Source organism: Asterias rubens, chromosome 8 (genome assembly GCF_902459465.1).
Source record: "Asterias rubens chromosome 8, eAstRub1.3, whole genome shotgun sequence".
Classification (NCBI taxonomy): domain Eukaryota; kingdom Metazoa; phylum Echinodermata; class Asteroidea; order Forcipulatida; family Asteriidae; genus Asterias; species Asterias rubens.
Genome location: NC_047069.1, coordinates 18,224,549 through 18,368,727, shown reverse-complemented (window position 1 = coordinate 18,368,727; position 144,179 = coordinate 18,224,549). Strand labels below are relative to the sequence as shown.

At 39.0% G+C, this 144,179-nt stretch overlaps 5 protein-coding genes across 7 annotated transcripts; 4 read left to right on the top strand and 1 right to left on the bottom strand.

Annotated features, from left to right (window-relative positions):
* Positions 1 to 39,350: 39,350 nt before the first annotated feature.
* Positions 39,351 to 46,553, top strand: LOC117294031 (adenylate cyclase type 9-like). The gene is made up of 3 exons (XM_033776544.1): positions 39,351 to 39,390; positions 39,628 to 39,914; positions 42,182 to 46,553. The coding sequence occupies exons 1-3, from the start codon at positions 39,351 to 39,353 to the stop codon at positions 43,982 to 43,984; spliced, it is 2,130 nt and encodes a 709-aa protein (XP_033632435.1). The 3' UTR covers positions 43,985 to 46,553.
* Positions 46,554 to 56,476: 9,923 nt separating this feature from the next.
* On the top strand, positions 56,477 to 89,909 carry LOC117293238 (CREB-binding protein-like). Of its 3 annotated transcripts, none has more exons than XM_033775462.1 (28): positions 56,477 to 57,008; positions 62,887 to 63,608; positions 63,936 to 64,463; positions 65,109 to 65,370; positions 65,537 to 65,644; positions 66,273 to 66,431; positions 66,972 to 67,200; positions 68,142 to 68,259; positions 68,669 to 68,864; positions 69,432 to 69,805; positions 70,361 to 70,477; positions 70,980 to 71,373; positions 71,480 to 71,598; positions 73,352 to 73,591; positions 73,840 to 73,928; positions 75,093 to 75,173; positions 76,585 to 76,641; positions 78,025 to 78,081; positions 78,559 to 78,636; positions 79,133 to 79,200; positions 79,634 to 79,781; positions 80,244 to 80,384; positions 81,541 to 81,654; positions 82,237 to 82,402; positions 83,289 to 83,462; positions 84,218 to 84,379; positions 85,340 to 85,618; positions 86,817 to 89,909. In XM_033775462.1, exons 1-28 carry the CDS (start codon positions 56,930 to 56,932, stop codon positions 89,013 to 89,015), a joined length of 7,458 nt encoding a protein of 2,485 aa, XP_033631353.1. In that variant the 5' UTR covers positions 56,477 to 56,929; the 3' UTR covers positions 89,016 to 89,909. The 3 variants fall into 3 exon arrangements, with proteins under 3 accessions (XP_033631353.1, XP_033631351.1, XP_033631354.1); XM_033775460.1 differs by lacking the exon at positions 76,585 to 76,641 and adding an exon at positions 76,401 to 76,460; XM_033775463.1 differs by lacking the exon at positions 76,585 to 76,641.
* Positions 89,910 to 91,178: 1,269 nt separating this feature from the next.
* Positions 91,179 to 110,506, top strand: LOC117293632 (coiled-coil domain-containing protein 22 homolog). The gene is made up of 15 exons (XM_033776005.1): positions 91,179 to 91,464; positions 92,279 to 92,450; positions 93,339 to 93,471; positions 94,015 to 94,142; positions 94,835 to 94,919; positions 95,816 to 95,985; positions 97,129 to 97,338; positions 98,133 to 98,318; positions 99,445 to 99,564; positions 100,478 to 100,594; positions 101,958 to 102,059; positions 103,288 to 103,491; positions 104,302 to 104,361; positions 107,672 to 107,746; positions 108,950 to 110,506. Exons 1-15 carry the CDS (start codon positions 91,415 to 91,417, stop codon positions 109,061 to 109,063), a joined length of 1,926 nt encoding a protein of 641 aa, XP_033631896.1. The 5' UTR covers positions 91,179 to 91,414; the 3' UTR covers positions 109,064 to 110,506.
* Positions 110,507 to 111,840: 1,334 nt separating this feature from the next.
* LOC117293767 (spartin-like) lies at positions 111,841 to 127,355 on the bottom strand. Its single transcript, XM_033776203.1, has 7 exons — positions 127,206 to 127,355; positions 121,325 to 122,141; positions 120,144 to 120,337; positions 118,735 to 118,913; positions 114,705 to 114,885; positions 113,918 to 114,008; positions 111,841 to 112,997 (listed from the first exon to the last, which is right to left on the bottom strand). The coding sequence occupies exons 2-7, from the start codon at positions 122,080 to 122,082 to the stop codon at positions 112,790 to 112,792; spliced, it is 1,611 nt and encodes a 536-aa protein (XP_033632094.1). The 5' UTR covers positions 122,083 to 122,141; positions 127,206 to 127,355; the 3' UTR covers positions 111,841 to 112,789.
* A 6,714-nt stretch (positions 127,356 to 134,069) lies between these two features.
* LOC117293189 (transmembrane protein 184C-like) lies at positions 134,070 to 143,794 on the top strand. The gene is made up of 8 exons (XM_033775410.1): positions 134,070 to 134,885; positions 136,200 to 136,236; positions 139,216 to 139,421; positions 139,986 to 140,057; positions 141,152 to 141,242; positions 142,299 to 142,514; positions 142,773 to 142,941; positions 143,330 to 143,794. Exons 1-8 carry the CDS (start codon positions 134,557 to 134,559, stop codon positions 143,458 to 143,460), a joined length of 1,251 nt encoding a protein of 416 aa, XP_033631301.1. The 5' UTR covers positions 134,070 to 134,556; the 3' UTR covers positions 143,461 to 143,794.
* The last annotated feature ends 385 nt before the right edge of the window (positions 143,795 to 144,179 follow it).

The following is a 144,179-nucleotide window of genomic DNA, read 5'->3' as shown; positions in this document are numbered from 1 at the left end:
ATTGCAAAAATAACCTACATGTAGCCTTAAGTTCATACATGCTGCTCAGATTTATAAGCATTTTTTTGAGAGGGTGTTTAGGCGTGTTGTGGCGCTTCAGTCAAGTGCATCGGTCTAGTGCATCGAACTCAGGTTCTGGTGGCTGATTCATTAGAGTGCGGGTTCGAATCCTGGTCGAGGCACTTGCATTCTTCTTAGCAAGACACCTAACCAATTGCTTCCTAACACCCTGGAGTAAATGGTTGCGTGATGGTAGATACTGTTGTTGTGAATGGTAGACTTTGGTACACTAGGTGGCAGCAGACTTACTAGGTACATTACCATAGACCTTTTCGCAAATACTGGGGCGCGCGCGTAAAGCTTGGAATTAGGTGCATTGTGGTCTAGCTGGTATCCAAATTTGATCCATATCTATCCCACAATGCACCTCATTCCACAGTCTGCGCTTGCGCATTGGTATTTGCGATAAGGTCTATTACTTATGTAGTTTTGGGCATGCGCACTTTACCAAGAACAATGGATTTTACCTGGTAAGTCTGCAGCCACCAAGCGTCCAAAAAGTCTCCTATTGTGAATGATTAGTAATCTTTGTGCTCATTGTAAAACCGGTGCTGCATACTTCTAATGAGTTGAGGTGGCCTCAGGAATGTGTAAAGCATGCAGAGTCGGTAATCATCGTTTATTGTCAATATGTGACCCAACCGATACATAAAATAACAAACCTATGAAAGTTTACATTTTGAGCTCAGTTGGTAAATCACAATAGCAAGAAAATAGTGCCCCCCCCCCCAAGAAAAAAAAAAAAAAAACAACAACCAAAAAACCCCACATACAACAAAAACACATGATTGAAGTGATTTTGTTCGCTGTTTCAAACAAAAGGTTTTTGAAGTGCTAGATGAAAACTACATGTAATTTACTCATTTCTAAACTAGAGCATTTCAGGCAGAAAAAAATTCAAGAAAAGTTTCCTACCATAATCATCTTTATAGCATTTCATCTTACCAATGTTATGCAACCTTTAAGGCCGAAAAATAGGCAAGGGTAATGATATTGTAAAGCTCTTGTAGAGGTCTTCTTAGCATAAAAAAAAATAATAATACAAAAAAAAAAGCATAATAAATGCATGTTCAGTAGAACATGTACAATGTTCTAAAGAAGCAATACATTGTAAGTGTGCATAGCCGCACTCATGGGTACCAATGTTTTTCATGTCGTTTCATCATTAACACCAGTTTGAACACCACTGATGAATAGCATTTTATCTGATGTAGCAGTTAGCCCAACGTCATTTATAGTAATATCAATTTGCAATTGCTGTTCAATATGATGACTATAAAGTGATTGAGTTTGTCGAATACAAGATCTGCAAAGATTCACGCAATATTTGTTCATTTGTAGCCAAAAGTGTTCCATGATTGTCGCTGTGCCCTCATGACATTTACATGAGAAACCTGTCTGCAGATTATTCTTGCAATCTGTCAGAGAAGGTTCAGATTTCACTATCGGTCGCTCTGTTTCACTGGTTGCTGCCTGTTTTTTATTATCACACTACCATATGCTGTTATCAATATTAGCCAAATATTATGCCGTGCAGATTTGCACCTAGCGGTGTAGTAGGCATGCATGGTGATATTGACGTTGTACTGCGTTAGGGAATGTCTATATTGTAAGAGGGCACCCATTCTTAAAGCTGTTTTAAAGCAGAAAATACTGCTTGGCAAATTTCTTTACTGTGTAAAAAATGAGTGAGACACCAGTTGAAATTTAAATGTAATCTTTGTGGAATTTTGGCCTAGTAACTAGTTTCTGTTAAGCAAGATTTGTCTGGGCTTAGCAAGTTTTTTATGCTAACAGGCTTTATGAAATTGGGCCCCGATCAGGGTTGGGTTGAACCTCTCAATACTACGGTGTAGACCAAAAGATAGGGTCAAAGATCGGCGAATACTACAAAACTTATTCAATAATGTCAAACAAAAATTTTCTTTTGTTTTAAAAAACACGTGTGTTAATCTTTTGTTTTAAAAAACACGTGTATTATTTTAGTCTGGATGCCCTGATTCTATTTGCTTAGTACTTTATTTAGTGACTTGTTTGCCAACTGGAGACCAAAATTCAGACTGAGTTAATTTCTTTTACAGCCTAGTAAGCAGGACCAGTTAGTTGTCTTTTCACTCGTCCTCAAGATTGTCCACTCGTCCCCCATTTTGTCACTAATCCTTTCTTTGTATAAAGGCAGTGGACAAAATAATTGTTAGTATAAAAACTTACTTGGTAACAAGCAATGGAGAGCTGTTGATAGTATAACACATTTTGAGAAACGGCTCCCTCTGAAGTAACGTAGTTAACGAGAAAAGTAATTTTCTTCCAATTTGATTTTGAGACCTCAGAATTAGATTTTGAGGTCTCGAAATCAAGCATCTGAAAGCACACAACTTTGTGTGACAAGGGTGTTTTTTCTTGCATTACTATCTCGCAACTCCTCCGACCAATTGAGCTCAAATTTTCACAGGTTTGTTATTTTATGCATAATGTGGAGATACATTAAGTGAGAAGGCTATCCTTTGATAATTACCAATAGTGTTCATTGACTTTAAATATGGATGCTTTTTAACGCTTTTAAGATAATATTGCTACACCATGTGAAATTAAGAATTCTTAGTAAAATTTCACCAAGGCATAAATTCACTTGATAAATTTGTGTGTTTTTAATCAAATTGATTCTTGTTTTCATCGCCGCTTAATTATTTGCACGTCTGTTGCGAAGCTATGTTATGTGTTCCTGAAAAAAAAAATCTGGTTTCCACAAAATGACACTTTGACTATCACTAGACTTCAATACATGTGGTTCACGTTTTACAAATCTCTCTTTCCACTTTGTTTATTGTTCAACATCTCTGTTTATCATACTGGGAAGGGAGATTTACACCAAACAAAACATCATCTGAAAGCAAACAACGCTGGCTTCTCCATAGATAGAAAATATGTAAACATTCCTTGTCAAGTGAGGATTAGTTGCCAAGCAGTTGTGGACGAGACGCGCAGACGGGACATGTGAGAAAGAAAACTTTACTTGGTGTAACAAAAAGTAATTACTTTCTCGCGTTAAATTAGCTAAAATATTTTGGCGCTGGAATATCTAGGTGTTGTTTTTATTTACTCTTAATATGTAAGCGTTTCTAGTAATTAAAAAAAGGAAATAGATTTGTCCTTTTATTTATCCGTGGTACATACAAATTTATCTTCTTGGCTGATTATATGTACACTGGAGGCGGGGAAGAATGGTCTTAAACATGGCGTGTAAATTTGATGTTGAAATTACTTTGCTTTGGGTACACATTCCGAAGAGTGTTTTATAGCAATAAATTCTGGTGACCTTTTGAAAGTGTGCACCCAGTTCTGTCTAAATATTCATGCTCTACCAACCTCACGACGCGATTTCATTTTCTTCTCGTTAAGGTCACAGCCTAATAATCGGCTTGTATGCATTGCATCTTCCCTATGGAATCGCCGCTGAATATTTCATTACAGTTTCCACGGTTGATATTTCACGGAGCATTTCACAATCATATCAATATGTTATCAAATTAGTCTGGAAACACGCCTCCTATAATGAAGCGTTGGATGTATCCAAGAATCGTAAGACACTGTCACCTATCTCCAATAAGATCTCACTTATTGCCTCTCTGATAAATAATAAACAGTGATTATATAGCGCTATACCAAAAAGGCATGATCATAGCACTTTACAAAATAAAATATACACAAACATTGTGAAAATAAATAAACAAAGCAAACCGTTCATAAATAAACATAAACAAAGCAATCATAGATTTATCATCAGTAAAAGAACATGTGTGTCTTTAGCTGGCGTTTGAATGGTGTGACCGTATTGTAAGATTGTATGGTTTATTGTCAATCCCTGTTCCCCCTCCCCCCCTCCCTGCCTCCCCAAACAACCCTCCCCACCAAACGTGACACTCGCCAGTTGTCCAGCGTGTGTTGATGCCTCACTTAACTGGATTTTGTAAATTTTCTCCACTGGAGGGGTTGTGGGAGAGGTATATCTAGCTGAGAAGCTCTCATCCCTCTTGTGTACTAATTAAATTCTGTACCATGAGACCACATGAGACCATGTGTCCCGACAAGTGTTGCAGTGTGCTCGTGCTGCCCGCCATGAGGGGTGGGGGGGGGGGGGGTGTATATTGCCAAGTAAACATGGGTACCTGGATGATCAGGGGTGTGGGCAGACGTGGTTATGAAACCAGAGGAGCGATAGTTTTTCTAATATAAATATTGGGAGGGGAGGACAAATAAGTAGTTGTCGCCGGGCGGTTGTGTGACTATGTATCCATTTACATGGGTTGAAGATCTTACTCATCGGCCCAATCTCTAATGGGAACATTTGTAGGCACTTAATCAGAACACGTCACTTTGGAAATGTTTCCCAGTTGCAGCTCAGTTTGTTTGGTGAATGTGGAAAAAACAACAGAGTGATATAGGGCCTACTCTTTCTGTCATAGAAACATTTTCGAAAACTTCACTATACAAAAGCAGAGTCTTTCATTGTTCCACAGGGAATGGTTTTATGAGCAAGTTTGTGCACACTTAAGTTCTGAGTAGCAAATGATGAGTTTTGAGTAGCGAGTAGCAAATGATGAGTTTTGAGGAGCATTTTGCTCTGCTATGGGTGACAAAAAGTACATGGCTATATGCTCGTTTTTAAAGGGCAAGGGCACCAAGGCATTTTCTCCTTGGTAAAGGGCACCCGAAAATTTCTACATTTCAAGGGAATCAAGTTGTTCATGGAGGCAATTTCATGGAGGCAGTTGCGTTTGTTGCCTCCTTGAAGTATCAGGTCTAAAAGTATAGAAACCATAAATTTGTTAATAACTGATACGAACAATGCTCGCTGAGGCCCGAAACCAGAAAAATCAATTTGCAAGAAAAAAATTCAGCGTTTAAAAAACACCCTCTGATACCAGATATAAAAATTGAATGGTAATGTTAAAGCCTCACTACAAATAAAAACCAGCAACACATTGACGAGATGTCACAAAGAAACAAAATTCCAACCTGTGGAACATCTGAGCGAATTCATTTATTTAGATAGTTCTTGGCTCCATTTTGATGAAGATAATGAGGCATGAGAGGGGCATATGGGACAACACACGCTGGTGTAAAATGAAGTTAAAAGAGGGTACTTGATGTCAGTAAATCCAACATACAAAGATGTATGCAGACCGAGCCACTCCCGATATTATACCTCACTCTTTCAAAAGGTCAATTACATTACAACAACGGGTTATTGAGGGGGGGGGGGGATAAAACACCACACGCATATCTGTTTGCAACGTCAAACTTCTCGAGTGTGCCCAGACAAACATGTGTGCATTGTAAAGTTCTGATTTTTTCAGCATTTATTAACTACACTGTACTGACAAACAAGAGTTGATCTGTTGGAATTGATGCTGAGTTAAAGCCATTATACACTTTCGGTAAACAGTATTGTCGAAGTCCCACACTTCGTGTATCACAACTTATATATATAAAACAACAAACCTGTGAAAATTTAGGCTCAATCGGTCATCGGAGTCGGGAGAAAATAACGGGAAAACGCACTCTTGTTTCTGCGCGTTTCGCCGTGTCATGACATGTGTTTTAAATAAATCCGTGATTTTTGTTTAACTTTTAATTTTTTTGTTAAACATTTTGCCTAGCAAAGAAATTTTTGAACACTGTTTGTGGCTGCAACTTCCCAGATTGAATGGTAAATTTGGGTGTGATCCCTAGCTAATGGCAGCCAACGGTTATATGGCTGTGACTGGCACACACCGAACAATTTGTTGTACAAAACAGCAGCGTCTGGACTTACGTCAAAAACACAATGAAACATGTTTTTCCCGCCATCTTCTCCTCAGTGAATTGAAGAAAAGGGCAAAGAAATGACAGTCAGTATATTTTTTAATTAAGTTTGCCGTCGAAATGCTTTTTTATACGCCATCAAAACCCTTAGTCAGTTTATTGTAATTATTGATCGCAGGCCGTGGTGTCAAAAGTATGGGACATGATGTGGTGGGTGTGTGACACGCACACCACTGAGTAAACAGCGACTCAATGCTACGCTGTTTGTCAGTTGTTATGACTTTTTTTACCTGCTCTTTCGATTTTTTTCCCCTTCTTCTTCTCTCTTTTTTAATAACAACAATTGAACTCAAAATATTTACATAGACATCTTATGAAAATATTTGCTTTCTAGACTTATTGTGATCTGAATATTTTGTAATGGTAATGTAATATTTTACTTTTGGAATGTACGTGGAGTTTTAGTTTGAGTATGTTGTCTCTCGGCCTCCCCCCCCCCCCCCACACACACACACACACACACACACACCCATATTCACAAAATGAAACTGAGTATTAAATGGATTGAAGTGCGTTCTAATTTGTACAAAGTAGACACATTATCATTATGTCACTGTCTTAAGATGAACTCTGCTGGGCCCAATTTCTGTTTTGTAAGCAGAAATTTCAGCTCAGCAAATTTCACATGGTGTGAAGTGCCCTTGCCCTTTCAGAAACAAAGCATACAGGCCTGACTTTCTGCTTTAAAGCAAAAATAAGCAGGGCACCAGTCACAGATTGTACATGTGAAATAGTATATCGGCTGGTAATTCTGGTAAACATAAATTTGTTGTGCTAGGCTACTTAAGGCTTTGAGCATCTCTGTGAAATCAGGCCCAGGCACAGCCAGGGGTGCGTTCCACTCGCGCAAACGACTCGCAAATGTTCGCGCAAACGTTTTTTATCTTTTGAACGATTGGTGCTTATACGCGATGTCAACATGGCGGCGCCCTGAAATGAAGATGGCGCGCACCATACGTAGTTTTTTAAAAACTTTGTTTTTGCTGCAATAGTCCTCTTTTTGACATCATTACATCAACTAATTAACTTTGTTATTCCAAATCTGCATTATCATCCACCGAAAATACAATGTAATTAAGTTTGTGACAAAGAAATATTACCGTATGCTTGTCCGCCATTTTAAAAACCACTCGCCAACACCTCCGAAGTATGTTCGCCTAAAGTTGCCAACGTTCGCAACGGTGGCAGCGAACAACTCGTGGAACGCATCCCAGGCTCAAACCTCGAGCAAGGTACAGAAAATGGCCGCAAGTATTGCACACAGGTGCACTACCCACAAGAAGATGGCGTCGCCCATTGATGAAGTTCTGCCATGTGGAGAGAGAGCATGGAGGAAGAACCAACTGTGTATGGTTATTAATACCTACATGTACATGTACATTGTTACCTGATTAATGAGTTTTCAATGTGAGTGTCCTGGTCTGATTTCTGCATCATCGACTCGATCTTCATGCCCCATAATCACTGGACAGTGAAATCAACTAATCCTAATGCGCACATGGCGCAATGAATTGGGGTTCGTGCTAGCTAAAGTACATACAGCTGTTTGGTTTTGCGCATGAATGTTGATGACTTATGGATGAACCCCAGGGGGGAAGGGGGGATTTTGGAGTGGGGTGCACTTTTTGTGTATTGTTAACATCAGGGGCCAATTTCATCTAGTATGTCAGCAGAAAATGGTGATAAGCAAATAAAAGAACAAATGAGCAGAGAACCAGTTACAACAGTATACATTATTAAGTTAGAATGGCTGCTGGTAACCTGTGATCTGCTGAGCAAGGTTGTTCAGTAGCTACTTTTTGTGCCTAATAGCTGGGCCAAGGGCTTGAATTTCAAGAATTCATATCTTTTTTTCTGCTTATAAAACAACACTTTGAATAGAACCTGGTCTTTTATAAATTGTTGATCAACAGAGGTGGAGGGTGGACATGTACATAAATAGAACTTGTTTGTTGTGACCTTCATGACTCTGTTCTGATTTTTAAGGGACTTTTTAAGACTCACTTGTTTTAATTTTACCTTTTTATAACAAACTAATTCATATATTTCATTGGTCAGTGTCGTGCAAAGAAGCTTGTTGCACAAAGAAGCTTTCGCATTTATGTAAAAGGCACAAATATTAACTATGCACGATTGAAATGCTATGCAATAATCATGCATTCTGACAAGTATTTGATAAAACATAATCGGTAAGGATGGACGCGGACTAGATGGATGTGTTCATTCATTTATTGAGTCTGTACGTCACATCATTAATAATACATGATTGAAAAATAATCCCCAATCTTCATTTTGGGGTCATCTTGGCCGCACAATGGATTACTGTAATACGAGCAGGAAATGACAAGCACTGATGGTCATTCGATATGTCCACTCGGATTCTCTCTTTACGGTCCCAGGGGTTGGGGGGAGGGGGGGGGGTAGGACGACGGACTCGCAGGGATTATTGCAAGACAAAACGTCAACAGAGTCTGGAGGGCCCGGCTAGGTATCTCTACAAGTCACATCTATAGGCAAAATGACGAACCCAACTAGCCACCACCTGCAATGTGCGCTGACGCCGTAACAAAAGCTTCGGTGCGGTCATGTCCTGCCTCTGGATCGGTTCACCATGTCATCCCTGGCAAACACAGCAACCTCCAAATGTCACCAGAGATTGCAGGTTTTTTTCTTCTTTAGTGTCCTGCTCGAGTTATTGACATGATAGAAGCCCGTCCCAACATTGCTGTCACACTGGAATGCAGTAAGATCTGTATGGATTTTATCTGCACCTGTCATTTCTGAGAATCTACCGTGAGGACTAACAGAAGTAAAGCTTGTCCGTGATTGCATTTTAAGCCTGTTGAATCTAAGGCGCACCACCACTCCAGAATCCAGTTTCTGAACGGTGAAATAGCACGGCGCTGGGAAGATCGCAGGAAGTGTTTCTCCAGCCGCCTTTTTGGTCGTGAATGAACGAGGATGTGTTGTTTGGTTTCATTAGTCTCGCCAATTTATATGTGGGGCAGCGATTGTTTGATTGAAGTGAAGTTGTAGCTTGATTATTTAGAGGTGTCCAGTCTCGCATATTTTCCAAAGTTGTTGCCACTGTGAAAGTGTAATTTTCTGATTCGGAGGAATTGGTTGATCTTTTTTTTAGTCAGAATTTCAAAATGATTGTGGTAGTGATCTGCTACTACATGTATCACCAAAGTGAAATACTGTTTTACAATAGTGATTTCATATTCACTACCTTATGGAGACTGAGAACAAAACAGAAAAGGGAACACAAAAACAGGCCTCGAAATAATCCTCTGCAGCGTTCCAATACTAATTTACATTTTCGTCAAGTGCCCCTTGACCAGAAAAAAATTGCTGTGCCCCCTTCAAGAGCGAAGTTCAAGGCATGCAAAAGGTCTCCATATAATTATAGGGGAATTCTTAAGACTGGAATGGTCCACAAGGAACTTGGTGTACAAAGTCTATTGGAGGTTCTTACTACAGGAGAAAAAAAAAAGCAAAAAAAAAAAAAAAAAAAGCCCCCCCTCCTCTGTTTCTTCAAAAAGGCAGGACGCTATGTACCATGGTTGGTCGTACCCATGTACTCACAAACGAAATCCTGTTTTACAATATTGTGGTCTAAGAAGTGCATTTCACGTGTTCCACTTACACCCATGTACATGTATAAACATATTCATGAACTTTATACACCATACAACAAGAAATGTTATCCCGGTACCCTCTTAAAAGCAAGTGCGCAAGCATGCCCTGACACCCCCCCCCCCCCCCCCCCCCCCCCGCCTCCAGCGTTCCTGCCGCACAGAATGCGTGTTGGAGGTTAGCATGTCCATGTGCCTAGTGGCATTAGTAACGGCATTCGTCTACACGGTCACACGACTGCCCTACTTCCACAATTCCAGATGCACCACTCTTAAAGGGAGACACATTGCCTTGGATCGGACGAGTTGGTCTATGAAAAACGTTTGAAACCGTTGTATTAAAAGTAAATTATAATGATCCACATAAATATGCCTCGAAATTGCACAGTTTTCCTTTAACAACGTGAACTTACACGGCACGCCATTTTGTGGAGTCGATTAGTTTGAAACAGCCGGTCGTATTTATTTGCAAAGTAAAAGGAAAACTATTTAATTTCAAGGCATATTTGTGTGGATCATCATATTATACATCTTTCTATAAACCATGGATGCATTTTAAAAGAAACGGTTACAAACGCTTTTCATAGACCAACTCCCTCGATCCAAGGCAACGTGTCCCTTTAATGGCAAAAGCCTGGATGTGGCAGCGCTTATGTGCCACAACTTAAAAGCTTTAACCCCATTAAGAATTTTATTATTTTTGTTTTAAGCAAGGGGGGTGGGGGTAAGAAATTGCAATGTTTGAATTTAATTGAGTGGCATTATCTAATTGCAATGTCCAGCTTGAAAAAGAGTCGTGAAAACGAGGTTGGGGGAGGTGTGGCGATGCGGGGTCATGAAGATGTAAATTGTTCTTGCTTTGAGCGAGGGTTGCGCCCTACTGCACAAATCCGGGAGTGAAACGGTTTTTGCTAGGAGTTCTTGAATTCTATTGTTGAAAGATGGATTACTTACATGCAGCTGTACATGTGTGCTTGTACGTCCATGACCAACTTGGACTGATTGTTCGGCCTTCTTGTTTTATATAGAATAGAGATTCAAGGGATCCTTAAGATCCTCAAGATTCCTTAAAGCCATTATAGACTTTCGGTACAGAAACAAAATAAAAATTCACAGATTTACAAATAATTTACAGGGTTTACAGAAGGTTATGGTGAAAGACTTATCTTGAAATATTATTCCATGAAATGCTTTACTTTTTGAGAAAACATTAAAACAATATCAATTCTCTATATCGAGAATTACGGATTTATTTTAAACACATGTCATGACACGGTGAAACGTGGGGAAACAAGGTTGGGTTTTCCGGTTATTTTCTCCTGACTCCGATAACCCATTGAGCCTAAATTTTGACAGGTTTGTTATTTTATATAATTTGTGGTACACGAAGTGTGAGCCTTGGACAATATTGTTTACCGAAAGTGTCCAATGGCTTTAAAGGAAAAAATTGTATTTAGTTCTTTTGTTTCAATATTTTTGTGCCCTGCAATGATTGGCATAATGTAATGGTAAACTCACAAGGTAAACTGAATACATATTATAATTTTCTTTTGAAGAATAACTATACAGACTCTGGTAAAAGCCTCTGCTAGGGTTGAAACGTCGGGCCATTTACTATTTTATTTGCAAACTACACAACTTATACAATATTGTACATGTACAGACCCAAACCTGTGTATTACAGTGTGTCTGCTAAACAAAGATTTTAGAGCATTGCAGTTCCAAGATGAGTTACTGGAGCCCCATCTTTTGTTGGAACATGGAACACGTATGGGCACCATTTCAGCAAGCAAATGTTTTCTAATATCATTGGATGGCAATGGTTATTGTCTGCACTGGGCCCAATTCTATTGCTCTTTACCGTAAGCAAACAGTCAGTGCTTACGTCAAGGAATTCCATGCTTACATCTTGCTTACGTGCACAGTTTAGCAGGGATTTTTTGCTTGTCCATGTGCGGATTAAGCGTTACTAGGCATTCTGTGCTTACATACAACTAGCGCAGAACATTGATGCTTGCACTTTAAGCGAAGGATGGTGATCGTAAGGGCATAATTCGGCAGTAAGCAGAGCCATGAAATTGGGCCCTGACCTTATGTTGCATCAAATGAGTTGCTTACTGAAATGGTATCAAGTGTAGTTTCACATTTCAATCTGAGTTTCCCATCTTTGTCTTTCGGCTTTCTTTAATCCTTGCTGTTAAGTCAACATACTGTACATGTACAATTTATTATTATGTACAATGTATGAACATGTACTGTATATTGTAGTCATTAGTGGATACGTTTGCTTTTGATTGTCGAATGGGAACAAATATACTGGTAGTTTACTTGAGATAGATGTTGCATCAGGGACACTGACCCCTGATAAGAAGGTTGAGGTCATCTAAGGTCACAACAATATTTTTCAATATTGTACTTGACATCATGAGTTGTTTTAAACACTTGTTTCAGCTTGCTCATACATTGTGACCATACAAGTATTATGTGTTTGTGAGGTGTGCCCTTTTGAGGTCACTGCTTTGGGCTCTGGCTTGTCCACCATTTTGATTTTGATTTCATATGTGGATAAGAATGGCTGCTGAAGCCGCAGCCAGAGTAAAAGCAGAGCCTCCTGCTTTGAAAAAAATTCCAAAAAGGGCATTTTTTACAAGGACAATTTTAATTTGTGTTTGATCTCTGCAAAGGCCACTGTGACAAAAGACACAAGGTTACACTCAATTGCTGTGGGTATGGTGAGTTTTCATATATTAAGTAGGATATGAAACTTTGCATGGTGGAAATACGATATGGAAAGGTTTGCGGTAACACCATGTAATGACTATCTCTTAATGAGTTGGGGTGGCTCTGAAAAGAACCGTTGGTTTCAACTCAACGTTTCGATCAGTATGCTCTGAAGCTTAAATATTGCATTTGTATTATTGTATTCTATACCACATGTTCTAGATTTCTCTCAACTTAGGTTTACATTTTAATTTGTGTTGTTGTTATTGTATATTAATTAATGCTATTGTTTGTATTTTAGCGCCATGAGCACTTCTGTGGATTTGTGCGCTTTATAAGTTTTCATTATTATTATTATTATTAAGCTGGACTCTGGAAGCTGGACTCTGATGCTGTATGCTGCTTAAGTACTGTGGATATATTGCTTGAGCAACATACATCATGTGTGTCTCGAATAAGTAAACATGTTACTTGTTCAGTGTATTGACACATATGCATACAGTTGAACAGATCCTCTATGAGGTTGGCAACAGGGATTTACAGAGCCTGCAGTGTCAGTAGACGCAAGGCACATTTTACTACTGCAAACTTCCCGCGTCTTCCTCCCCTCAGAAAAAGCATTAGGTGTAGTGCAGTGGCCGTAGGCTTCCATCAGTGGATTGGATCCCACAGCAGAGTGTTTCAACACTGCTATTTTTTTTTATGCGAGATTGTTTTTAAAAGGTCAAATTTCCACCCTGCTGTTCATGTTTTGTTTTATGATTCTGTAGCCTAAGTTTTTTTATACTCTGTGAATTATGTTTTTATACTCTGTAGCATTTTTTTATATTTATTATTCTGTTGCCTATGTTTTTATTCTGTAGCCTTTGTTTTTTATTTTGTAGCCTCTAAGATTTATTATTATTATTATGTACATTGTAAAAGAAAAATTTCAAAGCCTTGCACTTACCATTTGGATGATTCTGTTGATGATGGTGGCACCTCTGAGACGGTTTACAGCTAGACTGCTTCTCCCTGGTTTTTTACTCCCCCCCCCCCCCCCCCCCCCCCGGGCTGTCTGCAAGCTTGGTCTGTTGGACTATGACTGGCAATTTGGGAAGTCAGTTGGACCGGGTGGTTGACGTTTGTCCCGTAAGCTCTCAACTGCCGTTTCCCTGTTCCCTTCCCTTCATGGAGGGAGTTTTGTTTGACTTCTTGTGGATGACTTTCTCCTGGAATTGATTTATTTTCTGCCATTGAGATTTCATTACTCAAAGAAAGATGTGTTCGTTTTGAGATTGACTTCAATTTAAGAATTCATTCTCAAAGAAATGCTTCCTTCTTTGAGATTCAACTCATTCTCACATAAGCAGGACACCAGTTATACAGATTATGTGACATGAAAGTTTGGCCGGTAACCTTATTCTGGTAAGCTTAGTTTGTTGTGCTAAGCTACTTTTTGTGTAACTATATATGCAGCTCTATGAAACTGGTGCCCAATGTCAAAAAGCTGCTACTGGACACTATTGGTAATTATCAAAGACCAGTTGTCCACTTAGTGTATCTCAACATATGCATAACATAAAAAACCTGTGAAAATCGAGCTCATTTGGTCGTTGAAGTTGGAGATAATAATGAAAGAAAAAACACTCTTGTGATACGAAGTTGTGTGGTTTCAGATGCTTGATTTCGAGACCTCAAATTCTAATTCTGAGGTCACAAAATCAAATTCATGGAAAATTACTTCTTTCTCGAAAACTACGTTACTTCAGAGGGAGCCATTTCTCAAAATGTTTTATACTATCAACTAAGCTTGGGCGATATCACGATATTATCGAATATCGCAATATTAATTTGGAAACGATTGCGATATCGGATGGATTTGGTTTTAATCGATATATCGCGATATATCGCGATATATCATGATATATTGCGATATCGCAATATCACGATGTATTTGCTAGCTGAGACATCTTGCACCCCATAGGTTTGGAGTAAAACCAGAAGAATAGGTCATTAGAACACCTCTCTAATGCTATGACTGTCTCTTCTACAACTTTCACTTGGAGTTTGAAGAGTGATGATGTCAAATTTAATTAACTGCGATTATATCGAATATCGCGATATATTTTCGGCGATATATCGTGAATAAAATAAATCGATATCGCCCAAGCTTACTATCAACCTCTCCCCGTTACTCGTTACCAAGTAAGGTTTTATGCTAATGGCTTTTAAGCCAAAAACACTGCTTTTAAGTCAAAAACTTTGCTGACAAATTTGCAGAAATGAGCAGGATACCATACAAAGATGGTATGTGGTAAATTGGCTGGTAATTTTAGCCTGGCAAGCATAATTTTGTTGTGCTTAGCTTATTTTGTGGTTCTTAAGCAGCTCTAGGGTTTGGTCTTTGCTGTACCCACTGATTGATCCCTCATTGGTTGTTGAGCTCGTCGAAAATTTGGCAACAAAACACCTCTCTTGTTAAACAAATATTTACAAAATGCGTTGAAATGTTTAGTGGCTTCTGAAAATTCTTTACATTTCAAAACATGGTCACTTTGTCACCTACTTCAAAATATGTATTTGTAGATTGAAATTTGGGGGGGGGGGGGGGGGGCGGCGGCGAGGGATTGGAGTATTGGATGTAAATTGCGCAATGGAGATGTTATTGATTTTTGTTTAGCAGGGGCAAGTGATAAGTTGTCACAGCATTGCTCAGTGTTTACAACAAATTTGATTTATTGTTTTAGTTTGGCTGGGAGCAACTGACAATGCAGGTGCTGGGTTCTCACTGTTAGTAGCCTCAGTAACACTATCAATCATCATCCCCTCCCCCTGCGTCCTGAAGTGTTGACTACGCTGCACATAAATGGATAGTTTGTCACTGCTAACCATGGTTACAGCTTATTTAGTTGAATAAATCTGATCACAACTACAAATTTAATGTAAAAAAATCTCTTAACCCCCCCCCCCCCCCCAAAAAAAAACCACAAAAAAAAACCCAAAATAAAACAACCTCAAAACCAGGAAGCGATCTACATGTATGTCTTCTTAAAGAGTCTGGGTACTTAACAGTTTCCCCGACCACTTAATATAAGACACTCACAATCATCAAGATGTGGACTTTGCCATCTTACTGTCGCCCATCCTCCCAGATGTTGAAGATTTTCAAAGCTAACATTGGGTCTATGTCGTCATCCGGTTGCCATGACATCCTACGGTTGTCATTAGCCAAATCGTGTTACGATGATATTAGAAGAGGGAGGGTGTGGGAAGGTTTCAGCCACGGTATATGAAGTGTGCCCTACAATTTAACTAGTGTTTACAGAGCTTTGCAAATATTTCAATTCCTGTTCCAGAATTTTATGATTTTTCAGGGGGGGGGGGCGGTTGGAAGAGATTGGTTATCCATTATTAGCACTGCTAGTGTTTGTTGTTGATGGTTTTTTGGGGGTAAGTCTACTATGAGGGATGAGTGGCTGTTTTTTTTTCAAGTCTATGATTATGAAAGGATAAGTATTAAAGATGTGTGGTCAGGATGTTAGAGATCTCATCATATTAAACAAATTAGTTAAGCAGTTTTTAAAGTTGTGATTAAAAGCAGATAAGGATTTCAAGTTCTTTGGGGTCGGGGTTGGGGGTTATGGAATTAGTCTCTTCATTCAGATATGAGTTTGAAGCGAATGTTATTTTTACCAGTTCATCCATTCATAAAATATGCAGTTGACATTGAATGTTTATTGGTTTATTGATTCTTTTTTAATTCATGAGAATCGAATGTTGATATAAACGTAAGCAATTAGTGTCACAATTATGAACAATAACAATTGGGGAAGATGTTGACTAATGATGCCATATGCGGCATCTGCCATGTTTTTTTTTGGGGGGGGGGGGGGTGTCAGTGGTAAGCGTGTAAAGGCTGTGCTGCCTAAAGTGCGCACTATGCTGTGCATAAATCCCTGTGAAACCTATGTACCTCATGTTAGTATTCAGCATTCAGTATTCAGTACATTTATTTCAATGCTGTCATACAAAACAATAATACAATAATGTATACTTATGTCGAAATTAAACAAGCAATATAGTATGAGGTATGATTGGGTACACAAAACTTCAAAAATAAGCAGCAATTTAAAGACAACATTTAGGTGTACAAGTCTTGTCGTAGACTTGTACACAACATTCCTTGTGGAGCACCCAAGTCTTTAGAATTACCCTAATGAAGACTTTTTTGTTTTTCCCTTAGTCTTATTGAGGTAGGAAAATAATTAACACCGGTCTTTGACTCCTAAAACCAAAATATAATTTCAAACTTCCCAAGTTGTATAACAAACTCTCTGGTTGAGAAATCAATTTACGAGGTAGGTACTTTTTTGTTTTTCTTAAAGACAGTGGACATTATTGGTAATTGTCAAAGACCAGTCTTCTCACTTGCTGTATCTCAACATATGCATACAATAACAAACATGTGAACATTTGAGCTCAATCGGTCAGACTCATCGTAGTTGCGAGATAATAATGAAAGAGAAAACCCTTGTCACGCGAAGTTGTGTGCTTTCAGATGCTTGCTAAATTTGAGGTCTCGAAATCAAGATTGTGGAAAATTACTTCTTTCTCAAAAACTACGTCACTTCAGAGGGAGCTGTTTCTCACAGTGTTTTATACTGTCAACCTCTCCCCATTACTCGTCATCAAGAAAGGTTTTATGCTAATAATTATTTTGAGTAATTACCAATACCTTTAAATGGCACCTCGCTGAGGTATTTATTTTTATAGGAATATTTTAAGGGGCATCGAGGCAATAATAATAATAACTTTGAAGTCTTATATTAGCGCACGTATCTACCAAACAAGGTACTCAAGGCGCTGAGTATATACAAAGTTTCAGAAAGATTGGTTATTGCAGTGATGAATTCTGAGACCATATTATTTAGCACCTTATAAGGGTTTGCAAGGTTTACAATGACCTGGGGTAAGGAGGCACTTGTCATTAGCGCCTGACAAAATTTTGCCTGACACTGTTGACAAATGTAGGGAATCTTTGGAAATTTACGTTGGCCCATTAAATACTTTTTTATTTGACAATCCGCTTAGCCTGCCAGAAAGACTCTGCTAGGGTCAAAGTGTCATGCCATTGAAATTTTGTTTTGAATTCATGAATGCTAATAGTTTCCCCATAAAAAAACATAACTCTGTTTCCCTATGTAAGTGTACTGATGAGCATTAGTGCAAGAACAGTCTCTGCATATAATTCCCCTGGCTTAATTTGACGACGCTATCTGCCATCGCTTTACAGATCAACTTGATTTCTCAAGAAGTTTAGTCCAAGACGACTTAAAGAACCATCTGTTATTCATGGGCTTTTCCATAAACCGTGAAGCAAATTGCCTGAAATTGCCCCTTGGCCTTTTCTCTTTTGAGTTCTGTGGCTAACCGTTTGTTATTTTTTAACTGAACAGTGTTTTACTAGTCGTCTATCTGCATAATCCGAACCTAAGGAAGAGTTTACCTGGGCACTTCACTGCGGCTTGGGGGTCAGTGGAGGTTGTTTCGTAAAGGATGAGACCTTTTTTGTTATCAAAGCTTTACATTTTTAATGGCTATTTCAGTTGTAAAGGTGTACTGTAAAACTAATACCTGTAAATTTAAGAAGCATTGAACTTTGTAAAAGCATTCAATACATTCAATATTTACATATGTATTATGAGGGTTAGTTCAATTTACCGTCGTCCCACACCCCCAAAATAAAAATAAACAAATAAACAAAACAAATAGATATCAAATATTAAAAACAAATAAAATAAGAGAAACAAATATTTTACAAACTACTAACTCATGTTGGAGCCCTACCTTGTTTTACAAATTAATATGAAATTAACAAATTAATATTAAATCGCTGTGGAGGTTTCCAGAAATACATGTACATGAACATTTTGTACACAAATTTGTTTTTGCACTCCATCTACGTAGCATCAGTAAGGTGTAAAGACATTGTATTTAAATCAATAAGTATTGTATTGAGTGTTGTCATGACCTAAAGCATACAATCAATCCCTTATTAAAGACACTGGACACCTTTGGTAATTGTCATAGACAAGTCTTCTCACTTGGTGTATCTCAACATACGTAGAAAATAACTAACCTGTGGAAATTTGAGCTCAATTGGTCGTCAAAGTTGCGAGATAATAATGAAAGAAAAAAAAAAACCCCTTGCCACACGAAGTGGTGTGCTTGCAGATGCTTGATTGTGAGACCTCAAATTCTAAATCCGAGGTCTTGAAATCAAATTCGTGGAAAATTACTTCTTTCTCGAAAACTACATTACTTCAGAGGGAGCCGTTTCTCACAATGGTTTATACTATCAATAGCTCCCCATTACTCTTATAAGGTTTTATGCTAATAATTATTTTGAGTAATTACCAATAGTGTCCAATGCCTTTCAACATAAAATTGCCGCATAAACTGGTGACAAGAAAAATGTAAATTCCATTCTGCACTCCCCCCCCCCCCCCAATCTCTGAAGTGATGGAAGCCCGTAAGCCGTGACCAATCCAAGCACAAGAAGCCAAAGGGTTTTAGACGGATGCTTAAAAGCACCCCACCTGGAGTCAAGAAAAATTGTTCTTGAGTTTGAAGCCCAGAAGGTCTTTGAAGTAGGCCCATTCAAATCCAATTGCCTCTTATGTCTGATGCTAAAAATAGCCAATAGACAATTCAAAGTTGCTGGTACGTCTTTGCCGTCTGTGATTAGGCGTCGGTTAGGATTCATGAGACTGCAAGTTAAGGATACGGTTTAGTTTGCATAATTAACAGATTAGAGAAACAAATTACTGTTCTATAATTCTCAAGTTCGCTTGGTTTTGAAGTAAATGAACAGCAGGGCTCGATATTAAATGCACTGGATACTACTGGTAATTGCTCAAAATAACTGTTAGCATAAAAAATAATTGTTAGAATAAAAACTTACTTGTTAGCGATCAATGGAGCGATGGTGATAATATAAAACATTGTGAGAAATGGCTCCAGCTGAAGTAACATCGTTTTTGAGAAAGAAGTTGTTTCTCACTATATTTGAATTTGATATCAAGATCTCAGAATTTGATTTTGGGGTCCTGAAATCAAGCATCTGAAAGCACACAACTTTGTGTGACATGGCTGTTTTTCTTCCATTATTTTCTCGCAACTTCCACAACCAAGAGTTCAATTTACAGGTTTGTTATTTTGTGCATATTTGTTGAGATATACCAAGTGAGAAGACTGGTCTACGACAATAACCTAAGGTGTGCTTTCAGATGCTTGATTTCGGAACCTCAAAATCTAATTCTGAATTCTCGAAACCAAATTCAAATATTTAAGTGGAAAACTACTTCTTTCTCGAAAACTATGTTACTTCAGATGGAGCTGTTTCTCACAACGTTTTATACTATCAACAGCTCTCCATTACTTGTAAGTTCTTATGCTAATATTTTGAGTAATTACCAATAGTGTCCAACGCCTTGAATAAAGAGATAAGAAAATGTGCAATGTTGACTTTGAGTCTGGACACCTTTCAATTAGGTTGGGTATTAAAGCATACTTAATTCTCTGAGACAAAATTGATGAGACATTATCTTAGTATAGTGCCTGTTCATTGTAAACTGTGTAGAAAGTTCTCTCTCATTGCATTTTGGTGTTGTAAAAAAAATGCTGGTCCATCAAATATTGTAACCAACAAGCCACTGTAGTCTTGTGGGTATTCCCTGTTTATTCAAGCCCTGGACGCTGATGGTAAATGCCAAAGACCTGTATCCACACTCGATGTGACCTAACATATACATGAAATAACAAACCTGTAAAAGTTTAAGCTCCATCATCGGTCATCGGAGTCACAAGAAATCAATGGGTAAAGAAACCTGATATTTTTTCACAGTTTTTAAACATTTATCAGGGTTTGGACTCTTGTGATCAAACAAATTGTATTTTCATTTCTTAAAGTTACAACATTCAAACGTAAATATTTATAGTCAAGATTTTTTTTTCCACCGATCAAATATTGCATTGTACCACAGGCCTGTGCCCAGTGATTTTATCATCGAGTCAAAAACAAAGTCATGCTTACCAGCCAAGGCATCATGTCACATGTACCGTATGTGACTGGTATCCTGCTTATTTCTTGCTCATGGAAGATTTTTAAGGAACACTTCCCTTTTAAAGCAGGTCTGCACCTTTAAACTCAGCCAACGCCTTAGGATTTACTCATCAATTTAAGGCTCATCTCGAGGCGATACAACACTTCTGAAATTGGAAAATACAGCATTTCTTATCTCTCTGTCTTTCCTGATAATGTTCTTATTTTTTTTTCCTCAACAAAATTCCCCGCAATCTCGAGAGCACATCTGATTAAATCAAGAGACAGAGATTTTTTTGTTTTGGTAATTGCATATTTTCCCCCCATCATTGGCAAAGCATCTTCTCCCAGCTGTCACTCTGTGTTTTGTTTACGTATGAAACGAAACACACAACCGTTGTAGATTTTATTGCAGATTGATTGTTCATCAATCTCTCTCTAGTGTACCGGCGGCCCGGTCGGGACAAGTCTCATTTATGGAATCTGATCGAGGGATAACAGACCCACGGAGAAAATTGTTAAGAGAATGATCAAAAGGGGGAGAGGTTTATTTTCTTGAAATGAAACAACTGTGCCTCTAAATCTTTCTAAGACTGGCCTGCTTTATTTTTTAGGGTTTAACCTTAAGGAAAGAAGGGCCATGCCACTTTGGTCTTGGCTTCATCAAAACTTCTTGGGCCACCAAGGCCCCCAAACAAAATGCAAACAATAACAATAATATGATAATAAATGGGGGAGGGGGAGACCAGGAGATATTCAGTTATTTCATTGAAAGTAAATTTTTATTTTATCTTCTTCGCTTCTCTCTGTCATTTAGTAGGCCCAACTACTTTTAAATTTGTAAGCAAAATAAAAGAGAAAAAAAAAAAAAAAAAAAAAAAAACCATTGCAAGTTTCATTTTATTTGTTTTTCATACAGTTTCCATGTACAGATATGATATTTATCCTACTTAAGTCTGATTTCCAATGTTTTTGCCCTTGAAATAAAATCAGAAAACTTGTGGTTAATTAGTCTGAAAAGTCTATTAAAGCTTACACCACAAACAATTTGACAAAGGCCAAATGTCATGACTGTCCTGCATGTAATTTACATAGTACTCCAAGAAGGGACAAACCAATTAAGGGGCACCAAGGCCATGACCAGGGCCATTGGAGGCAATTGCCGAGATGTTGCCCTAGTGAAGCATAAATATTATTATTAAATAGAAACCATGATGCCACAAAAGAAGTGAATATCTAAGCACAACCCACCTGAGCTGAATCATAAACACCAACCAGCATTTATAGTCCAATTACTCACTCAACCATTTTATTTGTTTTATTGAAGTGTTGGACCATTAACTGTTGTTTTCATTTATACCATCATTAAAAGCTCCTTTTGGTTGGTAGCAGCATGGAGCAAGTTCAAGTGAGGGACTTCAGTTGACTATTGCACGGAATGTTTGCAGTGAATGTTGATCGTAAGCGCAGAATTGCCATGAAATTTGGCCCTTGTGGGGTCGAAATCTGATGTTTGAAAACTTTAAAAGTGGGGTTTTACAAAAATGTTGATATGACTCCAAACGGATTTAGCTTAAACGTCTACAGGTTTGTTAATGTTGAGGGTCACATTTAGTGGGGCTACTGGTCTTTATCAATGTTAACCTTATGCTAAGAAACGCGTTTATATGAACACATGTTCACATACATTGTGCATGTTAAGACCTGATGACATTAGATAAACATTATTTTTTAAATCTAATGATGCACAGACTTCAATTTCCTGCTTCAGAAACTAATTAGTCCTGCTGCATTGTTTCAGTCTTTGCAATGCAAATAAATTTCCTTGCATGGGGAGTGACACTAGGTTGCTTAAATACATGTGAAATAAGACACCACATTATGTCACATCTCGGTGTACGGTTCTCGATCGTACACAGATTGCCCGGAAGATCTGCTGGTTGTTGACTGCACATGAAGAGAGTTCTGAAGCTGTGAATGTCATTAGGGAATCTTCAGTGGCGGGTTGATGGACGCAGTCAGGCCAGATAGAATCAATGTCTGTACAGGCGGAGAGGGGGGGGGGGGGGCAGTGTCTCACCCAACAGCTGCTGCCATTTTGGTTATCATTCCATACAAGAGTCATGTGACCAAAGAGAGGCTTGGTGGAAGGAAATTAGTCTGGCTCTCTCTGCATGGGAGGATCATTAGTGATGGGATTGTATTGGGTGATAGTGGAGCTAGACATGTCGTGTACAACAAAATGATGACTGATCATGTAAAGGCCCCACCAGGTTTTTTGTTAGAAAGATATGACGCTGTCGGCGGAGGTTAGATCTTGTTAGGATTATAATTATAAAACAATGTGGATTTCAGTTCCTGTTTGTACACAAATCGCTAAGCACAGAAAAAAACTTGCTTAGCAGAAACAGGTTACCTGACAAAATATTGTATAGTTTTTAATGTTGTGACTGGTACCCGCTAATTCTTTGCTTAGATTGGAGACTGAGTCTGAGTCACCAGAAATGTGATTTGAGTCGTGAGTCTCGAGCCACTCAACATGGCCCTTTAGTAAATTGGAACATTATGACGATGTATTTTTAATATTTTCTTTATTGTATAAACAATGTTTTGAATTAAAAACATGATCAGGGTCTGAGACCGGTTGTTTTCGGATACGTTTAGATGCATACTACTACACGCACGAATGCATTACAAAAACTGTCTCAGTCATAAAAATGCAACACACATACAGAGCCCAAGGACGTCAAAAAACGCATAAGTTTGACAGAGTTTCATATTTTATTACGCATTTTAACAAAAAAAAAACATTTATGAATTGGTTTAAACTGCCGTTTAAAACCTTGCAGGGTTGTGGCCATGTGCCTATATCACACGGCCACAGCCCTGTCGGTTTTAAATAGCAGTTTAAGAACTTGTCGCTACCCTTTTATTCCGTTATTAAACCCATATGGTAGGACTGCAATTTGCTTGAATCCAATTGAAGAAAATTCTTTTTAGACATATTGCGTCTTGTTTAAGGGCAACTCTTTATCAGGAAGGTGTTGAATGTAATTTGTGTGCAATCTGCAGAAATATTCCCCCGCTCACGTCATGCAACTAGTTGCAATCACATAAATTTATTGCTGGGCAGTTTTCATGTGACATTTACACGACATGCAAGTGACCTACACAGCAGGTCTTGCTTTTCATCGTTGATTTTTTTTCCCCTGCTCGCTGATTCCTCATTTTTGCAGATTCATAAATGCAAATTCACTTATGAAGTAGCGTCCTTGCAGCTAGCGCTAAGGATGCATTTATTTCTTGTTAGCATTGCCTCAATTGCATTCCGGGGCATGATTAAAGCACAAAATCTCCCCTCACGTCTGTTATACTTCGTCTTGAGTACAGTCGAAGAAGCTAGTGTCCCCCCCCCCCCCAACCCCCCCTGGGATCATTCCCTGCTCGGGCAACCTGCAGGACAAATCATTTACATTTTTATTTGTTGAGTAAAAATTTGCATTCCTGCGGATGGAGAGACCTGCCATAATGGCTTGCTCCATTGCACTTCTACTGAAACCCAAGGATGTTTTGGTCAACGTCTTCGGAGATGATGATGCATCTTAAATTCTTCATTTGGTGGGGCCTCCTTTAATTAATTTAGGGGTAAATAAAATGAGTGGCCATTATTGAGTGAATAGAAAGGGGCGATGGAAGGGGTTCGAGGCAAGTAATACGATTGTTGGTTGGAGGTCTTCAAATAATGTTGGAATGGACCATGAAAAGGGGACGTGCAAGAGGAAACTGTGGTTATGTCACATGGGGGCACAGGCCTGTATGCTTTTTTTGAAAGGGCAAGGGCACCAAGGCATTTTCTTCACGGTAAAGGGCTCCCTATGAGGAAATTGTAAATTTTCTACTGGAGCATTTCAGGGGCACCAAGGCATTGACCAGGGGGCATGGGGGCATGGAGGCAACTTACAGGCAACCAGTTCCAGGCAATCTTAGTTGACTTGACTTAGCTGCTTAAGACAAGGTGACAGTTGGCCTCCTTGGATAACCGTCTTCATTCCAGTCTGTTTATCCCTAGTTGCTCTGCCTTAGGAAGTGGAACTTAGGCATCTTTTTCGATTTGATCTTTACAGCGCAATGGTGGGCATGTTTTCGTTGGCTTGGTGTGATGAAATTATTGTAGAAAATTCATTCATTTTCAGTTATTTTCATTACTTTCTTGGGGATAGGGAGGTACAGCCAGAACAACATATCATGTGCTCATGGCCTTAAAGGCAGTGGACACTATTGGTAATTGTCAAAGACTAGCCTTCACAGTTGGTGTATCTCAACATATGAATAAAATAACAAACCTGTGAAAATTTGAGCTCAAACGGTCATCAAACTTGCGAGATAGTAATGAAAGAAAAAACACCCTTGTCACACGAAGTTGTGTGCGTTTAGACGGTTGATTTCGAGACCTCAAGTTCTAAATCTGAGGTCTTGAGATCAAATTCATGGAAAATTACTTCTTTCTCGAAAACTATGGCACTTCAGAGGGAGCCGTTTCTCACAATGTTTTATACTACCAACCTCTCCCCATTACTCGTTACCAAGTAACGTTTTATGCTAATAAATATTTTGAGTAATTACCAATAGTGTCCACTGCCTTTAAGTATTTTGAAACGTGCACAAAAACACTGACAAACATTAGCCACTCATCATTTTTGCAAGCACCATTTATATAGTGATGAAATGATCATATAGACACATTACTTGTTAACTCAGGTTTTTTATACATAGTTATGGTGACCCATTCCCCCCCCCCCCCTCCCCCAAAAAAATAAAAAAAAATAAAATGTGTGACAATAGGGACCTCAAGAGTCCTCTTTCCTTTTCTGAAAACTGTGTGGCCGTGTGCGCTTTATTTTTGTTTTACAACTATTTTTTAAATGGATTAAAAACGGTATAGGCTACCGGTCTGCGCGGAAAGAGGTGAGCTTACATCAGCTTTTCACTGGTTAGTTGTAAGGTGTGTTTAATTTAAACTACATGAAGGAAAGGGGAAAAAAAGTAATGATGGATCGTACCTTTAATTTACATGCACACATGTACAAAGTTATTAAAAAGATCGTGTGTCATTTTTATATAATAACTTAATGTGTTACATGTGTTCCCCAATTACAGTACGGTGAATTCTACTGTCGGTTTCCCTCACACTCTCAGATTGTACGACCGTACCTCGTACTCATCCAAATGTCAAGCCAGAAAACAGAATGTCACGTCAAAACTAATGAAATCCATTCTAATTTTGCCCACTGACTTCCACAAAAGCTCATTACGCCATTGCAATCGGGGAGTCGTAGCCGTCATGCGTTGTTCCCTCCCGGCTGAGGTTTGGGGGGGGGGGGGGGGGGGGGGGAGAGAAATGGACGTCATCGATAATGAACATCAGTCTTGACTGCCTATATGTTTCTGGGCTCAATTTCATAGAGCTGCTTAAGCATAAAAGTAAGCTAAATCAAATCAAAATTATGCTAACCAGAACAAGGTTACCAGCCAAAATACAATGTCACATGTACAACTTGTGATTGGTATCCTGTACTTTGTTGCTAAGCAGTGGACATTTCAAGCAGTATTTTCTGCTTAAAAGTAGCTCTATGAACATTGGCCATGTGCTTTGATCCGCTTACACCAAATAGTTATAATATACATGGTTGATTCTGTAAAAAATGTTGTTGAAATTGATTTCTATTGTTTTTATAAACGCGCTGATTGTGTGACAAGCAGGAACTGCATAAAGCAGGACGGGTTTTTCCAGGAGGTAATTTTCCAACGCTACTGTGAACGAATAATCAAATTGGAGAAGCAATAATTGTTCAGAACCAAATGTCAAATGGCAAAAGGGTTCTCTACCCTATCATGACATGCAGGTTTTTTTTTCTAGTGTAGTTTGTTACACTTTTATTATTATTATAAGAGCTTGAAAGGCACTGGACACATTTGATAATTGTCAAATACCAACATTTTCACTTGGTGTATCCCCAACATAAGCAAAAATAAAAAAATAAAAATTGTGCAATTTGGTCAAAGAGAATACTATGAATACACAAGAGAATACTGAAAGAATAACACACTTGTTGCAATTACTTTGTGTGCTTTCATCAGATGCATAGTAACATTCATGGAAAATTACTTCTTTCTCAAAAATTACATTACTTCAGAGGGAGCTGTTTCTCACAATGTTTTATACTATCAACAGCTCTCCGTTGCTCCTTACCAAGTAAGTTTTTATTCTAACATTTATTTTGAGTAATTACCATTAGTGTCCAGTGCCTTTAAGATGCTTGAGCACTGTACTTGGATAATTTTCAGTGCCTTGGGTAGGGATATCTTGCTCTTCTAAATGTGTTTCTTCTAGCTGTCATCTTCTTCTTTGAGTCTTTGCCTGGAGGTGGTGTTGAGGTGGATATTGAATTAAACTCAGATTAGGTCTGTCTGCCATTTCTTCTTTTTTGTTGTTTTCCGTCGAATGTTTCGCTAATAGTTTGTTGTCTCCACTGAGGGGAAACTAGACTAAATTTATTAAATTAGCCCTTTGAAAACTATTTGAGAAAGACTCTGCTAGGGTTAAAATCTGTGGCTATCATTTATTTTGTTTAAATATATATTGTTTGGAGTTTTTAACTTTATCTCAGTCCATCAATGAACATAATCACAAAAATCATCAGAATTTGTGATTATTCTTTCACCATTATTTTTTGGGAATAGTTCTTTAAAAGAAATAACTTCAGAAGTTATGAACAAGTAGAAACTCCACTATTTCAATATCGTCTAACGTTTTGGATTTTAGTTTCCGTGACAATGTCTCTTACCCATATAAAGACAATAAGGGAAGCAGAAAGTTTGTTTTCATTGTCAAACTTTTGTAGAATTTTATTTTTACCCAAGAGGTTCAGCTCCCACCCACCCCAGCTCTCCCCTGGTTAGGACCCAGACCAGTAACCTGTTCTTGAGAATGTCTTCAATCTTTTAACCACACCCTCTAAACCAATCTGCTGGCCTTTCTTTGAGTTCCCATCTACATTTTCCTTCCATTTGATGGTATAAGTCAATTAAGTCTACAAAAAGTTTCCTTTTTCCTTTCTTAAAAAAAAAAAAAAGAACAAAAAGAGAAACATCTATCAGAACATTTTCGACGATGTTTGAAGTAGGAATTATTGCTTAAAACAGGACTTACAGACTCCATGATGGTGAGGACCCTTCTGCATAATTTCTTGCCTTCACTCCCAGAGTATGGGACGATGAGGACATTTCTTTATAGACAACACATCCCTAATGGGGAGCACATAAACAGGGAATCTCATTTGCATGTGCAGGGCGATAGCGTTGCGGGGAGGGGGGGGGCGACAGCGTTTGGGGGAACATTAAGGTTGATTTTCCCCCCCGTGGTGGATTCTGTCTCGACGTCACCCGGGTGAAGCTTTGATCACGGTGGTAATTTAAGAGCAATTGAAGAAGAAAACAGCCTAACCAGGTCTCTGTCAAACAGAGGTTGGTTTTCAAATGAAGGAATGAGATAGAGAGAGGGAGTAAAGGGGTGAAAGAGTGACAGAAAAACACAAAAACTACCCCCCCCCCCCCCAAAAAAAAAAAAAAAAAAAAAAAAACCACACACACAAAAAAACAAAAAAACTAAGTGATAAAGACGAGCAGAGTATATTGTTCGCAGAGTATATTGTGACCACAAGACTACACCGGCTTATTTCAGAGCCTACACTCTGAAATTGTTCATAGTTAATTCTTAGCAAAGAGTTAATTCTTCGCAAATATCTAAACCACATTGGTTTGAGTCTCTGTGCCACAGAATGTCTTTTATTTTGTTAAATAACCACATATTGCCATGCAATTCATAAGACAAATTCACATAGGCAATTCTGACAAAATTTATTGTGCAGTTTTGTTTAGTTTGCTTCGAAAAGTATAATTGATGGAGCCTACATGGCTAAAAATAAATACGCCACAAATCTTGTAATTGAAAAGATCTTGAGCTGATAATAACAGGTTTCAATTCAGTGGAGCGCATAGTGATAGGGAAGGATGACCGTAGTCTTGGTTAGACTAATGTTGACACGTGGTAATATGAAGACAGCGGAATGTTTCTATACCTTTTTTTTTTTAAAGACACTGGACATGTTTGGTGATTGTTAAAAAAGAAGAAAAAGTGTATACATGTATTTACGAATGAAAAAGTAGAGGACAAACTTCCCAGCTGCCAAGATCGTCGGTTTAATTCCTGATTAAACTACAACATTTGTTTTGTTTATGCCAGGAAAAGACATTTAAAACTACTGATGTTGGAGACCTTTGAACTAAAACATCTGGTTCATTTGAGGCATTACTTTGTACTTCAGTATATAGATTATATTGTGAAGCTATTCAATGTTAAAAAAAAGAGAGCAAAATTTGGGATTCAGAAAAAATTTAAATTAATTGAACATTTTGAATGGCTTGGCCTCTTCTGATACAGCTTTGAGGCATTCAGGTCCTCCATTAAGTAACAAAACATTTTTTTTTTAAATTATTTTTTTGTGGTCTGTCCATTAATTTGAAGACGCACTTTGGGAGTACATTCTATTTGGAAACAAATTAATAAACTGCCCCCGTTTGTTTTCTCCCCAAATTTGCTCAATCACTAGAAACTGCCGAATGCAAATGGCATTTGGCTACATACACACAGCCGGCGCTACAAAATTTCCTGAGTGAAATTGCTGGAGCAAATCACGAAAGGCGTGTTGCGGAAAAACGAACGATAATAAACAGTTGCTGTTCATCAGTATCACTCACTCCACCATTGACGTCATCCAACCTTTTCCAATCACTCAATTGTGAGACTGTTGTCTGGGCAGTGCAAACATGGTCTGATTTTATGCAGGAACCTGTGTACGCATCATGCACCCAGTGAAAAAAAGGGACCCCCTTTTCAGGGTATAATATCATGTCTGTGCTTAATGTGAAATTCTGCGCTTACAGCCCATATGATCATGTGCTTTTCGGGTTACAATATGTTAACCAAACTGATGCTGAAAATGGAAATAGTCTGGTCCCTTATCAATTGAGAATCTTAACAATTAGTCTCATAGTGTATACAGGGAATCTGACATGGATACCTTTATCAATCCCGTACTTTTGTCTATAATCCTTACACCCCGGTCTTTACTTTAAACTAAATTTTTCACACAGCCATTTTTATTCATACTAAAGAAGACTGATTCCTAATTGTAACTTGACACTCAATCTGGGGATCTTCCCCTCTTCCCTGAATCTATCAAACTGCATAAAAAGGGAAATTGTGTCGATCGTAGGGTCTCCATTAGACATGCTGTCTTCGGTATGCAACAGCTGATGGGACTGACGCTATATGATTAATATTTGGTAAACATTTTTTGCCGTAGGGTTGGGTTCTTTTCCTGCTGAGGTTGGACTTTTCTGTTGTCAATTATGTAGGCTGATCGCGGCATGCTGTAGAAATCTTGATTATTTGTTATTTTCATATATTTTACATGTCGTTAAACAATCTGATGGAAGCAAATGAATATTTTAATAAGCATCGGAAATTGTTGGGATTTTGTGAAAATAATTACAATTACAAATAGTAGACTTGCGGGTATTTATTGTTATTCTTATTCTCAACACCACGCAAAGCTTCAAACACCATTTACCTTTGGTGTGGTTAAACAATATTTCAAACATTGGCACAATTTCGTTACTGCATAAACTTTGCTCAGCACTAAAATGATTTTGCTTGATATAATATGGTTACCAGCCAAAATGTTTATGTCATCTTCACCATTTGTGACTGGTTTACTGGTTTATTGCTAAGCAGACAGTTATAAAGTAAAATCGTTGGCGTTTATAGCAGCTTTTTTTGAATCGGTCCCAGCCTACATGGTTTTCAAGCTACTTAACACACAAATTGCTAAGTAGTACAACTTTTTCCAGCTTAAATGCCATAACCCATTTTGTGCTTTCTGCTTAATTTGATAAGCAGGGTTTCTGCTAAACAGCTTTAAAAAAAATTCCGTCAGGATGTTGTTTTTGCTTTTTGGAGCCCAAGACAGGTCAAATTAATTGACAGCTGTTCGGCAACCTTTGACCCCAAATGAGAAACCAGTCATTGATTACAAATCTGTGAAATTTTGATATTAAATACTCCGTATTTTTTACTATGTGAGGGCGCACTCAATAGTATTTTTTTCCACTGGCGAGGGGTATACGTGATTCGTTCTGCACAGTTTTAATAGGAGTTCACTTTTGTTGCACCCTAAGTTTTAATTTTCTTTAGAGGTGGATTATTACGGCTTCTTCAAAAGTCTTACTGTCCGTGATGGATATGTGATGGTAGGGTGTTCCAGTCTGTTTTGAGTAAGAATGAATATACCCCAGAAGTGATACAAATCATGTTTGAGAGAGCACACATGGGGTCAAAAATACAGCGCATTAACTTGCAGTGTAAACATCTAGTGAGATATAGACATTGACACAAAATATGGCTTTGCTATACAGGATAATCATTGTGAGTTTGATGTTGATGGATTTACATGGAATAGCAATTACAGCCACTGATTTATCCGGCCATTTATCAGGAAATTATTCAGCCTGGGTGCATGTCCTTCATTTGGGAAATTTATTGCAGGAATTGTAGTGTGTTGAATTTGAAATTTCTGGAGATTTGAATAAATTGGAATGGCAGTGTAGAAAAGGTCTGGTAGGGGTTATCACAGAGTGGGAATTTTGATGAGGTTCCTTGGTAAAGAAGTTTTTAATGAAGTCAAGGTGCCAGACTCTATGTTTGGTTATAATATTGCGGTTTGGTTGTACACGTACCTAGAAACAAAACCATGTATGGCTTCCATGTATTGTAAGGCTTAACACCAACTGCTTTCCGTCCGTGACAGGTTTGAAAAAACAAAGACATAAAGACACAATTCATCATCTCCTTGTAGTTTGCAGCCCATGGATTTTACAAAGACATGATGAAATCACGATTTTTGTCCTCTCCTTCCGGCCCATGGGTTTTACAAACCAATGACATGAAATGATACCCCCCCCCCCCTCCAACACACACACACACTAACTCATTGTAGTCCCTGATTTCACGCAATGATTTCATTCAGCAATTATGCATCTATAGCAGAGATTTTAGACTGAGCATATTTTATGCACACTGAATGCCAATATTGAGTGGTAAATCATGATTTTTTTGAGTTACCCTGATACAATTTGTGTAGTATTTTTGCTTTGCCATACAAGGGAAATCATTACACTGTATTTAAAAAAATTTCCACTGACATTAATTCACAGTTTCTACTCTCCTCGCAACCCATGGATTCTATTAACCCACTCTGTGTTATGTGGATCCAGGTATGCGCCGTGTAGTTGACGTCATTCAGCTTATCTCCAGTGGTCAGTTAAATCTCAGTGCCACCGTCTTGTTTTCAGTCTATTGACCAAGTAAAATGATGTTATCAGCAAAACACCAGCCTGTACTCTGGTCGTCCCCTCGTCAAATAGACAGTTCAGTTGTTGTCTCCTAGTATTGTCACAGAGTTTGATAAGATAAGGGTTGTGATGTCACTTGTTATTTTCACTGTTTTTTGTTGTGTAGTTGGATTATTGTTGGGCTAGATTACCGAGAATTTACCAGCAGTAACCTTTGGACGTGCACAACAATATTGACCAGACAAACTGTGCCCAATTTCATGGAATTGCCAAAGAGCTAAAGAAGTTGCTAAGCACAGCAAAATTATGCTACCAGATTAAGTTTATCAGCTACAATACCATTTGACATGTGCAAAATTTAACTGATATTCTGTTTACCTATGCTTAGCTGATTTTTTTTTTTAACAATGTTGTTTGCTAATAGGTAGCTTTAGCAAATTGAGCCATGATTCAACTTATTGTCTCTTCTTATCATTTAATCATTTAAGCGAAAAATGGGCGCTAACAGTATCAGATATCTCTGTTCTTAGCAAAAGCATAATTCACAAGTGAGCTGCGTCAATTTAAATTTTTACTTCTTTTTTTTTTTTTTTGGGGGGGGGGGCGGTTCTTGTAATAGTAAAAGCATTTTTTGTTCTTAACGCTAACCCTTTAAAGGCAGTGGACACTATTGTAATGGGGAGAGGTTGGTAGTATAAAACATTGTGAGAAACGGCTCCCTCTGAAGTGGAGTAGTTTTCGAGAAAGAAGTAAATTTCCACCAATTTGATTTCAAGACCTCATATTTAGAATTTGAGGTCTCGAAATCAAGCATCTGAAAGCACACTACTTCTTGTGAACAGGGTGCTTTTTCTTTCATTATTATTCTGCAAATTCGATGAGCGATTGAGCTCAAATTTTTACAGGTTTGTTATCTTATGCATATGTTGAGATATACCAAGTGAGAAGACTGGTCTTTGACAAATACCAATAGTGTCCAGTGTCTTTAAGGCAGAGAATTATGAATGAGTGTTGTCACAGAATTTACGCCTTAGCAGAGCCTAGTTGTGGTTATCAGAGAGTTCTTGGTCATGTCAGAGATGCACGTATGACAGACCACACGTTAGAATTTTGTAGATTTTTTTTTTCAATTGGGTGAGGTCAACCTTATTTGCCTAATGTTAACCTATGGTTTATTGTAAACCCTCCAGTATACAACAGTCGGGAGGATCGAGTGTTACAGTTATCAGATTAAGCAGAGCCATGAGATTACGCCCTGAACTTGCCAGTCATTTTTCTGTCTGTAGTTTTCAATAACTATTCTCAAAGTACGTTTTTACAAGTTTATCTTTCGAACAAGAATTATTATCTCTGTTGAAGATAAGAGAATTAAAAACCTAACCTTCATTTCATAGGAAGACACTTCAGACATAAAAAAAATGAAGGAAAACAAAAACCCACAATCAGAGGTTGTTGATTCCGAATTTGCTAGTCCTCGGCCGAAGATGGAAAATCCATGTTGCCTCAATGGTGGTGCTAGTGCTTTGTCGTCAGGGGTAGGCCATCTGCCTATTATAAACCAGTTAGTCTTGATTGGATTAGCTCGGCACCTGGCTTCCTCAGCTAGCCGGTAATTCTTTCCCCATCTGATGAGACTCGTTGACTGTGGATGATGAAGAGTGTGGGATGATGGTGTGTGGAGATGAATGAAAGATGAAGACATGGATTGAAGATGTAAAATGCGAAGAAGACGTCGTGGAGTATGCGTATTAATGTTTGATTTCAGTATTCTTGAAAGTGTGTTTGTGTCTGGCCTTTTTCTAAATTTTGGACAGCAACCCCCCCCCCCCAAAAAAAAAAAAAGATGAAGAAGAAGAAGAAGAGAAATAACAAGAAGCAAACAACCTTACAAGCAAACACCCCAACAAACATCGATGGAATTGGGCCCATTTCCTAAAGCTGTTTGCAGAAAATTATGCTTTGCGCAAATTTCTTGTCTTAGAAGCAAGAAATGACCGGGGTACCAGTCGCAGCAGCGGTAACTTTATGGTATTCTGACTGTAACCTATTTTTGTAGAGTAAAAGTTGTTTGTGCTTAGCAGGTTATTGTGCTTCAGGCTTTATGAAATAGGGCCCATAGCCAGTAATCACCATTGTGCTTACTATGGCAGAAAAATATGAACTTCATAAATGCCCTGAGAATTAACATCCCACGATGCGTCACCTAACGTTTTTTTATTTTTATTGTCATTTTTAGCAAGGGCTTGTAATTTGAATTTTTATTAAGCGGTTTACAAGTACGGGTGTAAGCAATAAACTACAGCCAGCTGGACTAGTTAGATAGCCTCAGGTCAAGTTCGCACAAAGATCAATGGTTAACGAGTGGTTGTTTAGTGACGTACGTTGGGCATGCGTACAGAGGTTGAAGTGCGACTGACTCTTGTCATGTCATCTCATGACGACTGGCAACTGGTCCACTCTGCACTGTGCTATGGAACTGGCTATTAAGTAGCCAGCGATGCGACCATGACTAGACAGAGTTCTGGCAATGTTAATCCATCAAACTATGGTAGGGGATAGTCCTTGCGCTAACGTTTGTCCTCAGGTGTTTGAACTGGTTATTGACCAGTAAACCACCTGTTAAAGGCATAAAACATTGTGAGAAACAGCGCCCTCTGAAGTCACGTAGTTTTCGAGAAAGAAGTAATTTCCACCAAAAATATTTGAATTTGATTTTGAGACCTCAGAATTAGAATTTGAAGTCCCGAAATCAAGTATCTGAAAGCACACAACTCTGTGTGACAAGGGTGCTTTTTCTTCCATTATTACCTTGCAACTTCGACGGTCAATTGACATGATTGAGCTTCAAATTGTCACAGGTTTGTTATTTTGTGCACATATTGAGATACACCAAGTGAGAAGACTGGTCTTTGACAATTATCAAAGATTGCCAGGGTCCTTAAGGGAGGACACTGCACTTTGTATAATGAAAGCCTCTTAAACTATATGGATTATTGCAGACTTTGATGGGTTTTATTGAGGGTGTTTCGTTGTTGGATCAGAAAATACCAGCCTATATTTATTGTTTTAATTAGGATGTAGTTTCACACTTTGAAGGTTGACTTAAAGTCACCTGGAAATAGAATTTGTTCTTCTTTCGAACATAAGAGTATATGCTAACGAACAATAAAACAATTTTTTTAGTAATTGTTTGTCACGATTTATATGTTTAAAAAATATATAAAGTTGTTTGGGGGGCTGACTCCGCCTACCCCTTTTGTGACGTCAATCGAGGCAGACTTTGCCTGCAATGCGTATAGTAAACACACGTGCAAAGTACATTTCAAAAAGTGTTTTTCTGCATTCAGCAGCAATACACCTGGTCGGCATTGCCGGAAAAAAAAAACATTTTTATTTTTTTTTAAACGTACAAACTCACGACTTGGTCCGTACATGTACTTTGCAATTTTGTTTACTCTACGCATTACAGGCAAAGTCCGCCTCGATTGACATCATGAACAGCGCCCTCTTGGGTCAGGGCCTACTCTTAAATTTGTAAATAACATAAGAACTGATTTTTTAAAACCTTAGTTAAAGCCATTGGACCCTTTCGGTAAACAGTGTTGTCCAAGGCCCACACTTTGTGTACCACAACTTCTATATCAAATAACAAACCTGTGAAAATTTAGGCTCAATCGGTTATCGGAGTCGGGAGAAAACAACGGAAAAACCCACCCTTGTTTCCGCGCGTTTCGCCGTGTCATGACATGTGTTTAAAATAAATCTGTAATTCTCGTTAACGAGAATTTATATTGTTTTGCTGTTTTCTCAAAAAGTAAAGCATTTCATGGAATAATATTTCAAGAGAAGTCTTTCACCATTGCCTTCTGTAAACCCTATAAGTTATTTGTAAATCTGTGAACTTTTTTTTTTTTTCCTGAGCCGAAAGGGTCCAATGGCTTTAACTGTTCACATTCCACTCATCAAAACAAAAGCTTTATTTTGAAAAAAATACCACTTCCAGGATTTGAATTGTTTTACATGTACCAGCAACATAAAGTCAAATCAACCATCTAACTCTGTAGCTCAGATCAGTTGTGTTAATCCTTGCAAAGTTATTAATATCGTAATTTAAACATTATCATTTCATGGTTGTTGATTTTGGAAATGAACACAAATAGTCGGGTTACTGTATTGAGCATGTATGGATGCACAACCTCATGAAGTTAGGGAACCAGTTCATAAATATGGCCTAGATGGGTTCAGCAGCATCGCTACAATTGTCTGGATTGCTGAAAAGGCCCATTCTTTATTGTTGTTGCTCCTGCAAACAGCCACACCCCTACCCATAGACGAAGTTGCTGGATTAAAAAAAATAACAGCGTGAGACAAAATTGCACTTGCAGTCGACAAACTGGTTTTCAATTTGAACAGGGAAGACCATCAATGAACCGTACAGCCAACCCAAGTCTCATTCAATGCTCTGCGACTACAGAAAAACTCATTGTACTATTTTCTCTTTTTTACAGTGCTGTCCCCTCAAATTGAATTGAATCTCTCGGCTGGGTTCCGCCTTCCCCCTTATCGGCGTTGCCCGAGGGGTCTGCAATTGGGCGTACAACAAGCAGAAAATTTCATTTCACATTACGAACCCATTCCATTTTTAATTTGATCTCCTCCTCAGTTTTTTTTACACAGCTGACGAGGTTCTTTGTCTGAATGTAAAAATTGCTTTTGTGGAGAAAATTTATTGCGGGAAGGTTAAGTCAGGATTCTATTGCGATTGGACGGAAGGGGGACAAAAAAAGGCTTCTCATGGGAGCATGGTGCGTTTTATGGTTCTAGATATCCCTATATCGCCATCAATGTTAGAGAGGATTGCCATTCCAGTCAAGGGTTTGGGTACTTTTTGTACAACACAAAACCAATTAAAACACAGATTTACATAAAAGGGATGAATTGCCTTGGATCGGGCAGGTTGCACCGTTTTCCTTTTGCTGTGCAAACTAACACGGTCCACCATTTCATGGAGTCAAAATTTGACTCCACAAAATGGTGTGGCATATTAGTTCAGGATTGATCCCAGCGGTATGTGAATTCTGCTGCTGTGCCTTTAAAATCACAGCCATATGTGCACAGTATACTTCTCGATTCCAGCATACAAGATGCTGATGGTGTCATCACATCCCCTTAACACTCAATCTTGCCCATGCTTAACCACCGTCTTCACCACGACCTTTTCTCTCGTTCCGAACATTCAAGCCTTATCGTGTCTTTGGAACAACCTGTCTTTGTCCACCGTCAGAAATTCAAACACGGTTAAACACAGTTGTACTTGAAGCCATTGGACACTTTCGGCAAACAGTATTGTCTAAAGGCCCACACTTCGTGTATCACAACTTTTATATAAAATAACAAACCGAGTCGGGAGAAAATAACGGGAAAACCCAACCTTGTTTCCGCACGTTTCGCCGTGTCATGACATGTTCAAAATAAATCCGTAATTCTCGTTAGCGAGAATTGATAAATGTTTTAATGTTTTCTCGAAAAGTAAAGCATTTCATGGAATAATATTTCAAGAGAAGTCTTTCACCATTACCTCCTGTAAACCCTGTAAGTTATTTGTAAATCTGTGAACTTTTAATTTTTTTTCTGTTCCGAAGGTGTATAATGGCTTTAACGGGAAGGTTTACATTTGGTAATCACTCTTAAAATTAATGGCCAAAAAAAAAAAAAAACAGTTTTATACATCTCAGTTATAAAAAAAAGAGAGTATAATTTGCCTTTAATCATTGTAGAGTACATATTTATAGGTTGTGAAATTCATAGCAGTGAAGGTAATGCAGGTGCAGAACCTGTTGTAATAATAAATCATGAAAAAATTAATAATACTGACAGGATTTATTTTGAACTAAACTGCTGACGAGTACGGTTAAAAGGAGACGAGAGTGTTATTCAGTTGCGTTTCTAGGGGGAAAACCTGTTGAGACTTTATATGGCGGAAACATTTAGATTATTATTTCTATAAAATTGAAAGTATATTGCGACTGTACATTGCTTTGTTTTTGTATCATTGCATTCTCTCCATTGCTATTATTTCCAGCCTTCGTGCTTTCAAGAATTTGAATGGGTTGAAATGATTTTGCAAAATTATCTCTGGATTTGTTTTTCTCTGAAAAAAATTGATAGATATCAAAAGCATGTTGTAAATGTATCAACAAGGCAGTTTTTTCCCCCAGTTTGGAGCTAATTGGCTTTTAGAAGACTTTACATGAACTACGTGTATAGTAAAATGATCAAAGAAGGTGTGCCTAGTGGTGTGAAAATCTGACATTAACTGATTATCTTTTTTTTAATGTAATATAAAAAATATAAAAAATCAGTAATATAAAACACTCGGACAATATTACACAAATAATCACAATGTTGGTTATTGAATAAAATCACAGTTGTTGAATAATTTTGACACGGTCTACATGTTCAAAATAATTTGTAATAATATGTATCACAACTCAGTAATTTGATAATGTACGGCACCATAAATAGCGAGTAAGCACCGACGAAGCTTACACATTGCATTAGAGTGGTTAACCTAATAATCCTGATGACTGGCAGTAAATGAACAAGCGAGGGCAGTAAACTCATCTATGCCTGGAACACACAGCTCCCTTTTTATACCATCAACATTTTGCAACATGGGGGCCAAAGTTTTAAGAAAGACTTAAAGCAACCGATGAATCCCCCCCCCCCCTTTTTAAGCTGGCAATAAAGGCAAAACTAGACATTAAAACTGTTTTGAAGATATCACATAATACACTGTTTTCCCGGAGATTAAAGACTAGAAAGTAGCACCTTGTGAAAGTATTGTAATGGTAGCCATAGTATGAGTTATGACCAGATACAATTAAGGGACTACAACTATGTCTATGGCTGTTGCTAAGGGCGTTGCTAATGAGGTCCTAATTTACTTCAGAAATGATCTAGGGGCCATTACTTACTTGTTTGTGTGAAAATAAAGGTTGCTGAAGTTTATTGGATGCTGTTGTAACCTGTTGCCATAGCCTTGACCAGGAATTGAACATCATCGTCGTTGTGACTTCCTTGTATTGGCTGTTGGCTTGTTGGCTTGTTGGCTTGTTGGCTGTTGGCTTGTTGGCTGTTGGCTTATAGTGGCTACTGGCTTGTTGGCTTGTTGCTGTTAGCTTATTGGTTGTTAGCTTGTTGGTTGTCTGCTGTTGGATGTAGTGTTGGCTTGTGGCTGTTAGCTTGTTGGCATGTTGGCTCTTTTGCTGGCTGTTGGCTACTGGCCTGGCCTGTTGGCTGTTGGGTACTGGCTTGTTTGTTAGTTGGCTACTGGCTTGTTGGCTTGTGGCTGTTAGCTTGTTGGCATGTTGGCTCTTTTGCTGGCTGTTGGCTACTGGCCTGGCTTGTTGGGTTTCCAACATACACTTTTTTGTCTATAGCCTAATGATATGTAGAATTGTACTTCTGAATTATTGTAAAATTGTTTTTAAACTAATCTGCCTACAATGAAGGTTACTCCAAGCTATCAAAGAAACCATAAGATCAGTGTGTCTGAAAAAAATTAAAATATAGTTGTACATTTTTTGGGGTCAAAATTAATGACTTGTACAATTTGTGGTCTAAATTATTGTTCTCATTACATTTACAGCATTGATTGTAAAAATGTGTATATCCCCCTGCTTACAGTTACACACAGAGTGTCATTACTTCACCCACTCTACTCTTTAGAAACTCAACTCAAATAAATAATTTCATTCTCTTTTTTTTCCCTTGTAACTACAGGTGGCAAGACGTATTTCATCGTAGGACGAAAAGAAGATCTTTCATCCAAATCGCAGACGTCCGATACTGAGAACTCAACTGAGAACCAAGAGGAGAGCCGGGAGGAGGATTCTGGACAGAGTGACAAGGGAGATGCCGAAGGGTCTCGTAGCTCTCCGCAGAACGGCAACCAGAGCAGTAAACCCCTTCTTGGAGAACCGGGGTCGGACTCCAAGCAGAACAGTCCAGTGTGGAGGAGGAACTCACCGGGGACTAAGAAAGCTACCACACCTGAAGCTTTGTTGCATGTAAGTTAATGGCACTGTACACCTTTAGTAATTGCTCAAAATATATATTAGCGTTAAAACTTAGTTGGTAACGAGCAACAGAGAGCTGTTGATTGTACAACACATTGTGAGAAACGACTCCCTCTGAAGAAAAAGAGGTATTTTCTCACTAAAATATTAAAAGACTTCAGCTTAAGCATTTTATTTCTACGTGAAAGCACACAAATCAGGGTGTTTTTTCTTCAATCATTTTGGTGCAACTTCGATGACCAATTGAGCCCAAACTTACACAGGCTTGTTATAGTGGTTTTTGACAATTACCAAACTTGTCCAGTGTCTTTAAGCAGTGTTTGCTTGATGGCTGTTGTCTTGTTTGCTGTTGGCTTGTTGGCTTAAAGGCAGTGGACACTATTGGTAATTACTCAAAATAATTATTAGCATAAAACCTTACTTGGTAACGAGTAATGGGGAGAGGTTGATAGTATAAAACATTGTGAGAAACAGCTCCCTCTGAAGTAACGTAATTTTCGAGAAAGAAGTAATTTTCCTCGAATTTGATTTCGAGACCTCAGATTTAGAATTTGAGGTCCCGAAATCAAGCATCTGAAAGCACACAAATTCGTCCAACAAGGGTGTTTTTTTTTTATTATTATCTCATTATTATCTCGCAACTTCGATGTCCGATTGAGCTCAAATTTTCACAGGTTTGTTATTTTATGCATATGTTGAGATACACCAAGTGAGAGGACTGGTCTTTGATAATGACAAATAGTGTACAGTGTCTTTAAAGGCAGAGGACATGATTGGTAATTGTCAAAGACCAGTACTCTCACTTGGTGTATCCCAACATAAAAAAAAGGAACCTGAGAAAATGTTGGCTCAATTGTTCATCAAATGTGCAGTAAAATAATAAAGAAAAAAACACCCGGCTTGTTGCACAAATTTGTGTGCTATTTAGATATCTTAAAAAAAATAATTCTTCTGGCCTAAAGCCTTTTAATATTTGAGTAAGAAATTGCCTTTTTCTCAAAATTACATTACTTCAGAGGAAGCCGTTTCTTACACTGTTTTATACTATCAACAGCTCTCCATGGCTCGTTACCAATTAGTTTTTATGAATATAACTAAATTGAATAATTACCACTAGTGTCCAGCGCCTTTAAAGGTAGTGTCATAGACTGGTACGCACTCTAAAAATTAATTACTATAAAAATGTACTATTGATAGTATAAATTATCTTAAAGGCAGGGGACACTAATGGTAATTGTCAAAGACTAGCCTTCACAGTTGGTATATCTCAACATATGTATAAAATAACAAACCTCTGAAAATTTGAGCTCAATCGGTCATCGAACTTGTGAGATAATATTATGAAAGAAAAAAAAACACCCTTGTCACACGAAGTTGTGTGCGTTTAGATGGTTGAATTCATGACCTCAAATTCTAAATCTGAGGTTTCAAAATCAAATTCGTGGAAAATTACTTCTTTCTCGAAAACTACATGTACGTTACTTCAGAGAGAGCCGTTTCTCACAATGTTTTATACTACCAACCTCTCCCTATTACTCGTCACCAAGAAAGGTTTTATGCTAATAATTATTTTGAGTATTTCCTAAAAGTGTCCACTGCCTTTAACCCCGAATTATTTGAATCTGAGAAACAATCTGAGGGAGTACACCTGCAGGGTATTCATCCTACTGCAAGTCTTGGTTCTCCTGTTATTATCAACTCCTCGTGAAACATCACCACAAGAGGGTGCACTCTCACCATATACCCCTGTCCTCAGGGGTGGCGGTTCATGGTTGATAGCGCCCTCTATTGGTGACTCTATCAGCAATGGAAGTTAGCCGCAGGAGTAGTGAGGTAATAAACAACAGGAGCATCTTGAAGCAAGACTACCCTACTGCGTGCTTGATATTGTGTTCTTGTAAGGGCAAGGCAGTTTTTCATTGCTAAAGGGCACATCTATGATGGAAATTTAAATTTCTACTGTTACTTTCTAAGGGGCACCGAGGCAATGAAGTTGAGTTGAAAAATTAGGTATAAATTCTATCCTATTTGTCCAACCAGAAAGTTTGTTATTTCCCTAAGCAACAGGTAAACTCTAATTGGTCCAATCAGAATTGTTGTTACTTCCCAAAGCTAGAGGTAAACTCAATTTGGTCCGTTCAGAAAACATACTACTTCCCAAAGCAAGAGATAAACTCCAATTGGTCCAATCAGAAAGTTTGTTGCTTCCCTTCTTGGTTATACTTACACTAATTTGAATCTTTGTTTGTTTGATTCAGGTACCTGGCGCCAAAGGAGAGAATGGGGGTCTGGGTCCAAGTCGTACGCCCTCAGTCCGAGATCTCATCGCTGAACACTCAGCCGATGGAAGCCCCTTACCACTCAACATCTCGCTACATAACAACCCACAGCGTAACAGCGATCAGGACTTCGTGGACTGCATCAAGCAACAAGGTACGACGGACTACTTCCACCAGCCTCCCATTAACAACCTCACCCTCACCTTCCACAACAGGGACATCGAGAAGCTGTACCGGTCGCAGTTCAGGCAAGACACGTCCAAGGAGCTCAGGAATCTTGAGGCGGGACGTAAGAATCGCCGACACTCCTCTGAGACCATCTCCACAGCCAAGTATAACACTGTCTTCGATGTAGCGGTATCTTTCGTGGTCTACTTGTTGATTTCAATAGGGTGTTTCTTAGTCTTCGAAGTCCAGGTTCACTGGTCCATTATATTTCCTATAGCCGCTGTTCTACAGCTGGGTATACTTCTAGCTGTTCTATTGCAAGCGTTTAGCAAACAGAGGTCAGGCTTTATGATGGTCTTGTCGAGTTTCTTCCATCATTGGGGGCCAAGACACAGTCTAGGAGCCATCTTGATCAGTCTACCTGTCCTAGCCGTGTTCGCAAACTTTCTCTGCCAAACGAAAACAGAGAATTACCAGATCACAAGTTCCTTTTTCTGCTTCCTGATCGTCGTGGCACTACTTCACTTCTGTAATTTTGTCCAGCTGAGCTCGTGGATGAAGACCATCTTGGCTTGCCTGTGCGCCATCATCATGCTGGTGCTGTTCATCTTCAACCCCTGTACCAAGTCTAAGATGGTGGCACAAGTGGCCTCAAATATTTCAGATGAGTTCCCTACTTACTCCCCGGATTGTTCCTCCCTCAACCAGAACTATGAATTTGCCATGGAGGCAATTATTGATGTCATTCTGCTTCTTGTTCTGGTTTTGTTCCTCAATCGAGAATTTGAGATCAGTTATCGACTCAACTTCTACGGTGGAGTAGAGGCAGGGTCGGACAGGGAGCAAATGCAGCAAGAGAAGGAAGAGGCGGAGGACCTGCTTCACCAAATCATCCCAGTGTTCGTCACTGAGCAGATGCGCAGCACCTCCAAGTTCTCCCAGAACCACGAACAGGTGGCGGTCATCTTCTGCAGTGTCGTCAACTTCATTGATTTTTACGAGGAGGCCTATCAAGGTGGAAAAGAGTGTATCCGCGTTCTGCACGAACTCATCAGTGACTTTGACAATTTACTGAGTTGGGAGCAATTTGAATCGGTGGAGAAGATCAAGACCATCGGATCGACGTACATGGCTGCGTGCGGCCTGCACCCTCCCACGCAGGAGGATGAGGACATTCCAAACAGGAGCCTGATTATTATGATGGACTTCGCTATGGAGATGATCTCACAGGTTAAAGTCTTCAACAGCGAGATCTTGAACATCACAAGCGGGGCCTTTGAGTTCATCCCTCGTATTGGTTACAACCACGGACGGCTGACCTCTGGGGTCATCGGCACCACTAAACTCTTATATGACATTTGGGGCGACACTGTCAACGTCGCAAGCCGCATGGACTCCACGGGTCTAGCCGGTAGTGTCCAAGTTGCAGAACACTCAAAGACTGCCCTAGAGCCCTACTACATGTTTGAATATCGTGGTCCAATCAAAGTCCGAGGCAAGGGGGAGATGACTACGTTCCTCTGTAAGGGGAAGAGAGAGACTCCATTGTTAATAGAAGAATGCAATACGCATCCAGCCAGCCCTAATGGTCCTAGTCCTGTATCTGACGCATAGCACTCAACAAATTGTAGCCTAGTAGGTTTATAGCCCTAAAACAAACATTTGTAAAAAGATGTTTTGTGAACTCCACTTTTTTGTAGCGATCTGTGAAAAAAAAAAAAGTGACATACTGTAGAGGGGTTATTTCGTGTTGGATGCACAATTTATTGGAGGATGAAGCCGTCTCAAGTGGTCTAATGCCAGATTCATACCTTGCGAGTGCGCATGCGTATTCTATACTAATGTTTAAGTTACACTTTACAGCCCTGTTTTCGCTGCAAATGTTTCTGAGGAGTTACCCACGTTTCGCATTCGCAGGAAGTATGAACCAGGCTTGGAGATGAGTTTTCTAGTTTGAGCGTCATCCATCTCTGATCACTGTATCTCAACCTTCCGTTTTCTCAGTGTTCAACCTGGAAAATTGCGTGGTCTTTCTGAGAACCACTTCATCTATTAACCGTTTTACAAATCTTGTTTTCCAGGACTTGATCTGTGAAAATTTGTTCTATCAAAATTAATATCAACTTGATATTCTCAAAAAATGATTCAGAGCTACACATTTCTCAAAATATTTTTGGTAATCTTGGTAAAATGTTCAAATCAGTTGAAGATGTCATAATACGGCTCATCTTTCAATAAATTGGGTGAGCAGGTTTAACAGCAAAATAACCCCAACAATCAGCTTTTCTTCCCTTCAAACTTCCGCACCTCATCCCATCTCATTTTGTAGAAAAAGAAAAAAAAAAGAGAAAAGGAAAAAAAAAATAGAAAAAAAGAAGAAAAAGTTTGATAGTGGAAGAGTGTAGAATTATGTTTACTAAGCACTATTTTCTTATTTTTGTTTTGCTAAGTAGATTGACAACGCAGCTTTGTTCACAATTTTCCGACATCAGTTTGCCAAAGGGTGAATCGACCAACTCCTACGCTAAGCCTGAAAGAAAAGCAGAAGACAAAGAAACAACAAGACAAAAACAGTTTGTAAACATGTAAACAATTCAATAACAAAAGAGAGGCTTGGCAAGCGAAACACATTAACAAATTCATCGGGCAAATTTGATAGAGCTTTTATGCATACAATTTAATGAATTAATTTTGCTTAGCAAAATGAAATTTGCTCAGCAAAATTCATTTTGCTTAGCAAACTAGGTTACCAGTCAATATATGGTTTAATGAACAGAGGAATGGCGAGAGAAATACTAGAGTAAATTCATCAGACCAATTTGATAGAGCTATAATGCACAAAAGTTTACCAGGCGCAGTGAATTTTGCTTAGCAAAAACAGGTTACCAGCCAATATGGTTTCTTGCACATTGTGTACAACTGGTTCACAGTATTTGCTTAGCAGTTCAATTGGATTAGCACTAATTTCTACTTATGAAGCTCTCCGAAACATTTTCAGGGAACCAGTCAAAAATGGTATTCATTACATGGAATCTTGGCTGGTAACCTATCAGTTTAAGGTTAGTTGAAGGTCAGATAACTAGATAACGTACTAGAAATTAACTCTAGAAATGTATAAAGGAACCAAAATATCCAACAAAAAAGTCTCTATCTAAACAGCACCACATAAATCATTTGAGTTTTTAACAACATTGATTTAAGGAGTACTCGTAGGGGGTGCGATAGTTTTAGGAAAACTTAATCAGCAACCTTTGAGATCAGACCCGAATAACTTGACATCCTTCATACATGTATTTCGGTAAAAAAAACATTTAAACCAAGTTTCAGAAACCAAACATCAATGAAATTGTTTAAAAAAGGACTTTGAAATCAGTTGTCTTCTCTCATATAATACTCATTGCACTGTTTGATTTTAAAGTTAAATGTTCTTCCACATTATTTTGCCAAACTAATCTTCACAATTTATAGTCAACCATTTACAATTTTTATTTTGCTATGTTTTTAAGTGTTTATTGACAGGCTTCCAAGCTTCTTAAAAGTCTCTTATTTTGAAGAGGTTCTTGGGCTGTGTCGGAATTGGCGGCTACAGCTACGGCTACAGCTAGATTTCTGCATCATCATGCGTTGAGGTATAGGGCATCCTTAGCAACACCCTTAGTAACAGCCATAGCCAATGCTGTGGAGGCCAATTCGGATACAGTCTTACTCTAAGCTTTGAAGTCTCTTACTTCAGTTGTGATTGTAGAACCGCCATGGTTACATATCAGTCAACACAGTGCCAAATTTGTTTTTGTCTCTCTTTGTTTTGTGACCAGAGAGTTATTATTATTACTATTATTATTATTTATTTTTTTAAATTGACTGAATCTGAAAGTGTTTTTTAAACATGAGTTGTAGAGTTCTGCAAGTGCAGTAACAAACTAGCTTTTCATTGGCTCCCGGCGCAATGATATGTAAAGGTCCATGGTCACATGAGATAATTTACAGCCAATCAATTTCAGGGCAACATCAAAGAGAGAACAATACACATATTACTCGCAAATTCTAATTTAAATAATGCTAGGTTTGATTTTTGTCTGATTTTACTCAATTTGTTGTTGAAGAGCTATTTTTAGAGACACAGCAAATAATGAACTTTTGTGGTTTTGCATGATAAAAAAATCTACCAATAATATGTGGTAGTTAATTAGAAACAAGAATTGAATTATTGTTGGGATACCGGCATTATGTCAAGCCGGCACTATCTCAACAGCCATGTACAAACAACTAGTGCATTGTCCAAGGCATATGCTAACTTTTTGAAACAGCATCCCCTATTCAAAGTGTTCAGATGGAAAAAATCTGCTGGCAAAAACTTGACCATACAACTTCAAGGAGATTTTATCCAATTGATCTCAAAATAAGAAAACAAGTGCTGAGGGTAATGTATAGATGATAAGTCTAGATGCAAACTCTAGATTAAACTTCACTGTTTTTTTGTGAAGTTTATGTATTGTAGTCAGTTGATAATACATGTACAAGAAACACACACCAAGTATAGTTGTTTTGATAATGAAATAGTATTATTTTGATAATGAACCGATAATTAATTCTTCATCAATTAATGTCTCACAGATTTCTGGTATATTTTTTTTTATAGACAGATCAGATTATGTTCTCATGTGTAGCAACCCAGAGTGTGGCAACATCAAGGCTGGTAAACCCTCCACTTCTCTACAACTCAATCGGCAAACTGGAATCCATCTATTATGGCAGTAGCCATGTAGCCATAGAGCACTTGGGGACTTAGGATGCTTGGTGGCAGCAGACTTACCAGGTAAATCCATTGTTCTTGGCTAGTTCGGGTGCTCTGAACAACGCAGACAATAGAAGTTTACCTGGTTAGTCTGCTGCCACCTAGGGTTCCAAAGTTTCCCATTGTGATGGCTCTTTTCTGGAAACGATGGCCATATTCGAATTGGCGTCTACAGCAATGGCTAGCTGTAGCCCGTAGCTGTAGCGGACAATTCGGACACGGCCAATGGCTTTGACTTTTGATCCGCCAGTAATTTTGAAGCTGTTAATTTTGGGTATGGAATTTCAAAACAGGTGAATGGAGCCTGAAGCCATATCTGAATGAAGCCATACTTGGTGTATGGCTGTGGCCATCAGCCCCAGATGCATCATTGAAGAGAAATCAGTTATCCAGCTTTTAGCCGCAGCCAGACTATTTGGATTCGGCTTAAGTTTATCGTGAAGGTAGGGTTTACGTATCTTCAATGTGACTTCATTGCAGTTGGTTTTGCGCCAGTGGAGGGTTCACAAGCCTTGGTGGTGAGACAGATGTTTCGTTTCTCATGCTCCGTCTCGTGAAAATTTAAATTATTTGGGTATGATTTAAAGCTGTGACATAAACTGGTTACTAAACCAGCGTGTTTTTTAAATCTATACCTTTCAAACTGTTTTTTTCCTCCTTGTTAAATAGGCCTACTGGAGTAAATAGACTGTTGCAATATAGGAGATGTTTCTTGATTGTTAAACTTGGAAAAATCTCGCAAAGCTGCTAAGCTCTTGAATAAGCTTATGATAGATAAACCTTGCTTAGCAGAAATGGTTTACCAGTCAGAAGACAATGTATATTAAAGTAATTTGCTTTTGACTGGTTCCCTGCTTAGTTCTACTTAGCAGCTTTTTGAAACTGGGCTTAAAGCCATTGGACCCTTTCGGTACAGAAAAAAAAAAAAAAAAAAGTTCACAGATTTACAAATAATTTACAGGGTTTACAGAAGGTAATGGTGAAAGACTTCTCTTGAAATATTAGTCCATGAAATGCTTTACTTTTTGTGAAAACGGTAAAACAATATAAATTCTCGTTAACGAGAATTATGGATTTTTTATAAACACATGTCATGATACGGCGAAACGCGCGAAAACAGGAGTGGGTTTTCCCGTTATTTTCTCCCAACAGGATTGTTATTTTATATATAAGTTGTGATACACGATGTGTGGGACTTGGACAATACTGTTTACCGAAAGTGTATAATGGCTTTAAGGTTGAGATAAACGTATGTTTTATACAAATCTGTAAAAATATTAAAGCCGTCTTAGTCTGGTTTCTTACACACACATAACTTTGCACTTGTAAATGCATTAAAACAGATACCAGCCTCAAACTCTGATGTGGTCTTGTGGAATTCCATAAAAGAGAAAAAAACGGCATCACACAGTTTCCTAACAGCCCCAAAGCTTTTTACACCAAATATTTAAATGGTTCATGAGTGTACAGTTTCCAGAGCTGCCAACTCAGTACATTTTATTCAGTACATTTATTTCAATGCTGTCATACAAAACAATAATACAATAGCGTACATTTATGTCCAAATTAAAACAAGCAATATAGTATGAGGTATGATAGGTACACAATACTTAAAAAAAAAAATAACTCTCCCTGATTCTGCAGAAATGTACCTGAAATTACATCAATCTTTCCAAGTTCCCCTGAGAATGGAAACTTTTCCCTATTATGTTGAATGTAATTCTAAATTTCTGCCTGTTTGTTGCACTAAATCTCCCTGATTGCAAAATGCAAATGTTGGCAGCTCTGCAGTTACATGAAGCAAGCAAAAAAATTCCTCCCTAACCAAAATATTGTTTTTGAAGTGTTATACTGTATAGCAGTGTGTGAATCAAGGCAGTGAGCAGTGGCTATGGCTTCAGCTACGGCTATGACAATCTAGCCATAGCCAATGCTGCAGCAGTTTATTTGTACACAGCAACTGCAGATAATATTAATAATTTTTATAATCATGGTATTTTGATTGACAGTTAGGAGTGTCGTGAAATAATTCTAAAATGAAAGCTAAAAAACTGAGTGGCATATTTTGGTCGAACATGCATTATGTCGGGCCAATTCTCTACTATATGTTGTTAGACAACGTCTGTCATGAAAATGTTTTGTCCAAAAGGCTTGTAAATAATGTATAAAAGAAGTTGTAGATGTAACGGTTTGGTGTTATGCAATGTACTACTGTGTCTCAGATGTCTTGAAAAAAAAATCGTAAATAGCCGTAAAGAGTTATGACAAAACGGCAATAGTAATAAAGTACTCTCAGATAACTTCAATTATTTTTAAGTGCCTCTTTATATGCTCTAGACAATGAGTAGTTGAATAGTGTTTGCTGGTTGAGCTAAGACTACTTGTTGGGTGAACAGCAAGAGTCCAGCAGTCTCCTGAAGATGATTAGAGCGTAAGCATCAAAATCTCTTTTTGAAAATAGCAAAACTTTTAGTATACACATATTGACTGGCAATGATGTCTGTCTATTCCCCCGAGGGACTTTGAGTGACCAGAAGAGGCCCCTCTTCTGGTCACTCACAGGCCCGAGGGGGAATAGACGTACACTATTTACCGATTATGCCCTCCAATATGTGTTTATAACGCAGCTCGATCTTAAATGTCAAATAAAAACAGAAATCTGGAAAAGAAAGGAAGTTTAGTTACAGTTTACGGTTCATGTCAAGAGAGAGCGCTGTAACTGGGCACTATTTTCAAAGGCTAGTGCCTGCTCAGGTACTAGTTCTCGCAAAACGCGCGCGCGATCACTAGACTATATTAGTTCATCCCACGTGACCGTGTTTCAGCCACACAGAATACAGAACAAGCAAGGGGTGTGTTATAATAAACAAATAGTGACTGCTTTGAGTGCTATGGTGCATGAGTGATCCCTGGTGTGGTCTATTTCACCCTGGCTTTGCCTCGGGGAAAGAGAGTGTGCTTGGGATCACCTCAGGAGTTGAAGTTGTAACCATAGCACGAGTAAAAGCAGTCAATATTTGTTTTATATATAACATCCCATATTGTGCTTAGATGTGTAGGTACCAAGAAGCTGCTGTTGATATGGGTATAGACCGTATTGAATATGACATCAGGCGGGCTCACATATCTTACCTACAAAATGGCGTCTGTGCATGTGCGTGTGTGTGCATGTGTGCGTGCGGTAGAAATCAAACCATGAATGTTGCTTCGATGATGTATGCGTTTGGACGTTCATACGGTTTGCCCTATACGGTTTCCCCTAAGTTTGGTGACTTTTTATAGCAAAAAGGGGTTATTCAATACGGTCTATAGTACACTGGTTGATGTGGGTATAGTACTTGTTTGCCACTGGTATAGTACTCTGGTTGCTATGGTTATAGTATATTGGTTGCCACTGGTATAGTACACTGGTTGCTATCGGTATAGTATATGGTTGCCACTGTTATAGTACATTGTTTGTTGCACGTGTATCATGTTGCGAATCTTGTGCTGTGCTCTTAGCCCAATTAATGAAAAGGCAGAATCCTTGTTAGGGATGTTGTAAAGAGATTTATGTACACTCTCTCCACAAACTTCACTAGACTGCTGGTCTCTGCAAAAGTTCTGACAACCAGAACTTCATCGCTAAGTTTAACTAAGTACCATCAACCATCAATATCCTTACATCCGTGAGTGGTGGTTAGTATTGAAAATGTGTTTTTTTTTCTGCGTAGCTCAAAATCTCAAGTGTCAAAGAGATGATGAATCAGGTTACATAATTTTATGTATTGGCATGAAGCATTCAAAGTAGTTTCTTCACCGAAAAGTAAACTTAGCTTTCTTAAAACGGCCACTATTTACAAGTTATGATAGCATCTCTGAAGCCAGTCGGAAAGGTCCGTTTAAAATCTGCTTAAGACGCTGATGGAAGGATCTGGTTTTTGTAGGGAGATTATTATTTTTTTTTAAATGGGTGTCAAAGTAAACGTTTAGGAGCTAAACAAGTTTGACCAAAGTTGTAAAGAATTCTGATTGTAAAGTTGTACATAAACAAACGTGTGCATTGATCTTTTCAATGGTGTGGCTTTTTTGTTTTCTCTAGGGCAATATTATAATATTAATTTTCTTATATGAACTGTTATCATAATTTTTATTAATTCAATTATAAATTTAGTGCGTGCTTCCATTCTGTTAATATTTAATTTGTTTTAGCGACCCTGTTTTTTTCTTCACAGAAACGTTGTAAAAATATGAAATAAAACTTACTAAATATTGTACATTATGATTTGGTCTGTTATGGCTTGAACCCATATTATCAATTGGCGGGGAAATTGTGTGTATGAAAAACTTGTTTAACAGTCTTTAAGGTTGATATAGTTTGACTGTTACAAAAAAGTGCACCGTATGAAATAACAAAGTAAGTTATTTAATGATATTATTATTTATCTTGACACACACTACACAGATTACCGTGTGTTATCTTAACTACATGTAGGTGTATAAGGCCCGAAATCCATGTGTCTGTTGTACGTACTGCGAAGTGCGCAATGCCTAAAAATGCGTTGCGCAAAACTCTTCCGAACGAAAACACATGCCAAGCAATGCACATTATTTCATGTATATACCAACTTATCCATTAAGATTATGTACATTGCTTGGCATGTATTTTCGTTTGAAAGAGTTTCGCACAATGCATTATGCACACTGCATGGCAAACACATGAGTTCCGGGCAAACAGGTAACAAAAGAATCATCATTGACTGCAAAAATAATCCTACTGTCACGTGGCACATGGGTCCAACTTCATGGCTCTGCTTATCGCTTAATGCTGCCCTCAGGCAACCCAAAAGCGCAGAGTTACGCAGTAAGCAGTGTCATGTACATGAAATTTCACCTTGACATGTGGTGGGTCTGAAAGAATGAACCACAACGCAAAGAGAGAATTCAAAATAATAACAATGATAAAATTTGCACATATCCTAGAAAATAGCAAAGTTATTTCTACAATGCATCAGGCATACTTTAAACGGTCCATAAAATTCTTGAACTTCCTGGGGAGCAACCAACCGCAGGCTGCTTAAATATTAGCGTTGAGGGATTAATCCAATTCAGTACTGTTCTAACCATCACAGATTCCCTATTTGTATACCTGGGTGAAGAGAAGCAATTCATGGTTAAGAGACTTTCTCAATGACATAAGTGTCATAACTTGGATGACTCCAGCCATCAGAACTTGGGTCCAATGCCGAGAAAGCTTGGTTACGACTTGCATTGCGTTATTACAAACTCTGGTATCGTAAATAAATGTTTCACATGTTTCTATTTTAAACATTACTATTGGTTTGAAGTACCACAGTGTACTTGTTTTAATATATTTATATAAATAAATAATTTATGTGAGATATGAATTGATTTACCCAACCAGATAGAGACGTTTTTATACCTCTTGTTGTTTTAAAGGCACATATTTTATAAAGATTAACATTATGTAAGTTTTTTAAGTTACACAACTTCTGAAATTAACTACACGAATCTACTGTTTTGAAAAACTGACTTGACTTAGACATTAGACTGAATATACCCATTATGTGATGAAAATTTAATTTTATTTAGATATGGCATTATGTTTGTGAAGAGGCATGTCAAATTTGTGAAGCAAATTTTCCTGACGTAAAAACAAGCAAATGAACTGGGGGTTTTCATTGTTGTTATTATTACTTATTTGGCCGTTGAGACAATAAATTAACACACATGCAGTCAAATTAAGATAAAACTGTAAGTGTGATGCAAGGAATTTTGACGTTGAAAGCGCCTTCATGCATTAAAAATGTGGTAAATTTCTTTTTTGTTTTGTTTCTTCTTTTTTTGCAGGAAAGAAATTCAGTGTTCTCATGAATTTTGCTTGGTAGGCTACTACAAGTGTTTACCTTTTAAAAAACATTATAATCATAAATGCCTTATCAAAATATTTAAGTTATGCATACTTGGGGCCATGAAGTCAAACAGGTTAAAACTTCAAATGAATTTTTGAATGAAATAAAATGACGTATCTTTATATCAATATGTAAATTAACACTGTTAGAGTTGTTGACAACTAATTGTTAAAAAAAACCTCACTTTCCAATGTGCAAATGTGTATTGTCTGTCAGTTATCCTGAAGAAAAGTGCTATCCTACTGAAGTAAATAAAACTATTTTGAAAATTTAATGTTTACTCCTGTCAACAAAAAACCTTTTTTATAAGTTAGAATTTAACTATATGTATATCTGGTGGAAATAGCCAATTAGCAGTAAGGTATAATGAATCATGAAAGGTTACTAATTGTTTATAGTAAAAAATAAGAAAGAGTTTAATGCTCTGTGTTTTCGGGATTGATATAATAATTCTACAGAATAATAAGTACTAGTAGAAAGATTTTGTTACCAAAAAAACGCATGGAGGTAACTGATTTGTGAATGGTTTTTGTTTTCATTGCTAGTTAATTTGAGTTTGGAGCTTGACTAATAAACATTGTAGGGGTGTGGAGGTGGTGGGGGAGGGCATGGGAGCTGGCCTTTAGGCATACTTAGTCCAACTCTTGTGGCACTCTTGGGTCAATGGCCTGTCTCTGCTATGAAGCACTGGGCCTGCCCCGGTGTAGCATTGGGCCTGCCCCGGTGTAGCATTGGGCCTGCTCCGGTGAAGCATTGGGCCTGCCCCGGTGTAGCATTGGGCCTGCCCCGGTGAAGCATTGGGCCTGCCCCGGTGTAGCATTGGGCCTGCCCCGGTGTAGCATTGGGCCTGCCCCTGGTGTAGCATTGGGCCTGCCCTGGTGTAGCATTGGTAATATTTTTTTGCATAACTGCACAAATATTGTCTCTTTTGGGTTTCTCACCGCCCTTAATGGCCTCTGCGACACTCCCCTTATTAAAGGTAAAAACAACTGGAATTAAAGAAAGAGTGATGTACCAGAATTTGCGCGAGTGTTACTGTTTTCTTTTTACCGAGGGCATTTCAAGCAACAATATTGTTGGTGAAATTAATTTTCAAAATGTGTGCATTAAAAGCCAATGTTGCTCAATCCCGGTTGTATGTTTCAGAGTTTTAAGCCATGTTTTTAAATAGCTAACTAAAAAAAAAACAGTGATATTTAGGAGGGGTTTAAAAAAAATGTTAGTTGACCAACACCTTCTCTTCTTTCTTCCATAAAGTTGATCTTGTTTTGTTTGCATAAGGGTGACATTTTGTACTCGAGTTAGCAACAGCAATAGATGTACTCTGATTGGCTGAAGTAGACATAAAAGTATTAATAAAAGTACATGAACTACCATAACATGGACTCTTGAAACTTCAACTTTGACCAAACGTTGGTCAGAAACATTTGTAGGAACATTGTTATTTGAGACTAGGCCTAACATTAGAAGTTTTGGTAATTTAGAATAAAAACCAAAATCAGTTATTGGGTGTGTCGTGTGGGCATGGTGGGAAATGTAGGACAATTGAAGCCAACATGGATTAATTCAACCTAATTTTAAGTCTGGTTGTATTTGTTTTGCTTGTTTATGTGCTGCTAGCGTGCACATTTCTGAAGTTTTGTGAAACTTCAATTAGAGTTTTGAGTTCAAAGACAACATAAATGTTATAGGATTGGCTATAATTGGCATACATGCAATTGGTCCCACAGTAAAGCCAGTGGGATTTGGTATATTTGTTTTTTGTTTTTTGATTAAAAAAAAAAAATTTGGGTGGTATTATTAGGTTTTTGTTTTGGTTCCCCATCCTTTTTGTTACACACTACTGGTAATTACTCAAAATAATTGTTAGCATATAAAACTTACTTGTTAACTTGCAATGAAGAGAAACATTGTGAGAAACAGCTCCCTCTGAAGTAACGTAGTTTTGAGAAAGAAGTAATTTTTCACTAAAATATTTGAATTTGATTTCGAAACCTCAGAACTAGATCTTGAGGTCCGGAAATCAAGCATCTGAAAGCACACAACTTCGTGTGACAATGGTGTTTTTTCTTCCATTATTATCTTGCAACTTTGCCGACCAATTGAGTTAAAATTTTCACAGGTTTGTTATTTTGTGCATATGCTGAGATACGGTACACCAAATGAGAAGACTGGTCTTTGACAATTACCAAAAGTGTCCAGTGTCTTGAACTTTTCGTTGTTACTCAATCAAAGTTTTTACTGTAGTCATAAAACAGTGTCTTGTTGCAAGTAAAAAGAAAATTGAGATCTGAAAACTAGTCGTTAGAGAAAAAAATATGTAAATGAAAAGCTAGGTTACTACAATGGGTGAATTGTTATCGCACTGAATGTCATTAAAAATGATTGAAATCTTAATCACTACAGATTGTGTCATGTGTTTTATTGTAAGTGTAGAGTCTTTGAAAATGACCTATTTATTTTCATTTCTAGAAAAAAATAAAAAAACATAGACCAAGATTTAATCAGCCTCAAATTTGAAGAAAAACTTTGACTTTTGAGCAGGTAAGGAGCAAAAAAAACAATACAATATTCACATTTATATAGAAACAACAAAGAACACAACTTTTAGGAAAAAGATGCACAAAAAGTTTAGTAAGAAGACCATGATTCTGAAATAAGTTTTATTTAAATTTAGTTTATTAATTTTTATCCAAGAGAAAACGTATCCCTTTGATAAATCCTGAACAAAGTTTGAATTAAAAAAGAGAGGAAAAAAAAACAAAGTTGTTAAACTTGATCTGATTTTGTTACTATTTACTTAAATAGTTCCTGTTCCCCCCATATTTTTTTAATACTTATTTAAATAAAAAAAATTTTGCATTTGCTGGGGTCAATGATCTTGTGCTACAGTTAACCCAGTTACAGAATTTGAAATGAGAGAAATTTGATTTAGAGTTTTTCTTTTAGGGATTTACTATTCAAATATAAGAATTCTTTTACATTTAGCCAATAAATACATTTAGCCAAGATAGTATTTAAAAACACACCAAACAACACCTATCGGATTTGTTTTACTTATCATTAAATAAGAAATTGTCTCCTTTTCATTTTATCTTATTATTATTTATTTTTATAAATAAAAAAAAATTAAATAAATTCTCAGCGCTAGGGCCGCTGGGTATTTAAAAACGTCCCAGCATGCCATTTCGGATAATTCCGAGCATTCCCGAACCGATCGGTTCTTTCCGAGTATTAATCACCTGCCAATCTTTCCACGCTTCACCCTGAATCAACCAATAGAAACGCGACTCGCATGCCTTATAACCTATGCTAATGAGGAAATCTTGAATAAATTATTGTTCGGCCGTTCGGAAATTTCCGGAAGCTTTCCTTGTTAGTCCTCTGACAGTACAAGCGTAAAAAGTTTTCATCAACAGCCGCCATTTTAAGCAATTTCGATCGGGGGAAAACTGGCATTTTCAACGGAAATTTCTCATCATTTTGGCGATCATTTGATCCGGAACCCATCTTAGTTGTTTCGTGTTTAATCGACTCATCCCCTATGGCTGGATGGGGGTTTCAAAGGCGTTTCATCATGTAACAAAAAGGATTTGAAAACGACGATCATTTTCACACTCTGCTTTGTACACGGGAAATTAGGGTCAGTCTTCACCGCTACAGGATACGTTGATTTTAAACCACTCCACGGCTCGCGATGGTATTACCATTTGTGTTTATCCGGAGTCTTCACCTCACAGGTTACCGATGGATCTTCAGAAGGTAAAACTTGGAGATTCAGGTATTAAGTAAGACTGAAATTGTGACTTCTTCGCATCAACTACGAAAACGGAGCGGTCCGGTTTATTCAACATGGCCGACCTGGAAGGTCCGCCGAACAAGAGAGCGAAGCTGTCGGTGCCGATTTCGACGCCCAGCAATGAAAGAACAGGTAATTACAACTTCAAACAAGCCATTTTGCGATCTATATATTTAGGCTTTTTAATTGATAAATTACTCTTTAAATTCACTAAGGGTTTAAAGTCAAATATGTTTGAACTAGGCCTTCAAAATAAACAGGAATTGAGAAACGTTTTGATCATGATGACTTACAATTCATGCAATTACAACATGGGCCTTAGCTTCAACTCACCATAGAGTAAGGACACTCACAGACTCAACTGAGTTCGTACATAGTTTTAGAAAAATTACTGAAAAAGAGGAAGGTGGGTTTTTAAAATGTTTTTTTTTCAAATGTATGGTGGTAAAATGAGGGGTTTATTTCCCTTGAACAAGACTTAATCAAAGAACAACAATATTTTGAATGTTTGAAACATTTCTGTTAGGAATTCGGAAGACTTGATGATGAACAGGTTTCAAATCAAACGAAGCTGTTTTTTAGTGTTCAGAACATCTTAATTATGCAAAGTATTATTTTTCTATTGCAACTGAAATATTTTAATCTATGTGGCATTTTGAAGGTATGTCTTCATATTCAAACATAAACCTGACACAATAATGTATCAATCTGTAAAAATGAAGTAAAAATGGAGTAAAGATGGTTTACTCAGTTTACACTGTCCTATAAATTTCAATTGGTTATGAAATTTCCCAGTGATATTTATAGTTGCATTTTTGTTTGTACTAACAATCCCTATCTGACCACCATTTATGACAAAGTTTTTCAAATATTTTGGGTCATTCATACAAACAAGTTAAAAAGAAGTCGTCAGACGATTTCTGGTATCAAATACTTTATTTACAATGCCTTGGCAATAAGTATTGGTAGGTTAGTAGTGTCTTCACAATCTGCCTGACTAGAGATACAATGTTTATTCATCCAGAAATAAAAAGGGGCTGTTTGAATTCCGCCCTACTTTAACCCTGAAAGTCCCAATTTTACATTGAGGTTTTTATTGCGCAGAAGAAACAACTTCAGGAGGCGTGCATTAAAACTATTCTCAATGTATGCTGTTAAATTTGCCGACTACGCTTTGCTTGTCTTTGTATTTAGTTTTGTATTGTTTTTTTAATCAAATAAAGTGCACATGTTGAGTTGTGAGTCAAATGTAAACGGTTTATTGTCTATAGTTATCATCTTCCAAATCTCTTTCTAATTTCCAATGTAACTTGGGTCACTCAGGGTAACATGTAAACAACATGTACCAACACAATTTCATGCTCTGCCTTTCCAAGAACACTTTAGTTTAGTTGTAATTCTCACACTTTGGTTTAAATCTTGAATTTGAAATGTGGAGATAAAAACAAATCAACATGCCAATTTCATAGAGCTGCTCGAGCACAAAGAAAGCTTAGCATAATCACAACCTGCTTACCAAAATGAAATTACCACCAAAAACAGCACTCCATTTGTACTATTTATGAACAGGAAATTTCTAAGCAACGTTTGCTGTGCACCTCAACGAAATTGGTCATTGACCAATACACAGGACAGCAGGGTTTGTAGCTGGTCATTGACCAATACACAGGACAGCAGGGTTTGTAGCTCAATTTTTGCACTGGACCGGATTGAACCAGAATGTTACAGAACTTTCTACACAGTTAATGTTGAACAAGTACTAAAGAGAAGATTTATCTCATTTGTCTTGCGGCAGAGAAGGTTTCATCCAGCACTATTGCATACATGTGACAAAATCTTTTGACTGAACATGTTTTGTGTATACTCAATTCTAATATTGAGGAGCAAATAATGATTTTTTAATAGCAACTGATACATATTGCATAGCATTTTGCTCTGATACAAGCGAAATCGTCCACTGTACGGTACTTGGAATGCTTTGATACCCAACACAATTGAAAGATGTCTACCAGACCAAACTCAAAGTCAACATTTAAAAATCATTTGAAATAGAGTTTTATAGTGCAGCGGGGTATTAGTTATTTGTTAAACACAAGACAAGTGGACTTTGTTAAACACAAGACAATTAGACTGTTCTGTTCCTGAGTTAACTGGCTTGAGACTAAAAGTTCAAGCCCTATGTGACATGTCTGTCGTTGCAGTGATTTGTACTTCTCTCATGCCTCTGCTTCAACATAGAGTGGTAGACCAGCCGACGATTTTACCAAACTCTTCCAAACTTAGTATTAATTTTAGGACTTGGGGCGCGTTCAGTTCCGTATCTGAAGACGTTAGGACGAATTGAACCCATCCTAAGTTAGGATGGGTTACTCGTCCTAACTCGCGATGCGATAAATCCTAGCATTTTGTGAAATCAGCTGCAGAACACTTCTTAGGTCGATTTCATAAGAACGTCATAGTTTGCACAAGAGAGGCTCCATGCAACAGCGTCATAATAACTCTATCAATCAATCAAACTATCGATAAGGCGCCTATCCATGCTTGTTGCTCATATTCCAAGCGCCTGAGTTTTGTGTGTGTCCATTTTTTTTTGGTAACATTCCAATAACCCTGTTGAATCAATAAGTAATGTATCATTTAAAACGTTACAGGTTTTTTTGGGGGAGGGGTGGGTGTGGAGTTTCATCAGATTTAGTTCCCCACCCCCCTTTTCCATTGCATGCATGTCATGCGGCTAACCTTATCACCGTAACATTTAACACGTGCGTTTGGATCCAGACTTTGTCGCAAATACTCTGTACGCAAGAAATAAGATGCATGTTAGTCTAGCTAGAGATCAAGTTTGATAGCTAGCTAGACCAGCATGCACCTCATTCAACAGTTAGAGCTTGTGCAATGTGTATTGTGAAAAGGTCTATGGTAAGCGTACCCAATTCGACTAGCCACCATAACATACGCAAGGCTGTTACGCTCATGACCACATAGTTGCACCATTTGTGAAGGGGAGGGGGGGTCAATGCCCATGAGTGTTATATAGGGTGCGTTTGATAAGCTTCCCTGGGTCTACCCTGCGGTGCTCACTCGGGTGAGCCCCTGACAAGAGCTAATCGAACGAACACACTCGCCCTCTCATGGTGACGGCATGCACCAAGTGACCCACTCCACAAGCAGGGTACTGGGGGCTGATCCGGGTGAGCCCCGTCGAAGCTAATCGTACGTACCGGGGCAGACTGGGTCGACCCAGGGAAGCTAAACGAACGCACCCGTAGTTTGTGCATTTAAGGTGACACAGAGCTTACTATCGACTCTGAAAATGGTGAGCATGGCTTTTGTGATATTAGTGCAAGGGGTCAAAGTGTGCAAGCCTCTCACGATTTTGTTTCCTTTGTGTTGAAGCAATACGTGGAACCATAGTGATCCAAAAAATGTGAACGCGCAAGACTTGCCATATCATTCAAGTATCATGAACGAAAAAGCTTGACAGCCATATTTTACACATTAGGTTGGGTAATGGGTACATGTAGGTGAGTAGACCGATCCGTTATGTTCCCCCCCATTGGATATCGACCAATCAAAACCCATTGCACAACCATAAAGTCCGACATGCGTGCGCGCATGCTTGGCACGCGCAGCAGAGTTTCGCAGAATGGCATTTTGAGAGGCTCACGTGTTCTTGCTCACACGTGTGCCATGGGCAGAGCCTAGTGGATCAGTGTATTAACTTGGAAATAACTGCGATTGCAGGCAAGCATGCTTTGTTTTGCAAGGCCAAGGGCACCAATGCATTTTCTTCTTGGTGAAGGGCACTCTATTAAGAGCTTACACTCTATGAGGAAATTGTAAATTTCTACTGGAGTATTTCAAGGGCACCAAGGCAATGACCACGGGCATTGAGGCAATTGCCTGCAATGCCTCAGTGAAGTATCATGCCTGCAATTGCTTGAAGTCATTTTCAAAGGGATCTCTAAATAAAGCATACTATTTTCTTGTGCATTTTTACAGTGCTCAATTATCTCTTTACAGTAACATACATGTACATGACGTATGTCAACACATTTATTTCATCTATATAAGAAGCCACAGTTATTATTGTTTTAAGTCGACCTTAAAAACTCAAACTTACACAGTGGAAAATAAATTCATCATTATCTTAAATTTATTTTTATAGAGTGGTTGTAAATAGTATAACATGTATGACAGTGACATGGCCAAAGCCTTGTGGAAGCAATGGATGCAATTGCCTGCATACCCCTGGGCATCGCCTTGGTGCCCTTTTAAAGGTTCCAGGTACAAACTCTTAATTTCCATTATAGAGGTGCCAGTGGGGAAAAACTGTATTGTAGAAGTAAAAAATGTTCTCCTTCAAGTGTTCTTGATTATATTAGTCTTTTGGCTGTAATACTTGTTTTAATTGGTCAATCTCAAATTACTTGGTCCTGACAAAAATAGTGAGATTCTAATTTTAAGTTGTTTGTTTCCTTGGTTGCTGTATGCAGGCCATTTATGATGATGTTCCAAATATGAAATATTGCTCAACGACCGTGAAAAATCAATCTGAATTTGGACTTGGTTCCTTAATTTTAAATCTAGATTTAAGTTCTGGACAGTGTACTTTTTTCCTTTTTTTACTTTTTCCAATTGCATGAAATTGGCCGGCCTGTTCTAACAGATTGAAAAACATGTTGACTTTGCACTTGGTTTTCTGTCTTAAACACTTCTTGACGTACATAAAGCATTTTCTTAGTTCAGCCGCTGGTGGTTTGTCTGCTAGCATGATCAAAGATTTAAACCAGGGGGTCAAGTACTTTCCCTAAAGTAACCGAATGAAGAAGGGAGAACTGCCTTGTATTCTGCCTGCGGAAAGACAATCGCAACGGTTGCTAGGAAATGTTAGGAAAATACTGTAGGGCATTTTTTAATCCCTGGGCTTCTAAACATGGTTGAATAAAGACATTTTTCACAGAGGCAACGAAGGCAATTGACGTCATGCCTGATACAGTGTTCTGATTTGCCTTAATGTTGGATAAAAAGGCTACCTTTGCAACGTATTTTATAGTAAGTGATGCAGTGTATTAACACAACCCATGTTTTAAAAAGGGGTGACACTGACCACCGGACACTTTCAAGTCTCTCTGGCTAAAACCGTTCATCTTGGGCCTTGGACCGGACCCCTGGACCCAGAGACCCTATTGCCGATCCTTTACTGCCTGCTACTTAAACCATGCTTAAACAAACTACACAATCTCTATGTTACTGCGTTAAAACCCTGACTCTTTTCGTGTGCTTTTAGTGCTTTTGAATGTGTTCCTGTGCAATGTGGTGTCGCTGTAAACACTTGATAAATAATTGTAGAAGTTGTGGTAACTGAACTTTAATAGTGTTGAAAAAAAAAAATTTGACATTGTGCGCGGCCATGTATTGTCATGGAAAGTAAATAACCAATTGGTTTCATTGAAAGTAATTTGTATAGTTTCATTGGTAGTAAAATAAGAATTGTTGACAAGACCTATGTATGTACATGTATGCATGGTTTGAAATGGTTTTGAATATATCGCACAACATGGCGCAACATGGCACAACATGGCGCCATCCTACATCTCAGATCTCACCACTCAGTATGCACCTTTCCGCAGTAACCTAAGATCAGCCGATCAACGTCTCCTCGTAGAACATATGGCAAAGAACACATTGGGAGCACGTGCTTTCTTGGTTACTGCGGGGAAGGTGTGGAATAGTCTTCCCTACCACATCAGGACTGCAAAAACGACATCTTCTTTCAAAACTGTCCTCAAAACCCACCTCTTTGCAGTTAAACAATGACCTCATCTCTCTACAAACTGTTTCTGTTCCTTTCTTTTGAACTGTTTATTTTGTATCTTGAGCGAGCGCCATGAGCGCCTTTTTGTGGCGGATACCGGCGCTATATAAGACTCTATTATTATTATTATTATTATTATTATTATTATTATTATTATTATATATTTTTACTGGTCTGTGTTTCCTTTCTCAGAGCTTTTGCAGTTACTGGATCTGGAAGGCCAGTTGCCTGATGATCTGATCGGGCCAAGCTCCAACAATGCTAGCTCACTCTCAGTCGGAGTATCGATGGGGTCTGGCAATCCAACCAATGGAACCAACTCAACGTCATCCACAGTCAATGCAGACGCCCACTCTGATATGATGCAAAAGAACAAGCAGCTCTCCAAGCTTCTTCAGTTCCCGTCGAGAACTGTCGGAAGCCCTCCCACGGCCACCAGCACGGCTAGCGGCAACAGCCCTAAGCCAAACCAGGTCAGTGGAAGTCCCGTGCTCGGCGGAGTCAGCACCTCGTTGCCGAATAATCTGATGGCGACCAGCTCCCCGAGCATGTCCATGGGATCCATGCTGAGCCATGGTCAAACTCTAGGCGTTAGGACAATGGCTAATGCTACCAGCGCCAGTATGGCCAACACCTTGGTCACTTTCTCGACGGCCTCTTTCTCCTCATCCACCCAGCTGAATACGAGTGCAAACTCACCGGGCAACATCATCTCCAGTGCAAACCAAGTGATGAACGGACCCTTTTCTATAAATAGTGCAAATAATTCAATGGGGGTTCGGAACACTGTGACAAACACTTCCGCCATGACCAATTCTCAAAACCTCCTCGCCTCTGGGACAATGCCCCAGTCCTCGCAGGCACCGATGCTTGGCAATTTGACATCAATCAATCAACAAAACACCCTGCAGAAGGTAAGAATTTACTTATCAATATTAGTAATAAACATGAGGAATTGCGCCTTTTCCAAAGGATATAAAGCGCTTTTGAGAAAAATTAAACTTAATGGTTGAAGATGTAGGTTTTAAGTTCTTTCGGAACTGAGAAATGGAGATGGAGTTCCTTAGAGGTTGTAGCAGATCATTCCAGAGCTTTGGAACCGATGAAGAAAAGGACATCTTCCAAGCATGCTTTTATTATCTTATTGCTTTGTTTTGTTGTGATCAATACAGGTTTTATTTTGCAGATCCTCTCAAATTATTGTTACTTGACCTTAATTTCTCTGATTTTACTCTCTTTAGATCGTACGGCCATCAAGCACTCCGCCTGTTGGCCAGCCCAGCCTAAACAACCCTTTCCAAGTGACCACCATCTCAACTCCCTCTCTGAACCTGAACGTCATGTCCACGTACATACCCACCTCTGCAACAACAACTTTTTCAGGGGGTATGTTGGATAACCTCAACCTGCCGAACGTTAACATGACACCGAACCTCGCCAACAACCTGTCAGCGAGCCTGCCCGGGAACCTGCCGGGGAACCTGCCGGGGAACCTACCGGGGAACCTCCCTGGGAATCTGCCGGGGAACCTTCCGGGGAACCTTCCAGGGAACCTTCAGAACATGTCCGGCAGCATGCACGGCAATATGGTGGGCGGCTTCAACAGGGATGCCGCTGCTGCTGCAGCCGCGATAAACGCTTCAGGGAACTTGCCAGGAAACATTGCCGGTGGTAATCTCCCAACCAGTCTGCCTTCCAACATCACCAGCAACGTGGCCGGTAACATGGCAGGCAACCTCAATATGAATATATCAGGGGGCCTGACAATGGTAAGTTCTCCACAGTCATTGCAGTGCTCATGTTCAAAGCAGCAAAGTTATTTTGTTTTTATTTGAAATCTGGTTCCAGTTGAATTTAAAGCAGCTTAGAGATGGACTTCAGGAAAATGACAGTTTGTTTGATACGATAATTTGTGTTTTTGTTATTGTTTAACTTTGCTGAATATGTTTTGGGCCCAAATGTTACCTAAAGAAAACAAATTTCTGAGAGAAATTCAACTTATAGGCCAAATTGATAATGTATTTTTTGTTGTTTAATGAACATGCAAGCCCTTACACTGATGTATGTTAGCACTGTATACTCAGTACTCTCCCGAGTTCTGTGAACAAAATCATATGCATGTTACTGGGGTTGAATTCAAACCCGCAACCTAAAGCAGTGTCTCACCAAATAGAACTTATGTAGGTAGAGGCAGTTTGAATACTATTTTTTGGGAGGGGGTAGGTACGGCAAGTTTGCATCGGGGGAGAAAGATGCAATTTTAACATCTATTAAAACAACATGCAAGTGTTATATACTGTGCAAGTCATAATTTGATGTGATTGTTTTACTTAGTACTACTCGTAGGTTACGTTTTTATGGAGAATCGGTAGAAAACCAAGTTCTATATCTTTATGTTTGATTTTATTCAACAGGGAGGTGTAGCTTCAGGTCCTCAACAGGCAATAGCTGGTGCCCAGCCTGCGGCTGCAGGTGGAACCCAGACCTCCCCGGGCGACCTTGGTAAGCGGAAGCTCATTCAGCAGCAGTTGGTGCTACTGCTGCACGCCCACAAGTGCCAGCGACGGGAGAACCAGGCTAACGGGGAGAACAAGCAGTGCTCCCTACCCCATTGCCGCACCATGAAGAACGTTCTCAACCACATGACAAATTGCCAAGAGGGCAAGTCTTGCCAAGGTCAGTATTAATTAATAGTGTCACCAAAATCGTTTTTTTGTTGTATACATCTGGTGCCAGTTGGGAAACCAATAATTTCATGAATGGTTGTTTGATACAACAATTTGGTCAATTTTGTTTGTTAATTTAATGGTAAATTTTTTGTCACTGCACTTTTCCTCTACAGTTGCCCACTGTGCCTCGTCAAGGCAAATAATTACTCACTGGAAGAACTGCACAAGGAACGATTGCCCAGTCTGCCTACCGCTCAAGCATGCATCTGACCGACGACATGGTAAATGTTCCCCTTACTAGGATCCCTCCCCCCCCCCCTGGATGAACAGGCCTGTGATTCTTCAGGAGTTTGTCCTGATTGTGATTCTTCAGGAATTTGTTCTGAAGAGAATTAGAGCATACTGTCGTCAGTGTTTCTTGTGTGCAGTCAACTAACCATTTAACAGAAACCATTTAACAGAAAAAGAGTCAAGGATGTGATGGGGGGGGTTTAGGGTGTTGGGAAGGTTTGGTTTTTTGGGGTGGGAAGGGGTGGGGTTCATAGTGCTTTCAAGACCAAAAGGAGACCATTACCCTTTTGGTTATCTTTTTTTTTGTATTTCCATTTGTTCCTGCTTGAATATGGGTTATTTAAAGGCTTCAACTAATGGTTTAGGAAAAATGTTATGCTTTGTTTGTGTTTGTTGTAAAGTGTTCATGGTTTTTTAATCTACTCAGGAAGGTACCATGTGAATGATACTCTATAACTATTGTGGTATGTGGCACAGAATCAATGAATAATGTTGTCCATTTCTTCTGAAAGTTCCTTTTTATATAAGGAGGAAAAATCGCAGACCCATGAGTAAGGCCCAAGAGTAACACAACCATTAATGATAAACCTTTTCCACTTGTGTCTTCCCCCTTTGCAGAGAAATTATTGCATAGTGCCATGGCCGGTCCTCTGCCTGGTTCCACTGCACTGTCGACAACCATTGATCAGAACTCAATGCAGAGGGCCTACCAGGCCCTGGGCATCCCTTACAACACCAAGAATCAGACCAGGCCACCAGGGATGCCTCATAATCTAAGTAAGTGGCCTCAGTCTAGTCGAGATTTGTAGTTCAGGAGTATGTTTGTGTGAGGATATTGTTAAGAACTGTAGCTAAGCACTGTGTATTCTGTGTTTTCTAGAGTTCTGTGAAAAACAATCTAATTAAACATGTGTTGCCATAAACGTATCTTTCTGATGTAATTATGGTAGCGATCACAACAAGTTAAATAATCAAGTGAAGTTAAATATACACACTCGAAAATAAATTGTTATTCAAATTTGAACATTTGAAGTATGGGCATTATAATAAAAAAGGTTGCTCAGTTTTAGTATTCCACAGCGCAATTTGTGAAGTGGTGTTTACTAGCCCATTGCAGTTTTTACATAGTGTTAAGGGTTAGGCCTATAAAGGGAGAAACGTTAATGTAAGAGGTTCTCAAAACGCATTTTTTTCACTGCTGCTTTTTACTAGAAATTCTTGTTTCCTTCATTGCCCTATGAGCATCATGTGTGATGATACCTGCGCATTATAAGTGTTCTTACTATTATGTGTCGTCTATTTTTTTTGTCTGAACAGAAACCTCGGGTAATGTGCCAGGTACTTTCACTGGGCCACTGAACACCAGCAGCGCCCAGCAGACTGATGCCATGGCGCAGGCACTGGCCAACTCCAACTTCACGCCGGGAGTCAACGCCAGTGGCAACAGTAGCCACAACATCGGCATTGCCATGCCGATTACCGGTAACACGCAACCGTGGCAGCAGTATGTCACCCAGGATCTGAGGAATCACCTTGTCTTTAAGCTGTGAGCACCAGTGATACTTTTAACGCTTTTTAAGTTGCAATTGTTATTAAATTTTCTATAACCAAATTTGCATTTACCTAGGCTACTACAAACCCTTTAAAAAAAAATTAAGTCATGAGTTTCACATCATTAAAACTGGACAGGAAATGAGAAAAAAACCTGGTGCCTGGAATCTCAATTTTGAGTTATTATTTTTATCTACGTACATAATTTTATATTTTATTTTTAATTTTATATTTTGCTTATTATTTATGTACTCGCATTTTATTTTCAAATATTTTATTATACATAATTTGTCATCAAAAGTAAAAAAAACTACAACAAAAAACTGTTTGAAACCTTATGAAATAGCGCTATATAAAGTTCAGAAAATCTACTCCGTGGTAATACAATATAAAGCAAGACAAGTTCTAAGCACGAGAACCTACCTAGCAAGTAGATACACATATGGTGTTACCACAAACCAAATAATTATTTTATTTCGGCCATCTCCATAGCTTTCAACCATTCAATGTTAAAGGCACTGTACACGTTTGGTAATTGTCAAAGACAAGTGTTCTCACTTGGTGTATCCCATCGTAACCATAAAATAACAAGCCTGTGAAAATTTGGGCTCAATTGGTCATCGAAGTTGCGAGAAAATGATAAAAGAAAAAACAGCCCAGTCGGATGAATTTGTGTGCTTTCAGATAGGAATAAAAGACTTCTAGCTAGAAGTCCTTTATTATTTTGGTGAGAAATTAGCTCTTTCTCAAAACTACGTTACTTCAAAGGGAGCCGTTTCTCACAATGTTTTTTACTATCAACAGCTCTCCAATGCTCATTACCAAGTCATGTTAATATTTGTTTTGAGTAATTATCAAACGTGTACCTTCCCTTTAAAGGTCTTGTTGTGTATATCTTGTCTAACTTTCTTGTTCAACTTTTGGCTGTATTTTCAGAGTTCAAGCAATATTTCCATCACCGGACCCCCAGGCCATGAAAGACAAGCGAATGGGAAATCTAGTTGCGTATGCCCGCAAAGTAGAAAAGGACATGTACGAGCAAGCAAGCAGCAGGGTAAGTCAGGCTACAACTGTCGCCACTTGATAAAAAAACACTGTTTGTCAGAAATGTTTAAGACACTAGAATGTGTTGAATGATATAAAAAGGAGGGCAGGCAGTAAAAGAGAAAACAAGGTCAGCCCTTATACTCAACAAAATAATCCTATTTTTTTTCCAAGGATCAAGTATCATGCCTGTGTTGAATGTATGATTATGCTTTTTTTTTTTTTTTACCTGTGTATTTTTTCACGTTTGTCTTTTTATAGTTCTTCCTTTCTATTTTACAAATTTTTCTTGTATTTTGTTTATTATTGTAAGATGCACACTTAACATGATAGTTATAATAAACTGAATTGAATTGAATTGTTGAAGTGATAAAATAAATAAGTGATTGATCATTTGCCTTGATCTGTTTGTAACACAGGAGGAGTATTATCACCTCCTGGCCGAGAAGATCTACAAGATCCAGAAGGAGCTTGAGGAAAAGAGGCAGAAGAGGATGCAGGAGACGGGAGGCAGTGCCGCAGCTGGCGGTGTGCCAACGACTGCAGCAGGAGCCCTGGCCCAACTGCAGCAGCAGCAACAGCAGCAGCAGCAGTCGCCGCGACTTCCTACTCAGAGTATGTAGAAAATCTATCCACTTGATCTGTGAAATATAACTAATAATCAAAATTTATTCTTGATGTAGCGTTTTGCATAAGATTTAAAACGAGGAAAATGTATATTAAATCAAAAAATCAGTAAATTAGTTGTGTAATTGACATTTCAATTGCTGAAATTTTAAGATAGAGAAAATCCTGCAAATTAGTTGAATATCTTCCATTATGAAACTTAAAGATGAATTTAGCACACTGTATGCAATTCAAGAAGTCTAAACTTGTATTTGACTTAAGATTGTACAAGATATTGAGTTTGAGTGCAATTTTTACTCTAACAGTTCCGATTATTACGTACGATTATTAAGGCAACTTTTTTTAGGCAACATAGGTGCCAAAAAAAAAAAAAAAAAAAAAAAAAATATTGAGAAAACTAAAATGTGAATGAAGTTTCTTGTTGGAGATTGCCTGGATCTGGTTGCCTGTTAATCGCCTCGTGTGACATGTCCTTGGAGGTTCGGATGAATGTAGACTACAAGCAAGTATCTTCTTATAATACACAAATAAATGGTTTTTCTTATCTTTTCCTAGATGGCCCGTTAAGTGTTGCCCCAGCCACCCCTGCACCGCCGTCCGTTGGCCCTCCTTCGGTTCCCTCTATGCCAACACCCCCACCTAGCGTGGCCCCTAGTCAGCAGCAGAATCAAGCTCAGACCAACCAGAACCCATTCCTCAACTTACCCCCACTGCCCAGTGCCGCCAAGCAGCCAGCCCCCAACAAGGGCATGCAGGCCTTGACGTCAAAACCACAACAGCAGCAGCAGCAGCAGCAGCAGCAACAGCTTCAACAGCAGCAGCAACAGCAACCACCCCAGTCGCAGCAGCAGACACAGGTGCAGCAGCCTCAGGCCACGGTCGGGAACCAGGGTGGGAAGCTACAGAACAACAGTAATCCATTACCACAGGTTTGCTAAGCTTCCCTTGTCTAGTATTATGGGAACTACTACAATGAACCAAAGTCTCGACACTCCTGGGGAGACAGATTTTTTTCTTCCAGAACTCTCTACCACTTAATCTTAGATCTTGTTCAAACCTCTTCTTTACTAATTTAGTTGTGTCTGTTTTCTTTGGTTTGGTTTGACCTGGCCTTCAGCAGCCAGCAGGATGCGCGCAATACAAGTGTTTATAATATTATCATTACTTCAGGTCGTTGGCTCCTCTTTACCCAGTACCTAAGTTTCCCAACACACCACCAACATCCCAGCCATCAAAATTAAGGGAAAAGTACCATGTCAAATAACCACTTTAAAGATTGTCTGAAACAAGATGTAATTCAGAACCTTAAACAACCAGGGCCCAATTTGATTGCTCTACTCACCCTAACCAAAGAAACGGTGCTTACGGAAGCGTATTCACAGCTTAGCAGGGAGTTTTTTTGCTTACGCAGCTAGTGCAGAAATTTGGCGCTTGCACATTTAAGATGTATCAGAAGTATCTATTTTATTCTTGACTCGTTACAGGCGAGTATTGGCCCAACCCCGGTCGCCACGCCACAAACCCCCGCTGTACCCCAGCTGACGCCCACATCCAACAGCAATGGCACAACAGAGCCTCCATTGACGGACGGCAAATCTCAGGTAAATCATCTAGAAACTCTCGCAAATATCTTGTATCTGTCCTCAGGTAGCCAAGGTGTTTTATTTCAAAGTTATGTCGTCCTGAAACAGTTTGTTATTTCAATATTGGATCCGAAAAAAGAAAAAAAAAACATCTGTGTGTATAAATGCCTCAACAACACAGCTCTTGGCTATTTATCCTCTTGCCTGTCTCTCCATCGGCCTGGGCGCTCAAGTCTACGCTCAGCATCCGACACTACTCGCCTCATGGAACCTAACTCAATCAAGCTTCTTAAGTCGGCCTCAAGTCGCACATTCTCACATTTTGCTCCACACACCTGGAATGCACTCTCCCCCTCAATCAGGAAATCCGACTCTCTTCGAACATTTAAGTGTATCAAACATTTTCTATATCCTATCTAATGCGCTGCGTTCTTGACGTAGTGGTGCTACATAAATGCCCTATATGTATGTATGTATGTATGTATGTATGATTAACTGATTTTATATTTTGTTCCCGCAGCCTGTAAGTCTAGGCAAGCAGCCCCCGTCTGCAGAGCAGGTCACCCAGCCACCATCTGAATCCATCACGCCTGCCGCCACGCCTCAGCCTGTTAAGCAAGAAACAGCTCCCACCCCCAAAGGGGGGAAGAAAACGCCAGCACCCGGCAGCATCGAATCAGTTGTCAAGCAAGAGTCTGCAGAGGGAAATCCGTATACTTGCGGGTACAGCTCCAAGCCTGATAGCATGGGCGGAGGAAAGGGCTCAGGCAAAGGAGGGGGGACGGGGACGATTGTCATCAAGAAGGAACCCGCTGACGACAAGTTGGAGACGGAGGCGGGTCAGTCTAGCAATGATGCCTCGTCGAAGCAAGCTGTCAAGACGGAACCGACAAAGGCGCCAAGGTCAAAGAAGAGTAAGTTTGGAGTCATATATAATGTTTACACTTTTTGTCACAGTATCCACAAAAACTCAGATTTAACTTGACTTTATTCGCTTCCACTCTTGCTTTCCCTCTGCAGTTTTCAAGCCGGACGAACTCCGGCAAGCCTTGATGCCTACGCTGGAGAAGTTGTATCGACAGAATCCAGAGTCCTTGCCGTTCCAGCAACCTGTCGATCCCAAAACGTTACAGATACCGGTTTGTGATAGCTCTCCTTTACTCTTTAGCTGGGAAAGTTCAATAAAAGCACAACTACTCAAACAAGACTAATTGAAAAAAAAAACCACTTTTTTTTAAAACTCCTTTTGGAGAAAACCTGTTTTTTTAAAACTCTGCCATTGATTCTGGTAAAGGTAGGGTCATAGGTTAGTTTGTCAATAGTATGTTGACTTCTTGGCAAAGTCATAAAGAAAGATACAGTAACATTCACACGGGAAAGTTTCATTTGAATGCAGTGTCTACTTGCTGAGAAAGCAGCAAAAAACTGTTGGGGTATTTTCACGAGAACATTAAATCCACCTCTGTTTAGCGAGTTGACAGTGGGTACAACCGCATCTCTGTCCGCAGCATATGCAGAGGACTCAAACGCTCAGAAATCTGAGAACCGTTTTCTCCTTGAATTGTTCTCAGATTCCATTTCAAAACCATATTACTTTGAAGAGAATCCTTTTTTTAAATAGTTTTACTATCAACAGCTGCAGTGCTTCTCACAAAGTAAGTTTTTATGGTCATTCATTTTTGGAATATTTACTTATTAGTGATCCTACCTTGAAGTGATGCGGAGCCAGATAAAGTTGGCAAGAAAGACATTTTTTGTTGAATGAAATGGTTTTGATCTTATGAAAACTGTTGAGTCGTTGTGTAAATTCACTTGAGCTTTTCTACTCATTTCTAAATATCTTCACTTGAAATGATTGTCACGGTTCTCATATGCCACCCTTAAGACCAGCCGTCGATTTTGCGAAACTTTACAGTCGCTTAAGTCTGCGAGCTCAAGGTTAATGCTCGAGTTGTGCACCACAACTAAAAAAGAAATCTCGCGCAATTACTGACGCAATTGCAAAAAGTTTCGTGGACTGGGCTAAAATTGGGCTTGTGACTAAAATGTTCAAAACAAAACTTTTAGCAGATATTCAGATGGAAAAATATCTGTTCTCAAATAAGGCGTAATTGTTGTTGTGTTTGAAGGCATTTGATAACTGTACCTACATCATTTTCCATCCTTTGCTGTTGCACATTCTCAGTTTCTATAGTTTAATTAAGCATGGTGGAATGATTTGCCCAACTATGTTAGTGATCTGTTAATTATTCATACCCAAAGGAACCCCCTCCCCCTGCAAGATTTCAAAACTTTTTTTGTTGTTGTTGTTGGCATGCCAACACTAGTACCCTGTGGTAATTAGCCAGCTATTGTCTTTGTTTTTGTCAACTACACTCAGCCTAAGAACTCCTCCCCAGTCAACGGAACTCGTGTCAAGAAACCCAACCCCAAACCCTTGGAGGTATGTCTTTTCCACCTTCCGTTACACGTCCGGCTGGACTGGGATCAAGAGGTGGACGATGTATTTTTTTCACCGTTCTCCGTGAGCCGAATCTCTCGAGTTCCTTGCCCAAGACAGTTCATTTTGTTGTCCATAGTCGTTGTCAAGATTGTTTTTGCATGTGTAGATGATCTGTTTGTCTGTTTTTTCAGTTAACCCTCCCCTCAAAGCGACTTCAAGTACGTGGAGGGCAGTGTATCAATGTTGCAATTTGCACCAATAATGAGGAACCTAAATACCACTCTTTCAGAGATTTTTGCGGCTAAACACTTACCTTCAAAAACGAAGGGGAAAAATGAGCTAAAAAATTTGGTGCCGCCTAGTTGAAAAGCATCGCATACACTGCCCTTCAAGCGGACTTCATCATAGCAAATATGGATGTGTTGTTTGCTTTGTTTGTCGATTTCCAGGACTACTTCGACATCGTGCGGCAGCCCATGGACCTCTCCACCATCAAGCACAAATTGGACACAGGCGTCTACCAGAACCCCTGGCAGTACGTGGATGACGTGTGGCTGATGCTGGAGAACGCCTGGCTGTACAATCGCAAGACGTCCCGGGTCTACAAATACTGCTCCAAGCTGGCTGAGGTATTTGAGGGTGAGATTGACCCCGTCATGCAGATGTTGGGATATTGCTGCGGACACAAGGTACGTTACCTCTCCTCCTACCACGTTCATTTTTTATTGTTAATTTAGAGGTTGCCTGTCGAGTTTAGTGCAAACAATGTCATCATTTATTGTGAAAACTTAGAGTAAATCACAATCACCAAGTGCCCTTACTTTTTACCTTGAGTATAGATGGATTGCACATGACGTCATTGACCACCAATTTTGATGTCAAACAAAAGACAAACATTATAGTGATTTATGTATTTTGTATTTTTTTCTTCTTACAGTTTGTATTCCATCCCCAAGTGCTTTGCTGTTACGGCAAACAGCTTTGTACGATCCCACGGGACAATGTGTATTGGAGCTACCAGAACAGGTAAGGCAATAAGATTCACTTCAATAGACCTTGTTTGGCTGACAGGCTAACATGGTCTAGAGGGTTTGTACATATCGTGTTTAGGAACAATAGCCAGCCAGACTACTCCACTTGCCCTTTAAACAGTCCACTTGCCCTTTAAACAGTCCTCTTTCCTTTTAAACAGTCAGCTTGCCATTTAAACAGTCCACTTGATTTTTAAACAGTCCACTTGCCCTTTAAACAGTCAATTTACCCTTTAATAAGTCTGCCTTCCCTGTAAACAGTCCACTTGCCCTTTAAACAGGCCGCTTGGTCTTTAAACAGTCCACTTGCCCTTTAAACAGTCCACTTGCCTTTTAACAAGTCTGCTTGCCTTTTAAACAGTCCACTTTCCCTTTAAACAGTCCGCTTTTCTTCAAACACTCCACTTGCCCTTTAACCAGTCAGCTTTCTCTTGAAACAGTCCGCTTGGCCTTTAACCAGTCCGCTTGGCCTTTAACGAGTCCGCTTTCCCTTAAAACAGTCCGCTTTCCCTTTAACCAGTCTGCTTGCCCTTTAAACAGTCCATTCATTCATCTAACCATGCCATAAATGAGACACTTGCAACTGTGCAGCGAAGTGTTGTATGCACTAAATGATCTAACCAGTAGTGCCCAATATCATAGAGCTGCTAAGCACAAAAATTTGCTTAGCATGAAATTTCTTCTTGGATCAAAACAGGATTACTAACCAAATTTATATTCGTTGCATATTGCTTGTTACTCGTATTCAGCTGTTGTTTGCTTATCCTGAGTGTCACATGGAATATTGGTTGGCAATCCTGTTTTTATCACGCTTAGCAAATTTGTGGGCTTAGAAAGCTCTATGAAATAAAGCCCCAATTTCATTAGAGCTGCTTAAGCAGAGAATATTGCTAAATAATTATCTGCCAAGTAGAAATGAGGAGGATACCAGTTACAAATGGTACATATGACATGGTAGTAATGCTGGTAAGCATAATTTTGTTGTGCTTAGCAGCTTTATGAAATTGGGCCTGAACTGCTTAGAGGAAATTGGTTTTATTGGTCCGTGGTGTTAAAATGAGATTTGTGTAGTGTACCAGTGTTATAGGCACAACCTGCTGAAAGTGATTGTCATTTCTTGAATATGTTCTAACCCTCGCTCGACGTCATCCTTCTCTAGGTATCATTTCTGTGAAAAGTGCTTCAATGAAATTGAGGGTGACTCGGTGACATTGGGTGATGATCCGACGCAGTCACAGACGTAAGTTTTAATTGCTTATTCATCCTGAAACAGAAATAATTAGTTCTATTGTTGTATTGTTATTTTTTTATTTTTTTTTTGCTTGCTTCTACTGTAATGTTTTACTTATGAAAGACCACCTCTATAAAAATTCTTTTTATGTCTGACAACAATCAGGGGAATCCATTGAAGTTTACAAACAGTTTTTCTCCAGAGGACGTGGACTGTATACTTTGTCACCTTACTAACGGGATTTGTTTCCTCCAAAAATTTGTGGTTCCCAGTAAACATTTTTAGCTACAAGCCCAAATAAAAACTTATAGATTTTCCTCCCAATTTCGAGCCTGGAGATTTGTTTCAGTTGTTCATTACAAGAAATGTTGTTGATTTTCGTAATTAAATTTCATTCCATCAGCTGTTGGAAAATGGTTATGGGCTGACACTATGATAATGAGAAAGATTTTGATTTTATTTTAATTTTGTTATATATAAATGTTATTAAGTTGTGGTGGAAATTCATCATAGAAAGTTGAGCTTATTAAAAAACAATGTGTTTAATTCAACTTAATTAATTTGGTTGCTTATTTTATATTCCTAACCTATTAAGCAGGCAGGCCCTATAACAAGAGCACTCTGCACAATTGCTAAAACTGGAAGTTCACCCGGATCTCAGACAAAAATGTCAAATTTCATTTATGCGAGCGTTAGTTGACTAATGCATGTACTACTGCTGTTTGGCGCACCGATGCGTTTGAATGTTTGTCTGACATCCGGATATTTTGAGCTGAAGTGTTAAAAAAATTGTGAAGAGTGTGCTATTTGTCATCTTCCTAATTTTTGTATTACATTGTCTATGATATTTGTGCATTGTTATACTGCTTTAACCCAAAGCAGAAAAAAAAAAAATGTTTCTGGCCCTCTCCCCCACCTATTAATCGTCTTACCCACTCGGTTCAGAGATGGGCTTAAGAGGAAAACGAACTATTCTTTGGGTGAAGGACAAATTTGTCAGCCCTTTTCAAACAAGTTAAAGATTGGCCTAGAAAGAGTGTAACAATAAATTTGATAAAATAAAATTCAATTGCCTTTGAAGTGAGTAGAGAAAACAGCAGAAAATTTGTTGTTTTGATGTGAAAAGAAAACACTCTGGCAAACAAGGAAATCGAAAGAAGAAGAAAAATCGATCACGCCCACTCTTCCCTTCTTTTATATTTCCTGACCAAATGAAATGTTTGCAACCAAAAACAGGTTCTGGTGGATGGCCACTGAATTCCAGAGGTTCAACTCTACTTCTAAGCAACTAAAAAGGTTAATAATAAATACCCCGACACTGCCCCTACGCCTCCCCCAACCTACTTACAATACAAACTCCACCGTATTGTAAGTGCCTTAACGTTAAAAAACTAATGTTTACCCACTACACCCCCAACAGGTTCTGGTGGATGGGAAAAGATCAGAGATTCTCCTCCTCCTCTAAGCATCTTGCAAGGTTAATATCACATTTGACTCATGTCCGTTAGGCTTCACATAAGGTTAGGTTCCTTCGCCGCCACCTAGGGGGCGGATGTTATTGACTCGAGCAAAGACAGAAGGTGTAAAAGAAGTGATTTTGTTTGAAGGGTTTGGGTACTTTTTTGTATTCAGGCACAAATGCCTATGGATTCACACTAAACTTACTAGGTTTAAAGGGTCTATGTACTTTTTTTCTAACACAAAACACACTTCCCTTAAAGGCAGTGGACACTTGGTAATTGTCAAAGACTAGCCTTCACAGTTGGTGTATCTCAACATATGCATAGAATAACAAACCTGTGAAAATTTGAGCTCAATCGGTCATCGAACTTGCTAGATAACTACGAAAGAAAAAACACCCTTGTCACACGAAGTTGTGTGCTTTCAGATGCTTGATTTCGAGACCTCAAGTTCTAAACTTGAGGTCTCGAAATCAAATTCTTGGAAAATTACTTCTTTCTCCAAAACTAGGTCACTTCAGAGGGAGCTGTTTCTCACAATGTTTTATACCATCAATCTCTCCCCATTACTCGTTTCCATGTAAGGTTTTATGCCAATAATTATTGTGAGTAATTACCAAATTAAATTGCCCTTTAAGCTTTTTTGTTGGGCGGCTGGCCATCCCTACATTTTGAACTACCCACCTACCAATCCCTGGTGTCTGGTTGGAAAATTTCGCTTTCGTCTTCAGAAAAATTAATTTGAGTTTTTCAATGTGTGGTTCTTGTCTGTGTTTATGTTAATTTTGCACTAATTTTTGCTATTCCAAATGATATCAATTTAATTAAAATTTTAATCACTACAAAAGTACCGGATTAAATTTCTTTGTTTTGTTTGGTTTTACTTCTTATTTTTATCAAAGTTTTTGAAAGTTGCTGTCTTGTTGAATACGTTTAGTTTTCTAAGCTTACTCATCTCATTTATTCAGGAAATGTTCATTTATTCTTATTGTTAAAATGATTGAATTCTGATTTGAGGGCCTCGGAAAAAATCGGCCAAATTTGTTTCAAATTTGGCTGAAAAACGGCCTATACTCTGATGATATGTAGGTCAGCATTTATAATCATTCAAATTTGCCTACTTTTTCCTAAGGGCCAAATATCATGCCCGTTTCTTGTATTCTCCATAAAGCAAATGAAACATCATCATCTCTAAATGCAGGTGTGCAACTTCTCCTCTGTTTTATATTAATGAGTATGGTAGATACTAGGCCTTAGCTTTCGATCCAGACCGGACCTTCTTCAGAGGCTCTGTTTTTACATTATTTATAATAAAGCAAAAAATTGTACTCTCGTCATAGAAAACTGAAAAACACTCCTAATATCAGTTTTTCTACCACACCGTTTTTACCCAAATGCAGTACTATCAAGAAGGAGAACTTTGTGAAGATGAAAAACGACAACCTTGATCCTGAGCCGTAAGTTTCACTATCTTGTTTCCTCATTAAAGATAATAATGACCAGTTGTTATCAGTCTATCTGCACCGCGTGCGATAGTGAGAAAAATTCCTGAATTTATCTGCACATAAAAACATGGGTATTGGTGTGTGACCTCGGTATAAATATTCAGTTAATCAAAAGTGCTTGTGGAATTCATTCTTTTTTCAGCCTTTTCTAAAAAGTATTGACAGAAATTATGTACCAGTAAATTGAAAGGAAGAGCATATCAGTCTTTTTGTATGAAAACAAATCGGTGCAGGAGAACTTTATGACATTTAATCCTGCTTAGCACAACACTGATAAGCAAGTTACAGAGGAGCAGTTGGGCTCAATGCATGAAGTTTTGTTCCCCGTCCTGTAACTCATTTCTGCTAAGCAGGGTTGTAAATGCTTAGCAGCATTTTAAAAGTTTTGTGACGTGACCTTTTTTAACATGATTGTATTTATCTTTTCAGGTTTGTGGACTGCTTAGAGTGTGGTAGAAAGCTCCACGTCATCTGTGTTCTGAACAATGACATCATTTGGCCAGAAGGGTAAGTCCCTGCGTTCCTTTTTTTTTCACCAAAATGTTTGGATAGGAGTATCTTGTGTACATTAATAAACATTGTTGACATGCAGTAAGAAATTAAGTAATAAACCACAAGGGAAACTGACGGGGTTTATTTTTGAATAACTTGAGGTTGAACAGAGACAAGTTTACTTAAGTGGGACTTGAACCAACAACCTCGGGACTGACGTGCTATGTTGTCCGTCGCCCTGTTTTGTCAATATCTTTGTTCTTGAAGATTCCAGTCAGAAACCATTAAACTGTATAGCCATGGATCACACCCAAGTTTAAGATACAACCTGGAAAGCAGCAGCAGAGGGATCATCTTAAAGGGTTGTGGTACTCTTTGAAACGCAAAACACAAAGTCACAGATTTACATAAAATTTACACTGTTTGAAGATAATGACATGCAGTTATTCCAATCGATAGCGATAACCCACTTGCTGTTTTTAAACATGGTCTTTTTGTTTCTCCACTGTAGCTTCGTTTGTGACGGCTGTCGGAAAGCCAAAATCATCAAGAAGAAGGAGAACAAGTATACGGCTAAAAGTAAGTCTCGCTATTGCAGAAACTTTACCAATGATGTCCCTTTATTTAGTTTTTGTTGTTTTTGTATTGCAACGGTTTTAGCTTTGTATCAGTAGCCTGTTGTATGGTACCTAATTGTGAATGCGTCTACACAATACACAATCAACCTTCCAACTAGCTGAGCCCAATTTCAAAGAGCTGCTGTAGGAGAAAATATTGCTTAACAATTTTCTGCTAAGCAGAAATGAGCAGGATACCAGTCACAAGAGTTTGGCTGTTAATTTTTTTCCAGCAAGCATTCCATTTTAAAGCGCTGTATAGTAATTAAGTCTACCAAACAGTAATTAAAGTAGTAGGTCAAATTTTATAGGTAAAATTCTAATACTTAGAAGGAAAAAAAACATGGATGTTTGCTAACAGATTTTATTTATCTCTCCACCCCATCCTCTTGCAGAGCTTCCAACATCAAAGCTTGGTACGCACTTAGAAAACAGAGTGAACAAGTTCTTGCAGTGTCGCAACACAGGTGCAGGGGAGGTGACAATCAGGGTGCTGTCCAGCTCGGAAAAGACGGTAGAAGTCAAGCCGGGAATGAGGAACCGGTAAGGAAACCATCTTGAAATGTGGCGAAGACGACATGTTTTACAAAGGCATGCAACTTGTCCGTAGATATGCATTTTTCCACGTTTCATGAAAAAGAAATCAGTCGTTACAAAAACAAACTTTGCCACTATGTGTTTTTGGTCTACTGGCTGCAGTACCGGTCGTCCATCGGAGGGTTAAATATGATAAAAAACACTTCCATATTCTTTGAGTGTGGCAGCTGTAGCACTTGTACTTGTATGTCCTTGTAGTAATTTTTTCAGGTATATTGCATTTCTGAACTTTTTACAGATAATTTTATTGGCAGACTGAACCTTAAGATTTTATGGGTCTGTTCTTCTACGAATCTATTTTATGTTTTAGTGGTGCCTCTTTTGTGTCTCATTTTATTGAGTTTGTTGGGGAACTAAAAAAAAAAAAATTTGAAGTAATTTGAAGTGTATGTTTCTTTTCTTTCCAAGGTTTGGAGACGATTTACCGGAAACGTTTCCATATCGAGCGAAAGCTTTGTTTGCCTTTGAGGAGATAGACGGAACAGACGTGTGTTTTTTCGGCATGCATGTTCAGGAGTATGGTTCGGAGTGTCTCAGGCCAAATCAGAGGTACGCCACCAGTCAAGTATTTCATTGCTTTTAAATCTGTCAGGAGAAAAGGAAAATTATATAAAAAATATTTAAAAGTCTCAAAATCTCTCCAAAATAAAAGTGTATATGTGAACTGACTGGGTAAACAAACACCCCAAAGGAAGATATTGAAAACAAAAAAGTGAGACTGCCAACATATGGGCTCGATTGCTCAGTTCGTCGAGCGAAGAAAGGGGGGCTCAAAACTTGTTCAGCTGTTAATTTTATTTTACAACTCATTCTTGTGGTAATTTTGACACAAAATGTAAAACTTCCCATATGACCATTGTAGTATCTTGCCTGCCAGAAAGGCTGTAGAATGTACAAGGTCACTCTAATTGTGGTGGGCACTTTTTCAAGGAGCCATAAAACTTATGGCTTTGAAATTTCTCCTTTACACATGAGAGTTACATTTTTGTAACATGAATGGTTTGCTAAATTTATTTATTATTAATTATTATTATAATGAATATTCAGTCTGGAGTTATTTGGGTCAGGCATGATATTTGTTCTCACCGAAATCTGATTTATAATTTTATTTTTACTCTTGAAAAATCATTTAAATCCTTAAAGCCATTGGACACTTTTGGTACAGAAAAAAAAATTAAAAATTCACAGATTTACAAATAATTTACAGGGTTTACAGAAGGTAATAGTGAAAGACTTCTCTTGAAATATTATTCCATGAATTGCTTTACTTTTTGAGAAAACATTAAAACTATATCAATTCTCGATATCGAGAATACGGATTTATTTTAAACACATGTCATGACGCGGCGAAAACAAGGGAGGGTTTTCCCGTTATTTTCTCCAGACTCCGATGACCGATTGAGCCTAAATTTTTACAGGTTTGTTATTTTATGTATAAGTTGTGATACACAAAGTGTGGACCTTGGACAATACTGTTTACCGAAAGTGTCCATTGGCTTTAAAGTAGGCTTGAAAAGTCCATGAAATGCTATATACCATTTGTATATCAGCCCTTGTACTTGGAACAAATTTCCACCTATGTCCCAAAAATTTAAAATCATGCCTGAGGGCGGCACACTGCTATAAGTCAGCAGTGACCTTTGAAGAAGTCTGATTCATAACATCTTTATTATTTTTGTCTTTTTTCCCCGTTCCTCTTGTACAGGCGTGTGTATATATCTTATTTAGACAGCGTTCACTTCTTCCAGCCTCGAGCATACCGTACCGCAGTATACCATGAAATCCTTATCGGCTACCTTGACTATTGCAAGTTACTAGGGTAGGTACCAAAGTCATGCTTGACATTTTGATATATTACTTTGAATTTTGCCGTGTTTGGAAATTTAAACTCATTAACTTTTATAAGTTATAACAGAAGAGGGTCCTGGATAATGACCTGCCTGAGTAGACTTAAGCATGAGTTCAGCACAAGTCAACTGATGCAAATTATTTGTTATGCGAAATTCGTCCAGCTTTAGCAAGAAGTATGAACTGGGCTTTAAGAGGTAGAGTGTTCGTCATAAAACGTTTTGTTATAGTATTTTCAGCAAAACAGATTTCTTTATGAGTTGCAATTACGTACAAAGCTTGTGTGAGTCTACTTTGCAGGGATTTGGTCAATAGGTTTCACTTTATTTGTTGAAAATATGTCTTTCAAAATGACTGAAGCATAGCATGTTATGTTTGAGATATGGTGGACACTTTAGGAGTGCTTTGTTTGGTTTAACAAATTTACCCAAACCTAATAGTGTCATAGTATTGTGTCTGCCATATCTCAAAGTGGCTTATGTTTTCTGAAAACTCTTGGCTTCACAACCGTTATTAACAAATACAAAACAAAATGTACTGTTTACTTTTCTAGGTATGAATGGGCACATATCTGGGCGTGTCCACCCAGCGAAGGGGATGACTACATCTTTCATTGTCATCCTCCGGAGCAGAAAATCCCCAAACCCAAAAGGCTGCAGGAGTGGTATCGGAAGATGCTGGACAAGTCTGTCACTGATAAAGTCGTTGTAGACTTTAAGGTGAGTGCTTTTATTTACTGCTGCTAGGTCTTGATTTTTGTCTTAAATTGTTTCTTTTGTGATAGTATTCGCCAAAATGAAAGAATAAAGCCTGTTGAGAATAAATTTGACTCTCGTTAAGACAGGATCGCTGGAACTGGTCAAATTATTACCTTCTTTACAACAGGAATGTTGTTATTAGAGGACAGCAAAACAAAGAAACACAAAGCAAAAATGAGATTCAGGACTTTAGGGCCCAATTCCATAGAGCCTATAGGCACAAAACGTGCTTAGAACCAAAAACGTTTGCTTAGCAAAAATAGGTTTCCAGCCAAAACAACATACAGTTACCATTGCTGCAACTGGTACCATGGTCTTTTCATCCTTAGCCAAGACACTTGTTAAGCAGAATCTTTTGCCTAACAGCTTTATGAAATCTAGCCCAGAATGTGCTCTTTATAAGAGTGCTCTTGATAACAAAGGTTATGACTAGTGTGTGGTGTAACCCTATTACTTGTACGAACTGAGTTGATCGTTGCACAGAGGCAAGTTTTAAATCAAAACCAAATTTCACTGCCAATTAAAGATTGTGAGCCATGTGAGAATTTGTTGTGCTGCACACATTTTAAAATCTCACTGATAATGGACACTTTTTCCCTACTAAGAAGACATAAGAAAACCTTATTAATCTCAAAAAAGAAAGAAATTACGTTGCTCACTAGTTTAAAAAGCACCCCAAATATCAAAAAGTAACAACAGGCAGATACAAAAACAGCACAAGAAATATACTTGTTGAATGTAATTCTAAATATCTCCCTGGTTGTCGTACAAAATCTCCCTGAAAGACGCAACTGTTGCCAGCTCTCCAGCCAAATTCAACTGGATTATTTTTTGTCCTACTTCTCAGGATATCCTCAAGTCGGCGATGGATGATGGAATAACGTGTGCGACGGAGCTGCCCTACTTCGAGGGTGACTTCTGGCCTAATGTCTTAGAGGAGAGTATTAAGGAGCTGGATCAAGAGGAGGAGGAGAGACAGAAAGCTGCCGAGAAAGCAGCCGCGGCCAGCACAGGAGAGGAGGTAAGGGTAACAGGAGTTTGTGTTTTCAAAGGCAGTGGACACTATTGGTAATTACTCAAAACAATTGTTAGCATAGAAACTGACTTGGTAACCAGCAATGGAGAGCTGTTGATAGTAAAAAACATTGTGAGAAACGGCTCCCTCTGAAGTAACGTAGTTTTCGAGAAAGAAGTAATTTCTCAGTAAAATATTTGAATTGATTTTGAAACTTCACTCGTGAGGTCTCGGAATCAAGCATCTGAAAGCACACAACTTCAATGACCAATTGAGTTCAAATTTTCACAGGTTTGTTATTTTGTGCATATGTTGAATTACACTAATTGAGAAGACGAGTCTTTGACAATTACCAATAGTGTCCAGTGTCCTTTAATGTTTCACTTTTCATTTCCTGTCTTATGTGAAAATCAACACTAGCTGGTTAAAAAATCTGTAACAGGGGCTTCATCCTCATGGTCCCAATTCCTTAGAGCTGCTTAAGCAATAAAAAAAAATTCCTGCTGAAATGAGGCAAACATGAGCAGGGTAAATGCCCATGTAACATGGTAGTTTGGCTAGTAACCATTCGGGTAAGCATAATTTTGTTGTTCTTAGCATCTTTTTGTGCTGAAGCAGCTCTATAGTAATTAGGCCCTGGTCGACCTTATGTGGTTCTTCCAACCGAACAGGTTCTTCAAGAACTTAACTGCTTTCATCAAAAGGTTTCTGAAATACCTTCACCCATTAAACAATTGTCTTGGGTTATTTCTTTGTCAAAGCAAACGCTCCCGATTGGCAGTAAGAAGTCTCAGAAGAAGTGCAAGAAAAACAACAAGAGCAAGAGTAGCAGTAACCGCAAGAACAACAAGAAGACTAACTTTCCACAGCAGGGCAGCGACTTATCGCAAAAGATCTTCTCTACGATGGAGAAACATCGAGAGGTAAACAAAACATTTATCTTTTTGAACTTGTATAAATGACATCCTGTTGAATTCTTATTTTCCTAAATACCTTACTGTAATCCTTCATTTTGTTAGTAAGTAGTTTGCCTGAAATTTAATTCCAGTCATTTTAATTTTGCACTGGGCTTGTAGGAAATTGGGAAACCCTTGAAGGGGCACCACGGCCAAGTTCAGGGCAATAGGCCATGGTCTATTTATGATTTCATGCATAATATAGCAAACTCTTCTCTAACAGCTTCAGAGAATAAATAGTATGGGTAATACAGTATTAAATGGAATCATATCTCAAACGCACACAGTGTCTGAAAAATAAAATGAGACAGTAATTCAGTTTTGTTTCAGAAACACATAAACATGTACTATGTTACATTGGAAATATTAAAAAAAAAAAATCTAAATTCATACCTTGACCTTTTCTCTGACCGTTTTGTTTGAGTGTAAATAGGTCAGATCTTGCAGCTGATTGTGGCCGCTATGGGTATATTGGTACAAGCCGTTTCTGGCTGCTATGGTCTCTAAAGGGTTCAACACCCATTTCAGACAGGTGTTCCAGAGTCGCGCCGAGCCAAATTCTGAATTAAGTACATGAAAAATTTGACGTCTGAAACAGTTATAAGTCGAAAGGTTGACTGATGCAGTCGTTTGGAACAAATCTGGACCGCCTTGGTTTCAGACGTCGATCTTGTCATGAGCCGAGCCAATTTAAATGTTATTCCTAGTTAGCTTGTCTGAATCCAAAATTTATTTGGGTTACCTAGAGGCGCTCCTGACCTTTTTGGTTCGTCGCGACTCTGGTACGACTGAAACATACATTACTTTAACTTAGAGCTAGAACGGGTTTAGAAGAGGGAACATAAAATTAAACATCTTGAAGGGTACTATCCAATCATAAGAGGTGTTATGTTCTCAACAAACTTGTTGTCTTTTTGTCTCTGCCAGGTTTTCTTTGTCATCCGGCTGGTGCCGAACACCGGCGTCAATCAGGAACCCATCCAGGACCCCGACCCCATGATCTCTTGCGACTTGATGGACGGGCGAGACGCTTTCCTGACGCTGGCGCGGGAGAAGCATTACGAGTTCTCCTCCCTACGACGGGCTAAGTACTCCACCATGTGTATGCTCTGTGAGCTGCACAACCAGGGCCAGGACCGCTTTGTGTATACATGCAACGAGTGCAAGCATCATGTGGAGACTAGATATCATTGCACTGTTTGTGATGTAAGTTTCACTCCTTATTTTCAACTAATTTTTTTTCACCAAGAACTTTAAGTTAGTTTGTTTTGATTGATATAAGCAATTTACTGATAGAAATGTTGAGTTAGTAACCACAGGTTCTTTTCATACCCAACGCTACTCAAAAGAGCCTTATAATCAATACATACAGCATTTATTATCTTTTTCCCCTATCCTCTCGTCGACCCCCCCCCCCCCCCCCAAATAAAAGAAGAGGGGAAAAACATTGAAATTAAACGTCTGAAACATTTTAAGCATTGTTGGAATACCAGGTGAGCATCACTGTGGATTCATCTTGAAATCAATGGAACGGGTCTCATGCAGTCAAAGTTTAATGAAAAATAAAGAACTTGTTTTGTTGTTATGGTCATATTTCCCCCTTTTGACCTTCATACATCATATTTGCAACAACAAAAAACACATATCTGATGATGGTTAATCTGGATGTGGTGTATTTACAAATTTAGCCCTAAGTGTTGATCAAACCCATGTTTACAAGCGCCATTTTGAAAATATACCATATTGCATTTTGGGAGAGTAGAGTTAGGGAAAAATGATGAATTAACAAAGTGGTATTACAAAGTTGAACCCCAGGGTTGCGTTTCCGCCCACGTAACAAATAACTGTTTTGGTCAATGCCCAGTGGTCAACCAGTGGCCATTTCAACTGAAATAGTTATTGGTTTACATCCCCTAAACACTACCTAGATAACCCTGGAAAACCTCAAGCCAAATATTAAGTTACTGCCTAATTAGTTTTCATTCCTCCCTTAGCTATGTCAAGTTGCTGAGTAAATTAGGTGGTGTATTTGTAACTTTGCCGGGTTTATATGTTGTGTGTGACACATAACTTCAAAATCAGCGCACCATGATCAGTGCTGAAGTTGTTTGGACTCTTATTTCACCCAGACCAATTTCATAGAGCTGCTTAAGCACAAACTTTAGGTAGCACGAACAATTTTGCTGACCAGTACAAGATTACCAGCCGAAATACTATTTCACATGTAAAATATGTGACTGGTATCCTGTTAAATTAGCGTCAAATTGTTCATCAATATCCAGTGCTTTAAGCAACTGTATGAATTCGGTCCCTGGTCAAGTGCAGTTGGAACATGCCTTTTTGGGCTGTTTTTGTTACTCAATCTTCATTCATTCTAAATCTCTTTCTCACTCTTCATCAACAGGACTATGACTTGTGCAGTAACTGCTACCGGAAGATTGGTCACAAACACAAGATGGAGAAGTGGGGACTTGAGCTTGACGTGGAGTCCAACAGCGGGGCGTCGCGTAACCCACAGGAGGCTCGCCGCTTGTCCATCCAGCGCTGCATCCAGAGTCTGGTCCACGCTTGCCAGTGTCGCGATGCCAACTGTCGTCTGCCGAGCTGCCAGAAGATGAAACGAGTGGTGCAGCACACCAAAATATGCAAAAGAAAGACCAACGGGGAGTGCCCCATATGCAAGCAGCTCATTGCATTGTGTTGCTACCACGCCAAGCACTGCCAGGAGCAGAAATGCATGGTGCCATTCTGTCTGAACATCAAACATAAACTGAAGCAGCAGCAGCTGACACACAGACTGCAGCAGGCGCAGCTGCTGCGTAGGCGAATGGCCACCATGGCGAGGGTGAACCCACATACTTCCACCACCGGTGCCAATCCCGTACAGCAGCATGCTGCACGGCCTCCGCAAGCTGCAGCAGTGCCAACTCAGCCGCAAGGAGGCATGAAACCTCAGAACAATGCCATTGGGCCACCCCCTGCCGCCATACAGGCAGCTAAGCAGGTGCAGGAGGCTGCGGCCAAAGTGGCCCTAACTAATCCCCCCATGGTGCCCCAACAACAACCCCAAAGAACTGTGTCACCCTCTCAGGGTCAGGCAAGGGGGGTGAAGCCCATGACGTTACCGAACCAACTTGGACAGGTGAATCCCATGCCACCGCCGCAGTTGAGTCACCTGCATGTCACCAAGTCGTCCATGCCAAATACGGGAGCCTCTGCTGGCCAGATGATGCCTCCTATGGACCAGTGGAATCAGTTTGGTAACCAAGTTCAACAGCAAACTGTTCCTGTCAATGTGAACAGTATGCAAGGCATGCAGAACATTCCCAATATGCAAAATGTGCCAAACATTCAGAACATTGCGGGGGGACTGGGCATGCAGAACATGTCTGGCAATGTCGGAGTTGTGCAACCGCAACAGGTGAGCCCTGGCAACATTGGGCAGCAGGGTCAAGTTCGCGCCAATAGTTTCCCACCTCAGGCACTCCAGCAGCTGCTACAAACACTGAAGTCGCCACATACACATCAACAACAGAAGCAGGTCTTGCACATATTAAAATCTAACCCGCAGCTCATGGCAGCTTTTATTAAGCAGCGCACACAGCTGCAACAACAACAACAAGCAGCTCAGGCACAGCAGCAGCAACAACAACAACAACAACAACAGCAGCAGCAGCAGCAGCAGCAACAACAGCAGCCGCCACAGCCTGGGCAACCACAGCCAGCTGGCCAACCAGCTGGTAACCAGCAGCAGTTATTCAATCAGCAACAATGGATACAGCAACAGCAAAGGAGACAGTTGAGGCAATTCCAACAACAGCAGCAACAGCAGCAGCAGCAACAGCAGCAAGTCCAACAACAGCAGCAGCAGCAGCAGCAGGTTCAGCCACCATTCCAGCAGCCACAGAATATGCATGGAACACTTCCAGCTTTCAATCAGGCCATTGCCTTGCAGCAGCAGCAAAGGCGGAATGCCATGGCCCAGCAAGGAGCTGGAACGCAGCTTCTGCCGCAGCAAATGCAGCAACTTCAACAACAGCAGCAGCTGCAACAGCAGCAACACCTCCAACAGCTGCAGCAGCAGCAGCAGTTGCAGCAGCAACAGCAGCTGCAGCAGCAGCAGCAACAACAAAATCCGGGTGACTCCATGGTAAACATACAGTATCAGAAGCTACTTCAGCAACAGCAGCTTCAGAAACAGCAGATGCTGGCTAACCAGAATCAGGCTGGTGTGCAGCAGCAAGGCATGTTGCCCAATCAGACGACCATGCAACAAGTCAGGTCACCTCAAACCGCCAACACCCTTGTCCAGGTGCGATCGCCCAACCCGAACCCCTCTCCAAGACCGCCGCCCACCCCATCTCCCAGAATGCATTCTGCCCAACAGTCGCCGCGGCCTATGCCGCAGATGCATTCTCCGCACCCTGGTAAGCCTGAACCTATGCAGACAGACCAGCCCATGCTATCACAAAATCCACTGCAGCATGGAACTATGGCACAAATGAACAGTCCTGCTAATGCTGCTACGTTAAATCAAGACGATTTAGACATGACCCCATTGGATCCCCAGGACCAACTGACGAGATACGTGGAAACTTTGTAATATAAATTATTGACGGAGGACTTTGACTTCACCATTTTTGGTCAAAAGGACACAGACAGCCGCTATGCAAAAGTGGTTGGGGCTGGGTTTAAATTTTTTGAGAACAAAATTCAATAGAATTTTTGAAAAGGTCTGTAAAGTTTTATTCTTGTTTTATTTTATATTTTCTTCTCCATTCCTAATTTTGGATGATATGTCTTAGGTTTATAATAAATATTAAATAAAAAAATAATATAAAAACTTCTAAATACAAGTATATGCCTGGTACAATGGATTCACCATCTATTGTAGATGTTGAGTCATGTGCAGGAAATAGGAAGCAATTTTTGTACAGAAATTCCCAGAGGGGCTAATTATTAAATATGTTAAATGTGTCGTAGTTGAGATGAGCGTGAGAGAGAGCGCGAGAGACTAGTTTCTATAAAAAATATTGTTCATTTGTTCTTCTACCTTCCTACGTCTTAAAAAGTGCTGTACGATTTTAGCTATTATGTAGACGTAGTCGACTCTCCCTATTTTTAAAACAAAGAAAAAAAAACAGTGCTAGTACGGTAAACTATGAATTGTTTTGTGTGTCATGTGTTTCTTTACTCCCCCTGCTTAGATAGTCGACTGAGAAATTTAAAATTACGATCATGCAGGTTCCAATGTGAAAAATATAATGTTATTGAAAAAAGAAAGAAACATCAATGAAATCTTTGTATAAAGAAAAGAGGCACAAGCTTATTTCTTACTTAAAATAATACCGTATGCGTAATCTCTAAGAAATGTGTGCACTTTACAAGATTGGGAAAATTTTTACGTGTCACTTTCTCGTTTTTATCTCTTCATTGAGCTATTTGTATTAAATGTATATAAGATACAGTAAAATAAAACATGGACTGTGGAAGTTGACAATATTGTAGTTTCAAATAAGAGTTCTATTGTATTGGCTTATTTTTCTTTCTTCAGTGAGGTCATTCTTATTTAAAGACAATGGACACTTGGTAGTTGTCAAAGACCAGTCTTCTCACTTTGTGTATCTCAACATTATGCATAAAGTAACAAACCTGTGAAAATTTGAGCTTGATTGGCCGTCGGAGTTATGAGATAACTATGAAAGAAAAAACACCCTTGTCACACGAAGTTGTGTGCTTTCAGATGCTTGATTTCGAGACTTCAAATTCTAAACTTGAGGTCTCAAAATCAAAATCATGGAAAATTACTTGTTTTTTGAAAACTACGTCAGGTCAGAGGGAGCCGTTTCTCACAATGTTTTATACCATCAACCTCTCCCCATTACTCGTTACCAAGTGAGGTTTTATGCTGATAATTATTTTGAGCAATTACCAATAGTGTCCACTGCCTTTAAGAAAATTAAAGAGAAATTACATCAGTCATTGGTAATTGCTTTGTTTTTTTTAGCAAGATCAGGATTTGTGGGTAGGATTGAATATAAATTATCTTTCTATTATCAAGAACAAATGGCAACAAGTTAAAACTGTCAGACATGTTCAAGCGAGGGTCGGCCGACCATTACTTCATTCAAATATAAAACTGCATTTTTCTTTATTATGAAACCACAGCTGGCAACCATTTTCACTGGATACTTTGGAATAATACATGTAATTTTTTTACTATGAAAGTGCATTTTTTTCACGAGCTCAAATTAAAGGGAAGGCACACGTTTTGTAATTACTCAAAACAAATATTAACTTAAAAACTGACTAGGTACGAGTCGAGTATTAGAGAGCTGTTGATAGTATAAAACACTGTGGGAAACGAATCCCTCTGAAGTAATGTAGTTTTTGAGAAGGGTAATTTCTCACTAAAATTACAAAAGACTTCTGTGAAAGCACACAAATTCGTAGAACAACCTGGTGTTTTTTCTTTCATAATTTTCTCGCAACTTCGATGACAAATTGAGCCCAAGTTTTGCACAGGCTTGTTATTTTATGCTTATGATGGGATACACCAAGTGAGAAGACTAGGCTTTGACAATAACCAATAGTGTCCAGTGTCTTTAATGTACTACACTACCATTAGGTAGGCAGTGGGTGGGTGGGAAGATCAAAAAGGTCTCTTAGTTTTGTAGTCTTTGAAACAACTGGGTTTTTGCCCTGATTTACTCCTGTGACAACCTGAATTCTCTTAAGGAGGAAAATGGCGCCCTCTGTTGACTAACTCTGGAGGGTCGTGTAAAATGAAGCCATACGACCGTGGAATGGAGTGCTAAATGAGCTAAATCCCTCATAAAAAGCTACCTATGCTCGTAGGCTCCCTTGAGCTCAACGCAAAAAGTTTAACTTCCAGTTTTAAAAGCCTTTATTTAGAGAAGGGAGTAGGCCTGGGATAAAGCTGGTATTTTAATTTGTTTGCCTGTTTTTTTGAAGACTGAACTGTGAACGAAAATCATAAAAATGGAGGAAGTTGACAACATCATCATTCACACATTTCGTCAGATTGGTTGGTAAGTTTGATTCCAATTTTGTCAACTCAATGATTGTCCCAAATTAAAATATTCACACAAGGGAATGAGTTAACATGATGAGCAATTATTGGAAAATGGTAAAATACTTTTGGGTTCCGTTTGTATAAAGTCTGCTTCATGTAGTTTACAGATCTTGGGGGCGTTGTCATTGTCAAGTTCCAGACTCGATTGGTTTTACCTTATTTCTATTTTTAAACACCACAACCATTCGATTTTTATCAATATTTTTTTCCTTGTAATTACATTATTTAATCAGCTTTGGGCTGCCAGTTGTTTTTTGATAAGAAATAATGAATGAATGAATTTGTACATGGCAAAACTAGAAGCATAGACATAAGGCCTACTTTAAGTCCAACAATGATGGAGTTCCGGGGCTCAAATTTGTAGGGGAAAATACACGTAAGAAGACCACTGCTCAAGCGTTGTAGTAGTTGCGTTAACGTAACCCTCCAGCCTCTGGCAGGAAGGTACGTTATCGCAACTAGCGTTGTAGCAGCTCAAAAAACTGGACCAAAACTCGGAAGGCGGAAGTTTAAATAGTTTCTCCCATCAATTGTATGAGTTTGCTGGATTGATGTTAAAACCACTCGCCACGATGAGGCCTGTGCTGTGGTCCAGTGTGAAATTTGTTTTCATTATTGTGCAGAACCGTTTTTGGCTCAAGAAAGGTAACATTGTAATCCATTTCTGATTGGTCCAGCCGTGACGATCAGATACTCAAAACTTTATACCACTGCGTAAGGCCTATCAAACTTTTCTAACTCTGTTTATTGCGCTATTTTGTATTTCATAGTGACATAGATGACGACACAGTCAGCCTGAAGCAATTCTCAACAGAGATGATTATCGGGGCAACTGTTCGATGCTTGAAGATCATCGATGATTCCACAAGTTTACCTCAGAGCCTACCTCCTGGAATGTCAGCCCGCTTCAGAATGGGAACAGACCTGGCCAATGCACTTGTGGTGGGTTTAGAGTCGCTGTCTCTCTTTCATAATATAGGGAGGTTTTGCACGCGAATGGATATGCATACGTTTAGCTATCCACAACCTACTTACGTGTAGCAAGCAGGATATCAGTGCCGTCTGTACGAATAGCGGATAGCGAGTAGCGCATGATGTCATAATGATGACGTATCCGTCGCACTAACTGTATCTGTTCGCACGCAAAACCTCCCTATTTATAGTGACCAGGCCTGATACTTCACGGAGGCAACGGAGGCGATTGCCTCCGTTGCCCCTTGCCATTGCCTTGGTGCCCTTGAAATGCTCTAGTAGAAATTTACAATTTCCTCATAGGGTGCCCTTTGCCAAAGAGAAAATGCCTTGGTGTCCTTGCCCTTTCAAAATTGAAGCATACAGGCCTGATAGTGGCTTCTTATAGCGCACATATCCATCACTCAGTGACGCTTTTCAAAGTTATTTTGGACTACATGTTTCCTGTTTCCTGCAGGTTATGTGGGACAGGACTACATATGAAATCAATTTAATGTGACGTCCCCTCTTGCAGGAAAACATCCCCCCAAAGAATTAACTTTTAAAAAAGTTTGTTGGCTACATCCCCAAAATTACATTTTACAGTTTGTGTATGCCGCAATCAATACATTAAGAACTGGTGGCAGGAGATTCTGTCCCCCTATATTACGAACTGTGTACAAACTACTTCTGATACCGCCCTCTTTTGAAACATCCTCCTTCAGCCCACGTTAATATTTCATATGGGGGACAGAATCTCCGGCGACATATTTCCCTGGGACATCAGCACAAAATCCTTTTTTTTTTCTCTTCTTCATTCCTTTCATGAGCGGGTTCGTCCACCTTATTTTATGAGGTTTCTGTCATTTTACATTCTAGGCTCTTGGTTACAAGGGTGAGATGGGGTACCAGACCTTCCTGTATTCCAACGAGTCGGACATCAGGAGAGTTTTGATGTTTCTTGTGGAGAAGTTGCCGAAGGATACTGCAGTCACTTCAGATGAGCCACTAGGTAAATCCTAAACACCAGTAAATTACAGAAACCCCAGCTTGATCATTCAATTTGGAATTGATGGGCTTTTGAAAGCTTGGAAGTACATGGAGGCAATGGTCTCTGTTGCCCTTGTCTTGACCTTGGTGCCCCATCCAAAGTTCCCTTTGTGAAACGAAAATGGCTGCCCCTCAAAATAACTCTGTTTACAAAATCAGAGATACTTTTACAGAAAGTGCCACATAAACAATTGCGTATAAAATTGCTTGCTACTTTGCTTGCCAGACGTTTCGAACCCTAGCAAAGTCTTTCTCTTTTGCCTTCTAAAGGGTCGAAACGTCAGGCCGTTAACTATTTTTTGCAAAGCTTTGCATGGATTGGATAAATAGGAAGTAACTATAAATAAATAGTAAACTTGCGCAACCAACCATAGAGCAACAACCTTAAAGAGTAAATCTCTTTTTCGGAGTGTTGGCTCCGAGAAGAGCTGGTGGGGTCTTGACATTTAGTACAGTATACTCTGCTCGCCTTCAAGATTTTCTATCGTGTTACATTTTTTTGCAGGTAAATCAGCGTTGCTTAGTCGCTCTATCGCTGACAGCATCTCAGACCAGATTCAGAGCCCTTGGATCCCTCCTTGCTGTAAGAAGCGAGGGATAAGATGGAGGACTCCAAAGAAGTGGAATAGGGAGGTGGGTTTAAAATGTTAAACTTTTAAATTTTTATGAAATATCGCCCAACTCACAAGGCCTAACGGACAACTCAAGGCTACACTTAATTGATTTGGGCTGTCGAACAAAATCAACTGCCACCAGGGACATCCTGCCACCAACTCCTGGGTCTGAAATAGGGTTATCCCCTTCACAGTCCATAAGGATGTAGGCATGGGTATCATCCACTAGGAGCCTGGCTGGTAGAGCAGAATGGACTAACTTCCCAACTTTTTACAAAGCAATTATGGTTAAGTGCCTTGCTCAAGGGCTCGAGTGTCATGACCAGAAGTCGAACCCACACTCTGCTGCTAACAACACCAGAGCTTGGGTCTGATGAACTAGACCGCTAGGTCATGACACGCCACGTGTTTGTTAAGAATAATAATAACTAGACCTTTCCTACAAAGTTCATTTTACAGTAACGTATCAATGTGCTTGGTCATTGGGCCAATAACATTCCTGTAATTTTTCTCAGCTCGCTGTGGAGTATACAGCCATGGGGTGCAGTGTTGCTCTGAAGGCCTTTTCAAACACGATGTCAACCTCTACCCTCCAGGTACCCATGTATACCCCTGCAACAGCATCTCAAACCCAAAATAAAGAAAACCACTCCCTATAAATCCTTAAGAGCTTTTTGACGAGTCAATTTTATCTTCATATTTATTTAACAGGGTGCAAGTGGAGCACATGTCTACCACAGTGTTGCAGTCACAATGCCCAATGGCTTAGATGACCTGTCAAGAAAAATACCCAAAGGTAAGTGGGGATAATCTCCAAAGGTTCTGTGTTAAAGGGAAGGTACACGTTTGGTAGTTACTCAAAACAAGTATTAACTTCAAAACTGACTCGGTAACGAGCATTGGAGAGCTGTTATAGTATGAAACATTGTGGGAAATGACTCTCTCTGAAGTATTGCAGTTTTTGAGAAAGAGGTAATTTCTCACTAAAATAATAAAGAACTTCTAGCTAGGAGTCTTTTATTCCTATCTGAAAGCACACAAATTCGCCAACAAGAAGGGTGTTTTTTCTTTCATAATTTTCTCCCAACTTCGATGACCAATTGAGCTCAAATTTTCACAGGCTTGTTACTTTATGCTTATGATGGGATACACCAAGTGAGAACACTGGTCTTTGACAATTACCAAACGTGTACAGTGCCTTTAGAAGAAGATTCTGTGTTTTTTGTAACTTTTTAAAATTTCATGAGCGAAAGTATTAAACAATTTATATAATCGTCTTATGCTGAAATTTATAAGGCATATACCCCAAATCATAGAAACTAGCATATTTTTTTTTTTTTAAAGGAGTACCCATGAAAAACAAGCACAATATCCCTTAGGGATAGCTAAGTGCTCATTTCAACAGACCATCCACTTCTTCGTTACTGGTTGTTCCTCAGACCCACATCAATTGGGGGAGATATGACTTTTTCTGATGCTGGTCCTTTACTTTGGATAATCTGCCTCTTTATATCCGTAACATGTCATCTATTCATTAGGTCAACGAGTCTCAAAACCCACCTTTGTACTGCTGCCTTTCACTAGAGTGTCATTCCTTGTGCCATGAGCATCACTTGTGATGGAGACTGGCGCATTATAAGTGTTCTTATTATCAAAGTACCCACGTTTTTTATTTTATTCCTGCTTTCATAGAAGTGAAAAATTACTACACTAAGGACCTTCTACTGGTTTCATGGCAACCACCTCGCCATGAGGATGTGGCAGCATCTCTACTTGAAACTAACGCTGTAGACCTCACAGCAGCTCAAGAGTGGGAAGCAGAATGGAACAGTGCTGGTTTACAATCCAGGCTTACTCCTCAGGTAATCCCAACTTAATCCCACTTCTGCGTCACCTTCTAATCCAAGTTTGATGACGTCACATTAATAAAATCACTATGAAAAATAACGTCCGTCGATGTATTTCTTTTTTTTTAATAACCGATACATCGAAAATTCAATATCACTTGATATTTCGAGTTTTTCCCCGTCAGGATTCAGGATGAAGCCAACTAAAAATGGTTCTTAAAAACAAACAAAGACCTGCAGTTTAATAGGGTTTATATTTACCGATTTGCGTCTTGATCCATGCTTAAAATTGCCCCGCCATGCTCCACTTTTTTTTCTTCTACCAATGAAGAAAAGATGTGATTTCGTTGCCGCTTCTGCTTGCTAGGCAAAGAGCAGAGTTTGTCCGCTCCCCGCATGATTGACAACATGTCAATGAGGCATGCTCCGGTTTCCGGTATTGTTCGTTTACACACAAAGGTACCAATATGCGGCTAAAACACAAACTTCACAATTCTCCTCATACAGCATATCTGATTCTGTGTTTTTACACAATTCTCCCCGTACAACATACCTTTTTTCTGCACAGTCTGGCTCAGTTGTGTTTTATTGCTTGGTGTATAAGGGGATTTGGATGGGGCTGGAACCAGATGAAAAAGTGACAAAATACTCGACGGCAATCTTCAGTTTTATTTTCCGTATTTTTTTCAGCTGAAGAATTGCCTGTTTTTTGCATGGAGGTAGGTTTTTGTGACATCAAAATTTTTGATATTAGCGAAAATCTTTGATTAATCAAAATTTTTGACATTTCGATATGATTAAAAAAGTGACATCGGTGATTTCCAATGTCAAAAAAATATTGAGTTTTTGAGTATTTTCGATACATCAACAGACGTTAAAAATAGGTAAAATGAAGTTTATGCAGTTGCGTTATTTTGGTTAAATCTCCATTTTTTATTTTTTTTATCATAATTTTTTTTTTTTGGGGGGGGGGGTACGGAAAAAAACAAGAATTAAATTTTTTTTAGGGGCCAAAACAGAGAAATCACATCCCTGAAAGCATAGATCCTTTCGGTTATAAAGCAGTTGGCAACAGCTAATATTATTTTTCATTTACAGAAATCCCTTACATTTTCCTTCTGAGTATTCTTGCATCTTGGTTTGTTTCTGCATTTACAGGAGTATAAAGCTCGCAAGAAAGAGCGACTTCAGAAGAAGATCGCCTCTCAGTTACAGCAAGATATCCAAAAGGCTGAGTCTGGTGGTTCATCATCAGCTGGGGCAGCAGACCTATTGCAGTTTCTTAATAACTTGAGTGATAAGACGCCAGGGAAACAGCAAGGCAAGGGCTCCAGGTTCACCCATACCTCAAAACTCCAGTTTGCTCAGGTACTGCTACTTTACAATAAGCTTGAAAATTTAAAAAACAGTAGGGTAGAAAATGATTGTATATTTTTCCTAAAACATAGCTCAGTTGTCTAGCTGTTAGACATCTGCTCTGTCAATGCAAAGGTCACTGGTTTGAATCCTACATGAGTAATTTGCCTGTGGATTTGTTTTCACAAAACTCCGGAAAGAATTCAGTATACAGGGCTTAATGGAACACGTTGCCTTGGAGCGGACGAGTTGGTCTATAAAAAGCGTTTGTAACCGTTTGTTATAAAATGCACAGGGGTAGAAAGATGTTTTAAAAGTAGATTACAATGATCCACACAAACTTGCCTCAAAATTACGTGGTTTTCCTTTTACTCTGCGAACTAACACGGTCGACCATTTATGGGAGTCAAAAATTTGACTCCCATAAATGGCCGATAGGAGTCAAAAATTTGACTCCCATAAATGGCCGACCGTGTTAGTCGACGAGGTAAAAGGAAAACTGCGCATTTTCGAGGCATATTTGTGTGGATCATTGTATTCTACTTTGACAACATCTTTCTACCCATATGCATTTTATAACAAACGGTTTCAAACACTTTTCAAAGACCAACTCGACCGATCCAAGGCAACGTGTTCCTTTAATGCACATGGGTGTAAGGGTGAATATCAAATCATAACCTTATTCAATTGTTTTGTGCCTAGTAACTCCTTGGTCCAGAACTTGATTCTGTTGCACTAGACCACCTGGCCAGGTCACAACATGCCTTTATACATGTAATTCAAATTTGATGTATTACTTTCTTTAGGATGATGATAAGGCTATAACCCAGATGGGAATAGGGGAGGGTGTCCCCCGGGCCGACACCGAAGAAGAGCTTCGTCAGAAGAGGGAAGATGAACAGCAGAATCTACGAGACAAACTCAGCGAACTGACCAATCAGATGGAAGCAATGGAGCTCAGCATGAAGAAGTTTGGAGCTGGGATACAACAGGTAAGGAAGTGACGGCAACAGGTTCATACTTTGGGTTAGGGAGATCATTCTTGCTTAGCAGAGTTCGAGCTTAGCAGTTACCTGGGTTTAATTTTTATGAATAAAGCCTGTAAACACAAAAAGAAGCGATGTTTTGTTTGTCATTGTGATGACAAAATTACAATCCCTTTCCGTTATGTTACGTAACCCCTGTATGTGTTGATGTACAAGCAGTGAATGGGATCTGGCATGCCTGCGTTAGTTATCATTTTGCGTCTTGTACGTCGGTGCGCCTTATACCTTGAACGTTAAAGATTGGGTTTTTTTAATTTGGGGTACTGCATTTTGTCCGCCGAGTGTCTTATCCACAAGAAATTATGGTAATTATAAACATAGACAATGGTTACGCAGACACAGCAACAGGAGGTTACACGATGAAATAAAATTAAACAACATTATCCAAGGATAGCCCCAAAAGCCCAAATCTTAGACTTATTTCAATTGGGGCTTGAAGAACACACAGTCTCTTCTTCTTCAAAATGGTCACCACTCTCTTGACGTGAAGATCATCTAAACAAAGGAAAATGAAAGACTATTAATAATAATTAGAATAACATGCATTTATATGGCGCTTAATACAGGGTTTCTAAGTGCTGAAACAAAAAATAATTGAATACACTATATAAAGACCATAAAGTGTACGATAACAAACAAAAACTCAATTTTAAGAGGGATGAAATAGCCGAAACTGAACAACCTTAGATGGATATTAATAAGTGGGTTTTGAAAGCAGTCTTAAATGAGTCCAGTGTAGTGGAGGCAGGGATATGGACAGATCATTATTAATAATTAATGGTTTATTTTAATCTGAAAAAAAAGAAAAAGAAAAAAAAGGTTGAAAACATTAAGTTTTTAAAGAATTAAGAAAAATGGAATTAACAATAAACAGTCAAAATCTATACATAAATACACAAAAATTAAAAGGAAAAAAAATCATTAACTAGCAGAAACACGCCATAAAAAAACCCAAAGAATATAAAAATAATACGAAAATGGCAAAGACAAACATCAAAAAACAGACAAAAGTTTAAAATTTGCCAGATGTGTTGTTATTTCAACGAGTATTCCTGTGTTATAATTTCCTAAGATGGAAGAGCAGAAGTTGACAGAGGAGAGGAATAACGAGGAACAGGAAGATTCTTACAGAGTGAAAAAGAGAACGATGGATCTATTACCAGACGCTGAGAATAACATTGCTAAGCTTCAGGTAAGAATGTCTTCAATCTAGGCACATTTCACATACTTTATTATTGTTATATGCTCTAGCTCTAGTCATCGTCAAGATGACTAGAACTAGCTACAGTCAAACTGTTGAGACCAATTCAAGAACTGACTCAGGGGTAGTGCAGTTAATTATTATACAAATATAACATGGTTTGAGGGTGACTAGTCGATAAAAGCTCACCGAGGTATTGGAAGTTGAGAAACTAACAAAGTAAACGCCTGTTGCTTGCAAACCTGAGGAAACCGTCAATCTTGGGTGCTTGCTATGTGAACCAGAAACACTGTGGTTAACCCCTACACTTTCATGAGAAGTGTTTGGTCTCGTTTATAGTGCTCTAACAATTCTAGTTCACAGGACCTATGGTTTAAAGACATTGGACACTATTGGTAATTGTCAAAGACAAGTCTTTTCACTTGGTGTTTTTCTCAACATATGCATACAAAAAAAAACTGTGAAAAGTTGAGCTCAATCAGTCGTCGAAGTTGCGAGATAATAGTGAAAAGAAAACACCCTTGTCACACGAAGTTGTGTGCTTTCTGATGCTTGATTGTGTATGTCAACTTTACTGTGTAGATTATTCTTTTGAGAACTTGTCTTGCTATAATTATGTTCTACTGCCGCGGAGTAGATTTTTTGGAATTTGGTAGACTTCTCAGTTAAAAAAAAAAAACCTGTCCTGCTTATTAACTACCACCTGGGTGGAAGGTAGGAAATCATCTGGGACTACTAGATTCCCTTAAGACTTGAGTGAGTTTACAGCATCTGGAAGAAGAGTCTTGATACAAATTTACTGAGAAGTCTTCTGTATTTCAAAAAATTTACTCAGTATATAGCAAGACAAGTTCTCTGACCACTGATCGTAATAACATTCTGTCCTATGTTTTGTTTCCATCAGGGAGTTGTTGAGGCGAGTGCTCAGCGATTAGTGAGTCTTGCCAAACAGTGGGAGAAACACCGAGCTCCACTCATTGATGAGTATCGGACATTGAAGGAACAGAATGCCAGCAAAGAGGTTAGTTCATATTGGCTATCTCTCAACAAACTGTTGTATTGAATAAATGGGATATATGCAAAATCAATTTTACTAAATTGATACAAATTGTAATAAGGATCGCATTTATTGAGTCAACGATTATATCTTTCTTTGCTGGGAGCTTTCAACCATCAATTAGCAACCCAATGCAGTCAACTTGCAGCCGTCGCCCAATGAAATAAAGCCTGGCACATACGCGTTCTGCTAACTGAGTGGCCATTAGCAGAATTTAAAGACCCTGGACACTATAGGTAATTGTCAAAGACCAGCCTTCTCACTTGGTGTATCTCAACATATGCATAAAATAACAAACTTGTGAAAATTTGAGCTCAATCGGTCGTCCAAGTTGCGAGATAATAATGAAAGAAAAAACACCATTGTCACACTAAGTTGTGTGCTTTTATATGGTCTCCCCATTACTTGTTACCAAGTAAGGTTTTATGCTAATAATTATTTTGAGTAAATACCAATAGTATCCACTGCCTTTAAACACTGCTAACTTCAAGAAAAGCAGAAGGCACATTATTAGGTGCTGGTAGTTCTTATAAGCAGATGAGTAACCCAACAATCCAAATCCATTTTGAACATGGTGTCAAATCAGCTCGATCATTTTTTAAATACTCTTTTGCCTGCGCATGTTTATAGTAAGCATACAAATTTGCTTACCGGTAAACAGTTTTATGAAATTACGCCCAGTTAGTACTTTGAGAATCACTGTCGGTAACTACATGTATCTCCCGATTTTCAGACCAGATATCTTTTAAGTTTGAGAAGAGCTTTACATTCCATGGAATATATCAACGCAAATAAGTAAACACAAGTTGAACTGTGAGATGTTTTGGTCAAGTTGATTGAAGTTGAAGTTGGTTTTGTTCATATTTGAGTGAGTCTTTGAAAGAGCTGGAAGGTATACAAACAATTAAGAAATAAACACAAATTAAAGGGAAGGTGTACGTTTGGTAATTACTTTTAAAATTAATGGCATAACCATTGGTAAGAGTTTGATAGTATAAAGCATTTTGTGAAATATTTCAATTTGAAGTGGGTAATGTGGTTAAAAAGTGTTTTTCCCCCCCCCTAAATTTGAATCATGTAATGCTTCTCAGATTGTGTATTCCTAGTAGGGATTATTATTCCTTCAGGGACATATTCGCTCCAGGTTTTTCGACGATATCTCCAAAACAAGACCACCTTTTGAAATAAGTATTTCAGATGTTAGTTTTATTGTGTACGTCAACATTTATGTAGTTACAGTCGAACGGTTACAACAACCACAGGTTTACTTTGCCTTTAAACTGCGAGATGTTTTAATCAAGTTGATCGATTTCTCATGTCATCTTAGAGTGAATCATTGAAGAAGCTGGAAGATATACAGGAGCTCCGAGACAGGATGAAAGATGTAGTGGATGAAACCAGGGCCAAGGAGGAGCTACAAAAACAACTTGTGAGTTCAAATGATTCATGCAGTAATTATTTCTCAGGTATCAGAGTGTTGATGTCCATTCATGAATGTTTCAGCCAGAGATCTGGGCCCAATTTCATAGAGCTGCTTGAGCACAAAAGTTTGCTTAAGCAAAAATATCCTTGCTTAGTAAAATCAGATTACCGGCCAAGACTCCACTCAATTGTTATGCTAAGTGAACAACAGCTAAATACCAGTCACAAGCAATGTATATGGCATGAATTTTTGGCCATTAACATGTTATAAAATAAGCAAGCTGTTTTTGTGCTTATAAGCAAATTTCACTTGTACTTGTGAAAATACTGTCACAGTTTTCGATAATCAGTTGAAACTTTCACTTGAGACTTTTATTGTATCTTTCTTTGAAATTTTGCCTGTAAATCAGCATCTATGAGCCTACCTTCAAGCACTAAATATTCATCAAAATCATTTAGGCTGTGTTCATCCAGTATAACATTGTTGCACACTGTGACGGGGTCCATGGCGTTTTGTACACTCGAGGGGGAAAATGGCACCCGAGGCAAAGCCGAGGGTGCCATTTGCCACCGAGGGTGTACAAAACCCATGGACCCCAGTCACAGCGTGCAACAATTGTTTTGTTATACCTGTGTATAATTTTTGTTCCTCTTCTCGAAGTTCTGTTGTTTAATAAGCGGACGAACAAGAAACAATTCCCTCGAACCCACGGTTGTTTCGTACACAGCACTGGAAATCGACCAACGCTGGGAACGATCAAGGTGATGTACATCACCTTGATCGTTCCCAGCGTTGGTCGATTTCCTGCGCTGTGTACATCACTTTTCATGTTACCTGGCCCGTCGAGCCATGTAACAGGCGTTTTTGTTGCGTGTCACATGATTTGTTCTCGACCAATCAAACTTCACAATTTGTACAGAGGTATAACAATGTAAGATGTTACCCTCATGTAAATGCCATTCAGTTCTATTTACTGCAGATTTGCTCCATGTTGTTCCTGCATATACACTGATGTCATCTCTCCATCTTCTTCTCTGTCTACCTCTTTTCCTTTTCCCTGTTTTTTGTTGCCAATCCATTTTTCTTAATGTGCATCTATGGTAATTTCTTTGGGCAGTGTGTCCAACCAACCTCCGTTTAGCTTGTTTTATTGTCCTTATGATGTCTCTAATATTGCTTATCAATAAACAGCTTTTTAAAATATGGTATTGGTTGCTTTGGATTTCCTTTACAGGCAGCAGAATACGAGAGGATGACAAAGGACGTCAATCGATCAGCTTACACTCGTAGAATCCTGGAGATTGTGGGAAACATCCGCAAACAGAAAGATGAGATCCAGAAGGTTCTTGTGGATACCAAGACGCTACAGAAGGAGATCAACCATTTGTCCGGTAAACTGGACCGGACATTCACCGTTACTGATGAGCTTATCTTCAAGGTAAAACCATTGGACACTTTTGGTAATTGATCAAAATATGTATTAGCATAACAACTTGCTTGATAAAGAGCAAAGTAGAGCTGTTGATAGTATAAGATATTGTGAGAAACTGCTCCTTCTGGAGTAACATGAGAAAGAGGTTTTGAGTTTTTGAGAAAGAGGTTTATTTTTCACTTAAATATTTTAATCTGAAAAGATTTCAGGCCTGACGACTTTGTTAGGCATTTGAAAGCACACACAATTGTGCGACAAGGATGTCTTTCATTATTTTCTTGCAAAATTTGATGACCAATTGAGCCAATATTTTTACAACTTTGTTATTTATCAAAATGTTGAGATACACCAAGTGAGAAAACTGGTCTTTGACAGTTACCAAACGTGTCCAGTGCCTTAAACGTAACAATCCAGGTACAAGTAAATAATACTGAATTGATTGGTTCCAGGCTTGCTACTCTTTCTACCTTAGTCTGAACAATCTTTTAGAGCCTGTGCCATGTGAAGCCTTGTTTCTTCTAGCACCAAGTCTGTTTTTGTTTGTTTAAGTCTACTCCTCATCCTCAAAAAAAAACAGGCCTGGAATTACACATAGGCCATGAAGGCCCATGTCCTCTGTTGCCCCTGTTCTTGGCCTTGGTGCCCTTTCAGAAGCTTCCGATAGACTTAAGACTTTCAAACGGAAGTACCCTTTGCAAAATGAAAAGTTCCTTGCCCTCTCAAATTCAAAATTCCAGGCCTGATGTATTTTCTCTTTATGGTTTAGAAATGTTTGATAAATAATAGCATCCATTTATGTCTTTTTTGTGTTTGTAGGACGCTAAGAAAGATGAGTCTGTGCGCAAGGCGTATAAATACCTGGCAGCTCTACATGAGGTAAGAAGCTTGACGGTTAAGACATCTGGGCTTGATTTTATCAAAATTCTTCCAAACTTGAGATTAATCCTGTAGAGTTGTTATACCGCCCTCTATTGACTGTAGTTGTTTATTCTATAAGTTCCAATCCAAGATGTCTGCCAACAATAAATGAATCATAAATCAATCTAGTCTGAGTGTCTCAGTGGTTCAGCTTAAACACCACACTTTGGCGATGAAGATAAAAGGATAACAGTCAAGCAAGCTAGGGTGAGTTGCCAAAGATTTATTGCCATGTTCTACTTCTATAAATCCAGAAAAAGTAGCACAGAACCAGAACATTATTTTATCAAGTCAGTCACGCTCGATACAACATGTCAATCCTACCAGTCTTTTAGAGGGTTGATGTCCATGCCGATAGTAATGCAGGCCCCAAATGGAAAAAGATGCTGCAACAGTTCATAAGGTTGATGATAGCTATGGACATCACCAGTGAAAGACGGAAGAGGGCATTACTTCTTCATTATGCTGGTACTGAAGTAGACGAGATTTTCAATACACTATATCAAACGGGCGATGATGAAGAATATAAACAACTACAGTCAATAGAGGGCGGTGTAACAACTCATTTCCTAGGATTTAGGATAAGTCCCAGACATAAGATCAATCCTACATAAGATCGATCCAAGAATCGATTTCACAAAACCTGTGCTAAGCAGGACGATTTGTAAATACTTTAAAACCACAAATTAGTTTTCGCCAGAGCATCACAGCAATTGCTGCTGGTGCCGTGGGTTATTTTGAGGACTTTATTGTTCTCGGTAATCTACGCGTACTATGAAAAATGGAAATTTATCTGGTAAGTCTGCTGCCACCTAGCGTTCCAAGGTCTCCCGTTGGTTTTTACCAAACCTACAAAGTCGTAAAAATTCCTGGGGGGTTGATCGAAGAAGAATTGACTAGAGAATAAATTTCTCTAGATTACATGCATAAGGGCAATTCCAAGCAAACATGGACATGACACCAAAAAATAAAATTTGTGTCACAACTTTCTTTCCAAGTAAAAGTTATAGCTAACATATGAAAGGAAACAGACATTAACTTTTTTTACACACTCTGTACCGTTTTGTACAAATTCAGCTCATGTTTGCACAAACTGTGAACGGACTCTTAAAAGTGAGCACATTAAGGTGATTTCTTCAAAGTTAAATATTTTCCCCCACATAGCTTCTTCCAGCAAAACTTTAATAGTTGTGATTAGCAGCAGGTACAACTATTTAAAATCCAGAATGAATTTTAATTTGTGTTTCTCATTTAAGCAATATGTGAGTGTACTTGTGGGAGCTTCAACAGGGTGTAATGCGACTAACCGAGAGATGAGGTTATTTCAATTGCACGAAAAAATCCACTGACTATCTTCATGGCAATTCAAAATATGCTTCTACCCTTATTACCAAGTCTGAAATGAGTAAAGAAATCAACACTGTAGTTGGTGTAGTTTAATGACGAGTCATCAAAAAGTGTAATGCGACTAACCGGTAATGCGACTAACCATGCAATGTAATGTGACTGACCAAATCTTTTTTCAAGAGGAGGATGCTAAGAGGTCAGCAAAGCTGGATATCTTTGTTATGACTTACTAGAGGACAATATTACATGAATTAAGAGATCTGGGGCTCTGCAGATGCCGGTCATGCCCTACCCACAATGCATTTTTCCAAAGCACATGCTGAAAACTATAACATGTGTCGTACATGTGCCACTCCAATCTGTAACTTCTAGTTTCATCATTTGTACAGAGTCTTAATGTTAACATATGAAACAAAATAAAGAAAAGCAACATTTCTGAGAATTTTTAGTAGAAAAGTGAAGTAATGGAACTAATTTTCTCCACAAATTGTGGACATATCTAATGTACATGTTGTACCACTGCCTAGGCTGAAAAAGCAGAATGATGTTAAAATACAAGGAATTCAAGAAGAGCACAGAAAAATCTCCCAAAAGAGCAAACAAAAGCAAAAAGCTGATGTCCTCTTGCCACCATTTTCCTTCAGAAAGCAGAAACATGATAACTACACAATGCTGCCTTACAAACCAGGGTAGCGATGCAAGAGTAGCAATGCATGGTCAGTGTTGTGTGGTGTAACATGCAGTGAAATGTATCCAGGTAAAGTCAAGGAGATGGGTGATCAAGAAGGTTTTTTGTTTGTTTTACACACTTTTTCGACACAAAAGAAATTGTTTGTTGCTTTGAGGAGCCTGTGATAACCAAGGCCATTTTAAATTCACAGACCACTTTTAAACAATAACCCAAACTTTGCTTTTTCAGGGACAATATGTTTACATGTATGTAAGTCACTTTTAATCTGCGATTTTATTTTTGTTCAATTACATACTCCGCAAGATATTTAACATTTTATGTTAAATTCACAACTCTGAAAATAAAGTTGGTCAGTAAAATGGGAAATAATAATATTTCTGAAAAATATAAGTTTGCCTTCTAAAAATACACATTTCAGCCTTGTTTCTATGATTTTTAAGAGAAAAGGCGTTATTATTTTAGTAAAAACAAGTGAAATTAATTTATTTTGTTTGTTGATAAGGAATGAACCCAATTTTGCCAAACAAGAACTCAGTTTGGGCTCCATTGGGCTTGGCTTAAGTGGCCGGACAAACTGTAATGCGACTAACCGTAATGCGACTAACCATGGTTTTGCCACGTAAACCTAAAAGTTCAAGTTGCTGACTATTTATAAGTATCCTGTTGGATACTAATGTATAAGAGATGTGTGTTAAATGTAGTAAAACCTTTGCAAGTTTTTTAGTTTGAGGAAACTTTTGAATTGAGACAAGTGTATTTTTTACCATGTCCTTTTTGTGTAATGCGATAAACCGCTTTTTACAAAGCTATAACATCCAGAGTACAACGCCCACAACATTTTTAATATCATCACTTCAAAGCCTTGGGTGTCAAGTACAAATCAGTCTATAAACTTAGAGGAAATAATATCTCACATAGAACTACTAGCACCAAGATCAAGAAATGACACAGAAAAGTGTAATGCGACTGACCATGGAATCGCCCATAAGCTCCACCGACTGAGCTATCTCCTATTTTGTCTCCTATTCTGTCTCCTATTATGTCAATATTTGTTGGTGCCAGAAAAAAGCCAATAAACCTGTCTCTGGCGTATAACCAGTGATTAAAGGAGAAATTAATATATGGTAATTAAAGCTGAATTTTAGCAATGTCATTAGCAGAGTCTGTAAAACAAATTTTAAAATGTTATAATTTCATTTGGTGTATGTTTTTTACTTTTCTTCCTGACAGAACTTTGATCAACTAATTAAGACTGTTGAAGAGACAGGCAGCATTGTGAGGGAGATTAGAGATCTGGAGGACCAGGTAAACAACAAATAAATATCTGTCCCTCTCTCTCTGGTCGAATGAGGTCGGAATCATTCTTGTCTTTCCCCATTCTTGTCTATCCCTCATTTGTGGCGTATCATGGTAGAGTGGTCTAGGTTACTGGACCCAAGCTCTGGCGCTGTCAGCAGCAGAGTGTGGGTTTGATTCATGAGTACGACACTTGTACCTTTGAGCAAGGCATTTAACAATACTTGCTTTGCTTCTTAAAGACAGTGGACACTATTGGTAATTGTCAAAGACCTTCTCACTTGGTGTATCTCAACATATACATAAAATAACCAACCTGTGAAGATTTTAGCTCAATCGGTCGTCAAAGTTACGAGACAATAATGAAAGACCCTTGTCACACGAAGTTGTGTGCTTTCAGATGCTTGATTTCGAAACCTCAAACTCTGAACTTGAGGTCTCGAAATCAAATTCGTGTAAAATTACTTCTTTTTCGAAAACTACGTCACTTCAGAGGGAGCCGTTTCTCACAATGTTTTATACCATCAACCTCTCCTAATTACTCGTTACCAAATAAGGTTTTATGCTAATAATTATTTTGAGTAATTACCAATAGTGTCTACTGCCTTTAAGAAGTAGTACATTCTGCTCTACCGGCCAGGCTCCTATGTGGATGATACCCATGCCTACATCCTTATGGACTGTGAAGGGGTAACCTCGTTTCAGCCCAAGGAGTAGGCGTCATTGTCCCCGATGACGTTTAAGTGTAGCCCTCACCTTGGAGTGGCCATCTGTGGCCTTTTGATAAAAAGCGATCTCTCTTAAAAAAATAAAGTTAGGAAGATCAGTTGGAAGCACCCCGATGTCCCTGGCAACTACATCTGTATTGCTGAGCTTCTGTCTTCCCCCTTTCTTGTTCCTTATTTTAATGACCAGGCTCGGGCCTTTATCACACGGCAACAACCCTGCCGGTTTTAAACTCGTTTTTAACTCGTCGCTACCCTTTTATTCCCTTATTGAAAAAACTTAACCTCAATCATGTCAATCCTGAGAGTTAAATCCCACCAATTGCTAAAAAAAATTGTCAACTTGTTGTAAACTTCCATGTTTGAAATTTTGGTGTTTGAAATGTTGCTAAATTTGTGTTATTGAACCGCCATGGATTTGGGAATTTGTCGTTTACGAGCAACTCAACATTTTTTTAATGTTCTTTCCGTTGTTTTGTCTTTTCAGATTGAGTCGGAGAGCAACAAGAAGACCACGGCCAACTTAGAGAAGATCTCTGCTGATAATAAAGAAATGAAGAAAGAAAACGCCACTCTGCTCGCCAAAGTTAAAGGCAAATAACAACCTCAAACTGTAAAAGTAATAAGGCCTAATGATAATATTCAACCCAACCAACCATTTTGAAACTAGAGTACAATTATTTTATAAAACAAACGTTTTCTTGACCGACTGCATGTTTCACTACTACACTACCAGCGCCAAGTTCGTGCAAGATCTAACGTTGACAATAGTTCAACCGTGTTAACCCAAACTCTGTCTAGTGGACAAAAGTTGTACTATTCTAGTCGACTATTTGGAACCAGACTTTGGGCATGGTCACATCGCTGGTTATCAATATCCATTTTCATAGCACAGTGCAGATTGAATCTGTTATCAGAAAACGAAAACGTGTGTGAGCTGCTGATCGTGTCGACATGACATGACCTTATTCAATTGCAATATAACTCTATGCGCATGCTCAACATGTAACACTATAAAACCACCAGTGAACCATTGAAAACATTTGCTACGATGTTGTAAGGTTGATTTGAGGGCACTTGAGTGGCTTTAGGTAGAATTTCAAAAGTTTGCAAAAGCCCATAGTCATCCCAGACTCGCACAAGCATCACATACAGACAAATCACTATAAAAGGCGGGCAAAAATAATGCTGACCTCAATTGTCACAGTAAAATGCTCTTGTTTGAATAGAGGCTTTTGCAACTTTTGAAATTCTCCCTTAAGCCACCAAAGTACCCGCCAAACAACATTGTATCCCAACAAAAAAGGTATCAAAATGCGCAGAAAATAACTGTGCATCTGAGAAAAAACTATTTGAGGTTCCGATATATCTGACCATTTTTAAATGTTTAGATACTTTATTGGGGCAGTTTATTTGATATACATGTACTTGACTTAACAAAAACAGTGACCACCGTTTGGAAATTAACCTTTTTTTGATAAAAGAATATAACTCTGTCCCAGGTATATCAGAATGTTTATAGCATCTTATTATTAATCTATAATAAATATATTTAACCATATATTTTGTAATTTTTTAAGCAGCACTGAAAATATGCCAATGATCAGAGTTCAGTGTCATCAGAGCCTTAGGATGTGAACCTTTAATTTGCTTTACGTTCAAAGTGTCCGGGAGTTTTTTAAATATGTTTTTATTTGCACTGGAAATGGGAAAACTCTATTATGAAACTCCTTCGGATGTCAGCTGATTGCGGTTAAAGTTGTAACAAATTAAATTGGTTAATTTCTGGGTTAATTGCATTGCTTAAAAGATCTGCTGAGCACAAATGAGCAGTAAACCAGTAACAAATGATACATGTGACATGTCAGTTTAGCTGGTAACCATTATCTGGTAAATCAATATGTTTTTTGTGATTAGTCACTTTTTGTGACTATAAATCAGATACTTACTTTTATTCCAATGATCAGATGTGCGTTGTATCAAAAATGTATTTTTCAATTATTAAAAAGTAAACTCTATGTGAAATAAAACTAAATTATGAGAATTGCTTCCAAATTTAGCCTTATTCAAAACTCATATGAACCATGTGTTTTGAAATCTCAGTGTTTCGTCAAAATCAACAAAAGACTTAAGGGGTAAACCTTTAATTTCTTTCAAATTTTAGTGTAACCCTAACCCTAAGTGACGATAATTGAAACACAAGGGGTAAACCTTGCATTTCTTTCAAATTTGGAGTGTTATAATGACAATGTTTAAAATCATGAATTCTTGGTATTTTGTCAAAAGAGACAAAAAACACAAGGGGTAAACCTTGCATTTCTTTCAAATTTGGAGTATTATTATGACAATGTTTAAAATCATGAATTCTTGGTATTTTGTCAAAAGAGACAAAAAACACAAGGGGTAAACCTTGCATTTCTCTCAAATTTGGAGTGTTATAATGACAATGTTTAAAATCATGAATTCTTGGTATTTTGTCAAAAGAGACAAAAAACACAAGGGGTAAACCTTGCATTTCTTTCAAATTTGGAGTATTATTATGACAATGTTTAAAATCATGAATTCTTGGTATTTTGTCAAAAGAGACAAAAAACACAAGGGGTAAACCTTGCATTTCTTTCAAATTTGGAGTATTATTATGACAATGTTTAAAATCATGAATTCTTGGTATTTTGTCAAAAGAGACAAAAAACACAAGGGGTAAACCTTGCATTTCTCTCAAATTTGGAGTGTTATAATGACAATGTTTAAAATCATGAATTCTTGGTATTTTGTCAAAAGAGACAAAAAACACAAGGGGTAAACCTTGCATTTCTTTCAAATTTTTAGTGTTATAATGACAATGTTTTAAATCTTGAAATCGCGGTATTTTGTCAAAAGAGACAAAAAACACAAGGGGTAAACCTTGCATTTCTTTCAAATTTGGAGTGTTATAATGACAATGTTTTAAATCTTGAATTCTTGGTATTTTGTCAAAAGAGACAAAAAACACAAGGGGTAAACCTTACATTTCTTTCAAATTTTTAGTGTTATAATGACAATGTTTTAAATCTTGAATTCTTGGTATTTTGTCAAAAGATACAAAAAACACAAGGGGTAAGCCTTGCATTTCTTTCAAATTTTTAGTGTTATAATGACAATGTTTTAAATCTTGAATTCTTGGTATTTTGTCAAAAGAGACAAAAAACACAAGGGGTAAACCTTGCATTTCTTTCAAATTTTTAGTGTTATAATGAAAATATTTGCAGTCTTGAAATCTTGGTATTTCGTTAAAAGTGACAAGGGGTAAGCCTTGCATTACTTTAAAAAGTAAAATTAATGATCATAAAGCAAATATATTTTAACTCAGTTATTCCGGGCTCAAAATCTACAAAAATATATTATTTGAAAATGTTTATTCTTCAAAATCAAAACCAAATACATGGGGCAGTAAGTTTTGCTCACTATTAAAATGTTTGTTAATGCAAGTCAAACCATTGAATTTAAAATCCAACAATTATCTATAAACAAAATATTATACACAAAATATTATATATATTATATTCCCGCCACTCTCTGTACAAACATTGCTTTTCCAAAAGCTGAGTTGTGTGCAAAAGTTCTCGACTATTTTGTAACAAAAGACTTTTTAGTGGATTTCTGAGGGCCTTTTGCCAAGTTTGTCAGAAATACTTCTTTCGGACCCAAGCTCTGGTGTTGTTAGCAGCAGAGTGTGGGTTCGAATCCTGGTAATGACACTGGTGCCTTTGGAGCAAGACACTTTATCTCGATGGTCGCGAGATGGAAATCTTGACGCGTGATCATTACTAATTACTTCAGTCTCTTGCTCCAAAAGGCACTTGACCATAATTGCTTCGTAAAAAGTTAGGGAGGTAGGTGCATTCTGCTCTACAAACCAGGCACCAAGTGGATGATACCAATGCCTACATCCTTACAGACTGTGAAGAGGGTAACCCTGTTTCAGCCCCATGAGTAAGTATTAATTGATGAGTAAGTATTAAGTGTAGCCCTCACCTTGCAATGGCCGTCGAGCCTTGTGATGTTCTTAAAAAATGCTGCATGCTGCGCCTCATAACATCACTGTTAAACATAAAATGGCTCTACTGAATCATTGCACATCAACGTGTCTTCGCAACTCTCATGGAAGACGATCAGAGCATACTGATCGAAACGTCGAGTTGAAACCAACGGTTCTTTTCAGAACCACCCCAACTCATTAAAGATAGTCATTACATGGTGTTACCGCAAATCTTTCTATATCATGGTAAAGAAATGACAATAATCAGGCAATGTCTTGAACCATACTCTCCACTCAAAAACCTTATTTTTAACTCCGGTTTTGGTCGTCAAGTTTCTTGATCTTCCCCTGCTGAGATTCAGCCTTGTAGTCTTCAAACACGGCCTTGCCAGTGTCCTTTGCTGCTCGTTTAGCGATGGCTTTGACTCCGATGTGATTAAGATTGTAGGCCGTGAAACCAATGTTAGTTGCTGCATCCAGGGAAGTGTCTGTAAGACGTGCCGCATCGTCGCCGTATCTACAAGAGCCGGAGATGAAACAAGATTAAAGTTATTAGTTGTAGGGTACAACCTGGGCCAAATTGCATAAAACCTGTAAGCATAAAAACTTGCTAAGCCCAGAAAAGCTTGCTAAACAGAATTTGATTACAGTACCTGCCAAAATTCCATAAATTTTGCATTGTGGCAACTGGTGCCCCACTTAAACTGTTTAAAGCCATTGGACACTTTCGGAACAGAAAAAAATTAAAAGTTCACAGATTTACAAACAACTTACAGGGTTTACAGAAGGTAATGGTGAAAGACTTCTCTTGAAATATTATTTCACGAAATTCTTTACTTTTTGAGAAAACATTAAAACATGATCAATTCTCAATATCGAGAATTACTGATTTATTTTAAACACATGTCATGACACGGCGAAACGTGCAGAAACCAGAGTGGGTTTTCCCATAATTTTCTCCCGACTCCGATGCCCGATTGAGCCTAAATTTTCACAGGTTTGTTATTTTATATTTAAGTTGTGATACACGAAGTGTGGGCCTTTGACAATACTGTTTACCGAAAGTGTCCAATGGCTTTAAGACTTAATGCAATTGGGCCCAGGTGGAATTAATTGAGGAACAAATGCTGGTTTTAGAAGAACCAGGACTGTGATAATACTGCAATATAATTCAAATAAAATCACGTCAATAATTTTTTGTCTCAGTGATCTGAAAATTATTTTAGCATGTAATTTACCTATTTTCATGACATTGTTTTACTCATTTCTCAAAAACTACAGCACCTCATTAATTAATATTTTAAGGTAAGCTTTCTACTATCATTATCTTTAAACAGTTTAAGGTTATTGTAAATTATTATTGAGAATTACAAGATATAATACTCAAGATGTCGCCAAAGGTCTTACAAGATATCAAATGGAAAGCACTTTACTTACTTGTGCTGAACGACGTCCACTGTGGCATTGGAGAGATTCTTAGCCAAGGCCTTGGCAGCTTTCTCCAGTCCATTGTAAACAGTTCCAAAACCTGTGAAAATACGACAGTAGCGTCGGTTTTGTTACGAATTTTGCAGTTTTTTTGTCCATCTCTGCTTTTCGCAAGAATTATCTATATTCCATGAAAAGTTAGTGTTTTTCCCTTAAAGATAGCATGGAATTATTCGACTGTAACTTGCACTGTGGACATACATATATTTCAACATTTTGGGGTGGTTTGGAAGTCCAACACACATTGCTTTCACATGTGAATTTAACAAAACCATACACTTTGACCAGCCCATCCCTTAAATACACACTTTCTTTCTGTTACCTTGTGTGTTTTGGCCTTTACTCTGAATTTTTTGTAAAGGAGTATAAAGGGGTTCTTAGGTGTGCAAAGGGGTACAGAAGGGTATGTAGAGGTACAAATGGGTACAAATGGGTACACCGGGGTGAAAAAGCATACAAAGAAGAACAAACAGGCGCAGGCTGTATACTCCCCTGGGAGCTGAGATGGTTTAAGAATAATAATGTTAGCATTTATATAGGGCCCCACAAAGATCGGAGCGCCTTTACAAATGAATTAAGGCCCAGTGACAAGGGGCTATAATGTTGGAAGCGCTTTGAGACGCCTTTCAGTGCGTTATATAAAAACTCATTATTATTATTATTATTATTATTATTATTATTAGCAGGTACATAAGGGTACAACAGACGCAGGGTACAAGCGGGTACAAAAGAGTACCTTGTAAACTGCTGGAAGCCACCTCTATAACCCCGTCCATAGTTTTACTCCTCTTGGTTGCGCCGTCAGGTTGGTCTTTACTCTTCAATAATTTATCGCTCTGTTTCTTGATGTAAGGACTGACCTCCTGGCCAAGCCTCTTGGTCAAGAAGCAAAGACTGTCCACCACCGCCTTACTGACCTAATCAAAAGACACATTCACAAATAATTAATAACAATCACAAGTAAGCTTGGGTGATATCGATTTATTTTATTCACGATATATCGCCGACAATATGTCGCGATATTCGATATAATCGCGATTAATTAAATTTGACATCACCCCAGTCTTCAAACTCCAAGTGAAAGTTGTAGAAGAGACAGTCATAGCATAAAAGAGGTGTTCTAATGACCTATTCTTCTGGTTTTACTCCAAACCTATGGGGTGCAAGATGTCTCAGCTAGGAAATACATCGTGATATTGCGATATTTAATCGATGATATTTCGATTAAAACCAAATCGATCCGATATCGAAATCGTTTCCAAATTAATACCGCGATATTCGATAATATCGTGATATCGCCCAAGGTTAATCACAAGGCCAAATAAAATGAAAAAATGTAAATTAAGTCAGGTAAAAGAAAATTGGTTTGAAAAACGTGAGGGTGGGACGATCAACTGGCATTTTTGTTTACTTGGCCTTATCTCTTACCGGAAGACATTTTAAGGCACTCATTTTTATCTTGGATATGTAGAGGTATGTTTAAATTGTGAGGCAAACAACACCTTGTAAGGGTTTAGAAGGTGATGCAGCACCATCTGCAAGGAATTGTCTGAACAGTTAGTAACAATCATAACAGACTTTAGGTCTAGTAAACCAAAAAATACCAGTTGATCGTCCAAAAGAGGAGAATGAGTCGGGTGTGTAAAATATTTTCAATTATCTCTTTCAAGGAGGAAAGAGCAAGACTAAAAATTTGCTCGCTAAAGAAAATTAGAACTCTAAAATATGATTATATTTTCAATCAATCCAAAATGAAGCAGAAATACATTAGCAATATAGTCTTTGTGATGAAATCCCCCCAGAAAAGCATAAAAAAGGATGCAACTTCAAAAAACAGACCAGGGCAGTGATGATGAACTGCCATTTGTCTTTTCATATGGCCTTTTATCTCTTACTGAAGGGCATATCAAGGCATTTTGAACTATGACTACAACAACACCTTGTAAAGGTCTCCAAAGTGATGCTGCACAATCTGCCAAGGCTGCCATAAACCTCTTAAACAGCTACCTGAGTAGACTTGTGGACAAGTCGTTAAATCGGCCCCACGCGCTAATATAGTGCTCCCCCGAAACGCTGCTCTCGCGCGAACTCACTGCTCTCGCGCGAACTGATGGCTCCCCGATTTCGCAAATGACCCGGATTCCGGGTCAATGCAAATGACCCGGATTCCGGGTCATTTGCATTGACCCGGAATCCGGGTCATTTGCGAAATCGGGGAGCCATCAGTTCGCGCGAGAGCAGTGAGTTCGCGCGAGAGCAGTGTTGTCGGGGGCACTATCTCAGCGCGCGGGGCCGATTTAACGACTTGTCCACAAGTCTACTACCTGAGCGGAATGTTTTTCAACAGAATTGGTATTTTTACTTGTTTATAATGCACTTGTTCACCATTTTAATGTAATTTTGATATGTGTACACTTCTGAACTTTTCGTAATTATCGATTAAAAAATCAGGCCCCTACCTAAAGGTTTTTTGAAAAACTAAAAACACTTCTGCCGTTGAGAGCGGGCGTCAAAGGACAATGCCGCTGACGTCATTTGTGGGAGTTTGCTTTGTTATACATCCACGCGGCAACAAAGCGGCTTAATCTACGTTTTGAGAGTGATTACGTAACGGGGCTTTTTGCCAATCTCGCAGAAAAGCTCTGGACAAGGGCATACAAAATGATTGTTTTTTTACACAATTGAAACCTATTTATAATCATATGACTCGATTTCCTTATTCATCAAAAACACTTTAAGTGGAATTCAGCAAAGTTCACGACTTGACATTTTCGTTCAAGCAGGTCTTTAAAGGAACACGTTGCTTTGGATCGGTCGAGTTGGTCTTTGAAAAGCGTTTGTTATAAAATGCTTATGGGTAGAAAGATGTTGTGAGAGTAGAATACAATGATCTACACAAATATGCCTCGAAATTGCGTGTTTTTCTTTTTACCTCGTCGACTACCACTGTTGGCCATTTATGGGAGTCAAATTTTTGACTCCCATAAATGGCCGACCGTGTTAGTTCGCCACATAAAAGAAAAAACATGCAATTTTGAGTGTTACTTGTGTGGATCATTATATTCTACTTTTAAAACATCCTTCTAACCATATGCATTTCATAACAAATGGTTTCAAACGCTTTTTATAGACCAACTCGACCGATCCAAGGCAACGTGTTCCTTTAAAGTGCACCGAGTTCTTTTACATGCATCGCACAATACATGAGACCCAGGTCAAATTCAATCCAAATTGCTAACTCCAGATAACAATACCAAAAACATGTATCATATCCAAAAAGTCAGACAACTTTCTTAAAGTCACCTGGAAAGAGAATTTTTTTCTTTCAAACATAAGAGTATATGCTTACGAACAATAAAACAATTTTTTTAGTAACTGTTTGTCACGATTTATATGTTTAAAAAATATATAAAGTTGTTTGGGGGGCTGACTCCGCCTACCCCTTTTGTGACGTCAATTGAGGCAGACTTTGCCTGCAATGCGTATAGTAAACACATGGCAAAGTACGTGTGCGTCCAAGTCGTGAGTTGGTACGTTTCAAAAAGTGTTTTTCTGCATTCAGCAGCAATACACCTGGTCGGCATTGCCAGAAAAAAAACAATTATTTTTTTTTTAAACGTTCAAACTCACGACTTGGTCCGTACATGTACTTTGCAATTGTGTTTACTCTACGCATTACAGGCAAAGTCTGCCTCGATTGACGTCACGAACAGCGCCCTCTCGGGTCGGGGTCTACTCTTAAATTTGTAAATAACATAAGAACTGATTTTTTAAAACCTTAGTTAACTGTTGTACACATTCCACTCATCAAAACACATATATTAGTGACAAAAGCTTTATTTTGAAAAAATACCACTTCCAGGTGACTTTAAAAATGAGTTTGGAGAATAAGCCATTTGCGAGTTTGATTTGACTAATATCTGGTACAATGACTTGCTTGGTCACAAGTTACCACTAAAATTAGAATTCCTCAGACCATAGAGACAGTTGCTATGTCAAACAACTTGGGGCAAGCTTTTATCGAGTCTGGAGGAACAAACGCCTCAAGCTCACAGCCAAGCTGAGGGTAATTACGACCTGTGTCCTCCCCGTCTTATCTATGGCTCAGGAACATGGAAACTCCGAGCTGACGACACACAAAGGCTCCAAGCCGTCAGCCTCAGGTGTCAACGACGCATTCTTGGCATCCGGCGGCCCAATTTTGTCACTGACGCAACAATCTCTGAGACCACCGGCATTGAGGACAACCGCATGACTATTTCCCGAAGACGTCATTCCCTCTTTGGCAATGTCAGATGGCTCCCAGAGGATACACCTGCCCATGTGGCTCTCAAGCTGAGCGCCGAAGCACGGGGAGGATCCCGCCCCTGCCCAGCCTGGAAGAGGCCAAGAGGCTGACCTCGCAGCACCTGGGTGGGCCAACTGAAAGCGGACTTCGAGTCCCAGGCTTGGCAGTTGTGGCAATCCGCAGCAGAGCGCATTGGTTGGGCGGCTCTACGTCCCCCATGATGGATCAAGAGATTAATGATGATGATTTTGCGTAGTCACGTAAGAGACGGCGAACACCCATACACAATTCTGAATGGATGTGTATGGAACAATGGTACCAGGGTTTGCTCATCTGGAAGTTGCTATACAAAAGCTTGCCTCTAATCATGTGACATGGTAACTGTCTCTATAGTCTGATGAGGGAATTGAAATTTAGGCGATAACTTGTGACTCTCAAATTGAACTCTCAAATGGCTTATTGTACTAGATGTTTTTACCTTAACGGCAACCACTGATGCCTTCTGCGCATACTCAGCGCCAGTGTGGTATTTATCATCAATCTTAGCAGGCTTCTCATCTGTCGTCAAATTCTGCTTCAGTTTATCTTTGCCGTAGTTGATCAGGTGACCTGTGGCCTCCGCCCCCTTACCAACCCCCCAGGTAATCCACTCTGCACCTGTAATGACACCATTCAGGATATGAATAATTCATGAGCACATCTGCATATCTATACATTAAACGTTGGTGTTTACCACCTTACTGACCACCAGGTGATCCACTCTGCACCTGTACTGGTCTGACACCAATGTGGATATGAATAGTTCATCAGCACATCTGCAAATCTTTGTATTAATCTTTTTGATCAGGTAATTGGTGGCCTTTACCACCTTACAGACCCCTAAGTGATCCACTCTGCACCTATTGACATCAATGTGGATATGAATAATTCATCAGCACATCTGCATATCTTTTATATAACCTTTTTGATCAGGCAAATGGTGGCCTTTACCACTTTTACAAACCCCTAGGTGATCCACTCTGCACCTGTAATGACACCAATAAGGATGTGAACAATTCATGAACACATCTGCATATCTTCACATGAGATCAGGCAAACGGTTTTCACCCCTACCGACCCCCACGTGATCCAGATACCGATACAGCACCAGACATCAACTACAGTACGGCCGATATAGAAAAGGCGCATCTTAAAGTCATAACCAGCCGACTGTGTTTGCACAGTATCAAGCAGAAGCAGAAGACTATATATAAATCAAGCCCGGTTCATACTTCCTGCGAATGGGAATGTGATGAGGATTTGATGTGAATTTGACGTCACAACCCTCCTTTCGCAGCGATATTGGCAACAGAGTTGAGCAACTCAACTCCTGCGATTTATTCATTGAGAATTTGTGTCGTCAACAATCGTATCGCATTCGCAGGAAGTAAGAACCCGTCAGTCTTGTCATAAGATCTTCAACCTCACAACTTTATCCTTTGTTGCACCAACATTATAGACCAATCTCTCACCTACACTATGTTCTGCAAAATCATTGAACCTTTTTAAGAAAAACTTGAAAATAAACCTTTTCCCCAAATTGATTGTTTGCTTTTTGTATATTACTTTCATATTGATTTGTATTGCCCTTGCTTCAGGACCCAATTTCTAAGAGCTGCTTAAGCACAAAAAGTAGCTAAGCATAACAAAATTTCGCTTACCAAAATAAGATTACTAGCCAAACTAACATGTCACAAGTACAATTTGTGACTAGTGTCCTGCTCATTTCCGATGGAGAGAAAATTGTTAAGCAAGTTAAAAGCAGCTGTATGAAGTTGGGCCCAGATCGTATCATCGCAAACCGCTGTGATCTTGATGGAATGGCGGTATACAAAATTATTTACTCACCAATGACGATGCCTTTTGCTATCTTAGTGCTCAACTGCTCCCCATCCTTAGCAACAGTCTCTTCATCTTCATCTGTCCGTTCCCTCCCATCAACTGGGCGAGTCCGTGGTGGTAACGGCCTCGCTGGGGGCTCTCTCTGCTCTCTCAAGACGGTCAACTCTTGGATTGTACGCTCAAAAGTTTGAATCTTTGATCTTTAAAAAAAGCAACAACAAAACACATGATCATCATGATTATGATGATAATGACAATGAAAGGAAACAGGGGTCGATTTCACATAGATAGTCCTAACTTTGCACAGGGATAGTCCTAACTTTGGACAGGGCTAGTCCTAACTTTGGACAGGGCTAGTCCTAACTTTGGACAGGGCTAGTCCTAACTTTGGACAGGGCTAGTCCTAACTTTGGACAGGGCTAGTCCTAACTTTGGACAGGGCTAGTCCTAACTTTGGACAGGGCTGGTCCTAGGAGTTTTCAAAAACTTAGGGCTTGTCCTAAGTTAGGACGATTAACTCGTCCTTACTCAAGATAAGACTAGTCTTAACTCTTTGTGAAATCACCACCTGAGCTCAGAATTCTTTTTCTTTTGATGACAGAAACTCGGAAAATCATCCAATGTTAGTAGTAACCTGTGATTTAAAAGTCATCGAATGCCTATTAGAAGACTCAAAAATGTTTTACCAAACCATGTAGGATTTGGTAAAAGGGTGTCCAAAAATCCTTGAATTCCTAAATTGGAAACTTAACTGTAATTTACCCAGTCAGTTTCCCTGGTGGTTTTTTGTTGACATCTGCAACGAAAATTTGCATCCCCTGAAGGTGATCCCCTAGCTCCTGCTTCCCAGGTTGTATCGTAATTTGGGTGTGATCCCTGGCTACACGGCAGTTAACGGTTGTATGGCTTCTGACTGGCACCCCGAACAAAGATATTGACAAAATAGGGACACCGCCAACATAAGACTAGATGGCTCAGTTGGTAGAGCGCCGGCACATTAATCCAGAGGTCGTTGGTCTGAATCACACTCTAATCAATTGTTTGTTCAACCCCAAAAATCACTAATTAAATATGACAAACAAAAACAAGATTTCCCTTCTGGCTAACACTATATGTCAGCATGGTAATTCCACCAAAAACTCTTGTCAAGTCAGGGAAAGAATTGTTAAATTGTGGTCCCTCCTTACCTGTCGATCTCTGGTGCAAACATCACACCAACGCAAGCTCCTGGGTCTCCAGACACAACATCAGGGAAGAGGAATGCTCCTTGCCTGCTTCTCAGAGCTGGAGACTCTCCCGGAATCAACGGATACAACCAGTCACTCACCTGGAGAAACGCCGGAGGCTGATCGGCAACATCCACAAGATCTGCGTCTTTAAATTTATAGATTCGCAGAGGACCAGGATGGCTCGGGGCACTGACATGGCCTTGCGCGTTGATAAAGAATATCTGGACTCCCTCGGGGATGGAGAAAACCTCGGAAGCATCGGACTGGGTTTGCTCGTAAGAAGGCGGCTCTTCAAAATCCATCATCTCCTCCTCAAGACGTAGGTTTTCTTCCAGTTCTTCCATCACATTAGCGTTGATGGTAGCACCCCGGCTCTCCTGTGGTTGCCTTGACAACGCATCCTGCTCCAGCTCCTCAAGTCTTCTCTTCATCTGTCGGGCTGTTTTCCTCATCTGGCTCTGCATCTTCTTAGCAGATTCAAACTCAGAACCGATGCAGGCTGGTCCTCCGCATTGTATCTCTAGTCCCTTAGCGAGATTAATAAGTCCCTCGCTGTATAACTGGATTGCTTGGCTTGTCTCACCAGCCTCGTCAAGGGTCAGAGCCTTCTTAATAGCCAGATGAGCTTTATTGTGATATTTTGTCAATAATTGCAGTTGGTTTTCCGTCGCTGTTGTTACTGTTCTGACGGTCCGTTCTGGTTGGTAGTTAGCCATCCTGTGACTATGACAGGCTGCTGCTCATTCCTGTTGCTTTCATTTCAATATACTTTAACCTGTAGTGGAAAAGGAAATACATGTTTTAATAGATGTTGGACATGTTATATACATGTTATATACATAAAGGAAATACATGTTAGCATAAAAAAATAATAAGCAAACAGAATCTGCATAAAGTCAAAATTATTTCACTTGATCCCTTTTAGAGGTTAGAGGCTTGTTAAATTTGATTAACTCTTTGGTGTGAAATTACATACAAATTTAATGACCATAGAGACTTACATGTACTTGGTAAATAGCACTGGAGACCTATATTGTTAAACATCGTTAGAAACACCCTCTTTGAAGTAATGTTGTTTTTGGGCTAGTTCTGTTCACGCCCACATTTAACTCTGAGAAACGGTTCAGTTTAGGCATGATAAAGCTTTTCTCAGGCATCTGGAAGCTCAAAATTCTATGCAACAATGGTGTTTTGACGATTCTACAGTTGGGACGAAACTAATCCTAGAACTATGAGTTTCCGAGGTTCATTCTGCTATTGTCTAACCGTTATTGCATTTAACCGTTAAAAACATTGTTTCTACAACTTCGTCAACTTCAGAGAAATTATAACGCAAATCCTCACTTCGTTCGACCCACCTTGCATGCACACCTCGGCACGTTTTGCTTACGCCCGCGTTGACTCATGCACACAAAACAACCTGAAACCAAACATTGCTGGTCTGAAATGGGGGAAAACAGATTGTTTTGAAGCGTTTGTGCTTCAAGGGGGTTGGGGTGTTTTACTGTTATGCCGTGTGTTATCTCCGGATTCTAATCAACGACATCTCAACTGGCATCACCCCCAAGCTGCGCCTGTTTGCCGACGACTGCATCATGTATCAGTCAATCTCTTCCCCCCCAAGACAGCATCAACCTACAGCACGACATTGACCGCCTCCATCAAGGGTCACTGGACTGGCAGATGAAATTCAACACCGACAAGTGCCATCTGATGAGGATTACTCCCCGCCGCAAAATAATCAGCACCCAATACCATTTGGGAGGTAACCAACTCACTGCAGTTGAGGATTACCTATAGCCGTCCTGCAGCTTATTACTGTGCTAGCTACCACATACCAGTGACCAGGCCCGTGGTCCCCCCGTGGATCTGGGGTCGATTTCACTAACGCGTTTTGGTCATCGCAAACGCCGAAATCGATCGCTAAATCTAAAATCCATCGCAACTTAGCGATGAATAAACTCGTCGCAAAGTTTTATTTAGCGATGACAATCTTGCGCTGACATGTTAATGGTCGCAAAGTAAAAGTTCATCACAAACTTATGATATTCATTGCGCCATTTTGTGCTTATAGTTATAGCGGTGAACGTTTTGACATATAAATTGTTCGTGATTTAGAGTAAAATGAGTGGCGCTACATTATTTTAGTCTTGCGGTCTTTTACCTGGTAGACTCAGATTGCCGATGACAACTTTCAGCGACGCAACTGCAGCAAAGAGCCCCTTAATATCGGTAAAAAGGAGATACTATATGTGACCCGCTACGTGAAAATTAGTCAGATGTTGACAATTTCAAGAATTGAGTTATATGTATGGCTGGAAAGACCGCACCAACAGCAGTAATTTGGTATATGTCTAAGCTTTGGGGTGTATCACGTTGCGGAGTTAGTTCCGTTTGAAATTAGCCAACACATCATTTTGTCTGAAAAACGAATTACAGGTAAAGTGATGTTTTAAACTACCATTTTGTGCAAAAGGATACAAATACGACATAAGTATGATCACAAAATTGTTGTTTTCAAAGCTTTATTGCCTAAAAGTAAGTGTTCTAAAGGCTAAACATGCAAATATAGATCTTAAAAAGTAATAATAATAAAAAAAAAAAAAAAAAATTTCCCACATTAAACTGTCCATTACTTAATAATGCATTGGGCGACATCTGACTCATTTTCACGTAGCGGGTCACATATGGGTTCGATTATTTTAACCATCATTTTTATAAAAAATGTGTAATGTATTGGCAAATTGACAGTGTGAAGCTTAGTATTATTAGACAGATATGTCAGAATATGTTCATCAATCCCACCGTTACAACAGATTTACGAAAACTGTTTATTAAAATCTAAAATTATAATAGAGGCCATATAGGCGTATAAATGCTTTAACCCTTTGTAAATGAATGCCTATACAACGTCCACAATAGTTTGTATGCACCAACATGACAACGATTTACATATAAACTGCAAAATGCCATTTCATTTCGAGCGATGACCGACGATTTTGTTGCGGGATGTCAAAGGTCACTACTTTTAGCCTCGTACAAAAACTTTATTTCCCTTTTAACGTCATCGCAATTGCGATGACTTTAGTGAAACGCAGAATTAGCGACATCGCAATTGCGATGGATTTGAGGTTTGCGATCTCAGCGCAAGTGTGTTAGCGATGATCGCAAACATAGACATTAGTGAAATCGGCCCCAGGGTCAACTTTAGTTGCGATAGCGTAACCCTCCTGCCGAAGGCTTCGAGGAGGGTTACGTTATCGCAACTAGGTCAACTTGTACATGTCAACTCAAATCAAAGAACAAACACCAAAGAATATAAAGTAAACTAGACTGTCCTGACTGTACTGTTACTCACTGCATAATATATTGAATGTTGCTGTACAGACTACAGTTCAACATGTCCATTCACCCAGTTCTTGTTAATGAACCCTTCGGAACCAGTGACCACAACGCCATCACTTTCGACCTTGTGACATCAGTGCAAATAAAGGTTTGGAAGATATCATATTTTGACTATCGTAACGGGGACTACAAGAACATGAACAAGTGTCTGTCTGAACAGGATTGGAATGTGCTGTTTAGTGACAAAGGAGCGGAAGAAACCTGGGTCATCTTCAAAGAACTTCTCCACGAAGCTGTGGTGAAGTTTGTACCCAAGAAAACGAGAAAAACCAGCAAGAAAAAGCCTCTGTGGTGGACCAAAAAAGTAGAGAAAGTGAGAAGGAGCAAATATCGCCTATGGAAGAGGTTTACAGAATCCCAAGAACATGCAGACTACTTGCGGTACAAACGAGCTTTGAACCTTGTGACTAAAGAAATTAGAGCAGCAAAAAGAAACTACGAGTCAAGATTGACAAAGAAAATCAAGCAGAACCCTAAAGCCTTCTATGCATATGTGAGGAGCAACATGAAAACAAGGGACCATGTGGGTCCTCTGACGGAAGAAAATGGTGAAGTCATTACAGACGACGTGAGAACAGCTATGGTGTTAAATGACTATTTTTCATCTGTGTTCACACTTGAACAATTACATAACATACCACATCCCAAGAGGATGTTTGGCGGACCGAACGACGACATGCTCAGAGATGTAGAGGTGACAGCGGAGAACGTTCTCAAAGTGCTAATGAAGTTGAAGCCTGGCAAGGCACCTGGAGTAGATGATATTTATTCTGTGGTTTTAAGGGAAGTATCGGGCGCAATAGCTGAACCCCTCAGCCAAATTTTCCAGAAGTCCATGGCAGAAGGAGTGGTTCCACTAGACTGGAGGAGAGCAAACGTCACCCCCATCTTCAAGAAGGGCAAACGTAGTGTAGCAGCAAACTACAGGCCGATCAGCCTAACCTCACAGGTCAGTAAGGTGTTTGAAACCATCCTCCGAGATGCCATCATGGATCACCTTACAGCACACAGATTGATCAGTGATTCACAGCACGGGTTTTTAAGAGGTCGTTCCTGCCTGACCAATTTACTAACTTTTCTGGAGCTTGTAACAAAGACCGTTGATGATGGCAACCCTGTTGATGCAGTGTACCTCGATTTCAGTAAAGCCTTCGACCGAGTTCCTCACCAGAGATTACTGACGAAACTACGATCACATGGGATAGGTGATTCAACTGCTGCTTGGATTAAGGCATGGCTGTCTGACAGACAACAGAGGGTGGTGGTGAACGGGGCCCAATCGGAGTGGTCAGGAGTTAAAAGCGGTGTCCCCCAAGGTTCTGTTCTTGGCCCGTTGTTGTTCATCATCTACATCAACGACATTGACGAGGATATCTTGAGTTCGGTCCTGAAGTTCGCTGACGACACCAAGGTCTTCAGAAAAGTGAAAACCCCAGCAGATGCTCGCGCTCTTCAGGACGACCTCGATCGCCTTTACCGGTGGTCTGATGACTGGCAAATGTTATTTAATATTGACAAATGCAAGTGCCTCCACTTCGGGCATAGTAACATCAAGCATAACTACTCCATTGGTGACAGTATAATTCAGACAGTAAGTGAAGAAAGAGATCTTGGGGTAATCATCCATCAGTCACTAAATGCAAGTACCCACTGTGCGAAGGCAGTCAAAAGCGCATTCAGAGCCCTGGGGCTAATCAACAGAACCATTACGAACAAAGAAAAAATAACAATCATCAGACTGTACAAAGAACTGGTTAGACCACACCTAGATTACTGTGTTCAGGCGTGTAGGCCTCATCTTCAAAGGGACATTGACCTAATAGAAAGAGTGCAAAAGAGAGCATTGCGAATGATTGGAGGTCTATCTCACCTAGACTACGTTCACAGACTCAGGGAAGTGAAATTGACCACCCTGGAGTGCAGGAGGCTGCGAGGAGATCTTATCGAGACCTTTAAGATACTCAGGGGCCTTGAGGGCTTGAACCCTGAACACTTCTTTGGTTTGTCAACCGTGCAGCACAGGGGTCACCAACTTAAACTGTACAAATCAAGATCAAACTTCAACCTCAGGAAGTTCTGGTTTACCCAGAGAGTGGTCAACTACTGGAACATTCTCCCTCGAAAAGCAATTGAAGCTTCAAGTGTGAACATTTTCAAGGGACATGTGGATAAATTCCTAAAGAACGTCGGGGGGCTCTACATAAGCTTATCTAAGCTGTCTGCCCAGTAACCAGAACCACCGTCTCCTCCCCAGTTGTGTGATGGCGTCGGTGGATTCAAGTAAGTTCAAGTAAGTTCAAGTAAGTCAACAATAACATGAGTAAAAACCGGGGAAAAGGGCAAAAGGGAATGGAATGCCTGAAATGTGTGAGAATTTACCATAATTCGTCCCGAGCAAATGTTATATGAATTATCAAAATGGCATCTGCCTTACCTTTCACTCTAAATAACGCATTGAAAACTTGGTAACTCCAAGCATGGAGGTAGAATGCTCCAAGTCTAACAAATTATGGAGATGAAACTGCCCCTATATCATGCGCGCGTGTGTGGCTGAGTCACCTTTTGCTAGTTGACACAATTATAAACACACGCACACGTAAAGGCCGAGTTATAGTCGGTCGCGCGATGGTCGGGCGTCGGAAATCTTGACGCGCGATCATAAAAAGACATGGTTTTTAGGCCTCAGTCTTAGGATTGCGCGCAAGTCTTCCGTCGCGCGACCATCGCGACCGACTATAAATCGGCCTTAACACGGATATGATGTACACAGACAAATTCGGTTCCTTATTTTCAGGTAAAAGGCGCCCTCATGTGCCGGTGTCGCATGCAATGTCCTCTATACAATGCTATCCGGAGGACATTATTGCATAATGTCCGTCGGACAGTAATTGCATATGCAATCGTGTCCACCCAGACGTTGCAGCATAATATTAATTGTGTCCGCCCGGACACATTTGCATATGCTGTTGTGTCTGCCCCCGTGCAAAACCGTCCTTGCAGTAAATTAAACGCCCTTGACCTCCATGTAATGGTCGACGCATGGTCGACGGAACACGTTCGCCAGTTTTTCTACAAGCTATTAAAAGTGCATGTTATGATTGACATGGGATGTTCGGCCGTCGGGTATTCGCTGCAATCATAAAATACGTGATTATCTAGCTGCATAATTATGCGTAGGTTCAGGTGTATGCACGCTCGCTTACGCGCGCACATACGTGTACAGTCATGTACATGTCCACCGGACGGTTTTTGCATAGCCCCGGACACGATTGCATATGCAAAAGTGTCCGGAGCGGAGAGTATTGCATGGCGGACACAATTGCATCTGACACCGGTGTCGGAAGAAATTTTTACCCAGTTGGCCATTTGGGCCTCTACCTTTATGTTTGGCGGACACAGAATCTCCAGGGTTGGTTGGGGTGGGGTGGGGGGTGCGGATCTTCCGGGGAAATCTGGAGGTTCTGTCCTCCACATTAAAAAATAAACATGGAATTGAGGAGGAAAATTCAAAAGAAGGCGCTATCAGAAGTAGTTTGTACACAGCTTGTCATCGAATCTCCTGCCACCGGGCAAAACAAGTTTCTAACGTATGACTTCACTGAAAATGACCGAAACAATTTCCAAGCGACAGCTACGCGAAAACATGTCATGAACATTCATGTTTTTAAAATATACAGCCTTCAGTGAACACTATTGGTTATTGTCAAAGACTAGTCTTCACAGAATAGTGGTCCGGGCTCAACTTATGCTTAAAATAAACCTGTGAAAATTTCCATCCACTGATCCCGTGACTACAAACAGTATTACGCTCAATGTTAATGGGAACAAGACCGTGCGAATTTTGTTCAGTGTTATTTTTTTTTTAACCATGAAAGCCAACATTGAAAGAGTGCGTGGGGGCCGTGTGGGCCCGCTAAAAGGGGGGGGGGGGGGGGGTAGTGAAGACTGGAACGCTTTCTCTTGGCCTGGACGGCCGAAAATAGTAAAACACCGTCCAACCAAACTAAACCAAATTTTAACCAAATTCATAATTTTCTGCAAACTTTCAATTGAATAAAATGACCTCCCATAACTAGTTGTTTTGTTTTCAACAGAATCAACACAATGTTTTTTTGATTTGCACGGATGGCTTTCCATAGTTTTCCAACCTGGGTTGGCAAAAACTCGTGCTGTGACGTTGCAAAAGAAAGGTCTCTAGTGGTTCAATGTGTTTCTTGTGGGGGAAGTCTAGGTCACATGTGACAATACACTTTGTCACATATATTCTGTTCATGCTAAATGTGCCACCATTGTGCCAGACCTAGTTCGCTGCGCCGACCATGAGTGGGCGTGAAACACAGAAAGGCTTTCTGCTAAATCATGAAGGCCTATAGGGGCGGGGCATTGAGTCTTGATTTTAATTCAATGCACATTATTGTAGTTTCATGACTTAAACATGACAGTTGAAAACATAAATATCAATCAGAGTTTATTTTTTTTTAAGATGGTTGCCACACAATTCATCATTGAAATGTATAAAAATTTCAAAGATAATATCGAGTGTAATTAACATGGTAGCCAACTTGCAGGGAAAGGGGTTAGTGAGCATTGCTTATACATTTCCCTGTGACAAACAGTTAGACTTGGACACGACAAGGGCAAAAATGGCAAGACGCCGACCAGACTTGTCAATAATTTATTGTTATCAAAACTCATTTCTGTGTACAAATACTATCTACAACGTTCAAGAGGTGAAGTTCATACTGCTTAGTTATAAAATTACTTGATTTGCTGAAATGTTGAACAAGAAGCCTCTGCCCCCACTACACAATTTACGGATACGTTAGCAGAGCTGCAGAAGTTAAACGCTTTATTTTATTTTTGAAACTATCAACAACAACATAGACAGGGTGAGTAGAAGTAATAAAAGAAATAAACTACAAAATTAATTGTAACCAATAAATCAAGAAGCCGAAGGAGTAGCACAAGTCTAATTCATCTTGTGAGCTTGGACAGGAGCAAAACATACCTCTTCGTGTGTATACATACATACATACATACATACATACAAAAATGTTTTATATACCGCCATTTCATCAAGACCACAGCGGTTTGTGATGAAACATGAAAATGTAATGCAAGCAGTGAAATTAAGGTATTCTTGGGGATGTAAAATAAACAGAAGAATATTTGTCATCAGTCTCCTGACGATGACTAGAGCAAGCTAGTCGAAACGTTCAGACCAATTCAGAACTGACTCCGCGGCAGTACAGTTAATTAAGATCCTATAAGCTAAAGTAGTAGTCCAGTCTATTTTTATACCATCTGCCCTGGTAATAGTTAAAAAGCGGGACAGTTCTTTTCAGAACTGAGAAGTCTCCCGAACCTCCGATTATCTACTCTGCGGCAGAAGAATAAAGCAAGACAGTTCTCTAAGAACAAACCCTACCTTGCAAATAGATACACACATGGTGTTACCGCAAACCAAGTATACATTGATACCTCACCATGCAATGCCTCAAATCCTATATATTTAAGGTTATCAAAAATAACTACGTTATTACGTAACAAACAACTCTACCATACTCGTAAATTTGAACAATAAAATAATTATTTACGTTATACTGAAAACAGTAAATTCGAGTCTAAAAAGTAAAACTACTTAAACATTACTGACCCTACGGACGGGAATTGCGAACTATTTTAATGATTTTATTTTCAAATTGATGCATATCTTGCTAGTAAATTCAGGGTACACCACGTACACATTGATTTCAAAGACTAGATAACATCAGAGTAAAGACCATAACTAGTATTGAAATTCTGCAATGAATCCATTGTTAACGCAGAATCTGCAATTCACGAACAAAATAATATTAACATATTATTTTTCTCTCTCTTTCTTTTTCTGTTTTTTTTTTTCCAGACAATCTTCCTAGGCAAAAAATGTGTCTAAAATCAACAACATTTGCATGTCTCGGCTCGTGCTCATGTTTATTCATAATCTCTAGGGTTAAATATTATCATTGTGTGCAAAGTCTAGGTCAGTGGATGTCTTTTGCACGATATCACGCTTCGCCTGTCGATAGTAGGCCTGTTTTTCTTCGGTAAACAAACAATTTGCCCAAAACACCAGGCAACCTTGAATTCCCATGCCTATAGTAAACTATGGCATGTTCAAAAGTACGCACTACAACACTATAGCACGACGAATAATAATTGTCTAAAATAGATACGGGCTATTAAACACCACTGTTCAACTTTCCCATGGATTTGGAGCTATACTAAAAGCAGTCCAACCATAAAATATGTATAGGTCTACTCTTATTATTCCATTTTAGATGTAAATTATGCATTCAAAAAAAAATGTGTTAATTTATTTTTGAGCGTGTGAATGCAACTGCAGTTAGTGAACAAAACTGGTTAAGATCACTGTCGTTATTACATCAGAAAGTTACGTTTTTAAAGACAGTGTACATTGGTCATTGTCAAAGACCAGTCTTCTCACCATGCATAAAATAACAAACCTGTTCAAATTTGAGCTCGATCGGTCGTCGGAGTTGCGAGATAACTATGAAAGAAAAAACACCCTTGTCACACGAAGTTGTGTGCTTTCAGATGCTTGATTTTGAGACCTCAAGTTCTAAACTTGAGGTCTTGAAATCAAATTCGTGGAAAATTACTTCTTTCTCCATAAAACTAGGTCACTTCAGAGAGAGAGAGAGAGCTGTTTCTCACAATGTTTTACACCATCAACCTCTCCCCATTACTTGTTACCAAGTAAGTTTTTATGCCAATAATTATTTTGAGTAATTACCAATAGTGTAATACTTGTCAAAGACCAGTATTCTCAATCGGTGTATCCCAACATATAGGCCCTATGCGGAAAAAATAACAAATCTATGAAATTGGACTCATTATTGGTCATCGAAATTGCAAGAGAATTATGGAACGAAAAAAAAACACATTCTTGATGCACATTTGTTCTGCTTTTGGATGCCTCATAAAGCTTCAGACCTAATCATAGTATAAAACATTGTGAGAAACCGACGGCTTCCTCTGAAGTAACATAGTTTTTGAGAAGGAGATAATTTCTCACTAAAATATTTGAATCTTAACAACTCTAATATTTATTTTGAGTAATAATCATAAGTGTCTCAAAGCGTAAAGGCACTAGACACGTTCGGTAATTGCCAAAGACCAGTATTCTCACTTGGTGTAGCTCAACAAAATAACAAACTTGTAAAAATTTGAAGTTTGCGAGAGAATAATGGAAGAAAAACCACCCTTGTCGCACAAGTTGTGTACTTTCAGGATGCCTTGCATTAGAGAGCTCTGAGGTCTCGAATTCTATCCTCTGAGGTCTCGAGTTCAGTCCACTTCAGCTGAGGGAGCCGTTTCACACAATGTTTTATACTATCAACAGCTCTGCATTGTTTGTTACCAAAAAGTGAGTTTTTATTCCAATGGTGTCCAGTGCCTGTATTATTTCATATAAAAAAAAGGTTTTAATGCAAGTTTGTGCCATAATCCACTTTCTGATACAATACGAGTTGAAGGGTACCGTCGACATGGTTGAATTCAAATGGCGCAGTTCTATACGCGTTATTTTTTGTTATTTTGTGATATTTTAGTTTGTTAAATATTTTATTCGTCATTAAAACCAAGCGTCATACAGAGAAAATACATGAAAAAAATACATCGATTGAAAGCCAAGGATAGCCATAAAAGCTGATTTATAAAGGCTCATTTCCATCGGGGTCCAAAATACGAAGACAAACAATTAGATACCAAACCTCCTACACAACTTGCTAAAGGGGAAAGCTAAATGGAATGGAAGGTGTACGGTATTTCAGGGGGCGATTTCACGCTGCTGCTTATAATTCTACCTCCATGCTTACACAAACATAAGGCCCATAAGTGTCCACAGTTTTGCTATTTATTTGCATGTAATGGTTCATCAGACATCGCAAAATTTAATCTGCGACTATTTGGTCAGCTTTGTACCATCCCGTATAATAACCAAAATGAAATAGATTTAAATCCTTAAACTTGGTCAAGTCCCTTCTGAAAGCCCACTTGTGTTTCAGGTCCAACCAATGACATGTTTATTTCTTCTGTGCCTCGGAGCCTCGAGCAAACTTTTAATTAAAAATTGATTATAATATAGGTTTTCTCTGTCAAATTCGGCAAATGAGCAGCCAATTTCATTTTCATGCGTGCGAATTAAAGCTGTTTTGCCTCTCTAGTTGTTACTGCGTTTCAGAATTCGGCCATTCAATTTCGTTTTGAGTCGAGTCAAATTCCGACTGCGAATTTGAATGCTGCTTTGATGAATTGTTAAATTGAATGATTATTTTGTTAAATCGAATGACGCAACATTACATTTGACTAATCATAAAACGAAATCGAATGACCCTTTGCAGTAGCATTCGATTTCGCGCGAATAGAATAGCTGGATGGTTAAATTGGCTGCTCTTTTTCCGAAATTGGCCGAGAAAACCTGTATGATTGATTGATTGATATTACATTGAATAATTTTATGACCTAATTCAGTGACGAAACAGAAGGCCTAGTTACCGTCCAAGTCCAAGTGCACTGTCTGTCGTTGTGTATTAGACTGTCAATGATTGCAGGCTACCTGTAAAAATGCAAAATGCATTACGTCAGCCATTATGAATTATATTCAGTGACGAAACAGAAGGCCTAGTTACCGTCCAAGTCCAGTGCACTGTCTGTCGTTGTGTATTAGACTGTCAATCATTGCAGGCTACCTGTAAAATGCAAAATGCACTACGTCAGACATTACCATAATGGCCTCGGCCCATGTTCAATCCAACCTGTTCCATGCTGGTTGGTTTTGGGGCTCCTAAACCAAAAACACGTAAAGAGTTACATTTGCATTTTATATAAGTAGCAACAAGTCTTGGTTTTTTTTTTGACGATGTGGTGTATTTGGATTTGGATTTGTGTCTGTCAATAATTATGCAAACATTTTGACAGTTTGTTCGTCACAAAACATAAACACAGCTCGTAGACACCAAATCTGCAACTAATACACCGGTTGAATAATAATGACCTACATTCCTGACGTAAACACAAGGCCTATAGGCCTCAGTAGGCCTAGGCCTATAAAACGTCAAGTCCAAGTGCACAGTCTGTCTGTGTGTGTTTGACCGTCTGTGTTTGCCCTTGTATAGAACATTAATGCAAATGTATTCAGTCACTATGACGGTGACCTCGGTTTGTTCAATATCATGTTCAAGTACCGTATCGTTTGCACGTTAACGTACATCGTAGACACCGGGTAGGCTTAACCAAAGAGTAACCTATGACATGCCGAAATGCTTTTGGACAATTTTTCTATGTGTGTGTAAAGATTTTGTTATCATCACGTGACCCGAGGGATTCGAAGGTAAACAGTGTTTTTTTTTACCGATCTATAGATGAAGAAAGTAGTTCGTTTTTCGAGGGTAGAATTGAATGAAACTGCACGAGTAATGGGAAAGCTATTATACGATTATCGACATCATGGCAGCTGGAACAGTTAATTCCCGCGACTGCTGAGTAAAACGAGATACCTGTGAGCAGAATTCTAAGTGACCTGCGTCATAATTTAAGAGGGAATTGTCAAGTCCTATACAATATACGCTCTATTAAAAAAAATCACACAAAAGAACCGAATAACGCTGTAGTATATTATAGCAGCACTATATAACCTGAGTTGGAATACACGCCCCTCATATCCAAACTAGAGAGTGGGACTGAGATAATTTCCCACGTGAATCAAGAGATTTTTTGATGACATGGATTCTAACGGAGGAGCAAACACATCTGGGCAGAGTGGCACGAGGGCCGCCCCTCCGTCAAACGTCGGGGCCAACCCCGAGTCGCGTTTTAGCTGGCGCCGCTGGATCCGCCCCGTAGTCTTCGTGATCTACGGACTGCTCGTCATAGCTGGAGCGGTATGTATCGCTATCGACTACACCGAGACTATAGTGACTGATAAATTCAAGAAGACTCTTGCTTTGGTGGGATTCGTTCCGATGGTCATCTCGATTCCGATATCATTCTGGGGCATCGTCAATCACATGGTCTGTTTCACTCGACCTAGTCTTCAGAAGTACATTTTCAGGTGCGATGTTATTTTAAAATAGTTTATAAAATTAGTTGGGTTGCATCACTTAAGTGGGTATAAGTAGGTATACACATTCAAACCGAGGACCTATAACAAAAGAGGACAACAGAGTCCATGGTTCGGGAAAGGTTCACAGCTGCAAAACATTACCAGAGGGATCTGTTGCAAAAAAAAGTTAGCGTATAAACAAAAGAGTGGCAACAAATCTAACCTAACCCTAAAATCCTTACCCTATCCCTATAAACTAACAGCACGTAATATGATGGGGTTATCGGATGAGTAACGGAATATAGAGCCTATAGTTGTACTGCTTGCGAAGTCAACAGTTTTTCTTATCTTTTTTTACTTTGGTCAGAGTGTCTTTTGATGTAAAATTCCGATCTTTGGCAGGGAATGGTGATCTGGGGTCAATTTCATAGAGTTGCTTAAGTAGCTAAGAACAACTCAATTATGCTTAATAAATAGTAAACTTTCGGGTATAACCATCTCTGTTGTGGGAGTGTTGGCTCACTGAAAAGAGCCGGTGTGGTCTAGACGTTTCGGACAGTACACTTTGTCGTACATTATACTCTGCTCGTCTTATGTTTATCAGAATAAACTTACCAGCCAAACTACAATGTCAAATGTACAATTTTTGATTGGTATTCTGCTTATTTCTGCTTTAGCAGACAATTCATTTGCATAGTTCTAATGTTCAAGCAGCTCCTATGAAATTGGGCTCTGGGAACGAGGTATTGATGGAGAAAACATTTGCATTTCGTGGCAATGGCATATTCGTTGGCAACAACCCTTGCTTCTCAAATTGCATCCCCAAGGGCTACTTAAGCAGCATTACAATTGGTAGTCAAGATTCTCCCGAAGACGAGCAGTGTATACTGTTCAAAATGTCGAGACCACACCATGCTCTTTACAGAGCCAACACTCCCACAAACGAGATTCAAATCATGGTTGTACCCGCAAGTTCACCTAGACCTAATACTTTTTTGTTCACACAATACTACTTCAGATTATGATAGACTTATAACTTTTGTTTGATCTATGGAGAAAGACTCTTAAAGAATGTTGTATGTGTACTTTAAGTCTTTTTGATTGATAAGAAGTTTGTAACAGCTAAAGACCTCGCCCACCACATTCCCCGGTCACAAAGACAAGCATGGCGGGTTGTTAGACTGACACGGACCACACCCATAAAACTTGTGAAATTTAATTTGGAAAACTTATGGTTTTCAATACAACGGTCATAAAGTGTCACTGAATTGGACAGCGCCATCATTTTATTTTTTACCAATTCTTATTTTCTACCCTTTTCAGAGTCCTTTGGATGGCTCCGCTCTACGTCTTGATGAGTGTAAGTTGCAAACTCCAATTTAAAGGCACTGGACAGTCGTTTGGTAATTGTCAAAGACCAGTATTCTCAATGTATCCAAACATGCATTTTAAAGGTCTCAATCGGTCATCAAATTTGAAAGAAATTAATGAACGAAAAATACCCTAAATTTGCACAAAATTTGCGTGCTTTCAGATGACCGAGAAAAGCGTCAGACCTGAAGTCATTCTCAGGTTAAAATGTTTGAGTGAGAAATTACCTCGCAATCAAAAAATATGTTATAGGGAGTCTGACAGTGTTTATACTATCAACAGCTCTCCGCTGCATACTAAGAAGTAAGTTGTTGTGCTAATGATTATTTGGAGTACCGATCGTGTCCAGTGCCTTTAAAGATATCTGCATTCTCACTGAACTAGCTCAGTTTCAAAATGAAGATCTTGCTAATTATTTGTAAGCCCCCACTCCAATGCAACCCGCAGTTTATGCTCGAGACGGTATGTCATTGGCGAACCCGAAAAGCTGGCAAATTAGAACTTGCGTCGTTGCAAAGTTTTGCAAAACCTGTTCAGTCAAAGGGAAGGTATACACCTTTTTTAGTAGCTATCAAAGACCAGTGATCTCACTTGATGTATTCTAACATACATACAATAACAAATTTGTGGAAATTTAGACTCAAATGGTCATCGAAGCTACACAAGAATATGGAGGGGAAAAAACACAATTTTGCACAATTATTTTGGGTGCTTTCAGTTGCATTTTACAAGGTTCAGGCCTGATGAAGTCTTTTAGTATATTTGATTAAGAAATTACCTCTTTCTCAAAAGCTACATTACTTCAGAGGGAGCCATTTCTAACAATGTTGTATACTATCAACTGCTCTCCAATAGCGTCCAGCCGTCGATTTCACAAAACTCTTCCTAACTTAAGACTAATCTTAGGACTTAGGACGAGTCCCAACCCTGCACTGTAGCATGCAGACCTTAAGATTAATCCTAAGTTAAGACGAGTTACTCGTCCTAACTCGAGATAAGACGAGTCCTAACTCTGTGTTAGTGAAATCGACCCCAGTGCCTTTATAAAAAATTAATTCTAAAAAGGCAATAAACACTTGTGGTTATACAGCATACAGCAGCTTTCGATATTAATAAGGCATTATAGAAACATTTCACTTCGATGGTTATGTTAAATGATTTCAGTTTTTATGTCCCAAAATTTGAATCTGAAAAGCATTCCTATTTATATTCTTCTTGCGTGGACATAACCGCTCCGGATTTTTAGCGATATCTAAAAAATAAAACCAATACATTCTTTGAAATAAATGTTCACAAAATAGTTTGATTGTGTGTGTCTTCACTAAAGCATTAAAACAACAGAACGGCCCTCAAACCAATTGTAACCTACTTTGTTACAATTTGCCCTTAAATTCTCTGTGAAAAGCTGGAGCGTAAAAAAGAGAGTCTCTTTTCTTGATAATTCTGAGCGTGTAAGTTATATCATGCAAAATAGAAAGAGTTTAACATCATACAATCGGAATTGAATATTATGTTGACCTAGTGAACCTAGCTATTGTATTAGTGAAGTGGTGTTAGAAGCCCTCATGAATATTCAATATTTTATAGCCTATGAGCAATGGTGAGAATTATTATAATGAATTGAAAAGATGGAATTATTTCCATTCAACGGGGCGAAGTCGTGTAAAATTGAACCGTTCCACATTTCAACCCATTCAAATAATATTATATGCAATGCACAAATACAAAACATTTATTATTCTATTTAAAGGCCTAACCCACAAAGAGTTCTGTGTCATTTGGAGGAAAAACCAAACCCCGAAATGTACAAAAGATTGTATCATTGCATGCACCATACACTAGTTCGTTTTGAAGTGAAAGGCACAGGAAGCGGCATGGGAAGCGGCGTAGCCAAGGGGGGCCTGCCGTCGATTTCGCCGACATCTTCCAAACTTAGGATTAATCTTAGGACTTCACTTAGGACGTGTTCCCGCCTTGTACTGTAACCTGCTAATCCCCTGATCATTATGATTAATCCTAAGTTAGGACGGACATGGTTAGGACTAGTTCCTCGTCCTAACTCGAGATAGAATTAATCCTAGCGTTTCGTGGAATCGGCTGCAGGGATCCCCATGTATACCCCCCCCCCCCCCCCGGGAGAACACCGCTCACACTGCCGTGTGGAGACATGCCCAATTTGCAATACTTTGGGAGTAACAATTGTTTTTTTCTCCCGCGCAGAAATCTGTCACTTCTACAAATAATAGTTAGGCCTGCTCGAGACCGCAGGGGTGTAACAACAAGGGTCAAGTTCGAGCGAGGGACCTACAGTCAACCATTGGGCGATTTTCCGTGGTACCCATGATGTATTGCAAGCATAGGTTACTTGCAACATTGACTAGAGGTTGACAAAAAGGTCGGTGCTCGAACTTGCCCATTCGTTGCCAGTATTGAACAACTAGTCGCACAAAGTTAACTAAAGGTTGACTATTTTGACTCGAACCAAGGAGCAAATTCATTGAGCTATTTTGCTTGGTATACCCATGATGTAGGCCTGTTGCATGTAATTATAGGAACTTATGGAGGTTGACTAAAAGAAAAGAGGAAATGGCCCATCACGCTTAACTTCTGTACAGTGTTTTTTTTTAAGCTTTCTATGGCACTGTTTTGAAAAAGAAGAAATCAGCTGATCGGCTGAGAAGGAACAAGCCTGGGGCCAATTTCAAAAAAATTTGCATAAGCAAGAAAATAGCTCGCTTATTTTACACATGTTACTGACCAAAATTTCATGCCATATACATTGCTTTTGTCTAGTATTTAGCTGTTGTTTACTTAGCATAACAATTGTGTGGAGTCTTGGCCGGTAATCTGATTTTACTAAGCAATGAATTTTTTGCTTAAGCAATTTTTTTTTGCTTAAGCAGCTCTATGAAATTGGCCCCTGTAAATGACTCTGATTATAACCTCACATTCATTTGCCTCTTCCCAGTGGCTTGCTCTTCGGTTTTCCAGCGGCAAGGTGTACTTCGACGCATTAAGACAGATGTACGAGGCCCTCGCCATGTGTAATTTCGTATTCTACATGGTGACATACTTTGCCGAAGAGGTGCCCGACTTGGAACAACGTCTGGCCGAGAAAGAAAAGCAAGGGCTTCCAATCCCATTATGTCGGGTCAAAAGGCAACCAACCCTAGGGTAAACACAAACTTTTATGATGTTTTAATTGTTTTTGTTTCTTTGTGAGATATGGCCAATTGAGTAAAAGAAAATCACAGGTTTGTTATTTTCTGCATCATGTCGAGATACACCAAGTGAGAAGACTGATCTTTGATAATTATTACCAAAGGTGTCCAGTGCCTTATAAAGATCTCAACATATGCATAAAATACCAAACCTGTGCAAAATTTGAACTCGAACTTCGTTTTCGAAGTTGCGAGATAATTATTGAAAGAAAAAACACCCTTGTCACACGAAGTTGTGTGTTTTCAGATGCTTGATTTCGAGACCTCAAATTCTAAATCTGAGGTCTCGAAATCAAATTTGTGGAAAATTACTTCTTTCTCTAAAACTACGTTACTTCAGAGGGAGCCGTTTCTCACAATGTTTTATACTATCAACAGATCCCCATTACTCGTTACTTAGTAAGGTTTTATGATAATAAATAATTTAAGTAATTACCAATAGTGTCCACTGCCTGTAAATCGATTTTGAAAGAAGCCATAATTGTTCATTTCTTGTATTGTTGATTTCTATCACCAGAATGATCCACAAGTGTAAAATAGGCATTTTCACTTACTCAGTCGTCCGGACTATTGCAACCATAGTAACAGTGTAAGTAGCAACAATATAACTAATACTCTCAATATCATCATTAATGTTGAAATATGTAAAAAGGCACTTTTAGTTATCTGTTGGCATGGCGGGACAGACGTATCTCCGGCACCTAAAATAATGTAGACCGAGCCGTATTGTTTGGGGCTACATTTAGGTCAGGCTACATTTAGGGCTCGGGCTACATTTAGGTGCCGCACAGACGTATCCCAATATCTGTGGTTTGGGCAGTGGCCTGAGCCCAATCTCATAGAGCTGCTAATACCCCGTTCACAAAGCCTCATAGGCCTACGACCTAACGAAGACCATGCCGATCACCCCGATCTAACAAACAAATTATATAAATTACTTGGAACAATAGGACACAATCGCCGTCAAAATCAAGCAATTTGACAAAAACGTAATAAAGACTCAATTTAACTGTACTGCTTCTACGTCAAAAGTATTGCTGACCCGCTGCCACTATGATACCACCTAGACCAATGCTGACCTAGCGGTAATGTTTCTACTTCGAATTAGTTGCCGACAGCGCTGTTTTTTTTTACGACCACAGGGACCTACGTCATCACAATGGTACCACGTCTATGTGTCAACGGGGAAAGGTAACTAAGTGCAATTACCAGAATAAGCTCACCAGCTTAACAGCTATGTCACCTGTTCAGTTTGTGACTGGTATCCTGCTCATTTCTGCTTAAGCAGTAAATTGTTATGCAACATTTTCTGCTAAAGCAGTTCTGTGAAATGACCAGCCTTGATTCTTGATTTTGCTAGCAATTCTGTGCGTGTATATTTCAATAAGCTCTGATAATTTGTGTTTAAAATTGAGCCAAAAATGGCGGCATACAGGGCGGGCTGCGTGACGTCGTCGTCACATAACAGCCAAATCATTATTCAGGGTCACACCAATACAATACACCTAAAGTAGTGTTTATCACACTGTCACCTCTCAAAGTGCTCATTATACTAGGTACGTGGAGCTATGTTCGAAGTTTAATTGTTAACATTAGTATAATATAGGCTAACGGTTTACATGATGATGTTGCACAGGGTGGCATTTTTACTTTTGCTGTGTTTCTTTTTCATTTCTTTAAAAGGATCTTACATCTTACCGGAAATTACAGCGAAGAATTCGGTTGGGGAAGTCCGTATACCTGGTTTTGCACCCTAGTAACAATTTCACAAATCGTGAGTACCCGTTTTTGTGTGTCAATTTAGGGATAATATAACGGCACATCTAAGAAGTTGATCAAAATATGATCATTAGGCTTGTGTAAATAGGAACAAGGAGTGAAAAACACTACTCTTTACATTTCGAGCTGTCCCTCATATGGCTCTTCAAAAAGAGTGGTGGTTATTTTACTCTTTTAGAGGGGTTTCACTCCAGGACAGAGTGAAACAACCACTCAAAAAGATGCAAACTTCAATCTAAAAGAGTGGAAGACCACTCGAAAAAGAGTTGTCCTTCACATGGCTCTTCAAAGAGTGCCTTTTCACTCTTTTACATTAAGGGAGTAGGCGTGTCTTAGAGGGCCACTCAAGGGTGGAGTTTTGGGTGTGGTGTGCAATTGCAGGCACAACCAAAGGTAGGAACTTATATAATAGGCGTGTCTTAGATGTCCATTTGAGGGTTGAGCTTGAGTGTGGTGTACAACTGCATAAGACACACCAACGGAATGACCTTATTATAGGCGTGTTTTAGAGGACAATCGAGTTTGGAGTTTGGGGTGTGGTGTGCCACTGCAAAAAAAATAGTAAAAAAGGGGAAAAAATCAATACATATGGATTTTGGATAGGCCCTATCACATTATCTGGAAATTTAAAGACTATGGACACTAATGGTAATTGTCAAAGACCAGTCTTCTCACTTGCTTTATCTCAGCATATGCATAAAACAACAATCCTGTGAAAATTTGAGCTCAATTGGTCATCGAAGTTGCGAGATAATAATGAAAGAAAAAACACCCTTGTCACACGAAGTTGTGTGCGTTTAGATAGTTGATTCTGAGACCTTAAATTCTAAATCTGAGGCCTCGAAATCAAATTCGTGGAAAATTACTTCTTTTTCGAAAACTACGTCACTTCAGAGGGAGCCGTTTCTCACAATGTTGTACACCGTCAACCTCTCCCCATTACTCGTCACCAAGTAGGGTTTTATGCTAATAATTATTTTGAGTAATTATAGTGTCCACTGCCTTTGAAAGTATGTAACTAAAATCAGCCCGACTATCTCTCATTGTCCAGGTGGCCATGTTCAGTCTGAACCTTCTCCGTATGGCAACCTACGAAGAGCTCCAACCTCTGCCCAGGTTCTTCAAGCAGTTTGTGGCGATTCATCTTGTGATATTTTTTACCAACTACCAGGGTTCCATACTCAACCTCGTGGCAAAGACAAACGTCTTTGATCAATTTGATATGCAGCTTGCGGATATTGAGCCTTCTTTCGCCACAAGGTTGCAGGTGAACAGTAGACCCTACTATCACACGAGAGCAACTTAGCAAGGGTCCATTATTGTATTATTTATATATTAGAATGTGTGTGTTTATTTTTGTATTTTTGGTGTTTCAATTGTTTTTTATTTTTATTCTTTTTATTCTTGGGGCGGGGGTCATCTTTTAGCAATTTGTTGCAACCCAAAATTTCATATCTTGAATTATTTTTCGCAAAAAAATTAACTAATATTTTATTTTCATTCATTTTGGTTAATTTTCTTTTAGGATCTTCTGATTTGCTTTGAGATGGTGCCCCTTGCCGCCTTCTTCACGTATTCCTTTGACTATCAGCGCTACAATACCAACGAACCGAAATGTGGCATTGGAAGAATTATTCTCTTCTGTTGGACTCTGACCAGCATGAAATCAAGCGTCATCGATCGTCTTGGAAAAGGTGGGTATGCAAGTAACTGATGAATATTCAACATATATATAATAGACTATTATTAAATGGCCCCGAATAGGCTCCTCCCACTTTCAGGTGCACCATATTTCGATATGAAATCCAGCGTTACGATCATCATCTCAGAAAAGGTGCGTGTATGTAAATAAAGAAGATACTGATGAATATTCATTATATCGAGTAGGCTATTATCAAATAGCCCTAAATAGGCTCCTATCAATTTTAGTTGTCAGTCCATTGCCTTCAGTTTGTTCACCGTATTCGATATGAAATCCAGCGTCATCGATCATATCGGAGCAAAAGGTGGGTGTATGCTAATGAAGAAGTTACTGATGAATATTCAACATATATAGTAAGGGTTTACATTCTCTCTTCACAGGTAACAATACCAACGAGGGTTTCCAGAATGACAATGCCCAATCCCAGCAGCAAACTCCAGCTGCTACAACTGACGGTGTTTATCTGTCTATTCAACCTCAACCTCAGTCACAGGGTGCACCGGTGGTGTGAAAAAGAAATCCAATCTCAAGCCGTGTCCGAATTAGCGGCTACAGCTACGGCTACGGCTAGATTTCCGCGTCATCCTGCGTTGAAGTATAGACCTTTCTTTTGCAATGACACAGCCCGAGTTTTTGCCAACTCAGGTTGGAAAACAATGGAAAGCCATTAATACACATTTGAAGAAAAAAAAACGCTACTGGTTGTAGCAATATTACTAAAATTATTTTAAAATTGTTTGATTTTGTTGAAAACTACCTCTGCATATGTGAGGTATTTTACTAACTGAAAGTTTGGAGATAATGTTGAATTTGATAAAACATCTACAATGTATGTGTTTTTTACGATTGAGTGTTTTACTAACATTTGGCCGACCATGCCAACAAAGGCGGTTTGTTTATCAACAAAAGAAAGGTCTAATATGACATCCTTAGCAACACACTTAGCAACAGATGAAGCCGTAGCCATAGTCGCAAATTCGGATACGGCCTCTGACCTTTATCTTACTGTCACTATTTTGATCATGTTCCCTTTATCCAGTAACAGTGATGTATGCTAATACAAAAAGGGACCAGACTATTTGTCCATCCAGCCTCGGTTTGATTACTTTGCGTTGAAAAGGGAAGAAAATCAAGATGACCGCACTATGATCAAGGTCTTTCATTGGAGTTCCTTTTATTGCACGAAGGAGTTGTAAAAATAGTTGTTTTATTAAAGGAATCTGGTTTATT

Excerpts from the sequence above, each read along its gene's own strand:
- LOC117294031 (XM_033776544.1), top strand. The coding sequence starts at position 39,351 with ATGAAGGTTACTCCAAGCTATCAAAGAAACCATAAGATCA. Across the intron at positions 39,391-39,627 it reads TCAAAGAAACCATAAGATCA|GTGGCAAGACGTATTTCATC; the intron begins GTGTGTCTGAAA and ends TTGTAACTACAG. Across the intron at positions 39,915-42,181 it reads CACCTGAAGCTTTGTTGCAT|GTACCTGGCGCCAAAGGAGA; the intron begins GTAAGTTAATGG and ends TGTTTGATTCAG.
- LOC117293238 (XM_033775460.1), top strand. The coding sequence starts at position 56,930 with ATGGCCGACCTGGAAGGTCCGCCGAACAAGAGAGCGAAGCTGTCGGTG. Across the intron at positions 70,478-70,979 it reads TGACGGACGGCAAATCTCAG|CCTGTAAGTCTAGGCAAGCA; the intron begins GTAAATCATCTA and ends TTGTTCCCGCAG. Across the intron at positions 71,599-73,351 it reads CCAAAACGTTACAGATACCG|GACTACTTCGACATCGTGCG; the intron begins GTTTGTGATAGC and ends GTCGATTTCCAG.
- LOC117293632 (XM_033776005.1), top strand. The coding sequence starts at position 91,415 with ATGGAGGAAGTTGACAACATCATCATTCACACATTTCGTCAGATTGGT. Across the intron at positions 99,565-100,477 it reads ATAACATTGCTAAGCTTCAG|GGAGTTGTTGAGGCGAGTGC; the intron begins GTAAGAATGTCT and ends TGTTTCCATCAG. Across the intron at positions 107,747-108,949 it reads TTAGAGATCTGGAGGACCAG|ATTGAGTCGGAGAGCAACAA; the intron begins GTAAACAACAAA and ends TTGTCTTTTCAG.
- LOC117293767 (XM_033776203.1), bottom strand. The coding sequence starts at position 122,082 with ATGGCTAACTACCAACCAGAACGGACCGTCAGAACAGTAACAACAGCG. Across the intron at positions 118,914-120,143 it reads AGCAAAAGGCATCGTCATTG|GTGCAGAGTGGATTACCTGG; the intron begins GTGAGTAAATAA and ends GTGTCATTACAG. Across the intron at positions 112,998-113,917 it reads GTGGACGTCGTTCAGCACAA|ATACGGCGACGATGCGGCAC; the intron begins GTAAGTAAAGTG and ends CGGCTCTTGTAG.
- LOC117293189 (XM_033775410.1), top strand. The coding sequence starts at position 134,557 with ATGGATTCTAACGGAGGAGCAAACACATCTGGGCAGAGTGGCACGAGG. Across the intron at positions 140,058-141,151 it reads ATTGCAACCATAGTAACAGT|GATCTTACATCTTACCGGAA; the intron begins GTAAGTAGCAAC and ends TTTCTTTAAAAG. Across the intron at positions 142,942-143,329 it reads CATCGATCGTCTTGGAAAAG|GTAACAATACCAACGAGGGT; the intron begins GTGGGTATGCAA and ends CTCTCTTCACAG.